At 43.6% G+C, this 125,680-nt stretch overlaps 1 protein-coding gene across 5 annotated transcripts; it reads left to right on the top strand.

Annotated features, from left to right (window-relative positions):
• The first annotated feature begins 13,408 nt into the window (after positions 1–13,408).
• Positions 13,409–123,331, top strand: pias2 (protein inhibitor of activated STAT, 2). Of its 5 annotated transcripts, none has more exons than XM_072252163.1 (14): positions 13,409–13,480; positions 37,810–38,281; positions 43,117–43,201; positions 46,376–46,426; positions 52,177–52,267; positions 59,143–59,277; positions 65,711–65,816; positions 74,653–74,726; positions 76,791–76,951; positions 88,176–88,315; positions 100,866–101,046; positions 103,793–103,929; positions 109,896–109,933; positions 123,017–123,331. In XM_072252163.1, the coding sequence occupies exons 1-14, from the start codon at positions 13,457–13,459 to the stop codon at positions 123,074–123,076; spliced, it is 1,755 nt and encodes a 584-aa protein (XP_072108264.1). In that variant the 5' UTR covers positions 13,409–13,456; the 3' UTR covers positions 123,077–123,331. The 5 variants fall into 5 exon arrangements, with proteins under 5 accessions (XP_072108264.1, XP_072108262.1, XP_072108261.1 ...); XM_072252161.1 differs by lacking the exon at positions 123,017–123,331 and adding an exon at positions 116,523–119,936 and having other exon boundaries at positions 100,869–101,046; XM_072252160.1 differs by lacking the exon at positions 123,017–123,331 and adding an exon at positions 116,523–119,935.
• The last annotated feature ends 2,349 nt before the right edge of the window (positions 123,332–125,680 follow it).

The raw sequence follows: 125,680 nt of genomic DNA, 5'->3' as shown, positions 1-125,680 counted from the left end.
CCGATGATTTCACCGCTTTCCAAATGTGCTGTTATCACATCTTTGATAACTGACTCCAGCAGTTTCTCCACCACCGACGTTAGGCTAACCGGTCTATAATTCCCCGGTTTCTCTCTCCCTCCTTTTTTAAAAAGTGGGGTTACATTAGCCACCCTCCAATCCTCAGGAACTAGTCCAGAATCTAACGAGTTTTGAAAAATTATCACTAATGCATCCACTATTTCTTGGGCTACTTCCTTAAGCACTCTAGGATGCAGACTATCTGGCCCTGGGGATTTATCTGCCTTCAATCCCTTCAATTTATCTAACACCACTTCCCTACTAACATGTATTTCACTCAGTTCCTCCATCTCATTGGACCCTCTGTCCCCTACTATTTCTGGAAGATTATTTATGTCCTCCCTAGTGAAGACAGAACCAAAGTAATTATTCAATTGGTCTGCCATGTCCTTGCTCCCCATAATCAATTCACCTGTTTCTGTCTGTAGGGGACCTACATTTGTCTTTACCAGTCTTTTCCTTTTTACATATCTATAAAAGCTTTTACAGTCAGTTTTTATGTTGCCTGCCAGTTTTCTCTCATAATCTTTTTTCCCCTTCCTAATTAAGTCCTTTGTCCTCCTCTGCTGAACTCTGAATTTCTCCCAGTCCTCAGGTGAGCCACTTTCTCTGGCTAATTTGTATGCTTCTTCTTTGGAATTGATACTATCCCTAATTTCTCTTACTATCTCTAATTTTTCTGCAGACAATCTATAGAACAGTGTCTGTAAATATCTGGAACTATAAACTGTAAACAAACTGTCCAAATGCAGATATAAATAAATAGCAATCAATAATGAGGATTAAATTACAATATAACAGAGTCCTTAAATGAGTTCAAGAGCCTGATAGTTGAGGGGTACAAAACATATCCGGGTGTAGACTGCTACAGTGATCACATACCAATAATCAGCGTGATGTACCTGAGACTCAAAAAGCTTAAAAGACCAAGAGTAGAGCCAAAGCTGAATTTGGGACTTTTGAGAAAACACAGTGACATCAAAATTGAATTCCAAATAACAGTGAAGAACAAAATTCGAGGCCCTACAAAACATCACTATTATAGAACAGCAATGGGAAAACCTCAGAGACAGCGTAACGCATGCAGCACAAGAGATGATTCCCAAACAACAGAAAAAAGCTAAAAAGAAATGGATGACAGAAGAAATTCTGAATCTTATGGAACAAAGAAGAAAATGTAAGGAAAACGAAAAAGCCTTTGTATCCTTGCATGCACAGGTCACAACCAAGTGCAAAGAAGCAAAAGAAAAGTGGCTTAAGGACAAATGTGAGTAAATAGAACAATCGCAGAAGACGAACAACAGCAAACGTATGCACGACGAGATCAAAGAAGTCACAAATCAGAAGAAAAGTGGGGCAACAACAGGATGTATAAAAGCAAAAGACGACTCTACAATTATGGAAAAAGGAAAAATAATGCAAAGATGGTCAGAATACATCAAAGACCTATACGACGACAAAGACCGAGAAGACAACTTTGATATTGGCAACAACAACAAGGGCCCAGCTATACTGAAAGAAGAAGTGGAACATGCTATGAAGAAAATGCGAAAGGGGAAATCATCAGGACCAGATAACATTCCGGTTGAATTGTATGAAGCGCTAGAAGATTTTGATGTAGAGAAATTAACAATCTTATTGAATAGAATATGCAACAGTGGCAAAGTACCAGAAGATCTTTTAAAGACAGTATTCATTGCACTGCCCAAGAATTCAGGTGCAATAGAGTGAGGACAACACAGAACAATTAGTTTAATGAGCCACCTCACAAAAGTTCTACTTAGAATCATCGTGCTCAGAATAAGAAACAAAATTAAACCAGAGATCAGTGAAGAACAGTGCGGCTTTGTCGAAGGCAAGGGAACATCAAACACTACTTATATTCTCAGGAATATTATTGAAAGGTACAACAAGACCTATACTTCTGTTTCATTGACTACACAAAAGCCTTTGACACAAGGAAACACCAACTCATCATGAAAATGCTTAAAGATAGTAATATCGACGGAAAAGATCTAAGAATAATCAGGAATCTCTACTGGCAACAAAGTGCAGCCATACGAATAGACAATGAGATTGGTGAATATCAGCCAATAAAGTGAGGAGTCGGACAGAGTTGTGTTCTATCACCAGACCTGTTCTCTCTGTACAGTGAAGACATCATGAGAACCATACAAGACCTACCTGGAATAAGTATAGGAGGATACAATATCATCAACCTCCGCTATGCGGATGATACAGTACTGATAGCAAACAGTGAAGTAAGTTTACAGAAACTAGTATCTACCATCAACACAGAGAGAGAAAGACTTGGCCTAACCTTAAACAAAAAGAAAACTGAAGTAATGGTAATATCAAAGAAACCTGCTATCCCAAACTGTAGGATCGAATTGGGAAATGAAATCCTGAAACAAGTTCACAACTTCAGGTACCTTGGATCATGGGTAACATCTGATGGCAAATGCGAAACTGACATAAAAGCAAGAATAGCAATGGCAAGAACAGCATTTACAGAAATGAGAAACATCCTAACAAACAAGAAAATAGCAATTGACATCCGCCTTAGAACTCTCAGCTGCTACTTTCTTCCTATATTGATGTACGGCTGCGAGTCATGGACCATCACAAATGCAATGGGAAAAAGAATCAATGCAGCAGAGATGTGATTCCTCAGAAGAATGCTATGCATATCATATACGGACAGGATAACCAACAAAGAAGTTCTACAGAGAACGAAAACAAAACGTACATTACTTAAAAAAATCAGAAAACAGCAATCAAAATTCTTTGGACACGTCATGCAAAGAGAGACATTAGAACATTTAGTTACAACTGGAAAGCTGGAAGGAAAAAGAATCAGAGGCAGACAGAGAATGAAAATGATAGATGGAATAACATCATGGTTAGAAATATGGGAGGCAGCAACTACAATTCGGAGGGTCAGGGGCCGTGATGGATGGACAGACCTGATCGCCCACGCCAAACGGCAAGACACCTGAATGAATGAACTGTTCTTGACCCTGGTAGTGAGAGTCCTGAGGCACCTGTACCTTCTACCTGATGGCAGCAGCGAGAAAAGAGCATGGTCTGGGGGGTGAGGATCTTTGACCATGGATACTGCTTTTCTATAGCAATGTTTTGTGTAGATGTGTTCAATGGTTGGGAGGGTTTTACCCATGATGTACTGAGCCAAATCCACAACCTTTTGTAGGATTTTCCTTTCAAAGGCATTGGTGTTCCCATACCAGGCCATAATGGAGTCAGTCAGCACACCTACCACCATATATCTACAGAAGTTTGCCAAGATTTTTGATGACATCCCAAACCCCTGCAGACTCCTGAGAAAATAGAGGTGCTGTTGAGCTTTCTTCAGAATAATATTTATATGACGGGTTCAAGACAGGTTCTCTGAGATAGTGACACCAGAAATTTAAAGTTACTGACCCTCTCCACCTCTGATCCTCCGATGATAACCGGCTCATGGACCTCTGGTTTCCCTCCCTTGAAGTCTACAACCAGTTCCTTGGTCTTATGGACATTGAGTGAGAGGTGGTTGTTATTACACCACTCAGCCAAGTTTTTATTCTCCCTCCTGTACGCTGATTCATCACACCCTTGATACAGCCCACAACAGTGGTGCCATCAGCAAACTTGTATATGGTGTTGGAGCTGTACTGAGCCACACAGTCATGGGTGTAAAGTGAATAGAGTAGGGGGTTAAGCACACAGCCCTGTAGTGCTCCAGTGCTGATGGAGACTGTGGAGATGTTTTTGCCAATCCGAACTGACTGGGGTCTACAACTGAGGAAATCCAAGATCCAGTTGCACAAAGGGGTATTGAGGCCTTGGAGTTTACTGATTAGTTTTGAGGGGATGATGGTGTTAAATGCTGAGCTGTAATCGATAAAGAGCATCCTGATGTATGCATCTTTGCTGTCCAGATGTGCCAGGGATGTGTGAAGACCCAACAAGATCTCACTGTGGATGCAAGTTCCATTGTGCAATAGTCATTTAGACAGGTTACCATGCTCTTATTGGGCACTGCTATGACTAAAGCCTGCTTGAAGCAGGTGGGTACCACACACTTCTGGTTGAAGGTATCCTGAATACACCAGCCAGTTGGTCGGCATAGGTCTTCAGCATTCAGTCTGGTACTCTGTCCAGACCAGATTCTTTCCTTGGATTCACTCTCTTGAAGGCAGCCCACATGCATCGGGTGGTGTCTGGAAACATGCATCAGCAAGGGAGATGAGGCTGAGTACAGGGTGTTACGTACCCCGTAACTGGGTTGCTAAACCAGCAGAAATGGATCACTCAGTTGGAGTCTGGATTACTAGAACTAAGAAAGTTTTATTAAAGAAACAAGCAACACAGTACTCTAATCAAAAGGATAATGGATGCAACAGTTCAGCAATGATAAACATACATGTACACAGAATTAAGATAACAGGATCAATCAAGCTCTATCGTTGTCTAGGGGTAAATGACCAGTTTCAAAGTGACGCAAAGTTCAGTTCAATTTAGTTCAGTTCAGTTCGCAGTAATCGCTGCCGTGGCGATGGACAGTGGGGGGAAGGAGAGAGAGAGCAAAACGAATGAATATTCAAAACGGCTTCCACACAGAGCTTCGCAGTCAGCTTTCAGGCGAGTCCTTTGTGATGTCATCTGAGGTCACCGACCGTGACCCCTCCGTTTCCAGATACGATCGTTTCCCTGCGGTGAACCCGGCACCCAGGCAAGGGTGGACACACACCAGGTTCCCACCGATCGTGCCTTTCTACCCTGAGCGTCTATGGCTTGATCCCGTGACCAGCCGTCCAAAAGCTTCCCACCGACTTGTGAGAGACGCACAGCTTCCAGGGTCTCGTTACCTCGGGTGTCGTGTGTGTCCCTTAGCGAACCTGTCCCTTTTTATCCCCCTGCTGGGGTATCGCCTGTCCATCACTTCAAACAGTTCAGGGTTCAAAGGGGGAACCGATCTTGACAGCTCTCCTTCCGTTACTCTCTCCCGTCCCTTCATTAACATCTCCAAATGCTGCTGCATTGTTTTCCTTATCTCTCTCTTGAAGACAGGTGGCAGACCAACTGCTGATCACACAGGACAGCTAACATCTATGTGTATTCTTGTCACACTTCCCCCCTTTAAGGATTTTTACCGGGGGCAAAAATTACAAACATGAATACATTATTTGATACACACAAATATACATCTTTATCAGCTATTTGGCTAATACAGCAAATTTGAAGTTGTCAACACCTGGCAGACAGTCAGCCATCACATTTCCTGTTCCTTTTATATGTTATTAATAATCCCTTAGACCAGGCTCCAACTTAGCAAACTTCATAGTGGCCAAAAACACTGATGAATTGCGATCAATGTAGCCTCTCATTTGGTTTCGTCCCGGACCACAATAACAAGGGTCGTCCCATTCCGACTCAGTTTTCTCTCGCAAGGGCTTAGTAGGAGGGGGAGGGGTAGTGACTGCAGAGTTATTGCAAAAGTTCTTACAGTACCCCACCATCTCCAAGAGCCTTCTGAGGGCCCTCTTGTCTGTCGGGATTGGGATGTCAGAGATAGCCTGCACTTTAGCTTGCATCGCTGCCAGCTGCCCCTGTGTCACCACAATTCCCAGGTAAGTGACCTTTGTGTGGCCAAACTCATTTTTTTCAAGGTTCACTATCAAGCTGGCTTCAGACAGCCTTATTACATCGCCAATACACACCTCTGTGTTCGTCAGCCCTTTAGTCACTGAATTACTCATTCTATAGGAATTTGCTCGCTAGGCTGGCCTAGTATAACAAGCACCACCCAACGTCCCTGTTCTTTGCATCGCCTCGGGACAATCAAACACACGTGTGCGAGTCGTTTAATTACTTCTCCTAAAGAGTCGCTTTGTTCGGGGATTAAGGGAGAGACCTTAGCAGCAGAGCTGGCCAAAACAATAGCCTTCTCCCATTTGGTCGATACCATACTCATCTTTTCAAAATGTTTTTTTTCTCTTATCAGGGGGACCCTAGCTTCATTGATTTCCGCGCTAACACCGACTAGGTTTGTTAGCATATCAAAAGCCTGTGACTGTCTCAGTTCACGTCGGCCATAATCAATAACATCCTTCCTCCTGGGCAGCCGGTAAACCTCTTTCATGATTCCACCAACTGTTTCCTCCAGCACCGCAAAATGTCCACCGGGGGGTACCTTGTGGGCCAGGTTAAAAATCTCATCCCCATAACTCTTTTGCACCACCCCCCATTCCTCATCTGCGGGTACTGTACTTGGTTTCCCTTTCTTCCTTAGCACTTCCTCCTCCACACAATAGCCTACTAGTTCCCTTGTTAATTCTGTGTCAGAGAGAGCTGTCCCTGCCAAAACCATCAGCCCCTCGTCTCGCTCCTGCGCCTGCACAAATTCTTTCCTGGCTAATGCTAAGTCTGTCTCAGCTGCCTCACTACCTCTTGTTTCCCTACACTCCTTCTTTTCACTTTCTACCCCCTTCTCGTACAAGGCTGGCAGAAACGTCTCAGGTAGATTTACTACCGCAGTCCTGTGATGAACCTGTGAATCCATGGGCGAGGCCTCAATGCTGGCAGGCTGACCTGTCAATCTCACTGCTTTGAACACGATTCCCCCGGCGAGGTCATTACCGAGCAAGACTTCCACGCCTTTCATCGGTAATTCGGGCCTCACCCCAATCGTGACTAGTCCAGATACCAGGTTGCTTTGTAAGTGTATCTGGTGCAAAGGGACGGCCTCTGTCCCTTCCCCAGTACCTTTGACCTTGACTTCCCCAGTCTGGGTCTCTGAGCTAAACTCTAATACACTCCTCAGTATCAGTGACTGACACGCTCCCGTGTCTCTCCAGATCCGCACTGGAACTGGTTTTAACCCCTCCTTCAACGACACCAATCCGGCCGAGATAAACTTCTCGCGCCCTTCCTGAACCTTGGCAGACCTGTCCCCTCCTAGCGGTTCGTTTACCAGCTCGATACAGCCAGTTAAAATCGCCGTTTTTCCTTTTCCCGTCTCCTTCTTTGGGGCAAAGCACCTGGACGCAAAGTGTCCGACTTTCCCGCAATTATAACAGACGACCCCAGGAGACTTCCTACCAGACTGCTCCCGGTCTACCTTATCCTTCTCACTAGTCCCTGGCTTACTTTCTGACTTTTCTGGCGGACTCTCCCCGCCGTCCTGACTACCCTTCTGGTAGCCTTTACACGGGGCAAACTTCATTTTATGCGTCAACGCATACTCATCCGCTAACTTAGCAGTTGCGGCTAACATGGCTGCCTCTTTCTCATCTAGGTAGGGTCTCATACCCTCAGGGACACAACCTTTAAACTGCTCAATCAGGATCAGCTGTAGCAGTCTGTCATAATCCCCCTCTACCCCCTTCGAGACGCACCAATGCTCACAATATGTCTGCATCTCACGGGCAAACTCTAAATACGTGCGGTCCCACTGCTTCCTCGCATTCCGGAACCTCTGCCGGTATGCCTCCGGGACCAACTCATAAATCCTGAGGATGGCCTCTTTCACCACCTCATACCTCTGGGCGTCTTCCGCGGACAAAGCTGAGTAAGCTTCTTGGGCTTTCCCTTTCAGTACACTCTGAAGCAAAACAGCCCACTTATCCCTCGGCCAGTCCTGACTTGTAGCAACTTTTTCGAAATGGAGAAAGTACTGATCCACGTTGGTATCGTCAAATGGGGGAACCAGCCTAACCTCCTGGGTCGCCCGGAACCCTCCACCCTGGTTCGGCACGGGCCCCTGCTCTGCCCTTATCTTTAACTTCTCCAGCTCAAATTCCCTTTCCCTCTGTTTCTCCTCTCGCTCCAGCTGTCTCTCTCTCTCTCTCTCTCTCTCCTGCCTTTCTAACTCTCTCCCTTTCTCCCGCCTTTCTAACTGCTTCTCTTCGTGTTCTAACTGCCGTACCCGGAACTCGTGCTCGAGTCTCAGTTTTTCAAGCTGCACCTGTACCGTGTCTCCAGCAGGTTTTTCAATAGACACCACCTCCAGCTCGCCTTGGGGAAACACACCTTTAGATACATAGTGCTCTACGATAGCTCTGTGTATCTCCTCTCTCCTCATTGTCGACTTCCCCTTAGCAAGATTCAACCGTTTGGCCACAGCTACCAATTCCGATTTCCTGGCATCCTCTAATGCCTCCAAGGTCGGCGCCTTTATAATTTCCTCAGCCTCCATTTCTGCTGTTTGTCTTTTCTTTCTTTCGGGAATTTTGACCCAATCAATTTACTCCGTCCCAAATTTAGCGTTCAAAATCGCGGACGAGAACCCCACTTATGTTACGTACCCCGTAACTGGGTTGCCAAACCAGCAGAAATGGATCACTCAGCTGGAGTCTGGATTACTAGAACTAAGAAAGTTTTATTAAAGAAACAAGCAACACAGTACTCTAATCAAAAGGATAATGGATGCAACAGTTCAGCAATGATAAACACACATGTACACAGAATTAAGATAACAGGATCAATCAAGCTCTATCGTTGTCTAGGGGTAAATGACCAGTTTCAAAGTGACACAAAGTTCAGTTCAATTTAGTTCAGTTCAGTTCGCAGTAATCGCTGCCGTGGCGATGGACAGTTGGGGGAAGGAGAGAGAGAGCAAAACGAATGAATATTCAAAACGGCTTCCACACAGACCTTCGCAGTCAGCTTTCAGGCGAGTCCTTTGTGATGTCATCTGAGGTCACCGACCGTGACCCCTCCGTTTCCCGATACGATCGTTTCCCTGCGGTGAACCTGGCACCCAGGCAAGGGTGGACACACACCAGGTTCCCGCCGATCGTGCCTTTCCACCCTGAGCGTCTATGGCTTGATCCCGCGACCAGCCGTCCAAAAACTTCCCACCGACTTGTGAGAGACGCACCGCTTCCAGGGTCTCGTTACCTCGGGGTGTCGTGTGTGTCCCTTAGCGAACCTGTCCCTTTTTATCCCCCTGCTGGGGTATCGCCTGTCCATCACTTCCAACAGTTCAGGGTTCAAAGGGGGAGCCGATCTTGACAGCTCTCTCCTTCTGTTACTCTCTCCCGTCCCTTCATTAACATCTCCAAATGCTGCTGCATTGTTTTCCTTATCTCTCTCTCCTGAAGACAGGTGGCAGACCAACTGCTGATCCCACTGGTGCCAGCACAGGACAGCTACATCTTAATCTATGTGTATTCTTGTCACAAGGACTATGGTAGGAAACTTTGTCACATAGTGTGAGCAGAATTATCTGCAGCTTAATGTGAAAAAGGCTAAGGAGCTGGTGGTAGACCTGAGGAGAGCTAAGGTACCGGTGACCCCTGTTTCCATCCAGGGGGTCAGTGTGGACATGGTGGAGGATTACAAATACCTGGGGATACGAATTGACAATAAACTGGACTGGTCAAAGAGCACTGAGGCTGTCTACAAGAAGGGTCAGAGCCGTCTCTATTTCCTGAGGAGATTGAGGTCCTTTAACATCTGGCAGACGATGCCGAAGATGTTCTACGAGTCCGTGGTGGCCAGTGCTATCATGTTTGCTGTTGTGTGCTGGGGCAGCAGGCTGAGGGTAGCAGACACCAACAGAATCAACAAACTCATTTGTAAGGCCAGTGATGTTGTGGGGATGGAACTGGACTCTCTCACGGTGGCGTCTGAAAAGAGGATGCTGTCCAAGTTGCATGTCATCTTGGTCAATGTCTCCTGTCCACTACATAATGTACTGGGTGGGCACAGGAGCACATTCAGCCAGAGACTCATTCCACTGAGATGCAACACAGAGCGTCATAGGAAGTCATTCCTGCCTGTGGCCACCAAACTTTACAACTCCTCCCTTGGAGGGTCAGACACCCTGAGCCAATCGGCTGGTCCTGGACTTATGTCATAATTTACTGGCATAATTTACATATTACTATTTAACTATTTATGGTTCTATTACTATTTATTACTTATGGTGCAACTGTAACGAAAACCAGTTTCTCCCGGGATCAATAAAGTATGACTATAACTATGTCACCTTTAGATATTGAGACCAAAGGATCATCGGAGATATCGGGGCTGCGATGGTTCCTCCCTGTCCTGGTGGTCAAAGCAAGCATAGAAGGCATTGAGCTCATCTGGAAGGGAAGCTCTGCTGTCCCCTATTTTGCAGGATTTAGCTTTGTAGGTGGTTTTGGTATTCAAACCCTGTCACAGCTGTCGAGCATCCCTCATTGATTCCAGTTTAGTCTGGAATCTTCACTTCACCTGAGAGATGGCTTTCTGGAGATCATATCTGAACCTCTTGTTGCATTCTTGATCTTCAGATTTGAATGCCTGTGCTCTGGCTCTCAGCAGGTTCTGGAGAACCTGGTTCTACAAGTTACAGGAAATCAATTTCGTGGGGACACACTCATCCACAGCTGTTTCTGTATCAACGCTGGTGTTCAGATGAGTTCTTGACCACAGTCCAGTCCAATGACTCAGGGCAGTCCTGTACCCGTTCTTTAGCCTTCCACTTCGCTGTCTTGATCTCTGGAGCCCTGTTCTGTTTTTCAAATCTTTTTATTATGTTTTTCCAAAATAAACTTGAGTATATCGAAGTAAACGACACTCACAATGTCTCAAGAAAAAAAAACATTATATAAAGATTGAAAAAATTTTGTGATGGGAAAAAACCCCTACTAAGCAAGAAAAGTGGGAAAAAAGAAAAATCCCATTAGGTGTTCACCCCCAGAGCCATGCGTCATACATAAAGCTTCTGAAGATAAACATCAAACCGCCAGCAAAAAAGAAAGTACCAAAAGAAATTTACAATTAGATTGTGGAGAATCCATCAATTAACTCAAATGATAATGACGAGCAAATGAACCCCCTCCCCCTCCTCTTCCCCCTCTATATAACCCTCTCCCTCCTCTCGTTATCCTTCTCCTCTCTCTCTTTCTCTCACACCTCTTTGAGGGTCCTCTTCTTTTTCAGTAGCTTTAGCACGACTCATCACAAAGCAATTTTGCGTTTAAAAGTAAGTTTTCAAAACTAGTTGGAAAGAGGAAATTAAAAAGAGTAGGAGCACCTATAAAAGCGCTGCTACTCCAACAACAGCCGGTTGGATCTGCATGTTAGTAGCTAAGGAGGATGTGCAGGCTTGGAGAGGTTTCAGAGGAGGGTCACAAGAATGATTCTGGGAATGAAAGGGTTGATGCACTATCAATTACTCCAAAAGACTGGAAGTAGAGTAAATACTGAAAGGGTTTTATTAACAGTAAAATGGATTCATGTCCATGCTGTATATCTATCCCTCTTCATTCTCTCCCTTCCCCTCTCTCTATCATCTCCCCTCTCTCTCCCTCTCCCCTTTCTGTATTCCTTTCTCCACCCTCCCTCAATCTATCCCTCTCCCCCATATCCATCTCTCTTGGTTCTTTCCCCTCTATCACTCTCTTTCTATCCCTCTCTTCACCCTCTCCCCTTTTCTCCATCCCCCACCCCTCCTCTATCTCTTTCCCTCCCACACTCTATCCCTCTCCAGCTCTCTCCCTCCTTTATCTCTCCCCTCCTCTATCCATCCCTCTCCCCCTCTATCCATCTCCACTCTGCTTCCCTCTCCCTGCTCTCCGTATCCCTCAGCCCACTCTCTATCCTTATCCCACCCTCTATCCCTCTTCCCATCTCTGTATCCTGTTCTCCTCTCTTTGTCCCTCTCCCCCTCCTCTTCCCCCTCTATATAATCCTCTCCCTCCTCTCTTTATCCTTCTCCTCTCTCTTTCCCTCACACCTCTTTGAGTCTCTCACCGCTCCTTCTATCCTTGTATCTCATTCTCTATCCTTATCCCCTTCTCTCTCCTTCTCACGCCTGCTCTCTCTATCCTTCTCCCTCCACTCCCTATACCCCTCACCCCATAATCTGTCCTGTCCCCGATCTCTACCCCTAACACTCTCCCCTCTCTCTATCCCTTTCCTGCACTCTCTCTATCCCTCTCCCCACCTTTTCTATCACTCTCCCCTCTATCTATCCTCTCCCTCTCTCAAACCCTCACCCTCCTATATATCCCTCCCCCCTCTTATGGTGTTGAATGCTGAACTGTAGTCCAAGAATGCTGATCTTGGACTACAGTTCAGCATTCAACAGCATAACTCGCTCCAGGCTTGTCAAGAATCTCAGAGACCTCAGCCTTCACTCTGCCTCGTGTAGCTGGATCCTGGACTTCCTGTCAGATCACCAACAGGTAGTAAGAGTGGGCTCCCTCACCTCTGCCCCTCAGGGCTGTGTCCTAAGTCCCCTCCTTTACGTGCTGTATACCCATGACTGTGTTGCTACCCACAGCTCTAATCCACTAATTAAAATTTGCTGATGATACTATATTGATTGGCCTAATCTCAAACAATAACGAGGCAGCCTACAGAGAAGAAGTCATCACCCTGACACAGTGGTGTCGAGAAAACAACCTCTCCCTCAGTGTCGCAAAAACAAAGGAGCTGGTTGTGGATTACAGGAGGAATGGAGAGGAGGCTAACCCCTATTGACATCAATGGATCTGGGGCCGAGAGGGTGAACAGTTTTAAGTTCCTCTGCATAAACATCACTGAGGATCTCATGTGGTCTGTACATACCAGCTGTGTGGTGATAAAGGTACAACAGCACCTCTTTCACCTCAGACAGTCGAAGAAGTTTGGTATGGGCTCCCAAATCCTAAGAACATTCTACAGGGGCACAATTGAGAGCATCCTGACCGGCTGCATCACTGCCTGGTATGGGAACTGTACTTCCCTCAATCGCAGGACTCTGCAGAGAGTGGTGTGGACAGCCCAGCGCATCTCCAGCTGTGAACTTCTCACTATTCAGGAGATTTACAAAGACCGGTGTGTAAAAAGGGCCCGAAGGATCACTGGGGACCCAAATGACCCCAACCACGAACTGTTCCAGCTGCTACCATCCGGGAAACGGTACCGCAGCATAAAAGCCAGAACCAACAGGCTCCGGGACAGATTCTTCCACCAGACCATCAGACTGATTCATTCATGCTGACACAATTGTATTTCTATGTTATATTGACTGTCCGAATGTACATACTATTTTTTACAAATTACTATCAATTACACATTTAGACAGAGACGTAACGTAAAGATTTTTACTCATGTATATGAAGGATGTAAGAAATAAAGCCAACTCATTCCTCTCTTCCCTGTACTCCTCTCTCGAACTTCCTCCCTCTCCCGTGCGCGCCCCCGCGTGCGTATGCCCGCCAGCCGTCGGAGGAACGTGACTTCCCCCGCGCGCGCCCCCGCGTGCGAATGCCCGCCAGCCGCCGGAGGAACGTGACTTCCCCCGCGCGCGCGCGCACGCGGCTCCGGCGCGCCCCCGGGTGCGAATGCCCGCCAGCCGCCGGAGGAACGTGACTTCCCGCCGCGCGCAGTGCATAATGGGAGGAGCCGAAAGATGGCGGATTTTGACGAGTTAAGGGTGAGTGGATGAAGTGGGGGAGACGCCGGCGGCGGGGGAGGGCGCGTAAATGTCGACGGGCGGCTCGCATTTAGATATCCGGAGTCTCCCCTCAATTGTCGACTTTTATCCATAGGTTTTTTCACGCGGTTTATTAGCTGACTGAAATGTTGTCTCTGCGAGTTAGGTTTTTCGGGCCGCCTGGTCTGCAGGACTCATCTCCGTCGGAATTTTATTAATGCTAACTCCAGACTATATCTTTTTCAAAAAATCTCAGTTTCGATTCTTTTTTTAAATGTGTGGACAACGTAAATTTTATTGGACGTTTGTCTCTCGGGGAGAGCCGCGTATTTGCGCGCTGTGGGGGAGATCTCGTTGTTGCCAGTGACTTTGACGCTTCACTCTTTTTTCCCTGCAAACATATTTTCTAGGACGTATTTCAGTGCAGGATTTTGCCTCCTCTTTCACCCCCCCCCCCCCACTAGGACAGATGTTAATGGAAAAGCAAAAGCTGCAGTTGTAAATTTGAATTAAAAACAGAAAATGAGAATTTCAGCAAACCAGGCAGTACAGGAGAATGACCTTCCATCAAACTAGCCAAATTAGAACATTTAAACATTTCTTGGTTCTGACAAAAAGTCATTAATGTGTAATATGTTTAAAAGATGTCCGCTTGCTATGTCTTTTTCTTACTGTTTGTATCAAAAAGTTGTTATTGCTCAGTTGTCAGTAATGAACGGCTACCTTTTGGATATGTAAAGACCATAAATTGCTTTTCTTACACAGAACAATCTTACTGTAGACCCTTTGCTAAATAATTGGATCTGTTAGCCTGTTATTTAAAAAAAATCTAGCTCTAGAAATGTTTTACATTCAAAACTTGTTTTAAACAAAACAGATTAGAATGCACAATTGCCTTAAAGTTGAAGGCTGAAAGGATTTCTGCCCCATTTCTAGTGTTTCAAATGTCATATCTCAAATGTTATTTTGAAGCCAAATAGATCAAGTTAACTTTTTTTCCATTGAAAAATATTTGAAAGAGCATTGTGTGACATAAATATGGCCACAAGGGCATTTTTTTCCTTGAAAGACAAGAATAGCAGGAAATTTAAAAGTACCTAAGAATATTTTATTAAGATACAGCGCACAATAAGTCTTTCAGGCCCTTCAAGTCATGCTGCCCAGTAATCCCCAATTTAACCAAGCCTAATCACGGAACAATTTACAGTGACCAATTCATCTGCCAATTGGTCCGTCTTGGGCCGGGAGGGAACCCGTGCAGTCCAAGAAGGCAACATGGCGGCATAGCAGTTACTACAGTGCTTTACAGTACAGGTGACCCAGGTAAGTCATTTCATGATTGGGATAGGATAAAATTGGGGGATTGCTGGGTGGCGGACTCAGTACTTTATCACTAAATAAGTGAAAATAACTGTGGCCGTCCCTTAATTGGCCAAAATATATTCATCCCGACGTGTCCCTATTAACCGGAACCCACAGTATTTGTATTGTTGGCTAATGAGAAGTATTGGTTAGGAATCTGCTCACTGCAATAAGCAGGAGCAAATTGTTCTGAATTTATGTTGGATTGGAGAGGTGTTTTATGATGGAGCCTAACTTACTATGCTAAGTAGATCCAGGAGCATGCAGTTACTTGACTTGCCACAAAGTGATGTTTGCATGATGACGATTAAAGGTGCATTTTCACCACTGTGGATTTGATACCTACAAGCATTTGCATCATTAAGCTTTTAAATTGGTTTGCAAGTAAATGTTTTTAACAATTGGTGAGGAGTTTAAAATTCAAGATTGTTTAATGTCATTTCCTGCACACAAATGTAAAAGAGAAAGAAATAATTGTTACTTTAGATCTGATGAAGCACAAAAATAAAATGCAGTAAGATAAGGAACACAATAGTAATGAAAAAAATAATAAATATAAATACATAAGATAGCTATTATACATTGATTGTATGTCCATAAAGTGACATTAAGCACAGGAGTGTCTGGACTTATGGTGACTCTTAACAGGAAATGATAAAGTAGTGTGGGTGTTGGTTACTGTGTGGAGATGTTGATCAGCTGTACTGTTTGCGGAAAGTAACTGTTTATGAAATCTGGTGGTCCTGGTGTGGATGTTACGTAACCTCCTTCCTGAAGGGAGTGGGGCAAACAGTCCATGAGTGGGGTGGGTGGGATCCTTCATGATGATACACTAAGTTTTTGTCATTGCTCAAATGGAAATAATTTTTATGGTATAGAAACAGATTTACCACACTTAATAATCCATTTATACTTAAAAATGTCCTTCATTTCTTGGCCCCACACCATTGTTTTTTATTAAATTTTATCCTTGGCTCTTTACTGGTTCTCATTCCCATGATGCCCTTGAACCTTATTAGGACCAAAGGTTGTTCATCAACACTGAAGGTGTCTAACTTTACCTCTCTGTTACTTCACTCTGGACTTTTGTTTGCAGACTTAGAAACATAAAAAATCAACAGCACATTACAGGCCCTTTCGGCCCACAGTTTTGTGCTGACCACGTAACCTACTCTAGAAGCTGCCTAGCATTACCCTACCTTATACCCCTCTATTTTTCTAAGCTCCATGTACCTATCTAAGAATCTATTAAAAGACCTTATTGTATACGCCTCTACCACCTTCGCTGGCAGTGCCTTCCATGCACCCATCACTCTCTGTGGAAAAACTTGCCTCTGACATCCCTCTTGTACCTGCTTCCAAGCACCTTAAAACGATGCCCCCTTGTGTTAGCCATTTCAGCCCTGGGGAAAAGCCGCTGGCTATCCACAAGATCAATGCCTGTCATCATCTTATACACCTCTATCAGGTCACCTCTCATCCTCTGTCGCTCCAAGGAAAAAAGGCCAAGTTCACTCAACCTATTCTCGTAAGTCATGCTCCCCAATCCAGGCAACATCCTTTCAAATCTCCTCTGCACTCTCTCCATAGCATCCACATCCTACTATCCTACAGTCTACTTTTTTGATTTTCAGACCTAAATTCCCTAGGTTCACACGTCAGGAACAGTTATTACCTTGCAAGTTGCAACCACCAAGCTCCTGAACTGGCATGAAAAGCTTCAATCATCACTACTCTGAACTGATTCTATAACCTTTCAAGGACTCTACAACTCATGTTCTCAGTATTTTTTTAAATTAGCAGGTTGGTTGTTTGCTAGTCTTTATTTATGTACAGTTTTTTGTAGATTTTATTGTATTTTATTTTCCTATAAATGCCTGAAAGAAAATTAATCTCAAGGAAGTATATGGTGATATGTATTAATTTGATAATAAATTTGCTTAGACTTTGACTAAATGAGGTGCACTTTCCTCGTTTAAACTTTAGGGTGAACGAATGTTTTCTTCAGCTCTCTTGATCAATTCCATCTTCCTCCACAGACAGCACTTCATTTAGGAACTAACAACCTTGGCGATCTCCTTACAGTTCCATCTTCTGTATCCTCTTCACAAAGGCTGCTACCTAGATTACAATGGATTGGGTCATCAGTTAATCTGGCAGCTGAATACTTAAGACATTGCTGCTCAATTGGGACAGGAGCCTGTGCCGGAAGTTTCTAACCAGCATCAGTCACGTGCACGTGTGGTCATTAGGATCTACACAGTGCTTGAAACTAAGTTTTTATATAGCATCACTTTTGTATGTTTGTGTTCAAAAAGCAGTGATTTTTGTCACTGATTGTTGAAAGAAACAAGTAGTAAGACAATTCAGAACTGCTTTGCTCACTGTGGTTTCCAACATTCAGGTTTAAAGATGCCAGAAACATCTGAGAGTGAAAATGAAATGATTTCACTACTATAAGTTAGGAACTTTTGAAGAATTTGAAGGTATTGACGATCAGAATCAGAACTGGGTTTAATATCATCAGCATATGTGGTATGCTGGCATTTATAGCGAGAGGATTCGAGTACAGGAGCAGGGAGGTACTATTGCAGTTGTACAAGGCCTTGGTGAGACCATACCTGGAGTATTGTGTGCAGTTTTGGTCCCCTAATCTGAGGAAAGACATCCTTGCCATAGAGGGAGTACAAAGAAGGTTCACCAGATTGATTCCTGGGATGGCAGGACTTTCATATGAAGAAAGACTGGATGAACTGGGCTTGTACTCGTTGGAATTTAGAAGATTGAGGGGGGATCTGATTGAAACGTATAAAATCCTAAAGGGATTGGACAGGCTAGATGCAGGAAGATTGTTCCCAATGTTGGGGAAGTCCAGAACAAGGGGTCACAGTTTGAGGATAAAGGGGAAGCCTTTTAGGACCGAGATTAGGAAAAACTTCTTCACTCAGAGTGGTGAATCTGTGGAATTCTCTGCCACAGGAAGCAGTTGAGGCCAGTTCATTGGCTATATTTAAGAGGGAGTTAGATATGGCCCTTGTGGCTACGGGGATCAGGGGGTATGGAGGGAAGGATGGTGCAGGGTTCTGAGTTGGATGATCAGCCATGATCATAATAAATGGCGGTGCAGGCTCGAAGGGCCAAATGGCCTACTCCACCTATTTTCTATGTTTCTATGAAATTTGTTGTTTTTGAGGCAGCATACTGTTAAAGTAGAATCTGAATAAAACTCGGGAGACCAGCTTCTTATAGTTAGAATAGTTTATTGCACACCCCCTTGCAGGAGTTTGAGACCCAGTTGTCGAAGGGAAGGCACGTAAGTACTGCCACCATCCAACGAGTGGGCCCACTTAGTCAGGTTACCATTGCAAGATGTTGTTAGAACTGGTACGCCCACCAAGTCTGTTGGTGCAAAACTTAATTACTTAGACAAGAGAGTCCGCTAAATCAAGGCTAAATCAAGGCTTAATGACAGATGGATGTGCTGTCCAGTCCTTATCAGTTATCCCCTTTGCTTGGCCCTGACTTAATTACAGACGGATATTCATTCCTGTCCTTATCGGTGAGTCCTCCTCCCCCCTACTCAAACGAGGGTACAATGTTATCAAACTCCCATTGTCTCTCTGTACACCAAGGGAGAACCAGTATAAACCGGTTTTTTTAGCTAACTGCTGAAGACAGAGTTTACTTCAGTTCAAAAATTCCTATTCAGTGCCAGTTATTCTTTTAGCCAGAGGTTACAAAGGTTCAAAATTATTCTTTTATATCCTCAATTCCTCAATACAATGCAATACATAATAATAAAAATATCTGTGAATATATATGTTAAATCAGTTTCCCAACCTTTTTTAGCCCAACGCGCCCCCCCCCCCCCCAAGCACGTCATAATTGGCAACGCCCCCCAAAAGCACCTTCATACATACCAGTGCCCCTCTTAGGCACAATATACCTTCTGCTACCCCCCCATAGTGTAAAACCATGTCTTACCATATGCTAACATGAGAAAAATGGTTATTTTAAATTTTTATTTCTCTTTAAACCCAGCTTACACAGTACCTCTGCGCTGTACAGCAGCTTTGATATCAAAGTGATCATTGAGCTTGATGGTTGTTTTAAGCAAGAGTTGGAATGTCTAGTTCAAGTTGTGACAGCAAAAGCCTGAAATCCCAATGTGGGACACTTCTCTCCCCTTTCTTGATCTCTCGGTCTTCATCTCTGGAGACAGACTGTCCATTGACATCTTCTACAAGCCTGCTGACTCTCATAACTACCTCGACTGTACCTCTTCCCACCCTGCCACATTTAAAAATACCATTCCGTATTCCCAGTTCCTCCGTCTCTGCTGCTTCTGCTCCCAGGATGAGGCTTTCCGTTTCAGGACATCTCAAATGCCCTTTTCTTTAAGGATCGTGGTTTCCCTTCTGCTGTCATCAATGATGCCCTTACCCACATCTCCTCCATTTCCCGCACTTTGGCTCTCACCCCATCCTCCCGCCACCACAAGAAGGACAGAGTTCCCCTGTCCTCACCTACCACCCCACCAGCTTCCGGATCCAGCACATTATCCTTCACAACCTCTGCCACCTTCAACAGGACCCCACCACTAAGCACATCTTTCCCTCTCCGTTTTCCGCCAGGATCGTTCCCTCCGCGACTTCCTGATCCACACGTCCCTCCCCACAGATCTCCCACCCGGCACTTATCCCTGTAAGCCTAAGTGCTACACCTGTCCCTACACCTCCTTTCTTGTCACCATTCAGGGCCCCAAACAGTCCTTCCAGGTGAGGCAACACTTCACTTGTGAGTCTGTTGGGGTCAACTATTGCATCCGGTGCTCCTGGTGCGGCCTCCTCTACATCAGTGAAACCCAACGCAGATTGGAGGACGGCTTCGTCGAGCACCTCCGCTCTGTCCGCCCGAACAGACAGGATCTCCCGGTTGCTACCCACTTCAACTCTGCTTCCCATTCCCCTTTGGATATGTCCATACATGGTCTCCTCTACTGCCATGATCAGGCTAAACTCAGGTTGGAGGAGCAACACCTCATATATCGACTGGGTAGTCTCCAGCCCCTTGGTTTGAACAACACACATCAAAGTTGCTGGTGAACACAGCAGGCAAGGCAGCATCTCTAGGAAGCGGTACAGTCGACGTTTCAGGCCGAGACCTTTCGTCAGGACTAACTGAAGGAAGAGTTAGTAAGAGATTTGAGAGGGGGAGGGGGAGATCCAAAATGATAGGAGAAGACAGGAGGGGGAGGGATGGAGCCAAGAGCTGGACAGGTGATTGGCAAAGGGGATATGAGAGGATCATGGGACAGGAGGTCCGGGGAGAAAGACAAGGGGGGCGGGGACCCAGAGGATGGGCAAGGGGTATAGTGAGAGGGACAGAGGGAGAAAAAGGAGAGTGAGAGAAAGAGCGTGTGTGTAAAAATAAATAACGGATGGGGTAGGAGGGGGAGGTGGGGCATTAGCGGAAGTTAGAGAAGTCGATGTTCATGCCATCAGGTTGGAGGCTACCCAGACGGAATATAAGGTGTTGTTCCTCCAACCTGAGTGTGGCTTCATCTCTGCAGTAGAGGAGGCCGTGGATAGACATGTCAGAATGGGAATGGGATGTGGAATTAAAATGATTTGAACGTAGAATTCTCCAACTTCTGGTAATTCCCTCCCCGCCCTTCCCCATCCCTATTTCACTCTGCCCCCTCCCCCAGCTGCCTATCACCTTCCTCATGGTTCCACCTCCTTCTACTACCCACTGTGTTTTCCCCTATTCCTTCTTCACCTTTCCTGCCTATCCCCTCCCTGCTTCCCCTCCCCCACCCCTTTATCTTTCCCCTTACTGGTTTTTCACCTGGAACCTACCAGTCTTCTCCTTCCCACCCTCCCCCCACCTTCTTTATAGGGCCTCTGCCCCTTCCCCCTACAGTCCTGACGAAGGATTCCGGCCCGAAACGTTGACCGATCTTTTCCACGGATGCTGCCTGACCTGCTGAGTTCCTCCAGCGTGTTGTGAGTGTTACAATGTCCCAGCGGTTTCTGTTTCTTGTGAGTATGTGGTTCGCTGCACTGAAGGCTCCTTCAACAAGGTAGGAGGGTGGAAGTGCAATGAAGAACAGTTTGGCTCTTCTCCAATGACCAGGAAATTTTGTATGAAAGTGTAGCCATGTACCAAGAAAGCTGGTATTTTTGCTTCTTCATCATTTTGAATTTCAATAATTTCTTCTTACAGGCTCTCTTCCCACTTTTCCACCTTGCAAAGCAATGGGTTAATTACTCAGTATGGAATTTCCAGATTGTTCAAATCCTTGAATCGATTCTAAAAATCCCTCAGTGACTGTGGGTGTAGCAGTACTCTTGCAGATAATCATCTGTGAAAGAGAGTGCTGTGGTTGGTGACGCTTGTTTAAAAGGAAAGCTTTGCGAGCGTTCAGGCTCATTACGGTGGCCCAGTCAGCGGTGGTAGCAGAGCACAATGAGGAGGTTTCTCACAGGTTGGTGACACTTGTTTAAAAGGAAAGCTTCGTGGGTGTTTGGGCTCATTCTGATAGCCCAATCAGCGGTGGTAGCAGAGTACAGTGACGAGGTTTCTCACAAGTGGACGACGCTTGTTAAAAAGGAGAGCTTCACGAGCATTCAGATTCATTCTGGCGCTCCAATCAGTGGCAGAAGCAGAGCACAGCGAGGAGGTTTCTCACAGGTCGGCGAAGCTTGTTTAAAGGGAGAGCTTCGTGGGTGTTTGGGCTCATTCCGGTGGGTGCAGAGCACAGTGAGTTAAGTAAAAGTACAGAAGGGATTAGTGGGACGGTCATTGTTGGGAGTAGGCGAGTGGTGAGAGTAGGAGTGTCAGGCTATGGCTCAGGTGTTGGCTTTGGGTAAGTTTCTGTTAGGCTTTTTTTTCTCTTGCTGTACCTGGTGTAGTAAATGGCCGTTGTGTGTTCTTCATGCTGGATGTTAGAGTCCTGGGAGACCCGGAATCTTCCTGAGAATTACAGCTGCATGAAGTGCATTCAGCTGCAGCTCCTTGAAGACCCTGTTAGGGAACTGGAGGAGCAGCTGGATGACCTTCGGCTTGTACGGGAGAGTGAGGTGGTAATTGATCAGAGTTACAGGGAAGTAGTCACCCCGAAGTTGCAGGAGGCGAGCAGCTGGGTGACCGTCAGGAGAAATGGAAAGGTGAATTGTCAGCGCAGAGCACGGTTGTGGCCATTTCCCTCAATAATAAATATACCATTTTGGATACTGTTGTGAGGGATGCCCTCCCAGGGGAGTGCCACAGAGACCGGGTTACTGGCACTGAGCATGGGTCCGTGGTGCAGAGGGAAAGAAGGAGAAGAGGGGTGCAGTAGTGATAGGGGGCTCAGTAAAACATAGAAATCTACAGCACATTACAGGCCCTTTGGACCACAATGTTGTGCTGACCATGCAACCTACTTTAGAAGCTGCCTAGAATTCCTTACTGGAATGCCCACTATTTTTCTAAACTCCCTGTTCCTATATAGGAGTCTCTTAAAAGACCCTATTGTATCCGCCTCTACCACCTTCACTGGCAGTGCAATCCACGCACCCACCACTCTGTGTGGAAAAACTTGCCTCTGACATCCTCCCTGAACCTACTTCCAAGCACCTTAAAACTATGTCCCCTCATGTTAGCCATTTCAACCCTGGGAAAAAGCCTCTGACTATCCATACGGTCAATGCTTCTTATCATTTTATACACCTCTATCAGATCACCGCTTATCCTCCGTCACTCCCAAGGAAAAAAGGCCAAGTTCACTCAACCTATTCTCATAAGGCATGCTCCCCAATCTGGCAATATCCTTGTAAACCTCCACTGCGCTCTTTCTATAGTATCCACATCCTTCCTGCAATGAGCTGACCAGAACTGAACACAGTACTCCAAGGGGGTCTACCCAAGGTCTTGTATGGCTGTAACATTACCTCACGGCTATTGAACTCAGTCCCACGGTTGGTGAATGCCAACACACCATATGCTTTCTTAACAACACTGTCAACCTGCGCTGCAACTCTGAATGTCCTGTGGACACAGACTCCAGGATCCCTCAGACCCTCCATACTTCCAATAGTCTAACCATTTGTATTATATTCTGTCCTCAAATTTGACCTACCAGAATGAACCGTTTCACACTTATCTGGGCTGAAGTCCATCTGCTACTTCTCAGCCTGGTTCTGCATATTATTGATGTCCCGCTGTAACCTCTGGCAACCCTCTAGACTATCGACAACACCCCCAACCTTTGTGTCATCAGCAAACTTACTAACCCACCCTTCTACTTCTTCGTCCAGGTCAATTATAAAAATCACAAAGAGGAGGGGGTCCCTGAACAGATCCCTGCGGAACACCAATGGTCACCGACCTCCTTGTAGAATGCAAACCATCTACAACCAACCTTTGCCTTCTGTGGATGAAGCAATTCTGGATCCTCAAAGCAAGGTCTCCTTGGCCCCTATATCTCCTTACTTCCTGAAGGAGCCTTGCATGGGGAACCTTATCATATGCCTTACTGAAATCTATATACACTACATCCCCCCCCTCCCCCATTGCTCTACCTTCATCAGTGGGTTTTGTTATGTCCTCAAAGAACTCAATCTGGCTTGTAAAACACGACCTGCCGTTGACAAAGCCATGCTGATTATTCCTAATCAGATTATTTCTCTCCAAATGCTCCTAAATCCCGCCTCTCAGAGTCTTCTCCAACAACTTGCCCACCACTATAGTCAGGCTCACTGGTCTATAATTTCCTGGGTTATCTCTACTCCCTTTCCTGAACAAGGGAACAACATTTGCAACCCTCCAATCCTCCGGCACTTCTCCCATCCCTATTGATGATGCAATCATCATTGCAAGAAGCTCTGCAATCTCCTCCCTCGCTTCCCACAGTTTAAGTTTAAGGCATCCGTTAGTCTTGCGAGACCATGGATCTGCGCCTGGAAAGTCTTCGCTCTCCAGGACTCAGGCCTGGGCAAGGTTGTATGGAAGACCGGCAGTTGCCCATGCTACAAGTCTCCCCTCTTCACGACACCGATGTTGTTCAAGGGAAGGGCAAGGGCTGATGCAGCTTGGCACCAGTGTCGTTGCAGAGCGCTGTGTGGTTAAGTGCCTTGCTCAAGGGCACAACACACTGCCTCGGCTGGAGCTCGAACTCACGACCTTCAGGTCGCTAGTCAAATGCCTTAACCACTTGGCCACGTGCCCACAAGTAGCCTGAGGTATATCTCATCCGGTCCCAGTGACATATCTAACAGTGGTTTTCAAAAGCTTCTGCACATCCTCTTTCTTAACGTGTATATGCTCAAGTGTTTCAGTCTGCTGTAAGTCATCCCCACAATTGCCAAGGTCTTTTTCCCTGGTGAACACTGAAGCAAAACATTCATTAAGTACCTCTGCTACCACCTCCGACTCCATGCCCACATTTCCACAATCACACCTGATTGGTCATATTCTCACACGGTTCATCCTCTTGCTCTTCAGATATTTGTAGAATGCCTTGGGGTTTTCCTTAATCCTGCTCACCAAGGCCTTTGCATGGTCCCTTTTGGGTCTACTAATTCCATTCTTAAACTCCTTCCTGGCAACCTTGTAATTTTCTCGAGCTCTAACAGTACCTAGTTTCTTGAACCTTTCGTAAACTTTTCTTCTTAACTAAATTTTCTTCATACTTTGTACACCATGGTTCTTTAACCCAACCATCCTTTCCCTGCCTCAGTGGAACATACCCATGCAAAACTCCATGCAAATGTTCCCTGAACATTTGCCACATTTCTGCTGTGCATTTTCCTGAGAACATTTGCTCCTAATTTATGCTCCCAAGTTCCTGCCTAATCTCATCACATTTCCCCCTACCTCAATTAAATGTTTTCCCAAATTGTCTGCTCCTGTCACTCTCCAGCGCCAAGGTGAAGGAGATAAAGTTGTGGTCATGACCTCCAAAATACTCTTCCACTGAGAGATCTGGCACCTGACCAGGTTCATTTCCCAATACCAGATCAAGTACAGTCTCTCCTCTGTCGGCATATCTACATATTGTGTCAGGAACTCTTCCTGAGCACACCTAACAAACTCCATCCCAGCTAAACCCCTTGTGCTCAGGAGATGCCGATCAATATCAGGAAAGTTAAAATCTCCCAACACAACAAGCTGATTATTATTGCTCTGTTCCAGAATCTGCCTCCCTGACTGCTCCTCAATATCCCTGTTACTATGGGGGGGGGGGGTGGTCTATTTAAAAACAAACACCCAGTAGCCCAGTAGAGTTATTGCCTCTTTCCTGTTTCTGATTTCCACCCACACTATCTCAGTAGACCATCCCTCCATGACTTTCTACAAGGGAAGTCAAAGCTAATGTAAAATCAAAAGAGAGGGCATACAATAAAGCAAAAATTAGCAGGAAGATAGAGGATTGGGAAGCTTTTAAAATCATACAGAGAGCAACTAAAAGAATCATTAGGAGGGAAAAGATGAAATACGAAGGCAAGCGAGCAAACAATATTAAAGTGAATAGTCAAAGCTTTTTCAAGTATGTAAAAAAAAAGAGATGAAAGTAGGTATAGGATAAGGCTACAGGGCAAGGAGATGACAGATGAACTAAATGATATTGTAACGTTCCGTTATATTGGCTCGTATATGTCTAGGGGAAATCCAGCCCAGCACCTGCTTCAACACTCCCCTCAGGGTCAGTCGTCGTCCGAATCAATCACAAACATCAATCATCAGCCAGCACACCCAGTAAATTTTAACGCATACACTTTATAGATATTACTAATTCTATGACATTAATATACATTTGATAGAGAGGGGAAAGTAATGGGGAAAAGAAAGGCGCCAAGACTTATCAAAGTCCAAGTTCTTTGCGCGCTACCGCTGGAGCTCAGTTCGACGTCAGACGACCACCCGAATTCCGTCGACCCACGGCTCAGGACCACCCGGAGTGATCGACCGGAGCCTCTCCGCACATCCGCCATCCTCCTTGTCTCTCCTCCCGACTCCCCGCCAAAACCCAGTCCACAGTCATATCATACAGCATGGCATCCGAAAACAAAACGATACATAACCACCCATTGGCTAATAGAACCTGGTTATCTCATTTAAAGTAAAACAAACTGTTAGCACAAACTCTCTGCAGCGTTAAACACAACAAAGCCACATTCCACAGATTAACATAACAAAATCACCATTTTAAATGTAACAAAAGAAAGACCCCGTACAATATTTTGCTTCAGTCTTCACTGTGGAAGACACTAGCAGTGTGCCAGATGTTGAAAGGTGTGAGGAAACAGAAGTGAGTGCAGTTACTATTACAAGGGAGAAGATGCTCAAAAAGCTGAAAGCCCTAAGGTTACATCTGTCACCCGAACCAGATCAACTGCACCCTTGAGTTCAGAAGACGTAGCGATAGAGATTGTGGCAGCATTTGTAATGATCTTTCAAAAATCATTAGACTCTGGGATGGTGCCAGAGGACTGGAAAACTGCAAATGTCACTCCATTCTAAGAAAGGAGGAAGGCAGCAGAGAGGAAATTATATACCAGTTAGCCTGACCTTAGTATTTGGGAAGATGTTGGAGTCAATTGTTGAGGATAAGATTATGGAGTACGTGGTGACACAGGATAAGATAGGGCAAAGTCAGTTTCCTTAAGGGAAAATTTTGCCTGACAAACCTGATGGAATTCTTTGAGGAGATTATGAGTAAGATAGATAAACGGGATGCAGGGATGTTGTATATTTGGATTTTCAGAAGGCTCTTGACAAAGTGCCATACATGAGGCTGCTTACCATGGTATTCCAAGAAAGTTACTGGCATGGTTGGAACATTAGCTGATTGGTAGGAGGCAGCAAGTGAGAATATAAGGATCCTTTTCTGATTAGTAACTAGTGGTGTTCTGCAATGTCGGTATTGGGGCTGCTTACTTTATGCCATAGATCAATAATTTAGATGATGGAATAGTTGGCTTTGTTGCTAAGTTTGCAGATGATATGAAGATTGGTGGAGGGGCAGGTAGTGTTGAGCAAACAGGTAGGATGCAGAAGGACATTGACAGATCGGGAGAATGGGCAAGAAAGTGGCAAATGAAATACAATGTTGGAAAATGCATGGTCATGCACTTTGGTAGCAGAAGTAAATGTGCGAACTATTTTCTAAATGGGGAGAAAATCCAAAAACCTGAGATGCAAAGGGACTTGGGAGTTCTTGTGCAGAACACCCTGAAGGTTAGCTTGCAGGTTGAGTCAGTGGTGAGGAAGGCAAATGCAATGTTAGCATTCATTTCAAGAGGTCCAGAATACAAGAGCAAGGATGTGATGCTGAGGCTTTATAAGGTACTGGTGAGGCCTCACCTTGAGAATTGTGAATAGTTTTGAGTTCCTCATCTGTGAAAAGATGTGCTGGCATTCAGAGGAGTTTCACAAGGATGATTCCAGAAATGAAAGGGTTAGATGAGGAACACTTGATGGCTCTGGGTCTATAGTCGTTGGAATTTAGAAGGCTGAGGGGGGATCTCATTGAAATCTTTCAAATGTTGAAAGGCCTAGACATGGGAGATGTGGAAAGGATGTCTCCCGTGGTGGAGGAGTCTAGGACAAGAGGGCACAGCCTCAATATAGGGGGCGTCCAATTAAAATAGAGATGCGGAGAAATTTCTTTAGCCATAGGGTGGTGTATTTGTGGGATTTACTGCGGAGGTCAGAGCTTGATTGGTTCTTGATTGGATATGGCATTAACGGTTCAGGAAAAAGTGTGGGAAGTGGGGCTGAGGAGGGGGATAAAAATGGTCAGCCATGATTGAATGACGGAGCAGACTCGATGGGCCAAATAGCCTAATTCTGTCCCACATCTAATGGTTTATTCAGGGAAACCAAGAACATTCTTTTCCCAATGTTTTGCTTTTATATTTCCAATTTTCTGATTAAAAATGAACACTGCACTTTTTGCCTGGATTAAATTGAAATTTTCACCCTGCAGTTTCATATTTGGAATGGTCATTTTGTCATATAGATCAGTGAGGTATGCCGCATCTCCATGTAGAAGTTCAATCTTGTTTCCTAAGCTCTCGTCGATTTAAAGCAAAAATTCAACCAAATGACTCGAGTGTGCAACGTTTTTCAAATGCTTCGTTCATCTTTTACGGAAGCTTTCCTGCAATCTTGATGGTTTCATGGCTTCACTAGACAGTACAGTATGACAAATAAGACACTTGGGGTGTCGTTGATCTGACGGGAACAGAGTAAAACCATATTCCAGGTATGTAACATTATATTGATGCACTTTCTATAGCTTCTGTTTCTTAGCAGGATTAGAATTCAAGGCTTCACCAACTTCAGACTCCTAGAGATCATGCCCTACGTATTTATCCAGCATTAATGGGACTAAGTTAAAATAAAAAATTAACACAAACTGGGAATACCTATCAGATGGAATGATGGTAGCAGCAGCAAGGAACAACGTTGGCAAGATGAAGACAATCACAACAAGAGAAAATTACGTTGACAAGGATTCAGATTGGAATCTGAATGTTGGTCGGGATAGAGCTAGTGTTCAGCAGGCTACCTTTATGCTATTACAGTTCACGCGATTGACCAATCAAATAAGATCTCATAATTGCCAAAGATAGTTCTTGACTGCACATATGGAGCCAAGGTCATTCTGAATACCTCAAGAAGAATCCTCAGGTTCGGCAGGTTTGCTTCTGGTGTTCCAGTGCTGCCTTCTCTTTTTTTTTTTAGGAAGTGTCTACTCTACTGATAGTTGTTCAGGTCTAGTTTTGATGCTGCTTATCGCATCCCCTCCACCCCCAAAGAATCTTGAACGCCCTTGATGACTTTTTTCCCCTAGTGCCCCCTTGGGATACATCATCACCACCTTTGGGAATCAGTGTTAAATAAGTAGTGAGATAGTGTTCATAAGTTCGGTGTCCACTCAGAAATCAGACGGCAGAGGGGAAGAAGCTGTTCCTGAAACATTGAGTGTGTGTCTTCTGGCTTCTGTACCTCCTTCCTGATGGTAGCGATGAGAAGAGGGCACGTCCTGGGTGATGGGGTCCTTAATTATGGGTGCCATCTTTCTGAGGCACTGCACCTTAAAGATGTCCTGGATGCTATGGAGGCTAGTGCCCATGATGGAGATGACTGAGTTCACAACTTTCTGCAGTTTCTTTCAATCCTGTGCAGTAGCACCCCCCCCCCCCACCCATACCAGACAGTACTGCAGCCAGATAGAACGCTCTCCATGGTACATCTGTCAAAATTTGCAAGCGTCTTTGGTGACGTCACAAATCTCCTCAAATTACGAATGAAATATGGCCACTATCGTGCTTTCTTTGTAGCTGCATTGATATGTTGGGCCCAGGGTGGATTCTCAGCGATGCTGCATCATCTAAAATGAAAATGAAGGTTTAGGGGATGTAATCATTGATAGCATTGTATAAAGACAGTTCATTTTCTACACTGTATCTGCATTGCTTTTGTTCATTTACAATCAAAAGAACACGGCAGTGTACAGGCACACTGGATGAATTCCTCCATCGATAACAATTAGAAACTACTACACAGTTGTGTATTATTGTAGTCCATTCATGCGATCGGCAGTTTTATGTAACAAAGGACCTTTATGATTTCAACATGATGTCATATCTTTCCTGTTGACATGCACTTTTCCAAGGAAATAGGAGGGCAATGTAAGCTAAATCCAGATAGGGGTCACTAGCAAAATCCACAGACCATGTTGCTCCTTCTCGTGCAACTGCAGGACATGCCACACCTGCCTTTTGTTTCTCCTCTTGTCATCACGCAGGGACCCAAGTACTCCTTCCAGGTGAAACTGAAATGTTTGACTGCTGTGAACAACAATTTAGTATACTACATTTGATGTTCAAATGAATACTGGGTAGCTGTTCTGTAGAAAATTTACTTTCTGTAGCAAGTGCGAGCCTGAGCTTTCCTGTTACCTATCACTTGATTCTCCTTTTTCTACATGTCCACTTACACTGATCTCAGAAGCCCATTGTAAACTCAGCTGAACACCTCAGCTTCTGACTGGTACATGTTGACCTTTAGTACTTGGCATCAAATTCAGCAATTTTAGTTTATTTATTGTTGTTTATTTAGAACTATCATGCAGAACAGGCTCATCGAACCACGCTGTTCAGTAACCCATTGAATCACAGGACAAATTACAATTTACAACCTACTAACCAGAATGTCTTCAGAGTATGAGAGGAGATCGAAACATGCGGAGGAGATCGGAACATGCGGAGGGAACCTATGTGTACACGAGAAGGAATGTACAAACTTTCTTACAATGAATGCCAGAATTGCAGTCTGTCATGTGTTGTGATAGCATCATCCCAGTCTTCCTTACAGCCCTATAGTTACTTGTACTTCTTCCAGGTGTTTTTATTAAAGCAGCATCACCTCTGTCATTTTAATAATCTCTCTGATATCTTTCTTTGGAAAGCCTTGTCTTGTTCTTCCCCAACTGCAAACCCCTCCTTCCTTTGTAACTTAAAACTTATTTGTTTTCCGGCTATTCCACTGTGGCTGACAAGTGAAGTCGGAGCCAAAGTAAAAGCAAAAGAAAGGGCTTACAAGGAAGCTAGTGGGAAGATAGAGGATTGGAAAGCTTTTAAAAACTTGCAGAAGGAAACTAAGAAGGTCATTAGGAAGGAAAAGATGAATTATGAAAGGGAGCTAGCGACTAATATCAAAGAAGATACTAAAAGCTTTTTTAAGTATATAAAGGGTAAAAGAGAGTTGAGAGTAGATAAAGGACCAATAGAAAATGACGCTGGAGGTATTGTAATGAGAGATGCAGAGATGGCAGAGGAACTGAATGCGTATTTTGCATTAGTCTTTACAGTGAAGACATCTGCAGCATATTGGACATTCAAGAATGGCGGGGAAGTAAAGTATGTGCAGTGAAAATTATGACTGAGAAGGTGCTCAGGAAGCTTCATGGTCTGAGGGTGGATAAGTCTCCTAGACCTGATGGAATGCACCCTCAGGTTCTGAAGGAAGTAGCTGGAGAGATTGCAGAGGGATTGCAAATGATCTTTCAAGAATCGATAGATTCTGGCATTGTACCAGATGACTGGAAAATTGCAACTATTACTTCACTATTTAAGAAGGGTGGGAGGCAGCAGAAGGGAGATTATAGACCTGTTAGCCTGACGTCAGTGGTTGGGAAGTTGTTGAAATCGATTGTTAGGGGTGAGATTACGGAATACCTGGAGGCACATGACAAGATAGAACAAAGCCAGCATGGTTTCCTGAAAGGAAAATCCTGTCTGACTAACCTGCAATTTTTTGAGGAAATTACAAGCAGGGTGGGCGAAGAAGATGCAGTAGATGTGGTGTTTGTGGATTTTCAGAAGGCCTTTGACAAGGTGCCGCACATGAGGCTGCTTAGCAAGATGAGAGCCCATGGAATTACAGGGAAGTTACTAGCATAGGTGGAGCATTGGCTGGTCGGCAGATAACAAGAGAGTGAGAATAAAGGGATCTTATTCTGGCTAGCTGCAGGTTACCAGTGGAGTTCCACAGGGGTCGTTGTTGGGACTGCTGCTTTTTACGATGTATGTCAGTGATTTGGACTATGGGATTAATGGATTTGTGGCTAAATTTGCAGATGATACAAAGATAGGTGGAGGAGCAGGTAGTGTTGAGGAAACAGAGAGCCTGCAAAGAGAATTAGATAGTTTAGGGGAATGGGCAAAGAAATGGCAAATGAAATACAATGTTGGAAAGTGTATGGTCATGCACTTTGGTGGAAGAAATAAATGGACAGCCTATTTAGATGGGGAGAGAATTCAAAATGCAGAGATGTGATATTTAGGCTCTATAAGGCACTCATGAGACCACACTTGGAGTATTTTGTGCAGTTTTGGGCTCCTTATTTTAGAAAGGATATACTGACGTTGGAGAAGGTTCGGAGAAGATTCACCAGAATGATTCCAGGAATGAAAGGGTTACCATATGAGGAACGTCTGGCAGCTCTTGGGCTGTATTCCCTAACCGGAAATCTTAGATGAATTATGAGGTCAAGTCCCTTTTAAAGGCTAGAGCTGTGGCTTTTAGGTCCGGGGATACCAGTCGCTACACGGAATCCAGGCGTGAACTCCGGAAAGCCATTAAGGGTGCCAAGAGGCAATATCAAGGCAAGTTGGAAGCCCAGGCTAACCAGAGGGATGCCAGTAGACTATGGCAGGGTCTAAATGAGATCGCTGGGCGCAAAGAAAAGGCTGGGAATATCAATAACTGTGGCGTTTCTCTTCCTGACGAACTTAACATACTCTACGCAAGATTCGAACAGAAGAGGAGCGTCCCGCTCCCTCTAGGATGAACCGGACCTGGTGGCATCGAGATTCATCGTCACCGGGGAGGACGTTAGGAGGACCTTCCTGAAGATAAATCCAAGGAAGGCGACGGGCCCAGATGGTGTCCCAGGACAGGTTCTCCGGGCCTGTGCAAGCGAGCTAGCTGGAGTGTTTGCTGACATCTTCAGCTGCTCCTTGCTTCTGTCTAAGATCCCCTCATGTTTTAAGAAGGCAACGATAATCCCAGTGCCGAAGAAGAGCAAGGTGGCATGCCTGAATGACTATCGACCTGTGGCTCTGACATCAATTACTATGAAGTGCTTCGAGAGATTGGTTATGGCACACATCAACCACAGCCTACCGGTCAGCCTCGACGCTTTGCAATTCGCCTACCGGAGCAACAGGTCAACGGCAGATGCCATCTCTCTGGCCCTACATTCCTCCTTAGAACACCTGGAGAATAAAGACGTATACGTAAGACTCCTTTTCACTGACGACAGCTCTGCCTTTAATACCATCATTCCAAATAAACTGATTCCTAAGCTCCAGAACTTGGGCCTAAGTACTCAGATCTGCACCTGGATCTTCAACTTCCTCACAGACAGGACCCAGGCTGTAAAAATAGGGGACAAGCTCTCCTCTACAATCACTCTGAGCACCGGTGCCTCACAAGGCTGTGTACTCAGCCCCCTGCTGTACTCACTGTACACCCATGATTGTGTAGACAAGTTTCCATCAAACTCAATATATAAGTTTGCTGATGACACAACAATAGTAGGCTGTATCTCGGGTAATGATGAGTTTGAGTACAGAGAGGAAATTAAGAACCCGGTGGCATGGTGCGAAGACAATAACCTATCCCTCAACGTCAGCAAGACGAAGGAATTGGTTGTTGACTTCAGAAGGTGTAGCGGCCCGCATGACCCAATTTTCATCGGTGGTGCGCAAGTGGAACAGGTCAAAAGCTTTAATTTCCTCAGGGTCAATATCACAAATGACCTGACTTGGTCCAACCAAGCAGAGTTCACTGCCAAGGAGGCCCACCAGCGTCTTTACTTCCTGAGAAAACTAGAGAAATTTGGCCTGTCTCCTAAAACCCTCACTAATTTTTGTAGATGCACCGTAGAAAGCAGTCTTCTAGGGTGCATCACAACCTGGTATGGAAGTTGTCCTGTCCAAGACCGGAAGAAGCTGCAGAAGATCGTGAACACGGTGCAGCACATCACACAAACCAATCTTCTGTCCTTGGACTCACTTTACACCGCACGCTGTCGGAGCAGTGCTGCCAGGATAATCAAGGACACGACCCACCCAGCCAACACACTTTTCGTCCCTCTCCCCTCTGGGAGAAGAGCTTGAAGGCTCGTACGGCCAGATTTGGGAGCAGCTTCTTTCCAACTGTGATAAGACTGCTGAATGGATCCTGACCTGGATCTGGGCCGTACCCACCAAATATCCGGACCTGCCTCTTGGTTTTTTCGCAATACCTTACTTCCCATTTTTCTATTTTCTATTTATGATTTATAATTTAAATTTTTATATTTACTAATTTTTAGTATTTTTAATATTTAATATTTGTAATCCAGGGAGCGGGAAGCGCAGAATCAAATATCGCTGTGATGATTGTACGTTCTAGTATCAATTGTTTGTTGACAATAAAGTGTAAGTATTCCCTGGAGTTCAGGAGAATGAGGGGGGATCCCACAGAAACATTCCAAATGTTAAAAGGCCTGAACAGATTAGATATAGCAAAGTTATTTCCTATGGTAGGGGATTCTAGGACAAGAGGACACGACTTTAGGATTGAAGGAAGTCCTTTTAGAACTGAGATATAAAGAAATTACCTTAGTCAGAGGGTGGTAAATCTATGGAATTTGTTGCCACGAGCAGCTGTGGAGGCCAAGTCATTGGGTGCATTTAAGGCAGAGATAGATAGGTTCTTGATTAGCCGGGGCATCAAAGGATATGGGTAGAGACAGGGGAGTGGGGATGACTGGAAGAATTGGATCAGCCCATGGTTGAGTGGTGGAGTAGACCCAATGGGCCGAATGGCCTACTTCTGCTCCTGTTTCTGATGGTCTTATTCCAGTTCTGCTGAAAGATTGTGAACCTGTTTCACTCTCCACAGATACTCCCTGACCCGGTGAATATTTTCAGCATTTTTACATTTTGTTGCCAGAGAGGTATTGTTGAATTGCTTTAGTTAATAATTCCAGCACTATCTTGCAATTGTAGAAAAAGAGACATAAAAGGACAATCAATTACACCTTTGGTTGGACTTGGAGAGGGCACTGTGACCATGTGCGCTGCCAGCTTAGCAAAACAAGTGCATGAGGATTTGACTACTGTGGGCTTGTTCTTGCTGACAACATCTCTTGCACTATCTGTCTACTGAACATGTCTCTCAAGGACTTGGGCTGTAATATTTTTCTCCTTTTGTATGACTGGATGTTTACTGGATCGTAATTATATGCAGTGCATGTGCCTGGTGTTGTTTCTGATTGTTGGTACTGTGTTCTGCATCTTGTCCCTGAGGAATGCTGTTTCGTTTGACCATATTCATCTGTATAGTTAAATGACATTTAAACTTGAGATGTTTACCAATAGGCAATGAGAAAGCAAGTTTTGTTTACTTGAGCTTGGTTCCACCCTGTAAGTGTGAAATAAGTCACATGCATCAGCCTCTCTACAGAAACAATTTTTTATGCATCCAAAGACGAGCTTCCTTTTCAGAAAATAGAACTCTTTTGGAATGCTGTATAGGACAAATTTGCAACAAGGCATGGTTAGGTTAAGATGCTTATGAGCAAAAAGAAGTGTTTTGGACCAGGGTGTTGGTTGGTTGTCGTATTCAGTGATGACAGTGAAAGCTGTGCGGGTGGGTTTTTAAAGTGGAAAAGCCATTGCACTGGGGCATTTCTACTCTCTTGATGTTGGAAGTTTTGCTACGAATAGTCATCACAAACTGAGGGCTTGCTTGCAGTGGATTGCCGTGACTGCATTGTGCCTTGTCATGCCCTTTGCTCTCCATGCAGCAATGCAAAACCTGGCCTGGCCATCACTGCGGATTTCATCCATCTCGTCTGCCGGAGCTGACTTCACATGCGAGGACAAGCATGTCCCCATCTCACTGGGGTATAAAACCCACCAACTACCCTCACTGGGGTGTGGTTACTATCACATGCAAATAGCTACTCAGTGACTTCGAGCCATGGGTGAGAGCTGAGTGTCCAGTGGGGCCCAAAGGTGAATGAAATGACCCAGGATGCACCCAATAAGCCCCTTCACCAGAGGTGTTATCCCTCCCCGCACACCCTATACACCCCAGATGTATTGGATGCTAATTGACAGGGCTTGATTTTAGGTCTGTTTATTTGTTGGATTGAACTACAGCTCCAGTTATGCCCTTCTAGCCCTTTGAGCTGCGTCGCCTAGCAATCCCCCAATATAACTGAAGCTGAGTCATGGGACAACTTACAAGCACCAATTAATCTACCTACCAACCGGTACATCATTGTGCCGCTGGAGGAAACACACGGTTACATAGAGAGCATACAAACTCTTTATAGGCATTGACGGATTTGAACCCACTTCCAGTTAAAATGGTGCTACCAAACGTGTGCAGCAGCTTCCTGGTAGTCAAAAAGCTAAGTAATCAGACTTAAAAACATCACTAAAAATACCTTTTCTAAGGTAAATTGTCCTAAGTTATTTACTGCAAACCGTGAAGGGACAAGTGATGGTGAGGTGAGTTCAGAGGATAAATCAATGCAGCTGGAGTTCCAATGCCCGTACAGCTGGCCCAGGAGCAAGGTTGGATCATTCTGGGCACCGGAAGGAGAAGTTGTGGCCCGGGCAGCGGAGATTCAATTTGGTACTCATACAACTGGCCTTGGAGCGAGGCTGCATTGCTCAGACCTCTGAGGAGAAATTGGGACCCGGGGACAGGAGATTTGATTTTGAGGCTCATTCAACTGGCCCCAGGTTTAAGATTGGATTGCTCTGGGTGCCCAGCTGATTTGAAGAGCTTGAGAGCGGCTTTGGGCTAGACGACAAATTCTGGACCCAGAGCGAGTCGCTGGCGGTGTGGTCTAGGCCCAGGGCCTTTCGGAGTACCAGTGCCTGGGTCTTAGTGTGAGGTACAATGCGCTGTTTAGGCAATTTAAACGTTGGCCCAGATTGGAGATGAGAGCTGATTTCGCTCATTCTCCGTGATGTTCACTCACTTCTCTCTCCAGGGCACTGGAGAGTTTTACTGTTTTGTTGTTGGGTCAATTTAAACACCCGTCCAGATTGACTGAAATGACAGGGTCTCAGTCAGGACAAGAGCTGTTTTTGCTCTCCATGACAGTGACTTCCATGTCGCTGAGGCTATGAAGACTGCCCTAGCTGTTATGCTCCATGCTCGCTAATATGAATTTGTAAGAAAGGCTTTGGGCCTACTTCGGGCTGTTCTGGGGTTTGGATCTGAAGACTCATTTTTGGTTTGAAATGCTGTTGTTCACGTTAATTGTTTGCATGACTTGTATTTCTTTCTTTCTCTTCCGCATCGAGTGTTGGTCTTTTTTTTCTCTTTAAATTGGGTTCTTTCGGGTTTCTTGCTTTATGGCTACCTGTAAGCAAACAAATCCCAAGGCTGTATAACTTATACATTCTTTGATAATAAATGTACTTGAATCAGGGTTGCTGGTACTGTAAAACATTGTGCTAACCACTATGCTACTTTGAAGCCCCAATGTTGACTACAGTAATCATGTAACTGCCAGAAAATCAAAAGGTGACTGAGACTGTTGGTGATATTTTCTCATCCAGCAATTTCTATGCCATTTATTCACCACTGGCATTATTATTATTATTATTCACAATCGAGTTTATTGTTATATGGCTAGAAATCTGTTTTGTGGAGGCAGTCCTTGCAGACATAAAATCGTTATATTCTACAAAATAAACAGTGCACCAAAAAAGGAATAGTGAGGTAGTGTTGATGTCCATTCAATGATGGCAGAGGGGAAGAAGCTGTTCCTAAAATGTGTGTGTGTGTGTGTGTCTGTCTATCTGTCTGTCTGTCTTCGGGTTCCTGATGGAACACAGCTAGTTTGCATATGTGCTAAAAGAGAAACATAGAAAATAGGTGCAGGAGTAGGCCATTCGGCCCTTCGAGCCTGCACTGCCATTCAGTATGATCATGGCTGATCATCCAACTCAGAACCCTGTACCTGCCTTCTCTCCATACCCACTAATCCCTTTAGCCACAAGGGCCATATCTAACTCCCTCTTAAGTATAGCCAATGAACTGGCCTCAACTGTTTCCTGTGGCAGAGAATTCCACAGATTCACCACTCTCTGTGTGAAGAAGTTTTTCCTCACCTCGGTCCTAAAAGGCTTCCCCCTTTATCCTCAAACTGTGACCCCTCGTTTGAGAACTTATCTAACACTGACAAAGAATGTAAATAGTTACTTGTATGACATAATTATGATGAAACTAAGATTCTAGCTTCTACATCATTTTCCTAGATCAAGGTAATGGTTTCTGTATAGACACCAAGTATTAAGGAATACAGTACTTGATAAGTAAGCCATTATATTTTTCAGTATTAACATTAATGCTAATAGTGAACACCATGACCATCTTTTATCTTTCAGAATATGGTTTCCAGTTTCCGAGTCTCAGAACTTCAAGTGCTATTAGGTTTTGCTGGACGTAACAAAAGTGGTCGTAAACATGAACTCCTCGTAAGAGCACTACACCTATTAAAGAGTGGCTGTAGTCCTGCCGTTCAGATCAAGATTAAGGAACTGTACAGGCGACGCTTTCCTAGAACAATTGAAAGCCTTGCTGACTTGACGGCCATAAAATCTTCTGTTTTCTCTTTGGACAATAACCTCTCAACTGACTCTGAGCTGGGGTCAGGCATTGCACAGTCTTCGTCATCCACGTCAGCCCCTGCTCAGCCCTCTTCTCCACTTGTTAGCCCAGTGTTACTACATGAGACGAAGCCCAATATAGAAATGCAAGAGGCTTCTCCCTCCATTCATCCTGTCCATCCAGATGTCCAGTTGAAAAGCATACCCTTTTATGATGTCCTGGATGTGCTTATTAAACCTACAAGCCTAGGTGAGTTCCAATATTCAAACATTACAGTAATAAACATTTTAGTTAATCCAAAAAAAGTTCAAATCAGTCTTTTGTACTTTGTGCTTGTTTCCAACAGTTCAGTGGCTGAGACTTTTAACACCTAGCTCATATGAATGCAATGGTAGTGTAGCGGTTAGTGCGATGCTATTGCAGCTCGGCATCGGAGTTCAATCCTGGTGTCCTCTGTAAGAAGTTTGTACATTCTCCCTGTGGAATGCCCTGGGTGCTCCAGATTCCTCCCACCGTCCAAGGACATACCAGTTAGTAGGTTAATTGGTCATTGTAAATTGTCCTGCGATAAGGCTAAGCTAGTGTTAAAGCAGAGATTTACTGGGTGGCACTGCTCAAAGGGCCTATCCCATGCTGCATCTAAATAAATAAAAATGTACACTAGATTGAAAAATGTGCTGGTTAACTTGAAGTTCTTGGATGCTGGTCAGCAAGGGAAGAAGTTTACAAAGCAGCAGGTGTTGCATGAGAAATTGCTTATAAGAAGATGAGTGGTATGCTGCAGTACGGAAGAGTGAAGCAGTGCATCAGAGGGAGCAGCTCCTTCAAAATGGAGAGACCCATGTCTACCTTGTGGCATCACTTTGGATGCATCAGTTTATGGAGGCTGCTTCCTTGAATATAATAATTGGTATGGTAGAAGGCAAGAACCTGGCTTGTCCTTTTCTGATTTGGAGGAGAGAAAGTGAGAGGCATGGGAAGTGGAATTTTGTGCAGTTAAACATACTGTCGACTCTGATGTTAAAAGAAGACACGGCAGAAGTACCGATGTGAAAGAGCATTGTCAGATCTGACAGGAGAAAGACAGAAATGGAATAGAGATGGACTTAACAGTTGACTTATTTCATATAAAGGTCTTTCAATTCATGGTTCAATTCATTTAATGCTTTTCATGGCCTTGAGATACACTAGATGTTTCACAAGTTAAAAAAAATTATAAATAAAGGGCGTGCATTTAAGGTGAGGGGGTGCTTTCAAAGGAAATGCAATGGACAAATTTGTTGTTTTTTTTACACACAGAGTGGTGGGTGCCTGAAATGCACTACCTGGGCTGGTGGCAGAGGCAGATGTTTATAAAGGCACATGAAATTGAGGAAAATGGAAGGTTATGGATATTACATAGGCAAAAGAGATTAGTTTAGTTGGCTATTGGATGACTAATTTAATTACTTTGGCACAACAATGTGGGCCAAAGGGCTTGTTTCTGTGCTGTACTGTTCTATGTTCTATAAAGCTATACAGTCATCAAAGATGCTACTGAGCAGCTATCCATCCATATTTTCGTAAATCAGAGCACCAGGCTGTGCTCCTTTTTCCTGCATACAAGCTCAAGCTGAAAGAAGAGCATCCAAGAGAAAAAGTTGTACAGTATTGATCCAGGAAGTAGGAAGTCATGACTGCTTTGAGTTGTAGACTGGCCATTGTACAAAGACTCGGCTATCAGTACTATTTATGCTACTTGGGAAGCTGGGTGACATCAGATGGCAGGTGCGACATGGACATCAAAAGAAGAATAGGGATGGCAAAAGACACCTTCACGAGAATGAAGAGTATACTGACCAATACTAAACTAGGCATGACAACCCGCCTCAGAGTACTAAAATGTTGCGTTTATCCAGTTATGTCATATGGCTCAGAATGTTGGACAATATCTAGTAACATGAGGAAACGAATTGAAGCAGCAGAGGTGTGGTTTTTGAGGATACAAAGAATATCATGGACGAAACGAATATCTAATGAGGATGTCATGAACAGAGCAAACACAAAAAGAGAAATAATGTATGAGATCATGAAAAGGCAACGTAACTTCATTGGACATGTGATCGGTGGGAGGAGAAGATGGCGGCGTGATGCAGCTCACAGCGGCCACTCCGGTGGTGATGTCTGTTTTTTGTCAAGTAGGGTGCCGTGCACAATCCTGATTTGATGGAGGCAGACGTGAGAGCACAGAGGAACATCTGATGAAACTTCTGACATGCCTGCTTCGCTGCTGCTGCTACTTGTGGTCCAGAATCTGCGGAGGAGAAGACCCCGAGTCTTCGGCTTTGCTTGTTGCTCGGCGGCCGGGGCGGGGTCGAAGCGCTCGGCAGAGGATGGTGCTCAGAGAGGCTGTGTCGGAGGGCCGGTTGGAGGCTCAAAGTTTTCGGATGGACTCAGAGTCCGCTGCGGTCGGGTGCTTCCAATGGTGCTGCTTCAGCAAGTTTGTGGCGCTTGGAGGTTCATGGCAGGGAGAGGTTCTCTCTTTTGCTGTCTGCATGAGATGATGAGTCTATCGGGACTTTGAGACATTTATTTTACCGTGCCCATGGTCTACTCTTTATCAAATTATGGTATTGCTTTGCATTGTTGTAACTATATGTTATAATTATGTGGTTTTGTCAGTTTTAGTCTTGGTTTGTCCTGTGTTTTCTTGTGATATCATTCTGGAGGAATGTTCTATCATTTTCTAATGCATGCATTTCTAAATGACAATAAACGAGGACTGAGTGTCCTCATAATCTAATCTAATGTGATTAGGAAAGAGGAGTTAGAATGCACGGTAATTATGGGAAAGATTGAAGGGAAGAAGGCAAGAGGAGGACAAAGACAAATGATGATGGAGACAGCAGCCAGAGAACTGGAAATGAATACCAATGAATTGATCCACTTGACCCGAAACAGGAGTGTGTGGGCCATGGCAGTCAAAGCTCAAACTGGGCACGGCCCCTGATGATGGTGATGATCAGTCTAGATGAGTATATCACCGCCAGCACGGACCTTATCAGCAAGTGTGTGGAGAACTGCATACGAAAGAGGACAAAATCTAGGTGTTCCAAAACAGGAAGGATTGATTGTATGTCCAAAAAGTGATGCTAGGCTGTACTTAAAGATAACTGACAGGAAATAATAAAGCATTGGTGGAATTAGTGGGTGGAGGTATTGAGCAGCCTGTAAGTAACTGTTCTTGAATCTGGTGGTCCTGAGATGAATGCTACTTAGTGTCCTCCCTGTTGGAAGTGGGACAAAGTTAATGAGCAGGGAGGCTGTTACAGGCACCTTTCTATATATATGGCCTTGGTGGCATTTAGGCTGGTGCCATTGATGCACTGGGCAGTTTTGACTACCTGTTGTAGAGCCTTCCAGTCCACTGCAGTGCGGTTTTCACACGGAGCAGTAATATTTTCGACTGTGTGCCTGTACAATAATGTGAGAATGGATATGCAAAGTCTAGCTCTCTCTCAGCTACCTCAGAAAGTAGAGGCGTTGGTGATCCTTCTTGACCATATAGGATGTGTTTTGGGACCATGAGAAGTTGTGCAAAATGTGCACTCCCAGGAGTTTGAAACTACAGAGTTTCCACTGCTGTGTGGCTGATGTATCAGTTAGCTATTACAGTTTGGACCATTGGAGTTCGGAGTTCAGTCTCCAAGGGGGGCCTCCATACCCCCTTGTGCAATTGGATCCTGGAATTCCTCACTTGCAGACCCCAGTCAGTTCGTATTGGCAAAAACATCTCCTCCACAATCTCCATCAGTACAAGAGCACTGCAGGGTTGTGTACTTATTCCCTGCTCTACTGGCTTTACACCTAAGTGGCTAAGTACAGCTCCAAGGCCCTATACAAGCTTGCTGATGGCACTCTGTTGTGGACTGTATCAAAGGGGGTGATGAATCAGCGTGCAGAAGGGAAACTGAAAACTTGTCTGAGTGGTGTCATAACAACAACCTGTCACTCAATGTCAATAAGACAAAGGAATTGAGAGTAGACTTCAGGAGAGGGAAACCAGAGGTCAATGAGCCAGTAATCATCAGAGGATCAGAAATGGAGAGAGTGAGTAACTTTAAATTTCTGGGTGTCATTGTCTTGGACCCACCATATAAATGTAATTGCAAAGAAAGCACAACAGTGCCTCTACCTCCTCAGGAGTCTGCAAAGATTTGGCGTGTCATTGAAAACTTTGGCAGACTTCTATAGATCTGTGCTGGAAAGTGTGCTGACTGGCTGCATTATGGCCTGGTATGGGAACACCAATGCCCTTGAGTGAAGGATCCTACAGGAGATAGTGGATTTGGCTCAGTACTGATGGGTAAAACCCTCCCAACCATTGAGCACATCTACACGAAACGTTGCTGTAGAATAGCAGCATCCATCATCAAAAATCCTCTCTACACAGTCCATGCTCTTTTCTCACTGGTGCCATCAGGTAGAAGGTATCGGTATCTCAGGACTCGCAACATCAGGTACAAGAACAGTTACTACCCCTGTTGAACAAAAGGGAATACTACACTCATTTAAGGACTCTGTTATATTGTTGTTTCATCCTTGTTATTTATGTTATTTATTTAGACTATCATTTGCATAGTTTGTTTACAGTTTATAGTTCCTGATGTTTACAGGTACTGTTCTATAGATTTGCTAAGTATGCTCGCAGAAGAAGAATGTCAGAGTTGTATGTGGTGATGTGTATGTACTCTGATAGTAAATTTTACTTTGGACTTTGAATCCCAGCATCCTCTGTAAAGTATCTGTACTTCCTCCTGGTGAAATGTGTGGGTTTCTCTGGGTGCTTCGGGTTCCTCCCACAGTCCAAGGACCTACTGGGTAGGTTAATTGGTCATTGTAAATTGTCCCGTGATTAGTTTAGGGTTAAATTGGGGTTGTTGGGGGTTGCTGAGGTGGTGCAGCTCGAAGGGCCAGAAGGGCCTACTCCATGCTGTATCTCTACATAAAATAAAACTGATAAGTGGGTGTGAAGTCGATAACCTGTAGTGAAATACATTACCAATTTCATTTTGATGAACTTGTCACCTTTTCTTTTTATTTAGTGCCATCAAATATTCAACGATTCCAGGAAAAATACTTTATCTTTGCATTGACGCCTCAGCAAGTAAAAGAAATATGCATTTCTAGGTAAGATTGATAAATAGGTTTTCACGTTAATGATTTACTAGTAATTATCTCAGTAAGTGAATTTCGAGATGAAAGAAATTTGTCTTATTTTCTGGACATGTTCTGGATTATTTTAAAACTGAACTAACCAGTTTAGAGTACTCATTGTTGAAACAGCTGCATTCACATGTACACAAGTAATCTACAAACAGTGCAGGCTTCTTAAACTGATAGACCACAAGAAAATGTGTGTCCGTCTTTAGATTTCTCTTTTGTTGTCTGTCAGACAACTTTGGAGTTCCATTTCTGTCTCTGATGTGTGGGGGTACAGAGGGAGGAGACATAACAAAGCCTTTTGGTGGTTCTGGTTTTTCGGAGTATTTGTTGGTTCACCTCTTGCTAAAGGTTGATTTAAATGTCTTGCTAGTTGCCTTTAAGTAGTTATTAAAAGAAACTTGAAGGACTAAGCATTGAAATTAGTGTGACTGCTGAGGAGTTCAGATAGTTCCAGAATTCATCCTGATTTGGTCAGATTAGGTGATTCAACTTAAGCTTTAGCTGGGACATTTTATGTCCCTTAATGCCCCTTAAAGAGGAGAGAACACTACTTTTGAACATAAAACATTATAGCACAGTACAAGCTCTTCAGTCCATGATATTGTGCTGACGCTTTTACCTACTCCAAGATGTGCCTTTTAAATCTTTTAAATGCCCCCAATGTTCTGCATCTACACTTGGCAGCATGTTCCTCACAGCCATTAACCCTGTTTTTAAATTCAACTTTCCAAAGTGAATCACTTCACACTTTACTGGGTTCTGATTTGCCATGTGATGACTGCTATTAGAACAAACATGTTTGCACATTGACTACAAGATTGAAGATTGCTGTAACAAAACACATTGAAGGTAGAGCAGTGGATGTGTATATGGATTTCAGTAAGGCATTTGATAAGGTTCCCTATGCGAGGCACATTCAGACAGTAATGAGGCATGGATTCCAAGGAGACCTTGCTTTGTGGGTCCAGAATTGGCTTGACCTCAGAAAGCATAGGGCGGTTTTGGATAGTTTGTATTCTGCTTGGAGTCCTCGTGTTGTTCCGAGAAATCTGTTCTGTGATCCCTCCTCTTTGTGATTTTTATAAATAATCTAGATGAGGAGGTAGAATGGTGGGTTAGTAAGTTTGCTGATGATACAAAAGTTGGAGGTGTTGTGGATAGTCTGGAGAGTTTTCAGAGGTTACAGTGGGACATTGATAGGATGTAGAAGGTTACAGTGGGACATTGATAGGATGTAGAACTGGGCTGAGAAGTGGCAGATGGAGTTCAACCCAGATAAGTGTGAAGTGGTTCATTTAGGTAGGTCAAATTTGAAGACAGAATGTAATATTCTCTTAGCAGGGTGGAGTATCAGCGAGATCTTGGGGTTCATGTCCATAGGACACCCAAAGCTGCTGCACAGGTTGACAGTGTTGTTAAAAAGATATGTTGGCTTTCATCAACCATGGGATTGAGTTCAGGAGCCGTGAGGTAAAATTACAGCTATATGAGACCTTGGTTAGATCCCCTTGGAGTACTGTGTTCAGTTCTAGTCACCTCATTACAGGAAGGATGTGGGTGCTATCGATAGGGTGCAGAGGAGATTTACAAGGATGATGCCTGGATTGGAGGGCGTACTTTATGAGAATAAGTTGAGTGTACTTGGCCTTTTCTCCTTGGAGCAATGGAGGATGAGAGATGACCTGATAGAGGTGTATACGATGATGAGAGGCATTGATCGTGTGGATAGCCAGAGGCTTTTTTCCCAGGGCTGAAATGGCTAATACGAGGGGGCATTGTTTTAAGGTGCTTGGAAGTAGGTAGAAGGGGGATGTCAGAGGTAAGTTTTTCACACAGAATGGTGAGTGCGTGGAATGCACTACTAGCGAAGGTGGTAGAGAGGGATATAATAAGTTCTTTTAAGAGACTCTTAGATAGGTACACGGAGCCTAGCAAAATAGAGAGCTATCCGGTAGGGAAATTCTAGGCAGCTTCTAGAGTAGGTTACGTTGTTGGCACAATATTGTGGGCAAAATGTCCTGTAGATTTTCTGTGTTCTATTTTTCTATAAATTTAGTCATAGAGTCATGGAACACTACAATACAAAAACAGGCCATTTGGTCTATCTAGTCTGTGCCAAACTATTAAATCTGCCTAGTCCCATCGACCTGCACCCAGACCACAGCCTCTATACCCTTCCCATCCATGTACCTATTCAAATTTCTCTTAAATGTTGAAATCAAATCTGCATCCACCACTTCTGGCAGCTCTTTCCACACTCTCGCCACCCTCTGAGTGAAGAAGTTCTCCTCAAGTCCCCTGAAACATTTCACCTTTCACTTTTAATCCACGACCTCTAGTTCTAGTCTCACCCAACCTCAGTGGGGAAAAAGCTGCTTGTATTTACCCTGTCTGTACCCCTCATAATTCTATATACAGGTTGATAGGAGCAGGCAGTTTAAATAGTTGGCATGGGCTAAGATGGGCCGAAGGGCCTGTTTCTGTGCTATATTTTGCTATGGTTGACTCTATCGATATACCTTTATCAAACCTCCTTTCATTCTTCTATGCTCAAAGGAGCTTCACAATGATTTGTTTATAATTGAACAACTTTCCAATAATAACTGTGTTCCACTTCCAAGTAGAATAGTTGGAGCGAGGAAAGAATGCTGAATTTATGAAACTTACTCTGGAATAAATGAGTTGGTACCTTCAAGGACGAGTACAGGAACAAAAAAAAATTTCTCCAGCATTTGCAGGATCTCAGTCAGGTGTAATATCACTGGCATATGTTGTGAAATGTGTTTGTTTTGTGCCAGCAATACAATGCATACTTTAAAAAGATGTATGACTTACAATAAGGTATATATATTGAGCCAAAAAAGAAAAAAATAGTAAGGTAGTGTACATGGATTCATTATCAATTCAGAAATCTAATGGCAGAGGGGAAGAAGATGCTTCTGAAACAAGATGCCCTCAGTGAAGGGGAGGCTACTTCCCATGATACAGCAGGCTGATCAGAGATTCATGGCTATGCTTTTTAATGTTCTCAGTACTTTATCTTTGGTGTAATATCAGTTTTCTTTTAAAGAAGAATTGAATGTCTGAAAATAAAACAAAATTAGTTGTAAGGAAGTTGATCTGTTGTACTCTTTATAGGGATTTTCTGCCGGGTGGAAGACGAGACTACATTGTGCAGGTACAGTTGAGGTGAGTTCAACCAGTGCCCTGACTGGTCAGGTAAAGGCAATTTGCATCTAACTGTGTGTGTGTGTGTGTGTGTGTGTGTGTGTGTGTGTACATATATATATATATATATATATATATATACACACACACACACATGAATACAATCAAATGAAACAGCATTCCTCTGGATGTGACATACCTACAAAACGTACAGTGGTGCTAGAAAGTTTGAGAACCCTTCAGAATTTTCTCTATTTTTGCATAAATACGACATAAAATATAATCAGATCTTCATGCAAGTTTTAAACTAGATAAAGAGAACCCAAATAACTAAATAAATAACACAAAAACATTTTGCATGTTTGTTTATTTATTAAGAAAAATGAACCAATATTACATGTATTTGTTGGGTAAAGTATGTGAACTCCAGGTTTAACCCCAGGGTAACATTTAGAGGGGAAATCAGAGTCAGGTGTTTCAATCAATGGGATGGTAATCAGGTGTGAGTGTGGGAGGCCCTGCCCTTTTTAAAGAACATTTACCTGTCACTGTCAAAGTCTGATCTTCACCACACAGGTTTTTGGAAGTGTGCCATACCTCATTCAAAGGAGATTTCTGGGGACCTCAGAAAAAATGTTGATGCTCTCCAGGCTGGAAAAGGAAGAAAAGACATTTCTAAAGAGCTTGAGCTCCACCAACTGCAGTCAGGCAGCTGGTGTACAAAAGGAGGAAATTCAACACCACTGTTGCTCTCCCCAGGAGTGATCGATAATCAAAAATCACTCCAAGAGTAAAATGTGTAATATTTCAGGAGGTCACAATGAACCCCAGGGTGACATCTAAGGAGCATCTCTTTCATTGGCTAGTGTCAGTGTTTATGAGTCTACCATCGGGCAAACACTGAACAACAATGGTGTGCATGGCAAGATTGCAAGGAGCAAGCGACTACTCTCCAAGAACATTGCTGCCTGTCTAAAGTTTGCTAAAGACGACGTGAATAAACTAGAAGGCTATTGGAAAAATGTTCAGTAGATGGATGAGTTCAAAATAGAACTTTCTTGGCTTAAGTGAGAAGCGTTATGTTTGGTGAAAAGCAAACACTGCATACCAGCATAAGAACCTCATCCCATCTGTGAAACATGGTGGTGGCAGTGTCATGCTTTGTCGTCTCGGGACCAAGCTGGCTTGCCATCATTGATGGAACTATGAATTCTGAATTGTAGCAGCAGATTCTACAGGAAAATGTCAGGGTATCTGTCTGAACGGAAGCTCAAGAGAAAGTGGGCCTTGCAGCAAGACAACAACCCTAAACACACAAGTCAGTCTACCAAAGAAAGGTGAAAGCAGAAGAAATTTCACGTTTTGGAATGGCTGAGTCAAAGTCCTGACCTTAATCATATAGAAATGTTGTGGAAGAACCTGAAGTTCATGCAGGGAGGCCCACCAACATTTCAGAGTTGAAGCAGTTTTGTAAGGAAGAATGGCCTAAAATTCCTTCACGCCATTGTGCAGGACTGATCAACGGTTACCAAAGACATCTAGTTGAGTTATTTCTGTATGAAGGGGGTCACACCAGTTGCTGAACGCAAGGGTTCATATACTTTTTCCAACAAATACATGTAATATTGGATCATTTTTCTCTATAAATAAGTGAACAAGTATAATGTTTTCTTGTGTTATTTGTTTAATTGGGTTCTCTTTAACTAGTTTTAGAATGTGTGAAGATCTGATCACATCTTAGACCACATTTATGCAGAAATAGAGAAAATGCTACAGGGTTCACAAACTTTCTAGCACCACTGTATGTGACACAGCAAAATTTGCCATAAATAAGTTAATAAAATAATTCAAAATGAATATAGTGCACAGCACAGATAAACTATAAACCAATCACTGTCCAAGTGACGAGACTTTGTGACAGGGTGCTCTTAGTCTCTCAGCCTATGGGAAGAAGCTGTTACCCAGTCTGGCAGTTTGGTCTGATGCTTCTGTACCTTTGCCTTCAAATTCATCTTTCCAAAGTGGATCACTTCACACTTAGACCCTGTTGGTCCACTCCTTGGTTTTTGCTATCCTCTGTAGGGTCTTGCACCTTCCGTTCCATTCGTGCACTGGCCTAGGTATATGGGCATTTAAACTGCTGCCCTTCTTCCTCAACTCATTAACATTTCATTAACTCCAACTGGTGTGACCCCCTTGTCAGAAATAACTCAACCAGACGTTTCCGGTGACTGTGTTCTGAAGAGAAAGGTAGGTACACTTCCCCAACTCCAGGCAAAGGAATTGGGCCTCTGAGCAACACACACAAACTGCTGGAGGAACTAAGCATCTCAAGCAGCATCTATCGAGAGGCCTAAAGAGCTGACATTTTGGGTGGACACCTTTCATCAGGACTTCCTTTCCAAAGATAACTGACCTATTGAGTTCCACCAGCATTTTGTGTATGATAGTCTGGATTTGCAGCATCTGCAGAATCTCTTTTGTTTCTCGTGGACATTAGAACAGTTCAGAAGAAGTTAATTACTCTTGGCTCAGCAATAATATGTTTGAATCATGAAAGAGACATCACGATAGTGTAACGGTTAGTGCAATGCTATTACAGCTTGGAGTGTTGGAGTTCAATGTCAAATGAGGACTCTATAAGAGAGTCTCTGTACATCCTGCTCATGAAATATGTGGGTTTTCCCCAGATGCTCTGGTTTCCTTCCACAGTCCAAGTGCGTGATTGGTTAGTTGGTCATGGTAACTTGTCCTGTGATTAGGTTAGGGTTAAATTGGGGCTGGGCATTGTGGCTGGAAGGACCTATTCCTCGCTGTATCTCTAAACAATTATTATATATCAGCATTGCTAATCTCCAGCATAATTGATGCATTCATTTCTCAAGCCCATTACAAGTCAAGTCAAGTCACTTTTTATTGTCATTTCAACCATAACCACTGGTACAGTACACAGTAAAAATGTGACAACGTTTTTCAGGACCATGTTGCTACATGAAACAATACAAAAACTACACTGAACTACGTAAAACAACACAAAAACTACACTAGACTACAGACCTACCCGAGACTGCATAAAGTACACAGAACAGTGCAGGCATTACAATAAATAATAAACAAGACAATAGGCACAGTGGAGGGCAGTAGGTTGGTAGTCTGACGGCTTGGGGGAGAAACTGTTACATAAGTAAACAGCTGAATGGCGGCGTCCGGGATTCTGTCCGTTTCTGTACTCCCGCGAGTATTTCGTTGGAGTCGGATGTAGTCTAATTTAATGTCCATTGGAGAGTAGAATGGACAGGAGAACTGGCCGGCTAGGGCTTGCTTTTTTCCTGGCATGGACTCCTGCCCGCTCGCCTCGCTTCCACTTCCTCGCACACCACTTACGATGTCCCCACCTCCGGCCACTGGCATCAGGCGACTCCGATGACTGCGGGCCTGATGCTCTCAGCAAGCCAAGGTCGTGCAATTTAACCAGCAGATCTTCATGAAGGTTTGTTTTTGGGCGATCTCTGTATTGTAGCAATATCTGACGACGGTAGATAGTCGCTCTGTTATCCATTGACCTAAACCCCAACTGTGCCTTAAAATTAAATTTAAAAACTAAAATAAAGTAGCACCAGATCCGAAAGGCCGCTGCTGCCATGCCGCGCTGCCTGCTGGACATTACCCCTATTACCCCTAATGGGGCATAGGCCAGCAACAGCAGCTCGCCAGATTTCAGAGCTGATAGAAGGTTGATCAGCCCAGTGGCTTCCACTTTCACCACACTACTTCATTCTTCTTTGAGGCAACGTTTCTTCCTCTCCCAGGGATGAGGTCGTTGGCATTTCTGTAGCTCTGGGTTTTTACAGGATGGGGTTGCTGGCCCAATGCAAAACCCTTGTCCTTTTGAAGCTGGGCTTGGGGCCATCCATGGCAGAGTTGGAGCATTCATTTGCTATAGTTTTATTTCTGTGTATGGCTCCTTGCATAATGAAATGATCTTTGCATATGTGCAGTGAGACTGGATAACATGCAGGCATGGGTTAGTAAGCACAATAAAGTTCATAAATTTCAGTGAACAAGCGTTCTCGAAAAGAGCCAAAATGGCCATCTTTTTAAAATATATAAATATCTTTTTAACAATATAAAAAATTAGCTTTATTTGTCCCTTGCACTTTAACATACAGTCAGAAGTATCAGTATTACAGTGGAGTAAAAGGAATTACTAAGATGGCCAGATTCGATTGGAAGGGATCACTACCACACTTGGAGTATTATGCGCAGTTTTGGGCCCCTTATCTAAGAAAATATGTGCTTGCATTGGAGTTGGTCCGGAGGAGGTTCAGGAGAATGATTCAGGGAATGAAAGGGTTAATTTATGAGTAGTGTTTGTTGGCTCTGGGCCTGCACTCACTGGAGTTTATAAGGATGAGGGTGGATCTTATTGAAACCTATTGAATATTGAAACTCCTAAACGGAGTGGACATGGAAGGGATGTTTCCTGAATCTGCTCTGCCATCCCATCATGGCTGATTTATTAACCCTCTCAACCCCATTCTCCTGCTTTCTCTCCGTAACCTTTGACACTCCGACTCATCAAAAACTTATCAACCTCCGGTTCAAATATACTCAGTAACTTGGCCTCCAAGATCGTCTGTGGCAATGAATTCCACAGATTCACCACCCTCTGGCTGAAGAAGTTTCTCTTAATCTCTGTTCTAAATGGACATCCCTATATTCTGAGAATGTGCCCTCTGGTCCTAGACTCCCCCAGGGAAACATCCTTTCCACATCCACTCCATCTAAGTCTTTCAACATTCTATACAATTCAGTGAGATCCCTCCTCATTCTTTCCAAATTCCAGCCAGAGGCCCGGAGCCATCAAATGCCCCTCATAACAGCCCATGCACCATCCTAGACATTCAGTCCTTGCACACAGTCATGGCTGGAATGTGTGCCATTTTTGATACATAGTGCAGTTGCTTATCTAGGCAAGTCCCAACTCTGCAATCGAAACTCCCAAGAAAAATGAGAGGCTGCAGTAGCATGGGTACAATACCATCTAATGATGTCCCTCCAGTTCGTTCACCAGCCTGACTTTGAAATGTGTTAAAATCCATCATTGTGAGAAACTGTGATTTCAAGATTGAAGATGGTGTAATGTCATTTCCAGCACACAGGTGTAAAGGAGAACAAAATAATTGTTCTGGATCTGATGGGGAAAGTAACTGTTTTTGAGTCTGTCTTCCTGCCGCAGATACTATGTAGCCTTCTCTTTGATGAGAGTGTGACAAACAATCCATGAGTAGGTGGGTTGCCCATTTCTGGCACCTTTCTGTATCTATGTCCTCGATGGTGGGTAGGCTGGTAGAGTAGTTGAGTGTTTAGACTACTTAATAATATACTTATATAATTTGCAGCCTACTCTTGTATTTCCAGCACCATTGTAATGGGCTTTTAAGGCAGTTACTGTGTATAAAGGAAATATGTTGGTTTGATTATTTTCTTAAATGCTGGTCTGTGCATTTCAGAAACGTTTTCTCCAATGAAGATACAATGTGTTGTAAATTTAAAGACCATAAGACATAGGAACGGTATTAGGCCATCTGGTCCATTGGGTCTGCTCTAACATTCCATCATGGGTGATTTATTATAAATGTTGAAGTAATGTTGAGAATAAAGCCAATAGTGCAATAACTAGATAAATTGCCATTAAGAGGACTGATGTTTCTTGCGGTGTCTTTTGCATATCTATTATTAATCTGTATCTACTGTTCAATCGTTTTTAGGTTTTGCCTTGCAGAGACGAGCTGTCCCCAGGAAGACAATTATCCTAATAATTTATGCATAAAAGTAAATGGAAAACTATATCCATTGCCAGTAAGTTCATTAAAATATTACCGAGAAAACACAAAAACATATTTGGGTAGAAGGGATAAGTGAATGCTGTGCTATTGGTGCTGGAAGAATGGAATTTTTTTTTTATTTACATGGGCACCTACAAGCTATTGTTGTGCACTCCCACGCAAGGTAATGCATGAGTGAAATGCATCAAAAATCCTTCCAGAAAGAATGTTCAAAATAGCACCCTATTGATTATTTTCAGATCTAATGCTGTACTTTTAAATGTTGCTATAAATTAGCAGCTTGATGTTTTAAACAAATGAACATGCAGTAGAGCTCTTAGCTTTTCAAGCCAGCTCCACCGTTCAAGAAGATGATTGCTGAATTGATGGTGACCTCAATTCAACATTCATGCCTGTCTGGTAACTTAGCAGCTTCCAGCTTATCAAGAGTCTGTCTCAGAATCAGAATTGGGGTTATTATCACCGGCATGTGTCATGAAATTTGTTAACTTAGCAGTGGCAGTTCAATGCAATACATAATCTAGAAGAAGAAGAAAAAAAAATATATAAATAAAAATAAATAGGTAAATCAATTACAATATATTTATGTTGAATAGATGAAAAATCATGCAAAGGAATAGACAGCCGTTGATTCCAGGGGATCATGGGTTTGCGCCTCTGGTGGACTGGGTTAAGTAGTGTCTACTGTGATTGTGGAGCCCAATGCAGGGGTGACAGTCCTTGCCACGCTGTGCACAGCGGAATGCTTAGGCAGCTCTGACGTCTTGGGCTTGGAGCTTTAAGCGGGTTCTCTTTTCCTCTGCTTGCTGCATCAGAGTGGTCTTGTACCTCAAAAATCATGCAAATACAGAAATAATATATATTAAAAAAGTGAGGTGATGTTCACGGGTTCAATGTCCATTTAGGAGTCAGATGACAGAGGGGAAGAAGCTGTTCCTGAATCATTGAGTGTGTGTCTTCAGGCTTCTGTACCTCCTTCCTGATGGTAGCAATGAGAACAGGGTATGTCCTGGGTGCTGGGGGTCCTTAATAATGGAGGCTGCCTTTCTGAGACACTGTTCCTTGAAGATGTCCTGGGTACTTTATAGGCTGGTACCCAAGATGGTGCCGACTACATTTATGACCCTTGGCAACTTCTCTGCAGTCAGTCATAGAATTCTAGAGAACCACAGCACAGAAACAGGCCCTTCGCTTCATCTAGAGCATGCCAAGCTATTAAACCGCCTTGTCCCATCAACCTGCATGCGGTCCGTACCCTCCATATCCCTCCCATCTATGTTCTTATTCAGCCTCTCTGAAATATTGAAACCAAACGTACATCCAGCTCTCCCGCTGGCAGCTTGTTACACATGCACCACCTTCTGTGTGAAGAAGTTCCCCCTCAGGTTCTCCTTAAACATTTCACCTTTCACCCATAACCTATGACCTCTAGTTTCAGGCTCATCCAATCTCCGTGGAGGACGCCTGCTTGCATTTACCCTATCTATAACCCTCATAAATTTGTATTCCTCTATCAAATCCTTCTCATTCTCCTACAGTCTAAGGAATAAAGACCTAACTTATTCAATATTTCCCTATAACTCAGGTTCTCCAGTGCCGGCAATATCCTTGTAAATTTTCTCTGTACTCTTTCAACCTTATTGATATTTTTCCTGTAGGTAGCTACCTAAAACTGCACACAATACACCAAATCAGCCTTCACCAACATCTAAAACAACTTCAACATAGCATCCCAACTCCTGTATTCAGTACTGTAATTTATGTAGGCCAATGTGTCAAAAGCTCTCTTTACAGCACTATCTACCTGTGACGTCACTTAAAAGGAATTAAGCATCTGTGTTCCAAGATCCCTCTGTTCTACAGCACATCTCAGTGACCTACTGTTCACCCGTGTAAGACCTACCCTAGATGGTTCCCCCAAAGTGCAACACCTCACACTTGCATTAAATTCCATCTGCCATTTTTCAAGCTAGACAGGGTGCCGCTGAAAGCTTTGATAGCCTTCCTCGCTGTCCACTACAAACAAAATGAGATTTTCTGATCATGGTATAGGTGACAAACAACAATGGACCATGCATTGCTCCCTGCAGCACACCATAAGTCATAGACCTCCTGTCAGAGAGGCAACCATCTACTAACACTCTCTGGTTTCTCCTATGAAGCCATTGCTGAATCTATTTACAACCGCTTCTTAAATGCCAAGTGACTGAACCTTCTTGCAGGTCCTTGCCGAAGGCCTTGCTGAAGTTCACATGGACAACATCTACTGCCTCTCCTTCAACTTTCCTGGTAACCAAGAAAAACTCTTAAGATTGGTTAGATTCAACTTATCACAGACAAAGCCATTTTGGGTATCCCTAATCAGGCCCTGCCTGTCCAAATGCTGACGTCAGGCTCATTGGCCGATAATTTCCTGGCTGATTTTTAGAGCCATACTTAAAGAATGGAACAACATTGACTATCTACCAGTACTCTGACACTTCATCTGTGACTAAGGACAATTTCAAATTCCTAGGCTAGGGCCCCTGCAATTTCTGCACTAGCTTTCCACATGGTCCATGGGAATGCCTGAGGATTTTTTCACTCTAATTGGCCTCAACGCAGCAAGCAGCTCCTCTGTAATCTGTATACAGTCTATGAGGTCACTGCTGTTTTGCCTCAATTCTTTGTGTCTGTCCCCTGAATAAATACAGATGCATAATTTCCATTTCTGATCTCCTCCTTCAACAAAAATCTTCAATAATACTTGTCAAATTTTTCGTATGACTGAGATTAAGCTGACTGTTCTGTAGTTTCCTGTTTTCTCTCGCTCATGAATAACAGTTACATTAGAAAAACCTATAACACAATACAGGCCCTATGGCCCACAATGCTCTGTCGAACATGTACTTTAGAAATTACTTTGGGTTACTCAGAGCCCTCTATTTTTCTAAGCTGCATGTACCTATCCAAGAGTCCCTTAAAAGACCCTATTGTATCTGCCTCCACCACCGTCGCTGGCAGCCAATTCCACACACTCACTACTCTACGTTTATATTAAAAAAAAAACTTACCCCTGACATCTCCTCTGTACCTACTTCCAAGCACCTTAAAACTGTCCTCTCGTGTTAGTTGTTTCAGCCCTGGGAAAAAGCCTCTGACTAGTCACACGATCAAGGCCTCTCATCATCTTATACACCTCTATCAGGTCACCTCTCATCCTCCAAGGAGAAAAGGCCAAGTTCACTTAACCTATAAGGCATAAGGCATGGTCACCAATCCAGGCAACATCCTTATAAATCTCTTCTGAACCATTTTTATAGCTTCTACATCCTTCCCGTAGTGAGGCGACCAGAACTGAGCGCGTACTCCATGTGGGGTCTGACCAGGGTCCAATATAGCTGTAACATTGCCTCTCGGCTCCTAAACTCAATCCCATGATTGATGAAGGCCAATACACTGTATGCCTTCGTAACCACACAGTCAACCTGCGCAGCAGCTTTGAGTGTCCTATGGACTCGGACTTCAAGATCCCTCTGATCCTCCACACTGTCAAGAGTCTTACCATTAATACTATATTCTGCCATCATTCCAAAATGAATCACCTCGCACTTATCTGGGTTGAACTCAATCTGCCACTTCTTAGCACAGTTTTGCATCCTGTCGATGTCCCGCTGTAACCTCTTGACGGCCCTCCACACTATCCACAACACCCCCAACCTTTGTGTCATCAGCAAATATACTAACCCATCCCTCTACTTCCTTATCCAGGTCATTTATAAACATCACAAAGAGAAGGGGTCCCAGAACAGATCCCTGAGGCACACCACTGGTCACCAACCTCCATGCAGAATATGACCCGTCTACAACCACTCTTTGCCTTCTGTGTGCAAGCCAGTTCTGGATCCACAAAGCAAGGTCCCCTTGGATCCCGTGCCTCTTTACTTTCTCAATAAGCTTTGCATGGGGTACCTTATCAATGCTTTGCGGAAATCCATATACACTACATCTACTCGACCTTCATCAATGCGTTTTGTCACATCCTCAAAAAATTCGATTAGGCTCGTAAAGCACGACTTGCCCTTGACAAAGCCATGCTGATTATTTCTAATCATACTATGCCTCTCCAAATGTTCATGCCTCTCAGGAACTTCTCCATCAACTTACCAACCACTGATGTAAGACTCACTGGTCTGTAATTTCCTGGGTTATCTCTACTGCATTTCTTGAATAAGGGAACAACATCTGCAACCCTCCAATCCTCCGGAACCTCTCCATCCCCATTGATGATGCAAAGGTCATTGCCAGAGGTTCAGCAATCTCCTCCCTCGCCTCCCACAGTAGCCTGGGGTACATCTTGTCCAGTCCCAGTGACTTATCTAACTTGATGCTTTCCAAAAGCTCCAGCACATCCTCTTTCTTAATGTCTCTATGCTCAAGCTTTTCAATCCACTAAGTCATCCCTACAATCGCCAAGGTCCTTTTCTGTAGTGAATACTGAAGGGAAATATTCATTAAGTAGCTCTGCTATCTCCTTAGGTTCCATACACGCTTTTCCACTGTCACATTCTCATTGTCCTATTCTCTCACGTCTTATCCTCTTGCTCTTCACATTCTTGTAGAATGCCTTGGGGTTCTCCTTAATCCTGCTCGCCAAGGCCTTCTCATGGCCCCTTCTGGCTCTCCTAATTTCATTCTTAAGCTCCTTCCTGCTAGCATTATTTTCTAGATCTCTATCATTACCTAGTTTTTTTGAACTTTTCATAAGCATTTCTTTTCTTCTTGACTTGATTTTCAACTGCCTTTGTATACCACAGTTCCTGTACCCTACCATCCTTTCCGTGTCTCATTGGAATGTACCTGTGCAGAACGCCATGCAAGTATCCCCTGAACATTTGCCATATTTCTGCTGTACATTTCCCTGAGAACATCTGTTCCCAATTTATGCTTCCAAGTTCCTGCCTGACAATTAAACGCTTTCCTAACTTGTCTGTTCCTATCCCTCTTCAACGCCATGGTAAAGGAGAGAGAATTGTGATCACTATCTCCAAAATGCTCTCCCACTGAGAGACCTGACACCTGACCAGGTTCATTTTCCAATACCAGATCAAGTCCAGCCTCTCCTTTTGTAGGCTTATCTATGTACCGTGTCAGGAAACCTTCCTGAACACACCTAGCAAACTCCACCCCATCTAAACCCCTCACTTCAGGGAGATGCCAATCAATATTGGGGAAATTAAAATCCCCCATCATGTGAGGCCAGTTCATTGGCTGTATTTAAGAGGGAGTTAGATATGGCCCTTGTGGCTACGGGGGTCAGGGGGTATGGAGGGAAGGCTGGGGCGGTGTTCTGAGTTGGATGATCAGCCATGATCATAATAAATGGCGGTGCAGGCTCGAAGGGCCGAATGGCCTACTCCTGCACCTATTTTCTATGTTTCTATAACAACCCTGTTATTACTGTAACGTTACAGAATCTGTCTCCCTGGCTGCTCCTCGACAGAAACATAGAAACTAGGTGCAGGAACAGGCCATTTGGCCCTTCGAGCCTGCACCGCCATTCAGTATGATCATGGCTGATCATCCAACTCAGAACTCTGTATCTGCCTTCTCTCCATACCCCCGATCCCTTTAGCCACAAGGGCCATGTCTAACTCCCTCTTAAATACAGCCAATGAACTGGCCTCAACTGTTTCCTGTGGCAGAGAATTCCACAGATTCATCACTCTCTGTGTGAAGAAGTTTTTCCTCATCTAGGTCCTAAAAGGCTTCCCCTTTATCCTTAAACTGTGACCCCTCATTCTGGACTTCCCAACAGCGGGAACAATCTTCCTGCATCTGGCCTGTCCAATCCCTTTAGAATTTTATGCGTTTCAATAAGCTCAAACCATCAGTCTGAGTGCAGCCCTTCTCTATCACCTGCTTATCTCCCTCTCACACTGCCTACAAGCTTTCTCTATTTGTGAGCCAACCGCCCCTTCCTCTGTCTCTTCAGTTTGGTTCCCACCCCCTTGCAATTTTAGTTTAAACTCTCCACAATAGCATTAGCAGACCTCCCTGTCAGGATATTGATCCCCCTCGGATTCAAGTGCAACCCATCCTTTTTGTACAGGTCACGTTTGCCCCAAAAGAGGTCCCAATGATCCAGAAATCTGAATCCCTGCCCTCTGTTCCAATCCCTCAGCCACACATTCATCCTCCACCTCACTCTATTCCTATACTCACTGTCGCGTGGCACAGGCAGCCATCCCGAGATTACTACCTTGAGGTCCTGCTTCACAGCTTTTAAGGTCCTGCTTCTCAGCTTCATGAGTTGGAACCACAGGGCAATGCAACCTCAACTGAGCTTGCCAACTTATCATGATCTGAGTGTGGGATCCAGCAGCCTGATTGTAATGTAACTCAAGTTTATTTTCATCTGTACAACAAACAGCATTCCTCTGGACCATGGTCCACCCACACAAAATTTATCACACAGAGCGCATAAACCAAACTATTACCATAAATATGTTAATAATATATAATTCAAAATGCATGTAGAGTGCAGCACAGGTAAACAGCTCTCTGTCCTAGTGACAGGACCTCAAGTGGTGGCAGGCTATTCACTGGTCTTAATAGCCTGAGAGAAGAACCCAATCCGGCAGTCCTAGTCCTGATGCTCTTGTACCTCCTTTCTGACAGTAGTGGGTCAAAGAGATTGTAGGATGGGTGGTAGTGATCCTGTTTGTTTTCACAGTGAGGAGCTTGAATGCTATGTTTACGAAGGTATACTGTACAAAATCTGTTTTGTCAGTTCTTAGATTTGCTGCACAGGGTAGGAGGGAGTGGATTATAAAACTGAACTTTTTCTAGTTTTCATTCTTTTCAATCTTAATATCAGTGATTCAGATCGTTAGTCTTTTCTTCCAGGGGTTTACGCCACCAGTTAAAAACGGTGTTGAACAGAAACGACCGGGTCGGCCTTTAAACATCACATCACAAGTTAGACTCTCATCAGCTGTGCCCAATCAGATTTCGGTTTCTTGGGCACCGGAAATGGGAAGAGTAAGTGCTTAATTGTTCCAAAGAATTTAGAAGAAAAAGTGGATGATCTTTTGTTCTTGTTTTTAGGAGTTTTATGCAATAATTTCATGGAAATATACTGGGAGGAATTAATCGTTGTGTGCTTGTGCTGCGAGCCTATTGAGTGTGGGATATCTTGATTCTGTACCATTGCTACTAGACAGGCAAAAACATTAAATAATGTTTATGTTAATTGGCCCTTATCAATGCCATTCTTTACAATATTGTGGAGGTATAGTTACCACATCGCGTGATTTTACTGTATGTGTTTTCTCACTTATGGACAAAATCAACTTAAAAATATCTGTAAAGGCAGAGCCCATTTGTAGTGTGCCTGTATGGCCTGTATGGAACCAGGTTTGCAGGGATTAATTTTGAGGAGTATGGAAACTAGATCTTGGTAATTGCTAAATAAGGTCTGGTGAAATCCTTCAAACTTTACAATATGACTTTAACCAGATTGCTTCATTGCCGAGTTTTGTCTTGAAATGACAAAAGCATGTTGAATAAAATCTCTGGTTTCCTTCCCAGCCATGGTGCCCCTCCTCGCTGAGATGCCCTCAGCTTTAGCTCTGGAGTTCTAGGCCTGAACTACTCTACTTGTCCTTTGAAATTATTCATTTAATCCTGCTTCTTTGACCGAACCTTCCCTAACGCTCTTTTATCAAATTTTATTGGGTAACTTCACCGTGAATTACCTGAGAACCTTCTACTGCATGAAAACTACTGCAATTTTATTGAACCAGATATTAAGAATAAATTTCCATCTCGCTGAGATCTTGGTGAGTTCATCTCCCAATAATAAAAAAATATGGATGTTAACTACTATATGGAAAGAATGATCTGTTCTTCTTTCTAAATATAATGCAGCCATCCTTTGACATTAATTATTTAAAAATATAGTGCTGAATAGCACCTTTCTTGTTACCCATCATATCCCTTTGCTTGCTGACTATATCACATTTGTGTGTTTTTGTGAGCATGTGCACATGTATGTAGTCACTTTGTCCTGGGTATGACTCTAAACTGCAACCGGTGATGAGGTTTTGGGGAAAGTGGAGTGACCCCTTAGTCATTTATTGCTCCCAGGGCAGCTCTGACCCAGAACGGTAGCACCTGCAAGGGTTCCTGCTCAGGATATGAGCGAAGGCCAACGGCAGATCCGGCAAGTTCAGTAACTGAACTTATGACGGAGAAGGTGGATGAATATTTGGGAAGAGAAATGGTGATTTCTTTAGTTCGTCCAACCGTAGGCAATAGCAAACCACCATTGCTAGATACTAGGTTTCCTAGAATCTATTTGCTAAGAAAACCATGGTCAAACTCTCAAAATGTATCACACAACAACAGCGTCAAGAGGATCTTCAAGGCAATTCTGAAGATGCTTTGCTTGGTAGGGTTGATTCTGGTCAGCAGGGGATCCCCGACCGTCATCAAGCTACTGCTCATAAAATTCAAGTAACACAAAAGAAAATTATTGCCACTTGGAATGTAAGAACCCTATATCAAGCAGGAAGTTTGGACAATGTGATAAATGAAATGGAAAAACTAAAGATTAACATCATGGCAATGAGCAAACTTCATTGGATAGGTGCTGGAACATGTCAGAATAGAAATAAAACACTAATTTATTCTTGTCGAACATCCCATACTAATTGAGTAGGAATTCTTATGGATGAAAACATGGCAAAAAGTGTTTTAGGACGTTGGGCAATATCAGAAAGAATGCTCCTTGTTAGATTCAGAGGACAACTATTTGATTTAGCAATTATACAGGTATATGCACCAACAACAGATGCAACAAATGATGATATAGATAAATTCTATGAAGAGCTTGAACAAACAAAGAATGAATGCAAATCTCAAGATATTGTTATTGTCATGGGAGATCTAAGTGCTAAAGTAGGGCAAGATGCTGATGGAAATACCATAGGAAAATTTGGACTAGGGGAATGAAATGAAAGAGGTGAGAAATGGGTAGAATGGTGCAAGATGAATAATCAGGTCATTATGAGTACCTACTTTAAAAACCACCCAAGATGCTTGTGGATCTCGAAGAGTCCAGGTGATAACATTAGAAATCAAATTGACTTTATTACTATAAACCAAAGATTTAGAAAAAGTGACTCAATGCAAAACATATCCAGGTGCAGACTGTAATAGTGACCATAACCCAGTAGTAGGTCATGTAAAAGTAAAACTTAAAAAACTAAAGAAGTGAAAGCCTGAACAATCCCTTGACTACTTGCAATTAATTAAAGAAGAAAACTTAAGACAAAAATTTACAATTGAAGTAAATAGATTTCAAAGTCTAGAAATAGAATCTGTTGAAGTTGATAGCAATCATGTAGAAATGAAATTTAACTCTCTAAAGTAGTGGTCCCCAGCCTCCGGGCCGTGAAGCGTGCAGTGGAAGCCGGGACGCACCCAGCTCATCTTTAAGAAAAAAGCAGAAATAAACAAGTTAATTAACTAGGTGCCGCCCAGCACATAAATGTCGGCCCAGTTCCGATCTGGGCCAACATTTACGTGCCGGGCGGCACCTAATTAATTAGCTTGTCTATTTCGGCTTTTTTCTTAAAGATGAGCTGGGTGTGTTCCAGCTACCATTGCACCACTGCATGCTTCACGGCCCGGTATCAGTCCGCAGCCCGGAGGTTGGGGACCACTGCTCTAAAAGATACCTTGTTAGAATCAGCAAAGTCAGTGATTCCTAAAAAAGAAAAAAGCACAAAGAATAAATGGATAATAGATGAAATCAAAAATCTGACGGAAGAAAGCAAATCCTATAGAATGTAAGTCATTAGATTAAAAAGTTAAAACCTTATGTCAAAAAGCCAAAGAAGAATGGTTGAACCAGGAATGTGAGCAAATAGAAAGAATCCCTATTACTGATCCAAAAGGTTACATCAACAAATCAAGAATATCACTGGTAAAAAGCTCCTCTGTTCTTCAGGTGAATGTTTGAAAGCAAAGGACGGTACCATTATCATGGAAAGAGGTGAAATTATGAACAGACGAACTGAGTATATTCAGGAATTGTTTGAAGATGATCGAGGCGAAAAACATTGAAGGTCCAAGTATTTTAAAATCTGAAGTTCGTAATGCAATAAATAAGATGAAGAAAGGAAAGGCAGCAGGTCCTGATGAATTAGTAATAGAACAAATTATCACCCTTGAACATTATGGAATTGAAAAACTCACTGATTTAATCAATGTCATTTATGAGACTGGAATAATACCAGAAGAGATGAAAAATTGAGTATTTATCAATCTTCCTAAGAAACTGGAGCAATAGAATGTGAATTACATAGGACCATAAGTTTAATGAGTCATATCACCAAGACACTTCTAAGAATTTTGATGACAAGAGCTAAAAGTAAGATACAAGCTGAAATAGGTAAAGAGCAATGTGGTTTTGTGAAAGACAAAGGTACAAGAAACACAATATTGATGTTAAGGATACTATCAGAACGAGCTATTCAAGTGCAAAAAGATTTGTTTGTTTTATCGACTACACAAAAGCATTTGATAACACGAAGCACAATAAGTTATTTGAAATTTTACAGAAAACTCTAGATCTAGGTCCGAAAGACCTCTGCCTAATCAGAAGTCTGTACTGGGAACAAACTGCCGCTGTAAGAATAGATGGAGAAGTGAGTCAGTTTAGGAAAATCAAGAGAGGCGTTAGACAAGGGTGTGTTTTCTCCCCTGATTTATTTAATGTGTACAGTGAAACAATATTACAAAAAATAAGAGACATCTTGGGAATCAAAGTTGGCGGTGAAAACATCAATAATTTCAGATATGCAGATGACACTGTGTTAATTGCAAGTAGTGGAAGAACTACAAAACTTAATCGATATAGTTGTTGAAGAAAGTGCAAAAATGGATCTATCTATCACTTGCAAAAAGACAGAATGTATGGTGATATCCAAAAAGAAGGAGAATCCTATCTGCAGGCTGAGAATAAACGGGGAAGACATAAAACAAGTACAGAACTTTTGCTACTTAGGAAGCTGGGTGACATCAGATGGCAGGTGCGACATGGACATCAAAAGAAAAATAGGGATGGCAAAAGACACCTTTATGAGAATGAAGAGTATACTGACCAATACTAAACTAGGTATGACAACCTGCCTCAGAATACTGAAATGTTATGTTTATCCAGTTACGTTATGTGGCTCAGAATGTTGGACAATATCTAGTAACATGAGGAAACGAATTGAAGCAGCAGAGATAAGGGTTTTGAGGAGGATGCAAAGAATATCATGGACCAAACGAATATCCAACGAGGATGTCATGAACAGAGCAAACACAAAAAGAGAAATAATGCATGAGATAAGAAAAGGCCACGTAACTTTATTGGACATGTGGTCAGGAAAGAGGAGTTAGAATGCACGGTAATTATGGGAAAGATTGAAGGGAAGAAAGCAAGAGGAGGACAAAGACAAATAATGATGGAGACTGCAGCCAGAGAACTGGAAATGAATACCATTGAATTGATCCACTTGACGCGAAACAGGAGTGTGTGGGCCATGGCAGTCAAAGCTCAAACTGGGCACGGCACCTGATGATGATGATGATGTAGTCACTATCTCCCATCACATATAAGCATTATCAGTATGCCTTAAGGTTGAGCAACGCAAAGCGATGGAGGAACTCAACAGGTCAGGCAGCATCCATGGAGGAGAATAAAAGGTTGTGATTCGGTCTGAAACTCTTCATCAAGACCATCAGTGTGTATGTGCCTTAAGATTTATACAGTTTGTATGGAAAGTTTTATAATGACCGATATAGCTGTAATGTGTCCCCTTGTTACACACAGAAGATGCTGGAGAAACTCAGCAGGTCAGGCAGCATCTATGGAAATGAAAAACAGTTGTCGTTTCAAGCAGAGACCCTTCATCAGAACTCAGCCCAAAACATCGACTGTTTATTCATTTCCGTAGATGTTGCCTGACCTACTGATTTCTCCCATCATTTTGTGTGTGTTGCTCTGGATTTACTGCATCTGTGGAATCTCTTGTGTTTGCTTATGTTAGCATAGTACCCTTTCTGTAACAAAGTTGCAGTTTGAATCTTCCCTCCTTCTGATTTTTGATGTTGCTTTCATTTAATTGGGGTTTACCTGTTTAAGCAAAGTAAACGAAAAAAAAAATCACAGGCTTTCTTGTGATGATAATGTTGATTGGTTTTCTAGGGATATCGATAAATAATTGAACAGCAACCTGGATTTGTGTAGCTCCTGTACTATTCAATTGTTCTACTGAAGTTTAGCAGACAGCAAACATTAACTTCAATTAATATAGGAAACAACAGATTAAATTAATAAAGGTATGATCAATGAGAGAGGTTTTAAAGAGTATCTTATAGGTTTCAAGGTGAGCAGGTTTTTGAGAGAATTTTGAGTCAAAGACATGCCCTCCGATGGTGGTGATCTGAGTCTGAAATGTATGTTTGAGAAATAAATGAAATGTGGAATTACAATGTAAAAAGAGATTAAAACTATGATGCAAGCAGGTTAGCATTTCTAAAGAGAAAGGATAGAGGTGACAAACAAGAGAAAATATGCAGATGCTGGATATCCAAGCAACATACACAAAATGCTAGTTAGGCAGCACCTATGAAAGAGTGCAGTCGACGTTTCGGGTCGAGACCCTTTGGCAGGATAGGGGTGAGGCAGATGCTGCAGAAAATCAGGAAATCTAATAGAATATTGGCCTTTATTGCAAGGGGTGTGGATTATAAAAGTAAAACTTTAGTGACCCAGAACCTAAGGTTTTGTTTTTCATATTTAAGGAATTACTTTTTTTGCATAGTGCTTAGTGCAGAGGAGATTCATCAAGTTGATTATTGGGATGTTGTGGTTGACATAGGATGAGGCTGAGCAGGTTGGATCTGATGGGAAATTAAATAATTGAGATGTGATCTTGTTGAAGCATAAAGATTTTGAGGAAGTGGCTGCTGAGGAGGTGTTTTCGCTAACAAGGACAACATTTCACAATAAGGGGCTGCCCATTTTCCATGGGAAAAAGTGGTGTTGAGGCCAATATTGGATCTTATAGAATAGCAGAACAAGCTCAAGTAGCTGTTTTTAATATTATATTGTAGTATGTACCTGAGACTTATACATCTAGTCAAATCACTGCTGTAGCTGCATTATGTATTCTATTACAGGGAAGTAGCAATATAACATATTTCTGGAAATGCAACAGGATGATTATGAATAACACTTTAATTGTAATCTCTTTCTTGTCTATAGTTCTTTTTCAATAATCTATAAATAATGTTCCTAGCCATAGAAAAACTAGCAATAAATTAGAGGTGTCCGTTGCCTCTATGTTCTCAGAATATGGTGGATCTAAGAATTCTGATATTAAAAAGATGAAAGAAAATCTCTGCTGTTTTTCAGAATTATTCTGTGTCTGTGTTTCTGGTGAAGCAGCTAACGTCAGCTGTGTTACTACAGAGGCTAAGAAGCAAAGGCATCAGGAATTCTGACCACTCCAGAGCACTCAGTAAGTGGATGCTAATACTGCGCTGACTTGAGCAGCTTAGACCATAAGACCAAGGAGCAGAAGTCGGCCATTCGGCCCATCGAGTCTGCTCCGCCATTTTATCATGAGCTGATCCATTCTCCCATTTAGTCCCACTCCCCCGCCTTCTCACCATCACCTTTGATGCCCTGGCTACTCAGATACCTATCAATCTCTGCCTTAAATACACCCAGTGACTTGGCCTCCACTGCTGCCGGTGGCAACAAATTCCATAGATTCACCACCCTCTGGCTAAAAAAATTTCTTTGCATCTCTGTTCTGAATGGGCGCCCTTCAATCCTTAAGTCATGCCCTCTTGTACTAGACTCCCCCATCATGGGAAACAACTTTACCATATCCACTCTGTCCATGCCTTTCGACATCCGGAATGTTTCTATGAGGTCCCCCCCATTCTTCTAAACTCCAAGGAATACAGTCCAAGAGCGGACAAACTTTCCTCATATGTTAACCCTCCCATTCCCGGAATCATTCTAGTGAATCTTCTCTGTACCCTCTCCAATGTCAGCATGTCCTTTCTTAAATAAGGAGACCAAAACTGCCCACAGTACTCCAAGTGAGGTCTTACCAGCGCCTTATTGAGCCTCTACATCACATCCCTGCTCCTATACTCTATTCCTCTAGAAATGAATGCCAACATTGCATTCGCCGCCTTCACCACCAACTCAACCCGGAGGTTAACTTTAAAGGTATCCTGTACGAGGATTCCCAAGTCTCGTTGCATCTCCGAACTTTGAATTCTTTCCCCATTTAAATAATAGTCTGCCTGTTTATTTCTGCTGCCAAAGTGCATAACCATACACTTTCCAACATTGTATTTCATTTGCCACTTCTTTGTCCATTCTCCCAATCTATCCAAGTCTCTCTGCAGACTCTCTGTTTCCTCAGCACTACCGGCCCCTCCACCTATCTTGGTATCATCAGCAAACTTAGCCACAAAGCCATCTATTCTATAATCCAAATCATTGATGTACAATGTGAAAAGAAGCGGCCCCAACACGGACCCCTGTGGAACACCACTGGTAACCAGCAGCCAACCAGAATAGGATCCCTTTATTCCCACTCTCTGTTTCCTGCCAATCAGCCAATGCTCTATCCATGTATGTAACTTTCCCGTAATTCCATGGGCTCTTATCTTGTTAAGCAGCCTCATGTGTGGCACCTTGTCAAAGGCCTTCTGAAAATCCAAATATACAACATCCACTGCATTGCCCTTGTCTAGCCTACTTGTAATTTCCTCAAAAAATTGTAATAGGTTTGTCAGGCAGGATTTTCCTTTAAGGAAACCATGCTGAGTTCTGCCTATCTTGTCATATGCCTCCAGGTACTCCGTAACCTCATCCTTGACAATCGACTCCAACAACTTCCCAACCACCGATGTCAAGCTAACAGGTCTATAATTTCCTTTTTGCTTCCTTGCCCCCTTCTTAAATAGCGGAGTGACATTTGCCATCTTCCAGTCCTCTGGAACCATGCCAGAATCTATCGACTTCTGAAAGATCATTGCTAATGCTTCCGCAGTCTCCACAGCTACTTCCTTCAGAACACAAGGGTGCATTCCATCTGGTCCGGGAGATTTATCTACCCTTAGACTACTCAGCTTCCTGAGTACTTTCTCTGTCGTAATTGTGACTGCACACACTTCTCTTCCCTGCCACCCTTGAGTGTCCGGTATACTGCTGATGTCTTCCTCAGTGAAGACTGATGCAAAACACTCATTCAGTTCCTCTGCCATCTCCTTATCTCCCATTACAATTTCTCCAGCATCATTTTCTATCGGTCCTATACTTGTCTTTTACTCTTTATGTACTTGAAGAAACTTGTCTTTTACTCTTTATGTACTTGAAGAAACTTTTAGTATCCTCTTTGATATTATTTGCTAGCTTCCTTTCATAGTTCATCTTTTCTCAGTTAATGACCTTCTTAGTTTCCTTTTGTAAGCTTTTAAAAACTTCCCAATCCTCTGTCTTCCCACTAATTTTTGCTTCCTTGTATGCCCTGTACTTTGCTTTAACTTTGGCTTTGACTTCTCTTGTCAGCCACGGTTGCATCCTTTTTCCATTGGAAAATTTCTTCTTTTTTGGCATATACCTGTCTTGCACTTTCCTCACTTCTCGCATAAACTCCAGCCACTGCTGCTGTGCCGTTCTTCCTGCCAGTGTCCCTTTCCAGTCAACTTTGGCCAATTCCTCTCTCATGCCACTATAATTTCCTTTACTCCACTGAAATACTGACACATCGGATTTCGGCTTCTCTTCAGATTTCACAGTGAACTCAGTCATGTTATGATCGCTGGCTCCTAAGGGTTCCTTCACCTCAATCTCTCTGATCACCTCAGGTTCATTACACAATACCCAATCCAGTACAGCCGATGCCCTAGTGGGCTCAACAACAAGCTGTTCTAAAAAGCCATCTCGCAGACATTCTACAAATTCTCTCTCTTGCGATCCATTGCCGGCCTGATTTTCCCAATCCACTCGCATGTTAAAATCCCCCACAATTATCATAACACTGCCCTTCTGACAAGCCTTTTCTATTTCCTGTTGTAATTTGTAGTCCACATCACTGCAGCTGTTTGGAGGCCTGTATATAACTGCCATCAGGGTCCTTTTACTTCTGCAATTTCTTAGATCAACCCATAAAGGTTTTGCACCTTCCAATCCTATGTCACCTCTTTCTAATGATTTGATATAATTTCTTACCAATAAAGCCACACCACCCCCTCTGCCTACCTTCCTATCCTTCCAATACACCGTGTGTCCTTGGACGTTCAGCTCCCAGCGACGTGCATCCTTTAGCCACGTCTCATTGATGGCCACAATATCATACCTGCCAATCTGTAGCTGTACGACAAGATCATCCACCTTATTCCTTATGCTGCGTGCATTTAAGTATAACACCTTAAGACCAGTATTTGGTACTTTTTGCTTTGATTGCACCGCGACTTTATTGCACTGCAACTCATCCCAATGGCTGCAGATTTGCCCCATCACCTGCCTGTCTTTCCTGATATCTTTACTGCTCACTGTCTTAGATTTATTTCTGTTTTTTGCTTCCTCTGCTCTATCATTCCGGTTCCCATCCCCCTGCCAAATTAGTTTAAACCCTCCCTAACAGCTCTATTAAACCTTCCCGCCAGGATATTGGTCCCCTTCGGGTTCAGGTGTAACCTGTCCATTTTGAACAGGTCATACTTCCCCCAGGAGAGACCCCAATGATCCAAGAATCTGAAGCCCTGCCCCCTGCACCAGTCTCTCAGCCGCTCATTCATCTGCTTGATCCTACTATTCTTGCCCTCGCTAGCAGTGGCACAGGTAGCAATCCTGAGATTACTACCCTGGAGGTCCTGCTTCTCAGCTTCCTTGCTGACTCCTGGAAATCTCTCTTCAGGACCTCCTCCCTTGTCCTATCTATGTCATTGGTATCAACATGTACCAAGACAACTGGCTGCTCGCCCTGTCCATTCAGAATATTCTGGACCTGATCCGAGACATCTCGGATGTTTAAATCCAAGGTTCTTTTGGAGGTCAGCAAAGAAGCCCAAAATTTGTTGATTCATGATGGTTTTATTAAGTGCTGATAGAACAAAGGAATGTAGAAAATGGACAGTGATGCAAGTCTGCTAGTTGGAGAGGGAGAATCAACAGAAAATGCCGCCCAGCATGAAGCAGCTCTTTTATACAACATAGATGTGGAAAATTTCATTCAGATTTATAGGTAAGAGTGAGCCAATGAGATAGCTCTTATTCAAATAATGCATTACCAAGAGAAACTTCCAGAATCGTATCAGTGTAACCACTAGGGGAACAAATTTAACTTGTGTATGCAATTACCACTAGGAAGCATACTAGACAGTTACTTGTATATAAGTAATTGCATAAAATACAAACAGATAATTAATTGTTAAACTGCAAATAAAATATCAATTAAGCAGTCTAATCTAAGAACTAAACAGTTGGATCCAACAAAGTCTTCTGCAGACTACGCTGGGCAGCAAATTTTTTAAAAAGTTCTTCCTCAGAAATTTTTTTGTGGTTCTAATAGACTGCTTGAAGCTGAACACAAATATAATTTCAGACTACGTGTATCACATAGGAATTTGGAGAAGCAAGAAATTTTTATTGAATAGAATGCATTTAATTGCATAACAGTGCTGACACTTTGCAATAATTCAACAATGCTAAAAAATGTTTTATTGATGATTTTCAATTATACTCAAATGTCTGAGGCTTCTTGCTTAAGTGTCTAACATTAATCAGCCAGCAGTGATGGATTCTTGATACCATTTCTCCCTGAGCACAATGTCCTGGTGAAACCTTCAATTATGCTTGTCATTGATGCACCAAGATTTACAGGGAAGAAGTCTAAGTGGGAATGCAGAAAATGAAACTAGTGATGTGTTGCACTTCATGGTTTTGTATGCTTGAAACATGCTGTCAACCAGCTGCATGTAAATTGGTGCTCTGTAGTTGCCAGAAATTTATCAACAATGCCCTTGAATGTCTTCCATGCGATTTTCTCCGGTCCCATTAGAAGTTCTTTGAATTGCCTGTCATCGATAACCTGTTTGATATTTGGACCACCAAAAATGCCTTCTTCCTTAATCTTGGCATCAGTGATTCTGGGAAACATCTGTCTCAAATATTGAAATCCTTCATGAAAATTTTTGTGCCTGGTGACAGTAGGTTTCATCCTTGCAGTCTTGAACCCAGTAATTCTGCTTTTGCCCTTGACAAACTGAAGTCTCTGACTAGGTCATTTAACTCAGATTGAGTTGTCAGATGAGGCTCACTCAACATAGAAACATAGAAAATCTGCAGCACATTACAAGCCCTTGGGCCCACAATGTTGTGCCAACCATTTGACCTACTCTAGAAACAGCCTAGAATTACCCTACCGCATAGCCCTCTATTTTTCTAAGCTCCATGTACCTATCTTTAAGAGTCTCTTAAAAGACCCTATTGTGTCCGCCTCTACCACCTTTGCTGGCAGAGCAATCCACGTACCCACCAGTGTCTGTGTGCAAAACTTTCCTCTGATGTCCCCCTTGTACCTACTTCCACCTTAAAACTATGGCTCCTCGTGTTAGCCATTTCAACCCTGAGAAAAAGCCTCTGGCTATCCGCACAATCAGTGCCTCTCATAAAGGGTTCTAAATCTGTACCAGTGTCGTTTTCCATTCTTGACTCGTGCGTCATGGCGTCTTCATCTGCCTCCTCTAGCTAGACTCCGTGTCTCTGGTATGTTCGGTGCTGGAACAATGTTGTCATGCGGCACAGGTCTCATGGCTGAAGAGAGATTGGGGTAGTTATTGAATTTCTTGCTTTTAACAGAGAAACCAGTGAGCCTGGTTTCTCTGTCACATGATCCTTCTCTCATGTTCTATAGATTCAAGATCAGTTCTAATGTTCTATAGATTTGGAATCAGTTCCTGTGGATTGGCGGGTAGCTAATGTTATCCCCCTTTTTAAGAAAGGAGGGAGAGAGAAAACAGGGAATTATAGACCAGTTAGCCTGACACCAGTGGTGGGGAAGATGCTGGAGTCATTTGTAAAAGGTAAAATAGCGGCACATTTGGATAGCAGTAACAGTATCAGTCCGAGTCAGCATGGATTTATGAAGGGGAAATCATGCTTGACTAATCTTCTGGGATTTTTTGAGGATGTAGCTATGAAAATGGACAAAGGAGAGCCAGTGGATGTAGTGTACCTGGACTTTCAGAAAGCCTTTGATAAGGTCCCACATAGGAGACTGGTGGGCAAAATTGGGGGTAGGGTACTGACATGGATAGAAAATTGGATGGCAGACAGAAAACAAAGAGTAGGAATTAACAGGTCCCTTTCAGAATGGCAGGCAGTGAGTAGTGGGGTACCGCAAGGCTTGGTGCTGGGACCACAGCTATTTACAATATACATTAATGATTTAGATGAAGGGATTAAAAGTAACATTAGTAAATTTGCAGATGACACAAAGCTGGGTGGCAGTGTGAAATGTGAGAAGGATGTTATGAGAATGCAGGGTGACTTGGATAGGTTGGGTGACTGGGCAGATTACTATCTGAATGGTGTCAAGTTAGGAAAAGGGGAAGTACAATGAGATCTAGTTGTCCTTGTTCATCAGTCACTGAAAGTAAGCATGCAGGTACAGCAGGCAGTGAAGAAAGCTAATGGCATGTTGGCCATCATAACAAGGGGAGTTGAATATAGGACAAAGAGGTCCTTCTGCAGTTGTACAGGGCCCTGGTGAGACCACAACTGGAGTATTGTGGGCAGTTTTGGTCTCCAAATTTGAGGAAGGACATTCTTGCTATTGAGGGAGTGCAGCGTAGGTTCACGAGGTTAATTCCCAGGATGGCGGGACTGTCATATGTTGAAAGATTGGAGCGACGGGGCTTGTATACACTGGAATTTAGAAGGGTGAGAGGGGATCTGACTGAAACATATAAGATTATTAAGGGATTGGACATGCTAGAGGCAGGAAACATGTTCCCGATGTTGGGGGAGTCCAGAACCAGTGGCCACAGTTTAAGAATAAGGGATAGGCCATTTAGAACGGAGTTGAGGAAAAACTTTTTCACCCACAGAATTGTGGATCTCTGGAATGCTCTGCCTCAGAAGGCAGTGGAGGCCAATTCTCTGGATGCTTTCAAGAATGGGTTAGATAGAGCTTTACTTAATACTTTTATTGTCGCCAAACAATTGTTACTAGGACTTACAAATCATAACAGCGATATTTGATTCTGCGCTTCGCGCTGCCTGGAGTACAAATCAATAGTAAATATTTAAAATTTAAATTATAGGTCATAAATAGAAAATAGAAAAGGGAAAGTAAGGTAGTGCAAAAAAAAACGAGAGGCAGGTCGGATATTTGGAGGGTAGCGGAGTCAAGGGATATGGGGAGAAGGCAGGAACTGGATACTGATTGTGGATGGTCAGCCATGATCACAGTGAATGGTGGTGCTGGCTCGAAGGGCCGAATGGCCTACTCCTGCACCTATTGTCTATTGTCTCACCATATCATCAAGACAGCAAACGGCATTGACTTCCATGTACCACTGATTCAAGCTCTAAGGATGACAGCACATGTTGCACAACAAAAGTTTTGGTTGGTTGCCAATTTTACACCCAAGGCTTTGTCTTGGTTGCCAATTTTACACCCATAGGTTTTCTTAATAAGACAAGTCATGCTCCGTCTTTGAGATTTAAGCGTATATTCACCACAAATATCGCAATGTATCAAGGCTGTTGCAACATTGCCGAGACATTTTCTTGTCACAAATACTCCTGAAAATATAATTACTTTATTATAATGAGTACACATAATATGCGCATCAGCATGATGACAAGCCGATATAGATTGGTACGTACCCCGTAACTGGGTTGCCAAACCAGCAGAAATGGAACGCTCGTTGGAGTCTGTGATTACTAGGAATTAATAAAGTTTTATTAAAGAAATAAGTAATACAGTACCCTAATCGTAAGGATATAAATGTAACAGGTTAGCAATGATAATACACACATATACACAGAACTAGGGTAATAGGAATCAACCAAGCTCTATTGCAGTCTAGGGGTAAAATGATCAGTCTTCAGTGAAGCTGAGTTCAGTTCAGTTTAGTGCAGTTCGAAGTAGTCGCTGCTGTTGTACCGTTGGGGGGGGAGGAGAGAGAGAGAGAGTGAGTGAGAGATGCAGTTGGTTTCAGGAAGACCTTTTGATGTCCTCTAATCCCGCTGTAGACACCGACTGTGACCCCCGCCCCCCCCCGTTCTGGATACGATCATTCTTCCACGGTGAACCGGGCACCCAGGCAAGGGCGGACACCCACCCCAGGTTCCCACCAATAGTACCTTTACACCCTGTGAGCCTCTGATCGGTTCCCGCGAACCAGTCCTCCAAAGTCTCACCAACTTGTGGGGGCACTCTGCTGTTTCCAGGGTCTCGTGGCGTGTCTCGTGCCTTAGCAAACCTGCTCTTTTTATCCCCCTGCTGGGGTATCACCTGTCCATCAAACTTCAAACAGTTCAGGTTCAAAGCAACCGGTCTGTCAATATCTGAATTGTGTTTCTTTCTCGTTAATCTCTCTCTTCTGTCTTATTAGCATTTTGAATGTTTCTCCATTGTCTTCCGTTATCTCTCTCATTAGCATCATCCGTCCGGTAGCTCTGCTTGGCGTCACACATGACAACATGTAAACCCAATGTGTGTGCGTGGTTCTTTATAGCCTTTCTAAATCCTGTCCTGCCATGCAACATCCACCCTGCCCAGGCATGCCTGGACAAGGCAGAAAACGTTGCAGCTTCTGATTTGGGCAACATTTCAATGAACTTAAATAATGAACTAAAATAACAAATTACACGATTTTAAAAAAAAGTTGTGTGGTAGGGATATGTCAAGCAACATACATAAAAATTGCTGGTGAACGCAGCAGGCCAGACAGCATCTATAGGAAGAGGTACAGTCGACATTCCTCGTGTCTGTGTTTTTAAATTCATGCATGTTGCTTGAATTTCCGGTATCTGCATATTTCCTCATGTTTACGTTTTTAAATTCATCGACTGTACCTCTTCCTATAGATGCTGCCTGGCCTGCTGTGTTCACCAGCATTTTTAATGTGTGTTGCTTGAGTTTCCAGCATCTGCAGATTTCCGCGTGTTTGTGTTTAGGGATATGTCAAGGTGATTTTCATGATCAGCAGCCCAAAATCCATAAGATACACCCAAAAGTATTTAGGAAGCAAAATCTTTGTTGTCCAGTGGTATTAATAACTCAGTTACAATTGTTACTGTTTATATTTCTTCAGTTAAAGAGAAGCTGACTGCAGATCCTGATAGTGAAATTGCAACCACAAGTCTCAGAGTCTCATTGATGTGTCCAGTAAGTTGCTGGTTTATCAGCATTTATCAGGGTGTGGGAATTACTGTACTTTTTCTCTAGATGCCCTTGGGTGAGTATTCCTGTAGAATAAATCATGCATTCTTCTTTGTAACATGCAATTGAAATGATAGCTGAAACTAATCCAATATTTGTTTTAAATTCTGAACTATCCTTCTGCAACATGTGAAATGTACACTCATTGGCCACTTTATTAGCCACAGGATTAAATATGTGGGTTGCTGGGTGGTGCATAACCCTAATTGCTTTATTGTCACATGTGGTAGATGCAGAAACATGTTCTATGTACATGCAACAAATAAATCTGAATCAGATTCTGAAATGCATCAACGACCAACACTGTCCGAGGATGTGCTGGTGGTAACCTGCAAGTGTAGCCATGCTTCCAGATGCAAAAACATCTTGTCCACAACTTACTAACCTTAACGCACATGCTTTTGGAATGTGGGAGAGAACCAGGTCACCTGGAGGAAACCAACACAGTCACGGGGAGAATGTACAAATTCCTTACAGAAAGCAGCGAAAATTGAGCACAAATCACTGCTGTAATCATCTCATGCTAGCTGCCTTCATGAAAAGGATGTTAAAGAATATTTCAGAGCATTCAGTGCTGTGCATTTCAGCAAGTTTGCCTTCACACTGGCAGACACAAAGTCCAACAAAAAAAAAACTAGACTACCAAAAATATCTTGGAAGTTAATGATGAGTTTCAAGTTTTTTGAAAAAAGATTCACCTGAGATCTTTAAAGTGAAGCTTTCTTTATAAAGCTCTGAATTAGCAATATCAGTGGGAATAAACTGGACAGATGTTAAAGAGATATCATGTCTGAATGGGAAGCAGCCCTCTGAAGATCCTGTTTTAGGTGTTTGTAATAGAACATAAAGTCAAAGTGTGACAAGCAAAAAAACAGGCTGCAGAGGGAACTGAGCAGATCAGGCAGCATCTGTAGAAGGAAATTGACAGTCAGTTTTGGATCGGGATCTTTCATCTGGACTAAGAGTAGAGGGGCGATAACAGGTATAAGTGCCGGTCATGTCCCCTCTATTCTTTGAGTCTAGATGAAAGGGCTTAGTCTGAAATGTTAACTACCCATTTCTCTCTAAAGTTGCTTCCTCAAGGACTGAATTCCTTTCACAACCTTTTTGCTCTATATTAGAGCATCATCAGTCTGTCTAAATTTACACTCAGTGGCGACTTTATTAGATACATCTGTATACCTGCTCATTAATACAAATACCTAATCAGCTAATCCTGTGGCAGCAACTCAATGCATAAAAGTACGCAGACATGGTCAAGAGGCCAAACATCAGAATTGGGAAGAATTGTGATCTAAGTGACTTGGACTGTGGAATGATTGTTGGTTCCAGATGGGTGTGGTTTGAACATCTCAGAGACTGATCTCCTGGAATTTTCACACCGGCAGTTTCTAGAGTTTACAGAGAGTGGTGCAATAAACAAAAAACATCCAGTGAGTGGCAGTTTTATGGGTGCCTTGTTAATGAGGGAGGTCAGAGGAGAATGGCCAGACCAGTTCAAGCTGACAGGAAGATGACAGTATCTCAAGTAACCACGTGTTACAACAGTGGTGTGCAGAAGAGTATCTCTGAAGTGGATGGCTACAGCAGCAAAAGACACTGAACATGCAGAAATACACTTGGTGGCCACTTGATTAGGTACCTCCTTGAACATTGCACAGATGTATAGGTTAGGGTTAGTAAGTTGTGAACATGCTATGTTGGCATTGGAAGCTTTGGGGATACCTGTGGGCTGCCCAGCCCAAGATATTCCTCAGACTGTTGGTCGTTGACACAAACGACACATTTCACTGTTTACTTTGATGTCTCACTGTGCATGCAACAAATAATGCTGATCTCTTTGCTTTTATTCACTCTGATATTCTGCATCAACTAGTTGTCAAAATCAGAATCTACATATTTTACTGTTAAACTGAACTTGTAATTTTTTAGTTTCACAAATAAAATTAGTGTGCGTATTGATTTGAGTTAGTTGTATGAAGTTTAACGTTCGGCTTTTGATTTTTATAGTTGGGGAAGATGCGCCTGACGGTCCCTTGCCGTGCTGTCAGTTGTACACATCTACAGTGCTTTGATGCTGCACTCTACCTTCAAATGAATGAAAAGAAGCCCACGTGGATTTGTCCAGTCTGCGATAAAAAGGCATCCTATGAGAGTTTAATAATAGATGGGTATGTTGTAAACATTGGCAACAATTTAGTTTTACTATCACCTTTTGTGTTTTACAAATGGTATCTTCTAGTTTTTGTTTTTCTTTGAGTAACCATAGATCAGAAAAAAGAAACACGAGAATTTTAGAGGGATCACTTAATGCTTTTCAGCCCAATAGTTTCTGAGACACAACAGTAGTTGCACTCTGCAGAATAATCTCTGTTTATTCTCCTCCAGGGAGGTGAATAAACAGTCGGTATTTTGGCTGAGAATCTTCATCAGGACTTGGCCTGAAATATCAATTGTTTATTCCCCTCCATAGATGCTGCCTGACTTTGAGTACCTTCAGCATTTGGTGCGTATGCTTAAGATTTTTAGCCTCTGCAGAATCTCTTGTGATTATAGAGTCATAGAACACTACAGCACAGAAACAGGCCCTTTGGCCCCTCTAGTCTTTACAGAACTATTTATCTGTCTAGTCTCATCAACCTGCACCATACCCCTCCATACCCCTCCCACCTATGTACCTATCCAAATTTTTGTTAAATGTTGAATGCAAACCTATATCCACCATTTGTGGTGGCAGCTTGTTCCATACTCTCACCACCCTCTGAGTGAAGATACTCGCCACATGTTCCCCTTAGACATTTCACCTTTTACCTTTAACCCATGACCTGTAGTTGTCATTCCACCCAACTTCAGTGGAAAAAGTCTGCATTTACCCTATGTATGCCCCTTATATTCTATGTATACATCTCTATCAAATGTCTATGCGTGGAGTATAGGAAATAACGTGGATGATCTTGTTGCACTATTACAGATTGTCAGGTAGGATGTTGTGGCCATCACTGAACCACAGCTGAGGGATGGTTGTAGTTGGAAGCGGAATATCCAAGATTACACATTGTATTGGAGGGGTAGGGGGTAGGCAGAGGAGGTGGCTTGGCTCTGCTGGTAAAAACATGGCATCAGATCAGTAGAAAGACGTGACATAGGATCGGAAGATGCTGAAGCCTTGTGGGTTGAGTTAAGAAACTGCAAGGGTAAGAGGACCCTGATGGCAGTTTTATACAGGCCTCCCAACAGTAGCTGGGATGTGGACCACAGATTGCAATGAGATATAGAAAGGGCATGTCAGAAGGGCAATTTTATGATAGTCATCAGATACTTTAGCATGCAGGTCGATTGGGAAAATCAAGTTAGTAATGGATCTCAAGAGAGTGAGTTTGTTGAATGCGTAAGAGATGGCTTTGAGAGCAGTTTGTGATTGAGCCTACAAGGGGATCAGCTTTACTGGATTGGGTGTCGTAATGAACTAGACGCAATTTAAGGAGCTTAAGGTAAAGGAACTCTTAGGAAGCAGTGATCACAATATGATTGAGTTAACTTAAAGCCTGATGGGGAGAAAGCAAAGTCTGTCATAACAGAATTTCATAAGGACATAGGAAATGGGAACAGGAGTAGGCCATCTGGCCCATCGAGCCTGCTCTGCCATTCAATATGATCTGGCCATACGCATCTCCACCTAGTTACCTTTTTCCCAATAACCCTTAATTCCCCTACTATGCATATCGTTGTTCCTTCATTGTCGCTGGGTCAAAATCATGGAATTCCCTCCCTAACAGCACTGTGGGTGTACCTTGGACTGCAGCGGTTCAAGAAGGCAGCTCATCACCACCTTCTCAAGGGCAACCTGGGATGGGCAGCTGACTTAGCTGGCGACACCCGCATCCTGTAAATGAATAAATTTTTAAAAATCTATCAAACCTTGTCTTAAATATATTTACTGAGGTAGCCTCCACTGCTTCACTCACAACACGCTGGAGGAACTCAGCAGGTCGGGCAGCATCCGTGGAAATGACCAGTCAACGTTTCGGGCCAGAACCCTTCGTCAGGACTGAAGAGGGAAGGGGCAGAGGCCCTATAAAGAAGGTGGGGGGAGGGAATGAAGCCTCCACCGGTTCATTAGGCAGAGAATTCCACAGATTCGCCACTCTCTGGGAAAAGCCCTCCTCATCTCCATCCTAAATCTACTCCCCCGAATCTTGAGGTTATGTTCCCTAGTTCTAGTAGTGTAGTGTCTGAGAGAGGAGTTGGCCAAAGTAAGTTGGAAGGAGCTGTTGGTAGGGTAACAGCAGAGCAGCAATGGTGTGAGTTTCTGGAGGAAATGAGGAAGGTACAGGATAGATGTATTCCAAAAACAAAGAAGTACTCAAATGGGAAAATAGTACAACTGTAGCCGACAAGGGAAGTCAAAGCTAATGTAAAAGCAAAAGAGAGGGCATACAACAAAGAAAAAAAATAGCAGGAAGATAGAGGTTTGGGAAGCTTTTAAAAACCTACAGAGAGCAACTAAAAGAATCATTAGGAGAGAAAAGATTAAATATGAAAGCAATATCAAAGTGGAAAGTAAAAGCTTTTTCAAATATGTGAAAAAAAAAGAGAGATGAGAGTGGATATAGGACCGCAAGAAAATGAGGCTGGAGAAATAATAACTGGGGACAAGGAGATGGCTGATTAACTAAATGAGTATCTTGCATCAGTCTTCACTGTGTCATATGTTGAAGGATGTGAGGGAAGAGAAGTGAGTGCAGTTACTATTACAAGGGAGAAGGTGTTCAGAAAGCTGAAAGACATAGAGCTACATAAGTCACCTGTGTAACTACATACAAGGGTTCTGAAAGAAATAGCAGTAGAGATTGTAGAGGCATTAGTAATGATCTTTCACGAGTCATTGGACTCTGGCATGGTGCCAGAGGACTGGAAAATTGCAAATGTCATTTAAGAGAGGAGGCAGGCAGAAGAAAGGAAATTATAGACCAGTTAGCCTGACCTTAGTGGTTGAGAGATGTTGGAGTCAATTGTTAGGGTTGGAGTCAGAATCAGGTTTGTTATCACCAGCATGTGTCGTGAAATTTGTTAACTTAGCAGCAGCAATTCAATGCAATACATAATATAGAAGAAAAAATAAATAAGTAAATCCATTACAGTATACGTATATTAGATAGTTTAAAAATCGTGCAAAAAGCAGAAATAATATATATTTTTAAAAAGTGAGGTAGTGTTCATGGGTTCAATGTCCATTTAGGAATCTGATGGCAGAGGGGAAGAAGCTGTTCCTGAATCGCTGTGTGTGTGCCTTCAGGCTTCTATACCTCCTACCTGATGGTAACAATGAGAAAAGGGCATGCCCTGAGTGCTGGAGGTCTTTAATAATCGATGCTATCTTTTTAAGACACCGTTCCTTGAAGATGTCCTAAGTACATTGTAGGCTAGTACCCAAGATGGAGCTGACTAAATTTACAACCCTCTGCAGCTTCTTTCAGTCCTGTGCAGTAGCCCCTCCATACCAGACAGTGATACAGCCTGTCAGAATACTCTCCACGGTACATTTGTAGAAATTTTTGAGTGTATTTGTTGACATGCCAAATCTCTTCAAACTCCTAATGAAGTATAGTGGCTGTCAAGCCTTCTTTATAACTGCATCAATACGTTGCAACCAGGTTAGGTCCTCAGAGATCTTGACACCCAGGAACTTGAAACTGCTCACCTCTCCACTTCTGACCCCTCTATGAGGATTGGTAAGTGTTCCTTCATCTTGCCCTTCCTGAAGTCCACAATCAGCTCTTTTGTCTTACTGACGTTGAGTGCCAGGTTGTTGCTGCAGCACCACTCAACTAGTTGGCATATCTCACTCCTGTATGCCCTCTTGTCACCACCTGAGATTCTACCAACAATCGTCAACAAATTTATAGTTGGTATCTGAGCTATGCCTAACCACACACCTTGGAAGCAGTTGTGCTTTTTAGCTGTATCAGGCTGAAATGAGAATATTTAATCGTATCCCTTGAGAGTTCTGCCACACGAGTTGCCTTGAGGTGCCCCGTCTCCCTGTGTGGAGTACTTGGAGACGCAGGACAAGATAGTACAAAGTCAGAATGGTTTCCTTCAGGTAAAATCCTGCCTGGCGAACCTGTTGGACTTCTTTGAGGAGATTACAAGTAGGATAGATGAAGGGGATGCAGTGGATGTTGTTTATTTGGATTTTCGGAAAGCCTTTGACAAAGTGTCACACATGAGCCTGCTTATCAAGTTATAGGCCCATGGTATTACAGGAAAGTTACTAGCATGGTTAGAACATTGGCTGATTGTTTGAGGCAGCGAGTGGGAATAAAAGGATCCTTTTCTAGTGACCAGTGATTAGTGGTGTTCTGCAGTGGTTGGTGTTGGGACCACTTCTTTTTATGCTGTATATCAATGATTTAGGTGATGGAGTAGATGGCTTTGTTACCAAGTTTGCAGATGACACGAGATTGGTGGAGGGGCAGGTATTGTGGAGGAAACAGGAAGGCTGCAGAAGGACTTCAACAGATCAGGAGAATGGGCAAGAAAGTGGCAAATGAAATACAATGTTGGAAAATGCATGATTATGCACTTTGGTCATAAAAATAAAAGTGCAGACTATTTTCTAAATGGGGACAAAATCCAAAAATCTGAGGTGCATAGTGCCTTGTGAGATCTTGTGCAGAATACCCTGAAGGTTAACTTGCATGTTGAGTTGGTGGTGAGGAAGGCAAATGCAATGTTAGCATTAATTTCAAGAGATCTGGAATACAAGAGGAGAGGTGTGATACTGGGGCATTATAAGGCACTGGTGAGGCCTTATCTTGAGTATTGTGATCACTTTGGGCTCCTCATCTGTGAAAAGATGTCCTGCCATTATAGATGGTTCAGAGGAGGTTCGCAAGGATGATTCTGGGAATGAAAGGAACGTTTGATAGCTCTGGGTCTGTACTCGCTGGAATTTAGATGGCTGGGTTGGGGGATCTCATTGAAACCTTTCAAATGTTGAAAGGCCTAGACAGTCGATGTGGCTGAGTCTTGGACAAACAAGCACAGCCTCAATACAGAGGGACATCTATTTAAAATAGATGCAGAGAGGTTTCTTCAGCCAGAGGGTGGTGAATTTCTGGAATTTGTTACCATAGGCAGCAGTGGAAGACACATTGTTGGGTGTATTTAAGGTAGAGATTGATAGGTTCTTGATTGGATTTACGTGGCATCAAAGGTTATGGGGAGAAGGCCTGGGAGTGGGGCTATGGAGCGGAAAAAAGAATCATCCATGATTGAGTGGCATAGCAGGCTCATTGGCCAAATTGCTTAATTCTGCTCCTATGTCTTATTGTCTATGGTCAAGTCTCCTTTTATTCTCTGATACTCTAGGGAATAAAATCCTAACTTGTTCAACCTTTCCCTATAAACTCAGGTCCTGATGTCCTGGTAACATCCTTGTAGATTTTATCTGCACTCTTTCAATTTTATTGACATCTTTTCTGTAGGTAAGTGACCAGAACTGCACACAATACTTTAAATTATGCCTCACCAACATCTTCACAAAAAATGCTGGTGAACGCAGCAGGTCAGGCAGCATCTCTAGGAAGAGGTGCAGTCGACGTTTCAGGCCGAGACCCTGCGTCAGGACTAACTGAAAGAAGAGATAGTAAGAGATTTGAGAGGGGGAGGGGCAGATCCTAAATGATAGGAGAAGACAGGAGGGGGAGGGATGGACAGGTGATTGGCAAAAGGGATATAAGGCTAGAGAAGGGAGAGGATCATGGGATGGGAAGCCAAGGGAGAAAGAAAGGAGGAGGGGAGCCCAGAGGATGGAGAGCAGGCAAGGAGTTATAGTGGGGGGGACGGGGGTGGGGGGGGGGGGGGGGAATGAATAAATAAATAAATAAATAAGGGATCCGGTACGATGGGGAGGAGGGGAATTAACGGAAGTTAGAGAAGTCACTGTTCATGCCATCTGGTTGGAGGCTACCCAGATGGAATATAAGGTGTTGATCCTCCAACCTGAGTGTGGCTTCATCTTGACAGTAGACCTAACCAGTTCCTCTCTACCACCACTCTCCTCCGTCCAGCGGAATTAGTCCTTACTATTAATAATGTCTCCTTTGGCTCCTCCCACTTCCTCCAAACTAAAGGTGTAGCCATGGGCACCCGTATGTGTCCCAGCTCTGCCTGCCTTTTTGTTGGCTTTGTGGAACAATCCATGTTCCAAGCCTATACTGGTATCTGTCCTCCACTTTTCCTTCACTACATCAACGACTGCATTGGTGCTGCTTCTTGCACGTATGCTGAGCTCGTTGACTTCATTAACTTTGCCTCCAACTTTCACCCTGCCCTCAAGTTTACCTGGTCCATTTCCGACAGCTCCCTCCCCTTTCTTGATCTTTCTGTCTCTATCTCTGGAGACAGCTTATCTACTGATGTTTGCTATAAGCCTACGGACTCTCACAGCTACCTGGACTATTCCTCTTCCCACCCTGTCTCTCGCAAAAATGCCATTCCCTTCTCAGAATTCTTCCGTCTCCGCTGCATCTGCTCTCAGGAGGAGACTTTTCATTCCAGGATGAAGGAGATGTCTTTTTTAAAAACGCAAACAACAGAAATTCTGCAGATGCTGGAAATTAGTTAGTCTTCGTCAGGACTAGACAAAGGGTCTCGGCCTGAAACGTCGACTGTACCTCTTCCTAGAGATGCTGCCTGGCCTGCTGCGTTCACCAGCAACTTTGATGTGTGTTGAAGGAGATGTCTTCCTTTTTTAAAGAAAGGAGCTTCCCTCCCACCATCAACTCTGCCCTCAAACGCATCTCTCCCATTTCACGCACATCTGCTCTCACCCCATCCTCCCACCACCCCACTAGGAATAGGGTTCCCCTTGTCCTCACCTACCACCCCAGCAGCCTCTGGGTCCAACATATAATTCTCCGTAACTTCCGCGCCACCTCCAACGGGATCCCACCACTAAGCACATCTTTCTCTCCCCCCCCCCCCCCCCCCGCTTTCCACAGGGATGGCTCCCTACGCGACTCCCTTGTCCATTCGTCCCCCCCATCCCTTCCCACCGATCTCCCTCCTGGCACTTATCCTTGTAAGCGGAACAAGTGCTACACATGCCCTTACACTTCCTCCCTTACCATCATTCAGGGCCCCAGACAGTCCTTCCAGGTGAGGCAACACTTCACCTGTGAGTCGGCTGGGGTGATATACTGCTTCCGCTGCTCCCAGTGCGGCCTTCTATATATTGGCGAGACCCGACGCAGACTGGGAGACCGTTTCACTGAACACCTACGCTCTGTCCGCCAGAGAAAGCAGGATCTCCCAGTGGCCACATATTTTAATTCCACGTCCCATTCCCATTCTGATATGTCTATCCACGGCTTCCTCTACTGTCAAGATGAAGCCACACTCAGGTTGGAGGAACAACACCCTATATTCCATCTGGGTAGCCTCCAACCTGATGGCACGAACATTGACTTCTCTAACTTCCGTTAATGCCCCTCCTCCCCTTCGTACCCCATCCCTTATCTATTTATTATTTTTTCCCCTTTTTTTCCTCCCTCTGTCCCTCTCACTATAACTCCTTACTTGCTCTCCATCCTCTGGGCTCTCCTCCCCCTTTCTTTCTCTCTAGGCTTCCCATCCCATGATCCTCTCCCTTCTCCAGCCTTGTATCCCTTTGGCCAATCAACTTTCCAGCTCTTAGCTCCATCCCTCCCCCTTCTGTCTTCTCCTGTCATTTCGGATCTCCCCCCTCCCCCTTCTACTTTCAAATCTCTTACTATCTCTTCTTTCAGTTAGTCCTGATGAAGGGTGTCGGCCCAAAACGTCGACTGTACCTCTTTCTATAGATGCTGCCTGGCCTGCTGCGTTCACCAGCATTTTTTGTGTGTGTTGCTTGAATTTCCAGCATCTGCAGATTTCCTGGTGCTCACCAACATCTTATGCAGTTTCAACATAACATCCCAACTCTTGTACCTAGTTTTTTGATTTATGAAGACCAACGTGCCAAAAGCTTTCTTTGCTACTCTATCTACCCATGACACCACTTTTAAGGAATTATGGATCTGTATTACCAGATCCCTCTGCTCTACCACACTCTTTAGTGTCTTGCCACACACTATGTAAGCCCTACCCTGGCCTGTCCTGCCAAAGTGCAACACCTCGCACTTATCTGCATTAACTGTACGGTACTGTATGGGGGGGGTGGGGGGGAGATAATCATCAGGGGAATTCTTGCCACTCAGAAACTCAATCAGTACACTGAGCCTGTTATCTTTCAGTGTACCAAGTCATTACAACCCAGTGATCTATACATCTCAAGGAATATATTTCATTTCCTGATGAAGGATCTCGGCCCAAAAGATCAGTTCTTTTCCATAGATGCTGCCTGGCCTACTGAGTTCCTCCAGCATTTTGTGTTGCTTTCATTTTATTACCTGTTTTTACTCCTATTGAGAAACTGATAAAATCAATTGTATTCTCCTCAAAGAATCTTGCTCTTAACCTTCACTCTGTCCTGATCCATCAGTTCTTTCTTTAAAAGCTGGTAGACCCTTTCCGGGATTGAGACTATGTGTCAGCTGCATTTTGACAGTCTTTATCTCCCAGCATCCCAGCATCAGAAACATTCAGATCCATCCATGACTGTTCTGTAAGCTGTTCATAATTTACTTGGCAGCTCATGTCCAATTGTCCTCTGGTGGTGCTGTGGCTAGGGCCTGGGTTTGGTTCTGATCTCTGGTGCTGTATGGGGTTTTTGTTGTCTCTATGACTGCGTGGGTTTCCTTTCCACATCCTGCTGGCTGCGTGGATTAGCTGCTGCAAATTACTCCTCGTGCAGTGGGGAAGTAAGGTGGTCTTAATGGGTGTCTGTGATAGAAAATGTATTCAGATAGGAGTGGGGCTGAGCAGGGGGAAAGAAAGGATCAGTGGAGCAGACTCGATGGGCCAAATGGCCTCATTCTGCTCCTATGTCTTATGGTTTTATGTGAGGGAATGGGCTTCCTCAGATCTAGCATTAAATCAAATGACCAATTAGCTTGCTTCTTTTTGTTTATGATGGCATGGAACATGCCATTCCAGCCCATTAAGCCACTCCACCCAGCAATCCACACATTTAACCCTGGCTTAATCATAGGACAATTTACAATGACTAATTTACTTAGTAACCAGTATGTCTTTGCACTGTGGGAGAAAAGCAGAGCACCTGGAGAAAACCCATGTGTACAAACTCCTTACAGACGACATTGGAATTGAACTCTACCCTGAGATGTAATAGCATCATGCTAACCGCCACGCTACTGAGGGCCCCATGTTGTGACGAAATAGATCTCTTGTCCTCTATGTCTCTCTTTCAGAAAATTAGAATAGATTAGATTATGAGGACACTCAGTCCTCATTTATTGTCATTTAGAAATGCATGCATTAAAAAATGATACAATGTTCGTCCAGAATGATATCACAAGAAACACAAGACAAACCAAGACTAAAACTGACAAAACCACATAATTATAACATATTGTTACAACAGTGCAAAGCAATACAGTAACTTGATAAAGAGCAGACCATGGGCACGGTAAAAAAAAAAAGTCTCAAAATTCCGATAGCCTCATCATCTCACACAGACGGTAGAAGGGAGAAACTCTCCCTGCCATGAACCTCCAAGCACCGCAAACTTGCCAATGCCGCACCATTGGAAGCACCCGACCGCAGTGGACTCTGAGTCTGTCCGAAAACTTCGAGCCTCCGACCAGCCCTCTGACACCGAACACCGTCCTCTGCCGAGCGCTTCGACCCTGCCCTGGCCGCCGAGCAACAAGCAAAGCCGAGGACTCGGGGCCTTCTCCTCCGGAGATTCTGGACCACACAGTAGCAGCAGCAGTGAAGAAGGCATTTCAGAAGTTTCACCAGATGTTCCTCCGTGCTCTCACGTCTGTCTCCATCAAATCAGGATTGTGCATAGCACCCTATTTGACAGGTAAGACATCACCACCGGAGTGGCCTCTGCGAGCTGCGTCGCGCTGCCATCTTCTCCTCCCGCCATTAACCATAATGGCAGAAATTTCAGTCATCTTGATTGTATTGCTTGTGTGCTCTCTGGTATATTCCTTACTTAGATTAGTTTTCGAACTTGGGAACTTGATAATATTAGGAGGTTTGCACAGAATGATATGAATGATTAACTACTATTAATAATTGGTATGAGAATGGGACAAGATCATCTCAGAGAACAAATTTTCCTGAAGTAGGACTTAGCAAAGCCACTGCTATATTATTTCCCATCCCTGCCTTTTTAAAAATACTAATTTACATTTGTGACCATGTTCACTCTGTTAATTAGCCTTCCATAGTTTGGTCAATCATTCTCCTATTGAATACACACAAGATGTTGGAGGAACTCAGCAAGTCAGGCAGCATCTCTGGAAATGAATAACCATTTGATATTTTGGCCCTAGACCCTTCATCAGGGCTGGAAAGAAAGGGGGAAGATACCAGATTAAGAAGCTGGAAGGAGGACAAGCTGGAAGGTGACAGGTGAAGCCAGGTGGGTGAGGGAGGGCGGATGAAGTAAGAAGCTGGAAGGTTATAGGTGGAAAAAGGAAAGGACTGGAAAAGGAGTCTGATAGGAGAGGAAGGGAAGGAGGAGAGGAACAGGGGTGGTGACAGGCCAGTGAGGAGAAGTGGTAAGAGAACAGGGGGGAATAGAAAAATTTGGCAGGTGAGGAGAAGAGGTATTCTCCGATATAATGTGTTGTAACAATATGTTGATGGTTTTGCCGAGGTTTTAGTTGTGTCATTTGATGTGAGCTTGAAGCTTTGGGTATTTTCTTGCTGTTGAAGTTCCCTATTTGATTTAGCTGTGCCGTACGCAACTCCCCAATGCAGGATGCTGCTGGTCCCAGTAATCAGAGTCAGAGACCGAAGAGAACAACTGTGTTTACATTTACTCCTTATACTTCCAGGCTTAAGGGCTCATCACATCAAGTAGCCAAAATCCACATCAGGTTTAATATCACTGGCATATGTCATGAAATTTATTGTTTTCCGGCAGCATTACAATGCAATAGGTAATAAAACCTATAAATTACAATAAAAAATATATTTTTTTAATATTTAAATTAAATAAGTAGATCAAAAAGAAAATAATGAGGTATTGTTCATGGCGTCATCTTTTGAAGTGTCCTCAGTACTGGAGAGGCGAGTGCCAGTGATGGAGCTGGCTGAGTTTACAACTTTCTGCGGCTTTCTCTAATCCTGTGTACTTGGCCTTCCATACCAGACGATGATGCAGCTAGCTACAGGTTCTATAAGACAAGTTTATATCTGAGTTTTGGTTGATAATACTTGTATTACTTTTGACTTTTGACATTAAGATAACTTTGTATTTTCTTTCAGATTGTTTATGGAAATCCTGAATTCTTGTACTGATGTAGATGAGATTAAGTTTCAAGAAGATGGCTCTTGGTATCCAATGAGGCCCAAGAAGGAATCTTTGAAGCTATCCAATTCACAATGTACAAAAGTTGAACTTGCATGTAGGTATAAATTCTTGGACTTAAGGATGCTTTCCTTGTTTAAAAAAAATGCCATTTTTCTGTAATTTGATAGCTGAAAAGATGTAAGGTTTTTTAATCAGACGGTTCATGAGTATTTGTGTATATGGCCCTTTAACTAGGAAAGAATCTGCGGGCATTGCAGAGAATCTAGAAGAAGTTCATGAGAATAAGCAACACACACAAAATGCTGGAGGAACTCAGCAGACCAGGCAGCACCAAGATAGAACATGTAGAACATAGAACATGGAAATCTACAGCACATTACAGGCCCCTTGGGCCACAATGTTGTACTGACCATGAAACCTATTCTAGAAACTGCCTAGAATTTCCCTTGTGCATAGCCCTCTATTTTTCTAAGCTCCATGTACCTATCTAAGAGGCTCTTAAAAGATCCTATTGTATCTGCTTCCATCACCACTGCCAGTGGTGCATTCCACATACCCACCACTCTCTGTGTGGAAAAACTTACCCCTGAAATCTCCTCAGTACATATTTTCAAGCACCTTAAAACTATGCCCCCTTGTGTTAGCCATTTCAGCCCTGGGTAAAAGCCTCTGGCTAGCCAAACAATCAAAGTCCCTCATCATTTTACACAGCTCCATCAGGTCACCTCTCATCCTCTGTCGCTCCAAGGAGAAAAGGCCAAGTTCACTCAATGTATTCTCATAAGGCATGCTCCCCAATCCAGGCAACATCCTTGTAAATCTCCTCTGCACCCTTTCTATGGTTTCCACATCCCTCCTGTAGTGAGGTGACCAGAACTGAACACAGTATTCCAAGTGGGGTCTGACCAGTTTCTTGTATAGCTGTAACATTACCTCACGGCTCTTGAACTCAATCCTGCAGTTGATGAATGCCAGCACACCATAACCTTCTTAACAACACTGTCAACCTGCGCAGCAGCTTTGAGCATCCTATGAACACGGACCCCAAAATCTCTCAGATCCTCCACACTGCCAACAGTATTACCATTAATATTATATTCTGTCTTCAAATTTGACCTGCCAAAATGAACCACTTCACACTTATCTGGGTTGAAATCCATCTGCCACTTCTCAGCCCAGTTCTGCATCCTATCGCTGTCCTGCTGTAACCTCTCACAACCATCCAGACTATCTACAACACCCTCAGCCTTTGTGTCATCAGCAAACTTATTAATCCACCCTTCTACTTCTTCATCCAGGTGATTCATAAAAATCACAAAGAAGGGGGTCCCAGAACAGATCCCTGCGGGACACCACTGGTCATCGACCTCCATGTAGAATACGAATCATCTACAGCCACTTTTGCCTTCTGAGGGAAAGCCAATTCTGGATCCACAAAGCAAGGTCTCCTTGGATCCCATGCCTCCTTACTTTCTGAAAGAGTCTTGCATGGCGAACCTTATCAAATGCCTTACTGAAATCCATATACACTACTCAATCTTCAATGTATTTTGTAAGATCCTCAAAAGAATTCACTCAGGCTCGTAAGGCACGACCTGCCCTTGACAAAGCCTTGCTGACTATTCCTAATCAGATTATGTCTCTTCAAATGGTCATAATTCCTGCCTGTCAGGATCTTCTCCAACAACTTGCCCACAACTGAAGTCAGACTCATTGGTCTATAATTTCCTGGGTTATCTCCGCACCCTTTCTTGAACAAGGGAACAACATTTGCAACACTCCAATCCTCCAATACTTCTCCCATCCTGTTTGATGATACAAGGATCATTGCAAAAGGTTCAGCAGTGTCCTCCCTCGCTTCCCACAGTAGCCTGGTGGTATATCTCATCTGGTCTCAGTGACTTATCTAACTTGATACTTTTCAAAAGTTCCAGCACATCCTCTTTCTTGATGTCTAAATGTTCAAGCGTTTCAGTCCACTGTAAGTCATCTCCACAATTGCCAAGGTCTTTTCCCCCAGTGAATATTGAAGCAAAGTATTCATTAAATACTTCCGTTACGTCCTCCGACTTCATGCACACGTTTCCACTATCGCACCTATTTTCTATTTTCTATTTTCGCATGGCTCATCTTCTTGCCCCACTTGTATATAGAATTCCATGGGGTTTTCGTTAATCCTGCTTGCCAAGGCCTTCTCATGGTCCCTTTTGGCTCTCCTAATTCCATTCTTAAGCTCCTTCCTGGCAACCTTGTAATTTTCTAGACCTCTAACAGTACCTAGTTTCTTGAATTTTTCGTAAGCTTTTCTTTTCTTCTTAACTAGATTTTCTGCATCCTTTGTACACCATGGTTCTTTAACCCTACCATCCTTTCCCTGCCTCAATGCAACATACCTATGCAGAAATCCATGCAAATGTTCCCTGAACATTTGCCACATTTCTGCCATGCATTTCCCTGAGAACATCTGCTCCCAAGTTCCTGCCTAATAGTATATTTCCCCCATCCCATACTGCCTGGCCTGCTGGGTTCTCCAGCATTTTGTGTGTATAGCTTTGGATTTTTAGCAACTGCAGATTTTCTCATGTTCATGAGAATGAACCTGGGAATATAAGGGTTAATGTATGAGGAGCGTTTGATGGCTGTCGGTTTGTGCTTGCTGGAGTTCACCAGTTTGAGGGGGGGAATCTCACTGAAACAAATCAAATATAGAAAGGCTTAGGGTTCTTTGCGGCACCCCTCTGTTTTCCTGGATGTTTGCGAAGAAAAAGAATTTCAGTATGTATATTGTATAAAGGCCCACCAGCACCTTTACTTCCTGAGAAAACTAAAGAAATTTGGCCTGTCCCCTAAAACCCTCACTAATTTTTATAGACGCACCGTAGAAAGCATTCTTCTAGGGTGCATCACAACCTGATATGGAAGTTGTCCTGTCCAAGACCGAAAGAAGCTGCAGAGGATCGTGAACACAGCCCAGCACATCACACAAACCAATCTTCCGTCCATGGACTCACTTTACACCGCACGCTGTCGGAGCAGTGCTGCCAGGATAATCAAGGACATGATCCACCCAGCCAACACACTTTTTGTCCCTTTTCTCTCCGGGAGAAGGTTCAGGAACTTGAAGACTTGTACGGCCAGATTTGGGAACAGCTTCTTTCCAACTGTGATAAGACTGCTGAACGGATCCTGACCCGGATCTGAGCCGTACCCTCCAAATATCCAGACCTGCCTCTCAGTTTTTTTGCACTACCTTACTTCCCATTTTTCTATTATGATTTATAATTTAAATTTTTAATATTTACTAATTTTAACTTAATATTTTTGTTATTTAATATTTGTAATCCAGAGAGTGTGAAGCGCAGAATCAAATATCACTGTGATGATTGTACGTTCTAGTACCAATTGTTTGGCGACAATAAAGTATAAAGTATTTAAAGTATACATTTGTCTGACACAAAATGTACCTACTGAAACCTATTGAGTGGATGTGAAGAGGATGTTTCCTGTAGTGGGGGAGTCTAGGACCAGAGGGCACAGCCTCAGAAAAGAGGAACATCCCTTTAGGGAAAAAAAAAGAAAAATTTCTTTAGCAGAGGATGGTGAATCGATAGAATTCATTGCCATAGATGTCTGTTGAGACAAGTTATTGTGTGTACTTAAGTCGGAGGTTGATCAGTTCTTCATTAGTAAGGAGGTCAAAGGTTACAGGGAGAAGGGAGGAGAATGGTGTTGAGAGGGATAATAAATCAGCCGTGATGGAATGTGGAGCGGTTTTGATCGCCTGAGTAGCCTAATTCTCTTTCTGTACGTTTTAGAATCTATTTAAATTTGCTGAGCACCAGTTCTGAGCTGATGGTTTCAGTAGTGTCTATATTTAAGCACTGGTTCTGAGCCGATTACTAAATATTGTCATTTAGTACAATGGTTTTTCCAGAATGATATCAGAGAGACACATAACAAACCGACTTAAAAACTTGACGACAAACTACTTAATTATAACATATAGTTACAACAGTGCAAAGCAATACCGTAATTTGATAAGAACAGACCATGGACATGTAAAAGTCTCAAAGTTTCTTGAAAGTCCCATCATCTCACGCAGACAGTGAACCACCAGGGCCGCAAACTTGCCGATGCAGCATTCTGGAAGCATCCGACCACAGTCCGACTCCGAGTCCATCCGAAAACTCTGAGCCTCCGACCAGCTCTCCGACACCGAGCACCATCTCTGCCAAGCGCTTCGATCCTGGCCCCAGCAACAGGCGATAGGCAAAGCCGAGGATTTGGGGCCTTCCCCTCCGGAGATTCTGGATCGCACAGTAGCAGCGGCAGCGAAACGGGCATTTCAGAAGTTACTCCAGGTGTTCCTCCGTGCTTCTCACGGCTGTCTCCATCAAATCCGGATTGTGCACAGCCCTCTAGTTAACACATACGATATCATTCGGAACGGCCGCGTGCTCTGCGTTGTGCCGCCATCTTCTCCCCTCCCTTAAGATCCTATCCTTAAGAATCCTTTCCAATAGTTTGCAGACCACTGACATAAGACTCACCGGTCTGTAGTTCCCAGGATTCTCCCTATTACCTTTTTTTAAACAAGGGAACTACATTTGCCATTCTCCAATCCTCTGGCATCTCCCCTGCAGCCAAAGAGGATTCAAAGATCATAGCTACTGCTCCAGCGATCTCTTCTGTCACTTCCCACAGCAGCCTGGGGTATATCACGTCCGGCCCTCGGGGCTTACCAATCTTGATGTTTTTAAGAAGATCCAACACTTCTTCCTTAATCTACACATTGTCCAGCACACAGACCTGTTCTATTTCGACCTCACCCTGATTAAGGTCCTTTTCACTTGTGAATACTGAAGCAAAGTATTCATTTAGGACCTCCTAACCTCCTCTGCCTCCAGGCACATGTTGCCTTCTTTATCCTTTAGCAGCCCCACCTTCATTCTTGTCATCCTTCTGTTCTTCACATATGCATAGAACGCCTTGGGGTTCTCCTTAATCCTATATGCCAAGGCCTTCTCATGCCTCCTTCGAGCTCTCCTAAATCCCTTCTTAAGCTCCTTCCTGGCTACCCTATATTTCTCATGAGCCCTTCCTGCTTCTTATATCTAAAATAAGAATTCTTCTTCTTCCTCTTCCTCTTGACGAGTTGCCTCGCATGTTTCGTCAGCCACGGTTCCCTTTTCCTACCATTTTTTTCCTTGTCTCAGTGGGACAATCCTATCCTGAACCCAGCACAAGTGGTTCCTAAACTTCCTCCTCATTACTTCTGTGCTATCACCCTTGAACATCTGTTTCCAATTTACTCTCACTAGTTCCTGCCTCATCCCTTCATAGTTAGCCCTTCCCCAGTTAAGCACTTTCCCATTTTGTCTGTTTTTATCCTTTTCCATAGCTATGCTGAAGCTAAGGGAGTTGTGGTCACTCTCACCAAAATGCACCCCCACCAAGATGTCTGTCACCTGACCAGGTTCATTACCCAGAACTAGATCCAGTATGGCCTCTCCTCTCGTCTGCCAGTCCACATGCTGTGTCAGGAATCCTCCTTGAACACACCTGACAAAGTCAGCCTTTGTCCAGCCTTGTTTGAAATAGTGGGAAGGTGTTTATCCCACACCAACTTGCTGTCAATATTAATACCAAGGATTACTAGCTCCTCCTTTAAATCTAGCTTGCAGTTCCCAAAATACAGATCGGGGTTAGCTGGATTCCTCTTCCTAGACATCACCATCGCCTTGCACTTAGTAGACTCAAAGGTGACATTCCAGTCGCCTGCCCAGGCTTTCATCCTGTCAAGATCCCTATTCAGGCCTGCTGCCACTGTATTACTCTCCTGCTCTAATTGGTGCAAATAGTGTGGAGTCGTCAGCGTACAGGTATAGCTCGTTACTGAGTGCATCAACCAAGTCGTCAATGAAGATGGAAAACAGGGTATTGAACCCTGTGGTACAGATGCATTGATGGTTGAAGAATCAGAAGCCTGACCAGAGGTAACAACTTTGATGGTCTGGCTGTACTGTGATCAGGTCTAAAATCCATACTGCCTTCTTGAGATTAAGTTGTTACGGAGTAGGTAGTTCTGAACTTGTTTGTGGACTGCTGCTTCCATTACCTTGCTGTTGACACTGAGTAAGGATATGGGGTGGTAATTTGTAGGATCAGCTCTGGAATCCCTCTTGTGTACGTACTGGTGTTAATGATGCTATTTTCCATTGTTCTGGGAATACACCACTCGAGAAGCGTAGCTGGAAGAGATGGCAGAGAGGACTTGCAAGTTCTGCACTGCATTCCTTTAAGACCCTAGTTGGAATCTGGTCTGGGCCAGATACTTTATCAGGCTGAAGCTGTTGCATAATTTTCCTGATGTCTTCAGGTTTGAAGATGATTTTGTTCAGCAAGGTGGTAGGAAGCTGCTTGACATCTGGTGGCTGGTCATTAGCATTTGTGAGCCGACATTTATCTGCAAAAGCCCGACAGAAAATATTGGCCTTATCCTTTGCTGTTGTATGTACAGACCCATTGTGCTCAATGACAGGGATGTCAGAGTGGCCTGGTCTTCCAGAGAGGAAGATCACAACATTCCACCATTTCTTGCTGCTAAGGTTACCACTGGTTAAGTCATTTTTGAGTTTGATGTTATGGTTTCTTCTGGCCTGTCTCTCTGCTCGATTGTATGACTGCCTAGCCTGTGCAAACTTCTTATTATACTTAAGCACTGGTTCTGAGCTGATGGTTTCAGTAGTGTCTACATTTGAGCACTAGTTCTGAGCTCATAGTTTCAGTAGTGACTGTATTTAATCACTAGTTTTGATCTGATAGTTTCAGTAGTGTCTGTATTTAATCACTAGTTTTGATCTGATAGTTTCAGTAGTGTCTGTATTTGAGCACTAGTTCTGAGCTGATGGTTTCAGTGGTGTTTGTATTTCAGCAATAGTTCTGAGCAAATGGTTTCAGTAGTGTCTGTATTACTTTGAGCACTCGTTCTGAGCTGATGGCTTCAGTGGTGTTTGTATTTCAGCAATAGTTCTGAGCAAATGGTTTCAGTAGTGTCTGTCTTTCAGGACTAGTTCTGAGCTGATGGTTTCATTACTGTCTGTATTACTTTGGTGAGCACTAGTTATGAACTGAGGCAATGTACAAGTTTGTGAACCCTGTAGGATTTCTCTATTTCTGCATAAATGTGACCTAAAATATGATACGTAGGTCCTAAAACTAGATAAAGGGAACCCAGTTAGATGAATAACAGAGAAAACATTTTACTTGTTCATTTATTTATTGAGAAAAATTATCGAATCGTACATGTATTTGTTGGAAAAAGTATGTGAACCTTTGTTTTCAGTGACTGATGTGACCCCCTTGTACAGCAATAACTTCAACCAGATATTTCCAGCAACTGTTGATCAGTCCTGCCCACTGGCTTGGAGGAATTTTAGGTCATTCCTCTGTACCAAACTGCCTCATCTCTGGAATGTTGCTGGGCTTCCTTGCATGAACAATTTGCTTCAGGCCCTTCCACAACATTTCTTACAGATTATGGTCAGGACATTGACTTGGCCATTCTAAAACACAAATTTTCTTCTTTTTAAATCATTCTGTTGTTGATTTACTCGTCTGTTGGGTCATCGTCTTGTTGCATCATCCAACTTCTATTATGCTTCAGATGATGGACTGATATCTAGACATTCTCCTGTAAAATGTCTTGATACAATTTTGAGTTCATTGTTCCCTCAGCAATTCCAATCTGTTCAGGCCCTGAGGCAGCAAAGCAGCCCCAAACCATGATTCTCCTTCCACCATGCTTCACAGTTAGGATGAAGTTTTGGTGTTGGATGCAGTGCCCTTTTTCCTCCAGTCATAGCAATGTACAATTCTGCCAAAAAGTTCCACTGTTGTCTCGTCTGTCCACAGAACATTGTCCCAGAGGTGTTGTAGAACATACAGGTGGTCTTTTGTGTACTTGAGACGTGCAGCAATGTTTGGAGAGCTGTGGTTTTGTGGTGTCCTGTCATGAACACCATTGTTGACCAGTGTTTTCTTTACGGACGCATGAACAGAGACTTTAGCAAGTTCTAGAGATTTACGCAGGTCTTTTACTGTTACCCATGGTTTGTTTTTCACCTCCTTCAGCATTGCACCTTTGCAGGATGCCCACTCCTAGGGTGAATACTTTACAACTCCTCCCTTGGAGGGTCAGACACCCTGAGCCAATAGGCTGGTCCTGGACTTATTTCCTGGCATTTACATATTACTATTTAATTATTTATGGTTTTATATTGCTTTATTTATACTCTATTCTTGGTTGGTGCAACTGTAACGAAAACCAATTTCCCTCGGGATCAATAAAGTATGACTATGAATAGTGCCTAGTTAAGGTCAACGGTTTCTTGACGGCGCCCTTGTGCTTTGGGAGGGGAATACTTCAGGGATGACCATGTCGGGACAGCTGTATGTGGTTTTGTGGAGCCATTCCTGTGCCTTCTCCACAAGAGGTTTATGAGTTTGGTTCTACACAAACCAGACATGGAGGTCATCCTGTCGGCTTACATCGATGACACCCTCCCTATGGTCACTGACCCAGTTGACTTGCAGAGTCTGTGAGACTGCCAGCAGGTCTTTTTGGCTGCGTCCTCTGCAAGGGTCAACTGAGAGAAGAGTGCAGGCCTCTTGGTGGGTCAGTGGCAGATGGACTCCCTACCGGAGGGGTTGAGAGTATTTGCGTGGAGCACCACGCACCTCTTCTATTTGGGGGTCTGCATGAGCTCATTGGAGGAGGCCTGGCTGACGAAATGGCAGGATTTGGAGACAAAAATCTCTGCCTGGCTGTGGCGCTGGTCAGCCCTCCTTCGTGTGATCTCATATCAGGGAAGGGCTTTAGTTAGCAATCAGCTGGTTGCCTCCATGGTATGGTTTCAGCTGACTGCATTGGTCCCACCCAGAAGAGGCTAGTGGACGACTTCTGGGGCAAAAGAAGGCATTGGATCTCTGCGATGGTCCTGAGTCTTCCGGTCACAGAAGGCACCCAGTCCTTGGTGTGCATGCGCATGCAGCTGGCGGCTCTCCGCCTCAGGACCCTGCAGAGAGACATGATCTGTGACAATCCTCCAAGATGGTACACGCTGGTGATACGCTTTCTGCGCCGGGGACACTGCCTGCAGGAGGGCACACAAACACCGACAAGCAGTATCAGCTATGCCACTCTGAGGGAATTACCCCACTTCTACCAGAAACTGTGGAGTGTATGGGGTCTGCCTTCATCCAGGCAGGGTGCTTCTGCGCCATTGGGCGGTGCTGTCACTGCTGGGAGGACTGGTCCCGATTCGATTACATTGGGTGTCAGAAGGTCGCGGGGAAGTGGAGGGGTTCCGGCTGCACCACCACACGACGTGCTCAGGAGACCACATGGGAGAGGGTCCCACATAATGTGAGTTTTCACGTGGGGATACCCACCGTGCTGTTCTGTGACACTCCAAAGTGTTTCTACTACTGCACACCTTTCACTTCCTTGCCCTTGTCTGCTGACCGGACTGGTCTTGGCATTCTGTGGTATCTGGCAATGGAGGAGGTCCCTAGTGGAAGTCTCTTTATGCAGGTGTCCTTCCCCTGTACACTGGCGACCTGGGGTGGAAGGTGTTGCATTGGGCAGTACCATACAACAGGTTTTTGAGCAGGTTCACTTGACATCCCATCTAGCTGTCCATTCTGTGGGCTGGAGGAGTTGGTGTACTATGCTTACACAGAGTGTGAGAGGTTGCAGCCCTTCTCTGAGTTTCTCAAGGGGCTGCCTGCTCCTTTTCCAAGGATACATTTGTGCCTGGCTGTCCTTGGAGAGGGAACATGCGGTCGCAACGGGCACATTGGGGGATTTTGGGAGTGGTGGGCCCCCAAGGTATTGAATGTTTTATAGACAGTAGTAACCATATTTTAATCTGAGTCTACTCACTGTCTTGTAAATACTGAATGTTTGTACCTTGTGTATTTGTGAAAATTCTACAGGGTTCATAAACATTCTGGCACCACTGAATTGGGGTTGGGCTTCATCTATTTTTCTCCCTTGGTAGTTTTCTCTCTTCCATCTATCCACTGGTGTCATCTGGGATTCTGTCTGAAGCTAAAAATCATGTTCTGATGAGCAGTTATCACTAATATGCTTATTTGCAAAATGGTGGAAGCTGTAATTTTTCAAGTATAATCTGGCAGTTTTTTCATAATATGTGTAATTGGATATGCTGGAACAGGACTATTTTCTATCAATTATTTCTTCAAAGTTACTTCTCCAGATTAACATGACCTCTAAGTCAAATGTTCAACCTTCTCTTTGGTTAGGCTTTTTCCAGTGGTAGAAAGTTACTAAGACCTTCAGTAAATTGGAAGGAAGCCGGCCATGTGGATCAGTGCAGGGGCAGTTCTAAGAGGAGGAATTCACAGGAAAGGCCAGTGTTGGGGAACAACTTGTGGGCCTAGTCAGACAAAATTTAACAGTACATAGGACATAGCACATTATACCACAGTAAAGGCCCTTTGTCCCGTGTGGTGACAATCTTTTAACCCATTCCAAAATCAATCTAACCATTTCCCGCTACATAGTCCTCCATTTTCCGAATAGAATGTAGAACATTAAACGGAAGAGTTTTAAATTTTGAACCCTTAGTAGGCTTTTCATCATCATCATCGTTGTCATTATGATGCAGCTGGTCATGGTCTTTGATCATGATCATTCTTGGCGCAATTTTCTACAGAAGTGGTTTGCCATTGTCGTTTTCTGTACAGTGTCTTTACAAGACAGGTGACCCCAGCCATTATCAATACTCTTTAGAGGTTGTCTACCTGGCGTCAGTGGTTACATAAGCAGGACTTGTGAAATTCTATTGTACCTGCTGTCGTGGCTTCATGTGATCCTGGTTGGGGGTGGGGGGCTAAGCAGGTGCAACGCCTTGTCCAAGGATGCTCTGCAAGCTAGCAGAGGGAAGGAGTCCCTTACACCTCCTTTGGTAGAGACATATCTCCACTCTGCCACCCAATTTTGGTAGACTAGCAAGTGTGAAGGTGAATAGGGAAGAATTGAAAAATCTATTTTGTGTTTCCAGCTTCAAATTCATTGTCCTGTCTGTTGCCACTTATTTTATAACTCTTGCTGTCATTTCATCCTCAGGTCCTGCGCACCCTTCCAATATTTCATAACACTTGCCATCATTTTATCCTCAAGTACTGTGCACTCTTCCTGCTGACTGTTTCACAGCTTTTGTTTTTGTTTTGCTATCAAGCTCAGATACAGCTACCAGACTCCTGAACCAGTGTGGATAACTTCACTCACCTCAACTCTGAACTGACTCTACAACCTGCAGGCTCATTTTCAAGGACTCTACAACTTTTTTTTTTGTTATTTGCATGATTTGTCGTCTTTTGCAAATAGATTGTCAGTCTTTATTAATTATCATCTTCTTCTTAAGCCCCATTGCCCCTACTGGGACGTTGGCTGCCGACAGCAGGTCACCAGAGTCCTCTGTCCTGGACCAAGTCTTTCAGGTTGTCCCTAGGTGTAGCCCATCTTCTTGGTGTACCTTCCTCTTCCAGGGATGAGGTCTTTGGAGCTTCTGTCGGCGTTTCTATAGCACTGGGTTTTTACGGGATGCCCTATCCCCCTCCTTTCACAGCCAGGCTTGGGATCATCCATAGCGAAGTTAGTTCTTCATAAATTCTATTGCATTGCTTTGTTCTTTTGTAAATGCCTGCAAGAAAGTGAATCTTAGGGTAGTATACGGTGATATGTAGATATTTTGATAATAAAAATTACTTTGAACTTTGGGTTCTATTTGTTTTTCATCGCAAAGATCATGTTGTTTCACATCCAGTGCAATATTTCAGCCCATCTGCTGAAACCCTACAACTCATTTTCAAGCAGCACACACAAAAGTTGCTGGTGAACGCAGCAGGCCAGGCAGCATCTCTAGGAAGAGGTACAGTCGACGTTTCGGGCCGAGATCCTTCGTCAGGACTGTTTTGGATTCAACTATTCTAATAGTTTCTTGCTATTACCTAACCATTCCCCACTATTCTCTTGTTCCCCATTCTGGCCTCTTACCTCTTCTCCTCATCTGCTTATCATCTCCCCCCATGTCCCTCCTCCTTCCCTTTCTCCCATGGTCCACTCTCCTCTCTTATCAGATTCCTCCTCCTTCAGCCCTTTACCTTTTCTACTTAATTCATCTCCCCCCACCAGCTTTTCTCTCCATCCTAATCTCACCTATCACCTAGCTTGTTCTCCTTTCCCACCGCACCTTTTCTTATTCTGACATCTTCCCCCTTCCTTTCCTGAGTTGATGAAGGATCTTGGCTTGAAACATCAACTGTTTATTCCTCTAAATGCTGCCTGACTTGCTGAATTCCTCCAGCATTCTGTGTATATCACCTAACCAGTGCTGTGGTAGATTTGACTGTATCATTTTCAGTCATGGAGTTGTCCTGCAGCACCTAAAGCACAAACCGGTGCACGACTGGTATGTGCTGCCTACTGCCACTTACAGATCAGGTAAACAATGTGTCTAATGTACTGACAGGGGTTGTATTTAATGTGATTAGATCTGTAGTATTTTAAGTTTGTTTTTACTGGCCTTGTAGCAATCGAGTTGTTTAACTTCCAGCAGGTTCAACAGTCACCAACAAGACTGGTTCTGCTGTGCCAACCAGTGAACCAAGTAGCAATAAAAAAGTTGAGGTCATAGATCTGACAATTGATAGTTCCTCCTCGGAAGGGGAGGAAGAACCTCCGCTGAAAAAAAGGTGCATATATCCTTCTGACGCTGAAGAAACTGCCAATAAAAGGTTAGTGGGATTTCTATTGTACTACTTGCTTTTATTCTAAACAGCTGTCTGTTCTTTGTTCCCAGTTAACGGACTTGTTTCTCCAGGGCCTGCCTTTGTCCCTGTCATCACTACTACTGAATCTAACTACATGTACTGTACAAATGCACTGTGGAGCTAACGAGTAGAATTGTTATTCATTTGTGGGAGAGAGCACTACAGCTGATCCTGTCTCTATCCTTGTAAAGAATAACATTACAGCTAAGTTCTACATTGCAAGTCCATTCAGGATTCAAGTTTATTTGTCACGTGTGCACAAAGCATACAGTGAAATGTGTGCATTAACAATCAGCATGCTAGTGTAAAGGTTAGTGTGACGCTATTACAGCTTGGGTTGTAGAGTGTGGAGTTAACTTCTGATGTCATCTGTCATGAGTCTGTAATCCTCCCGGTAGAATCCGCGCGTTTCCTCCGGGTGCTCCAGTTTCTTCCCACGATCCAACGATGTACCGGTTAGAAGGTTGTAAGTTGTCCCACGATTAGGCTGGGGTTAATCGGGTTGCTGGGTGGTGCAGCTCAAGTGGCCAGAAGGGCCTGCTTCGCGCTGTATCTCAATAAATAAACACACGCAGGGGTGTGCAGAGGGCAGCCTGTCAGCATGGCATGCACATGATGCTCGGCAGAACAACACAGAACACAAGCAGCAAAACAAGCCCTGTTCTTCCCTCCTACCCGCCATACAGAGTCCTTTAACCTCAGAACAGCCCTCCAGAGACCTGTAGACTTTGGACTTGTTCTTTGATTTAATTAGCCTCCGCAGTAACATAAAAGATGAAACCCCCTTACACTTGGAACTATCAAACTTGTAATTTCCTGACAAATAGGATGAGAGGTGACCTGATAGAGGTGTATAAGATGATGAGAGGCATTGATCGTGTGGATAGCCAGAGGCTTTTTCCCAGGGCTGAAATGGTTTCCACAAGAGGACGTAGGTTTAAGGTGCTAGGGAGTAGGTACAGAGGAGATGTCAGGGGTAAGTTTTTTACTCAGAGAGTGGTGAGTGCGTGGAATGGAGAGGAGGCGGATACGATAGGGTCTTTGAAGAGACTTTTGGATAGGTATATGGAGCTTAGAAAAATAGAGGGCTGTGGGTAAGCCTAGTAATTTCTAAGGTAGGGACGTGTTCGGCACAATGTAGGGCCTGTATTGTGCTGTAGGTTTTCTATGTTTCTATATTAAGAAATGTAATTTCCAGACGTGATGTGCAGGTAACTAGTTTATAATTCACAAACACAAGAAAATCTGCAGATGCTAGAAACCCAAAACAACACACACAAAATGCTGGGCAAGCAACATCTTTGGGAAAAAGTAAATAGTCGATGGTTTGGGCTGAGACCCTTCTTCAGTCCTGATGAAAGGTTTCAGCCCATCAATTATTTATTCCTTTTCATAGATGCTGCCTCACCTTCTGAGTTCCTCCAGCTGTTTTGTGTATGTTGCTTTAGTTTATAGTTTATTAGTTTTCCCCTTCACTTTAATATCGAGCGATTTACTCCGTTTTCTTATGCAATTGCACATTTTGTAAACTGAGAACTCTATAGATATTCTCATAGTCCCCTTCCTCTGTTTAAAGCTGTGTTCTGGAAGCTCTCTAATGTTAAAAGTCTGTGATGACTAGTGCCACTATTTCATTCATTATTATTATTTTGCTTTAGTTAACTTGGCTGAGGCCATGATTTCCTTAGGACAGCTGGATTGCTATCAACTTCCCTAATGTGAATACCAGTGTAAAATAATTAATCTGAACATCCACCATTTACCCCCCCAGCAAAAAAGATGCATCAGCGCTCACCACCGAGCACTCAAGCATGAGCAAACCAATAGCAAAGACACAGACTTGCAGTTACTCCAGAGACTTTGCATTTCACCTGGCATTCGGCATACCACAGGCTCTCTCTCTCCCTAATAAGGAGGAAGGAGGTGTCTCCGTTTTTCCCAGCGAGTGGGGAGACAACAACAACTCGCTGGTTTACGATGTTAAAAGTCTGTTACCTCGCTTTTTCTGAGCTCTGTCCCCAAAGATCCTGGGCCTTTGGGCACACAGCAGTAGATTTTCCGACTCCCCTGACTACGTACGGGTCTCCTGCCGTGATGCCAACCCTCGATCCGCCCACCTGCAGAGCCCTGAGATCTTAGGCTTCCAACTCCGAACGGATTCTCAAGCCAAACAAAGGAGTAGCTGCTTAGCACCATTTTAACTTCACCTTGTTTTACTTGTGTACTTAAACCCATCACCCCTACTGCAGCAGAGGCTCTGACAATAGCTTGATAGAACCCTCAGTCCTGGGCCAGTCTTTCATGTTTTCCTCAGTGCAGCCCATCTTGGTGTATTCTTCCTTGCCCAGGGATGAGGTCTTTGGAGCTTCTGTTGGCATTTCTGTAGCTCTGGGTTTTTATGGGATGGGGTTGCTAACCCCATTCCCAACGCTCCTCCTTTTGCAGTCGAGCTTGAGACTATCCATGACATTTATTTTTATTTAGTGTCACAATTCTCAGTGTTTGATGTACTCACATTGTTCAACATGTAATATTGTACATGTTGTAAGAGGGACTATTGGACATTGAATGGCATTGGACCCTGTAAGGATTGAACTGAAAATTTCTCTATACCGTATTTACTCACTAGGCCAGCTGATGACAAAACTTGTTAATAAATTATCAATATTTATGGAAAAACTGATTTTTTAAAAATGTTTCCTTATTGCAGTGTTCTGGCTTATCAGCCGTCTTCCGTTCGGTTGCCAAATGTTACAAGTGTCGATACAAGTTTCCTGCCTCAGTTAGCAGATTATCCAGCCACATTCCATCACTCAACAATGGCAGCTCTTCCCCCTGAGATTCAAAGTAAGCACTACATAGAATGCCATTTTGTCAATTTCTCCTGTTTCTCTTGCCTACTCATAGCTTTCTTCTTATTGAAGAAGTGTCATACGGGGAGTATTTCTGCATTTGTTTATGGTGTTGGGGGAATTCATAGGACTTGTATGTAGGTTCAAAAGTAAACATGCCGGACTTGGCCTTAACCAGTCATGTCTTGTATTAAGCTGCTCCACTCAAGCTTGTTTAACATCATTTACTGTACACAGGTGTAAAGGAGAACAAAAATTGTTACTTCAGATCCGATGCAGCACAAATAAGCACAAAAAAAATGTAAATACTTCAGATACCTTATGTACATCGATTGTATATCATAAAGTGACACAAGGCACAGAAGTGTCTGTACATAAGGTGACTGTTGGGAAATGTATAATAATGCATTTTGGTAAAAGGACAACAGTGCAGCCTATTATCTAAATGGGGAGAAGGTTCAAACATCAGAGAGGCATAGGGGTCTTTGTGCAAGACTCACCGATGGTTAATTTACAGGTTGAGTCTGTGGTAAAGAAGGCTAATGCAATGTTGGCATTTATTTCAAGGGGAATAGAATATAAAAGCAAGGAGATAATGCTGAGCCTTTATAAGACACTAGTCATGCTGTACTTGGGAGTATTGTCTACAGGTTTGAGCCCCATATCTCAGAAAGGATGTATTGTCATTGGAGAGAGTCCAAAGGAGGTTCAAAGGTCCAATTTAATGTCAGAGAAATGTATACAATACACATCCTGAAATGCTTTTCCTTTGCAAACATCCACAAAAACAGAGAAGTGCCCCAAAGAATGAACGACAGTTTGAGAACCCCAAAGTCCCTCCCCAATTCCCCTCTCCTGCGCATAAGCGGCAGCAAGCAACGATCCCCCTCCCCCTACCAGCAAAAAAAAGCACATCGGTACTGTCACCGAACCCAAGCGTGTGCTAAGTAATAGCAGAGACACAGGCCAAAGTTACCCCAAAGGCTTCGCATTTCATCCGGCACTTGACAAACCACAGGTTCTCTCTCTCTCCCAAATAAGGGAGAGGGAGGTGCCCCCCCATTTTCACAGCGAGCGGGAGACATAACAACAGTCCGTTTCATCGCTTTTTTCAAGCTCTCAGTCCGAAGATCGCAAAGACCTCGGGTCTTTGGGCCCACGGTGAAAGATTTTCCGGCCTTCCCAACGACACAGGAGTCTCCTGCTGTGACACCGACCCTCAATCCGCCCGTCTCCAGAGCCCCGAGATCTTGGGTTTCCAAACACGAGTGAGACTCTCAAGCCAAACCCTTGGCATGTCGTATAACGGCTAGTCGTGGAACCCCGAGAACGGGTCCCATTCCCGCAAAGAACCGAAGCCTGCGTGTAACTCCAGGTCAGGGTCTTCAAAAGAACCCTGAAAGGGAAAAATAAAGATATTAGAGGTAGAAATAGAGTTGTCTCTGAAGATGCAAGCAAAAGTCACAGTTAGGCGCCAATATCCCTCCTAAGCTCCTTCATGAGGATGATTCTGTGATTGAAGGGTTTAGCTGGAATTTAGAAGAATGCATAGGGATTCTACTTACCAAACCTACCAAATGTTGAAGGGAATAGATGGGGTGGATGTGGAGAAGATATTTTCAATGGTGGAGGTATCCAGAACTAGAGGGCACGGTCTCAAAATTGAGAGGCGGCCCTTTTGAACAGAGGTACAGAGTAATTTTTTTAGCCAGAGAGTAGTAAATGGGTGGAATGCTCCGTCACAGGCTGCAGTGGAGGCCAAGTCCATACGTATAAGGTGGAAGTTGATCATTTCCTAATCAGTTAGGGCATCAAAGGATATGGGGAGAAGGCAGGTGTATGGGGTTGAGTGGGATCCGGGATCAGCCATAATGAAATGGCCTAATTCTACTCATGTGTCTTATCGTCTTAAGTATATAGATTGATTGTCTGTCCATAAAGTGACACTAGGCACAGGAGTGTCTGACTGGAAATGATAAAGTAGTGGTGGTTGGGGTTTGGTGGGTGGAGGTGTTGATCAGCCTTACTGCTTGGGGAAAGTAACTGTGTCTGAGTCTGGTTGGTGGAGTTGGCATGGATGATGTAGCCTCCTCCCTGATGGGAGTGGGACAAACAGCCTATGAGTTCCATGAATCCTAACACGGTTTTACCTGTTTTCTCTATGTGCCTGTAGTTTTAATATCTCCCAAACACTGATGGAGAAATTTTGAGCTTAGAATTTCTGTAGCTCAGTGGTTGAATTTGATGAGCTTCACAACAGTATGTGAAGTATTAAGGTAGTAATTCAGTTACTGCTCCAGCAGTTAGTTCTGGCCCATTGACACAGAGTTGAATCTTATCAGGAAACTTCGGGATTGTGATTCAAGTACCGTGGGCGCCATGGCTCAGTGGTGTGCGCGATGCTACTGCAGCTCAGGGTGTCAGAGTTCAGAATTCAGTTCTGACATCGTCTGTAAGGAGTTTGTGCATTCCTCCCTGTGAACGTGTGGGTTTCTTCCAGATGCTTCAATTTCCTCCCACATTCCAAAGATGTTCTGGTTAGTTGGTTAATTGGTCATCGTAAATTGCCCCATAATTAGGCTTGGGTTAAATTGTTGGGCTGCTGGTTTCAGCTCATTGGGCTGGAAGGGCCTGTTCCATGCAGTATCTCTGAATAAAAATTTAAAAATAAAATAAAATTACATGAAATGTGAAATTTCATTTCTGTAATTCTAGTTGCAGTAACAATTACTATGAAATTTGTGGTTTTAATTAACACCAGAAACAGAAGTGAGCCATTGGGCCCTGTGTGGCCTCAGTGACATCATGGTTGACCTTTTACTCTGTACTGTCAGGGTTAAATACCATTTGCTGTTTTTTTGGCCCACTTCCCAAGTTGGTCTAGATTCTCTTGTAGCGTACATTCATCATAGATTATTGATAGCCCTCTTATTGATAACTGGTTATTGATACCAGTTTTGCTTTGTAAGTTTGCAGACAGTGCCATGTTAATGACTTTGTTACACACACAAAATGCTGAAGGAACTTAGCAGGCCAGGCAGCATCTATGGAAAAGAGTACAGTTGACGTTTCAGGCTGAACCCTTTGGCAGGACTGGAGGGAAAAAAGCTGAGGAGTAGATTTAAAAGGTGGGGGGAGGGGTGAGAGAAGCACAAGTTGATAGAAACACCTTTGAGTCTGTTTGGGTCATTTTCTGCATTCTCCATCCACCAAAAAAAGTGGGATCTTCCAGTAGTCACCCATTTTAATTCCACTTCCCATTCCGCTATGTCTATCCCTGGCCTCCACTGTAGTGATGAGGCCACGCTTAGTTTGGAGGAACAACACCTTATATTCCTTTTGGGTAACCTCCAACCTGATGGCATGAACATCGATTTCTCGAGCTTCTGGTAGTGCCCCCAACCCTCCCCCCCCCACCACCATTTCCCATCCCCTTTTCCCCCCTCTCACCTTACCTCCTTGCCCACCATCACCTCCCTCTGCTGCTCCTCCCCCCCCACCCCCCTTTTCTTTCTTCCATGGTCTTTTGGTTCTTTCACCATTCAACTTTCCAGCTCTTTACTTCATCCCTCCCCTCCAGGTTACACCTATCACCTGGTGTTTCCCTCTCCCCTCCCCCACCTTTTAAATCTACTCCTCAGCTTTTTTTTCTCCAGTCCTGCCAAAGGCTTGTCCTGAAACGTCGACTGTGCTTTTTTCCATAGATACTGCCTGACCTGCTGAGTTCCTCCAGCATTTTGTGTGTGTTGCTTGGAGTTCAGCACCTGCAGATTTTCTCTTGTTGATTACTTTGTTGTCCAGTGATCAGTGCACACTGATCCCTGTGGCGCACCATTGTCCACAGCACCACCACCCCCCATCTGAAATACAACCCTCCACAACTACCTCTGCTTTCTTCTTCCAAGCCAATGTTATATCCATTTGGTTAGTTTAACCTGAGTTCCATAAGGGACTTTGTCAAAAGCTTTGCTAGAGTCCATGTAAGCCACATCTACCCCTCCTGCCCTCATCATTGCTCTTGGTCATCACTTCAAAAGGCTCAATCACATTTGTCAGGTAGGGGTTTTCCAATGCCTTTCCTAATCAGTGTGTCTTTTTCTCGCTGGAGTTTTGAAAAATGAGAGTGGATCTCATTGAAACCTATCAAATATTGAGAGACCTTGACAGAGTGGATGTGGGATGGATGTTTCCTATAGTGAGAGAGTCTAGGACCAGATGGCACAGTCTCAATAGAAATCCATTTAAAAACAGAGATGAGGAATTTCTTTAGCCAGAGGGTGGTGAATCTGTGGAATTCATTACCACAGATGGCTATGCAGGCCAAATCAATGAGTATATTTAAAGCAGAGGTTGATAAGTTCTTGATTAGTAAAGGTTATGGGGAGACCGCATGAGAATGTGGTTGAGGGGAACAATGTCAGCCATGTTGGAATGGCGGAGCAGTTTTGATGGGCTGAATGGCCTAATTCTGCTCCTATGTCTTATGGTCTAAATTGCAGAATAGTCACAGCATAAAAGGCACTTGAGATCAAAGTCTCTACCTTTGTCCATACACAATGTACTAATTCTATTGATTGCTTCCTTCTAATATTTTATCGTCTGCCTGTAAACCTCCTCAAACCTTCCAGCTTCCTACTTCGTTATCTTCCCCTCACCTAGTTTCATAGACCACCTGCTGGCTTGGTCTCCTTCCCCTCTCCCCACCACCTTATTCTGTCTTCTTCCCACTTTCTTTCCAGTCCCAATGAAGGGTCTTGGCCCGAAGCATTGACTGTTTAATTCCTCTCCATAGATGATGTTCCTCCAGCATTTGGTTATTTTTTCTATGCTTAGTGGTTTTGGAGACACAAGAGGCTGCAGATGCTAAAAATCTGGAGCAAAACACAAAGGAGCCAGAGGAACTCAGCGGGTCAGGCAGTATATGTAAAAGGAAATGGGTCTGAAGCATTGACTATCCATTTTATCTCTCTACTAAATTTGTAATTTTTTCTTAAAAGTGTCTAGAGACAATCTGAGTTAACCACCTGATGGTGCAAGGTGCTGAAGGTAGTCATGGTGGGTGTTTAACATTAACATTAACCTTTATATAGTTTATATCCATTTTAATGACAGTTGTGATCACTGAATACCAATTTGTGATATAATTTCTTAGTTGGTATGAGTGAATTAACATTTTATCCAATTACTTAAGAATATCAAACATAGACCAGTACAGCACAAGAACAGGCCCTTTAGCCCACAATGTTGTGCCAAGCCAATTAAATTATAATCAAGTGGCCAACTAAACGAATCTCTAATGCCTACACAATGTCCATCCATTTTCCTCACATTATTGTGCCTATCCAAACATCTCTTAAAAGTCTCTAATGTATCTGCCACCCAGGCAGCGCATTCCAGACACCCACCACTCTATTTAAAAGAAAACAACTTGCCCCTCTCACCTCCTTTGAAATTACCCCCCCCCATCTTCAATGCATGCCCTCTAGTATTAGGCATTTTAACCCTGCCCTGGGGAAAAGATACCATCTATCTACTCTGTATGTACTTCTCATAATCTTATAAACCTCTATCAGATCTCTCTTGAGCCTCTGCCACTGCAGAAGAACCAACCCAAGTTTGTCCAACCTCATTATAGCACATGCTTTCTAGTCAAGACAACATCCTGGTAAACCTCGTCTGCACGCTGTACAAAGTCCCCATATCCTTCCTATAATGGGATGGCCAGAGCTGTCTGCAATACTCCAGATGCAGCCCAACTAGAGTTTTATACAGTTGCAACATAATTTCCTGATTTTTGAACTAAATGCCTCAACTAATAAAGGCAAGCATGCCATATGCCTTCTTAATTACCCTGTGAACCCTAAACACTTTCTGGGAGCTATGAACTTGATATTGATTTTATTCTGTATTTCAAGTCTTACAGTGCTTTTTCTGATTTGGAAATGCAATTTTTTTTTTCAGATTTGGACTTCTTCTCATTGTTTCAGAGTGATCCTCAGGTTTGTATAGAATGTAGCTTTTTGTAGAACTTCTGGTAGAGATCTTGGGAAAAAGTTTTTAAAAAGTTTGCTCTCCCCATTGAAGGTTTCTGCAGTAACTGAGTTATTTATCAGCCGGAGTGTGACATTGCAAGAAGTTTTGTTTTATTTTGAAATTTGAGAGGGCAATTCTCATGACACTCTAAAGCCTTTCCACTGTGCTTACCTGGTGCTTCTCCATGTTCCCTCTTGGCCACTGACTGGACCCCCAACCCCTACTCCTTTTTGTGCAGTTTGACATGATTATTTATGAAACATTAAGCAGATCCATCAGTGATGATCGCTGCTGTAAATCTAATGGCCCTGCTCATGTTCAGTCATCTAGAACATGGAACAGGCCCTTTGGGACATAACGTTGTGCTGAACCAATTAATTAGTATTCAGATTGCCAACTGAACTAATCCCCTCTGCCTACACAATGTCCGTATTCTTTCATTTCACTCACATTCATGTGCCAACCTTCGGTTGTCCATTGAAATCCGATGACGACGTCCACTCCTTTAACGTTGAGATCTTTGACTATACAGTCCTATCCTGGGCCCACAAGCTCTATTGCAGGTGGGACGTGTATATGTGGTAGTGGTGGCAACCATGGCTGCATTTCTCCTGGCTCTCTTCTGCTGTCTTCTGGTTGTTCTTTCCATCTCCAGAACACGAACCCCGTCCCTACACAGCTGTCGCCAAGTGGTACAGTCAGCAGCAACATCCTCTTTAAAGCATTCTTCTTCTGATCCTTATAGCACTTCTTCGGCCTTCCAGCTGAGCGTTGACCATGATGTAGCCGGCCGTATAACACTCTACGGGGTAGCCGACATGGGGGCATCCTTATCATGTGCCCCAGCCACTGCAGCTGACACTGGGTGATCACGGCCTCAATACTCCTGCAGTTGGTCTTTACAAGTATTTCAGTGTGAGGCACCCACTCACGCCAGGTAATTCCCAGGATGCGCTGGAGGCAGCTTATGTGGAAGTGCTCCAAGGACTTAATGTGACAGTTGTAGGTTATCCAAGCTTCATGGCTATAAAGGAGGGTGGTGACACAGACCGCTTGGTATACGGTGACCTTTGTGGAGGGACGAAGGCTCCTGTTCTGAAAGACTCTACGCCGAAGTCTCCCAAAGGCAGCTGATGCCTGTTTAATGCGGCTCTGGATATCATTGTCAATGCCGCTATCCTCAGAGAGAATGCTCCCCAGATATTTGAAAGATGGCACTACTGACAGCTTTTCATCACCAACAGTGAAGGCAGGTAGAGTGGGTGGGACACTGGTACTCCATTGGCAAACCACTTCTGTCTTGGTGGTATTGACAGTCAGCCCCATCCGGCTGTACACTCTCACCGCCACAGCAAGGACAGTCTGAAGATCCCCCGGAGTATGGGCCACAAGAGCACAGTCGTCTGCATACTGCAGCTTCAGGACCCGCTCTCTCCGGAGTTTGGTGGTTGCGTGGAGCCTCCTGATGTCAAAGAGGTTGCCATCTAATCCGACGTCCACTGCCACACTGCTGCTGTCTTCAATCTCGTTGTGGAGAGGCTTGGTAACACACAAGAGGAAGATGTTAAAGAGTACTGGTGCTAGTACACACCCCTGCCTCACCCCGTGCGTACAAGGAAGGGCTCGGACTGTTGTCCTCCTATGGTCAACTGAGCAGTCATCCCATCGTGGAACTGGCAGAGGATGTTAACAAGTTTATTGGGACAGCCAAACCTGAGGAGGACATCCCATAAGAGCTCTCTTTGCACAGTCGAATGCTTTGGAGAGGTCGACAAAGGTCATAAACAAGTCCTTGTGTTGTTCTCGGCACCTTTCCTGAAGCTGCCGGGCTGTGAAGATCATGTTGGTCGTGCTCCTGTTCTTCCTAAATCCGCACTGCGATTCAGGCAGCATTGACTCGGTGATGTTGCTAATGAGTCTCTGAAGCATCACCTTAGCCAGGACCTTTCCAGCAACAGAAAGGAGTGATATGCCCCTACTATTGCTGCAGATGGCCTTGTCATCCTTGTTTCTATAAACGACAATGATGTTTGCATTTCTCTATTACTGTGGGATGTTCTCATCAGTCCAGGCCTTGGTGATGTACTGGTAGAGGGTGCGCATACACATGTACCCTCCGTTCTTCAGTAACTCAGCAGGGATATTGTCAGTGCCAGGGGACTTGTTGTTCTTCAGGGAATGGACAGCTGACAGAACCTCCTGGAAGGTTGGTGGTAGACTGAGGTCATGAATAGGAGGAAGTTCAGGTAGTTCGTCCAGGATGGTGGGGTCTGCGTCAGAGTCCTGATTAAGCAGGGTGTTAAAATGCTCAGCCCACCTCAGCAGAATGATATTCTGATTCTTCAGAAGTGTTAGACCATCTGCTGTTTTCAGGGGAGTAACACATCGATTTATTGGGCCATAGATGGTTTTGACAGCATTGTAAAAATTATGCACGTCATTATTATTGGCAAAGGACTAGATTTCATGTGCCTTTTCAGTCCACCACTCATTTTGTATGGCCCATATTGCCTTTTGCACTTTCCTCCAAGCTGCCTGCCAATGCTGCCTGATGCTGGTGGATGAAGGGTTGTCTAAAGTTGCCCGGTGTGCTTTATGCACGTCCTTAAGCAAGTTGTGGATGGTGTCTGAGTTATCGTCAAACCAGTCCTGGTGTTTCCTGCTCTTATGGCCGATGGATTGGGCTGCTGCCTCATAGAACGCAGAGCTGATATAGGTCCACTGTTGTTCCATGGTATTTTCTGAGCTCAGACAAGGTTCCAGCTCCCTTAGTTTTTCAGCTAGGATGAGTCGAAACTCACTTCTTGCTTCTGTGTTTCTCAGGCAGTTGCAATTTAGCTGCTCTTTATTGGATTTTTGCAGCCGCAAGTAGGGGACGCACTTTCAGATGGAGCTTGGCCACAATCATATGGTGGTCAGTCCAGCACTCTGCACCTCTCATTGCATGGGTGATAAGAATATCCTTGATGTCACTACGTCTCACAATGATGAAGTCAATCGGGCTAATGTTTAGAGCAAGAGTGCATCCATGAGGTCTTATATTTTGTCTTCTGCTGGAAGATGGTGTTGGTTATGGTAAGGTTATGCTCAGAGCAAAGAGTAAGTAGCCTCATGCAATTTGCATTCACCTTGCCAATACCATGCCTACCTAGCGCTCCACTCCATGTCCTGTTGTTCTGTCCCAGCCTAGCGTTGAAGTCCCCAAGCAAAAGGATTTTTATCATTCTTAGGGATCTGGCAAAGAGCTTCATTCAATGTCTGATAAAAGCCTTCCTTGGCCTCATTCTAAGATGGCAAAGTTGGTGCATAGGCACTGAGAAGCGTGGCATAACGTTTCTTTGCCAGGGGGATACGGAGGGTCATTAGTCTTTCACTAATGCCAACAGGTGTTTCTGTGAGACTTGGTAGAAGGGTGTTCTTGATGGCCAATCCTACTCCATGGAGATGTTGTCCATCTGGGGGGAAACCTTTCCAGAAGAAGGTGTAACCCATCCCTTCCTCTGTTAAAGAGCCTTCATCCAGGAGCCTGGTCTCACTCAGGGCAGCAATGTCGATGTTGTAGCACCTCAGCTCAGCAGCGATCAAGGCTGTTCTCCGGTGAGGTCTGTCAGAGAGGCCATACGAGTCCAGAAGAGTCCTTACATTCCATGTTGCTGGTTTTAGGTTGTATTGTTTCTTATTTTGACCGCAGTAGTGGAATAACCTGATAGGCACGGTAACCTATCCAGGTGAGTGATTGAATGGGCAATTTTTAGGCCACCTTTTCTAGGCCATCCCCCAATCGGGGTGAGCAGTGCGGTCCGTAAATAGGGTTGCGCAGTTGCACAGGGGTCTGCCGAAAACAGCTGCCACTTAGTCCCAGCTGCTAGCGACCAAATACCCTGTGCTGCTGCCGTGCAGGGTTCTGACTAAGAGCTCCCAGTCCATTCGTACCTGCTCCAGTTGCCAGACACCCCATCGCCGTCAGACTTCAACTATATGTAAGGTCGAGTATCGTTCACCGTGGTCAGAGGTGGAGACCTGCGCAAGGAAGATTTTAAAGTGCCATCCCCAGTAGCACTATCTTTACCATGATGAGTTAAATCCTGGTGGCAAGGGTGATCCCAGGACAACCGGTCCCACATCTTGGCTGCAGGAGGCTGCCAGATCCTTTGTCTGTTAAGGCCCGCCTATTGCGCGCCGCCAGCGCATTGCTTTTCTGTCAGGGTGTGCTCCCTTAGCCTCGTCTCAACAGACTTACCATAAGGCAGTGGGGATATTTGCCCATAGCTGGGACAGTGGTTGACGCAGTATCCACACAGTGGTGGGCCTGCATGCCACATCTATGGGGCCCACTGCTGCTCCGAGATCCCCTGTAGTTTAGCCTGGGACCAGTTTTGTGTGTGGCCCCGAGGAGGCACTGCAGGAGTCTTGGTGGAGGAGAGGCTCTGTACTGGCAGGAGGGGGCGTACACACTCGGCTCCTCTTTTCGCCCTCTATTAAGAAGGCTAACCAGTGGCAATATCTGTAGGCAGAGAGCAGCAAGTAGAGAGCACTATGCGGCATGCAGCATGCACTACTACACTACTGCACTAGATGCTTTACACACACCCTGTGAGCAAATACTCCCACCTACACACATGTGCCAATCTAAACATCTCTGAAAAGTCTCTAATGTATCTGTTTCTACCACCACTTGAAGCAGTGCATTCCAGGCACCCACTACTCTGTGTAAAAATACTTGCCCGCATCTACTTTGAAATTACCTCCTCTCACCTTAGTCGCATGCCCTCTGGTATTAAACATTTCAATCCTGAGAAAAAGTTTTGTCTACTCTTATCTATGCCTCTTATAATCATAAACCTCTGTCAGATCTCCCCCAGCCTCCATCGCTCCAAAGAAAAAAAAAAATAATCCAAGCAAGTCCAGCCATCTGTGGGGTTGGGGCAGGGGGAATAAGAGGGAAATAGTGTTGATCTGGAGAAAAGCTTTATCTCGGTGTTATAGAAATGTACTGGTATTTCCTTTTCCCTAACACTGGTTCCCGACCTTTTTTACGCCATGGACCAGTACCATTAAGCAAAGGGTCCACAGATCCCAGATTGGGAGCCCCTTCCCTAACCCATAAATCTACTTCAAGGGTGGGCACTCAATCCAAGCTAACATCTGCAGCAAGAAGACATCGTGGGTCAGCTTTGGAATATAAATTCACTCACTTCTTCCACTTTATGAATGTAGAGGAATGGAAGTTTGTCATTTTAAGTACTTACTGTCAGTTTCTCCAGCAGAACAAACCTCCCAATAATGTTCTGTGACCAGATGTTTTAGTCGTAAATTCAGAACAGCAACTTGATGTCACTGCTAGAATGTTTTGTGTCCTACAGAAACCTTTTCTGTCCCAATCCCAAATAAAATTGTAATTCAGGGATAACTTTGTGTTGTAGGAACTTGGTTTATATTAGGATACTTACATTAATTGGATTGGATTTGAAATTGTGCTTTGGAGATGAAAAGTTAATGTTGAACCCATTTGTTTTTGCTGTGTTTAATTGCAGTCTTTTGCTCCAAACAATCCGTGTATTTAAGTTTTTTTTTGGGCAGCTTCATATTTTAGTTTCATAAATCATACTGTCGTTTTTAGAAATCTGAGATTAAAAACAATATTCTGCTGATGAGCAGCGTCTCTGGGGAGAGAAACCAGCTTCTTGTTTCTGATTGATTCTATTCCTTTCTGCACCTGTTGCCTGAATTACAGAGTGTTTCCAGCTCTCTGTATTTACTAGATATGTTTTCTAATTATGCACCTCTCTGCAAACTCTGGCATGGCAGAGACGCCTAATGCATTCTTGTTCACAAATTATGCAAGGCCAGAATTATGAAGGCTCAGATGAAAGATTTTAAAATTAAATAATATTTATGCATAGTTAGAGGGAAAGTGGAATTCAGAATTCTCCCGCATTTCTAGAACATGTTTGCATGCTTTTTACTCAGTATAGTTGCCTCTTGGTTTTAGTACACCTACTTAATATTCCTTTGACTTTCCTTCCAGTGGTCAGTTAATTAGTTCTTGGTTAAAACTAGACAATAAGCAAATTTTCATCTTATAGACATCTTGTTCTAACAATTGCTTTATAATTTGAGACTTAACAAAACTGCTATCTGTTTAGTAAATTGTAAAGCTAATTTTGAAAGTTCTGGTCAATTTAATATCCAAAGTGATGCATTTTTTTTTTCTTTTTGTACCCATTCCAAGTTGTGCATAATTTTGCAGTGCTCACCATTTGGTAATGAGTAAGATAATAGATCAGCAGGTCTTTTTTTTTAGGACTAAACAACATTTTAAAGTAAGCAACATTAATAGTAATACAAATGGGATGTTTAGGGTTTTAGAAATTATGGTGTGACTGATGAGCCCTGATTTCACATCTACACTTGGGTCCATGTACTGAGCCAAACACTAGTTTTATGATAGGGAACTTTATTAGAAACTGTAGGGCTGTCCAAGTTCTGTTGCCAAGTTATTTGAGAGCTTTCAGCTGTGGGGAGGTGTTCACTATTTTATTTCCTCGAATGCAGTACTGTCAATCTATATTCCTGGACAATCTCTCTTCTGCTGTGGGAGCACCGACAATGACGCCCACCACCGTTGGCGGAAGCATCATCTCGTCCACACAGCACCATGAGGGCAACAGCAGCAGCCGCACAGAAACCGGGGTGGTAGCAGGAGGCGGGGCACCAGCTGGCAGCATCCCGGACATCATCTCTTTAGACTGACTGCTTTCACGGACTTTATCTTTTTTTATTCACTTGCTGCAACAGGAGGGGTGGGATTGGAGGAGTAATGGGGAAATGGCAATCATGCTGCAGCCAAGGACCTGGACATTCTTCACAAGGCTGCCTCTTTATTTTTGTTTTTAAATACCAAGAGCCTTGTTGACTATCAGCATTCATTGAGACTTGCCCTGTACAACACTCCCTTATATGGGTATGGAAACAAGAAAGGACGACAAAAATTGAGAATTTAAGTCTGAAATCTTGCCTGAAGTACCTGACCAAAATGAACTTGCGGTACAATGAAAGCAGAAGACAAGAAAAAACTGACATTTGTTCTGTTGCAATTAATGTAATGTTTTATTAACGACCACAAGTGAAAATAGCAGTGATTATTTTTTCTTCGGCCAGGTGCCTGGCTATCCACAGCTCTCCTTTAAATATACGTTATCTCCATAAAACTTTGAATCATTGGTGCTGAATTGTGAAAAGCATTATATCCTTGGCCACTCCTCAACCATATCCTGTTGTTGAGGATAAATACTGTAAATCCTGACTCAAATGCAATAACTGAGCCAGAAGTTAACATCTTTGGATAAGGCATTGTATTAATCAGTTCTGAAATTTAATTCTTTAATGATTAAATTTCTTATAAACTTGTATCATGTTTCCAGGATGGCAAAAAAAAATTCTTTATATGGTATCCATTCTTTTTTCAGTCTGAACAGTTTTCTAATTTTAAAATGGTGCACAATTACTTAAGGCTGGCAAAGAAATGAATTTCAAACATCCCTTCCACCAGTCATTGTTTTGCACAGATAATGTAATGCCAATATAACCTGTAGGACTACTGATACTTTAAACTCATCTTTATCTTTGACTTATTTGTGCAGGAATAAATAATCACTTTTAATGTTAATGATTATTGTTTGCTACTTGACAATAAGGCATTTTTTGTAGAGTTGGTTGTGCCATAAGCTGATATTCAGCTTTCCTATTTTCCTATCAACCTTTGATTAAGACCTTAAAACAGGAGCAGAACTGCTCCACCATTCCATTATGGCTGACTTACTATCCCTCTCAACCACATTCTCCTGCCTTCTTTCCTTAATCTTTAACATCTTGTCTAATCAACCTTTGCTTTAAATATACTCAATGACTTGGCCTCCACAGCTGTTTGTGGCAATGAATTCCACAGTTTCATCACCCTCAGGCTAAAAATTCCTACTCATCTTTCTTCTGAATGGATGTTCCTCTATTTTGAGGCTCTGCCCTCTGTTCCTAGACTCCTTCACTATAGGAAATATACTCTCCATGTCTACTCTATTTAGTCCTTTCACTATTCGATTGTTTCCAATGGGATTGCTCCCTCATTCTTCTAAATTCCAGTGAGTACAGGCCCAGGGCCATCAAGCCCTTCTCATGCATTAAGCCAATCATTCCTGTGAGCCTCCTCTAGACCCGCTTCAATGCCATGATGTCCTTTTTTAGAAAAGGAGCCCAGTCTTACCATTATTTTTGCAGGTATAATCATTTTTAGTGTTGGTGATTATTGCTTGCTTCTTGACAATAAGGGACATTATAAGACCATAAGACATAGGGGCAGGATTGAGCCAATTGGCCCATAGAGTTTGCTCTACCATTCAATCATGGCTGTTCCTTTTTTCCCCTCCTTCTCCCTGTAACCTTTGATGCCATGTCTGATCAAGAACCTATCAAGCTCTGATTTAAATACTCCTAACGACCTGGGCCTCTAGAGCTGCATGTGGTAACATATTCCACGAATTCACCACCCTCTGGTTAAAGAAATATCTCCACATCTCTGTTTTAAATGGACACCCCTCTATCTTAAGGCTGTGGCCTCTTGCCCTGGGCTCCCCCTCCATGGGAAAAGTCCTTTCCACATCTAGGTTGTACTCTGTCTAGCCTTTTCAGTATTCGAAAGGTTTCAATGAGATTCCCCCCTCATCCTTTTAAATTCAAGTGCGTACAGACCCAGAGCCATCAAACGTTCCTTGTATGATAACCCTTACGTTCCTGGATTTAATCTTGTGAACCTCCTCTGCACCCTCTCCAACACCAGCACATCTCTTCTTAGATGAAGAACCCAAAACTGTTCATGATACTCGAGAGGAGGCCTCACCAGTGCCTTATAAAGCCTCGGCATCACATCCCTGCTCTTGTATTCATGACCTTTTGGAATGAATGCTAACACCGCATTTGTCTTCCTCACTATTGACTCTGCTTGTAAATTAACCTTCAGGGTGTTCTGCACGAGGACTCGCAAGTCCCTTTGCATCTCTGATTTTTGGATTTTCTCCCTGCTTAGTAAATAACTTCCATTTATTTCTACTACCAAATTGCATGACCATGCATTTTCCAACATTGTATTTCATTTGCCACTTTCTTGTCTATTCTCCTAATCTGTCTATTGCTTTCCTGTTTCCTCAACACTACCTGCCCCCTCCACCAATCTTCGTATCATCTGTAAAGTTGACAACAAAGCCATCTATTCCATTATCTAAATTATTGATATACAGCTTAAAAAGAAATGGTCCCAATCATAGGACAATTTACAATAACCAATTAAAGTACTAACTGGTAGGTCTTTGGACTGTGGGAGGAAACTAGAGCACCCAGAGGAAGCCCCAATGGTCAGGGGGAGAATGTACAAACTCCTTACAAAGGGTGTCGGAGTTGAACTCTGAGCACCGACACACTGAACTGTAAAAGCATCGTGCTAACCACTGTACTACCACGGTGGCTATCGTGACTTAAATAAAAGATCAGTGCCCTTTGTTCCTCTATACATAAAAAGCTCTGCAGTATTGTATCACACTGTGCACATGTGAATTCAAAATCCAAAATGAGTTGAAGAGTCCTTGAAAGGGAATCCATAGGTTGTGGGAAAATGCTACATTAGGAAATTCCATCTGGCCCTTCAGAAACTGAATGCATTGCATTTGAAACCAATGTAATAAATGATCTGGGTTATGAACCTTGGTGTAAGTACTGTATTCAACTCAGAGGCTAAAGAGGATCACATCTCACTGCTCACAGTGCTAGAAGATGTAACAATTATATTCACTGTAGTTCAGACACCATCCTTCAGGGAAGACTCAGGCAAGTATGCAGAATTCCAGGAAAAATTATTTTTTGCTCACTTGGCTATTTGTGATCAATTCTTTAACACATGCATTTAATGCAAGATTGTGTCACATTGCACTGAATCAGACTATTTTGCTTCTCTATTAATTGCTTTATAATAAATCAATTAGAATGAGAATCAGGTTCAATATCACTGGCACATTGTGGAATTTGTTTTGCGGCAGCAGTACATTGTAATTAAAAACTACATTACAATAGAAAGTATATATTTTAAAAAAGAAACTTTGATAATGCACAAAGAGAAAGAAAATTTCAGTGGTAGTATGTTATGGTTTCATTCTCCGTTCAGAAATCTGATGGCAGTGGGGAAGAATTTGTTTTTCTGAAATGTTGAGTTTAGGCTCCTGTACTACCAGGGCAAAGGATCTCGGCCTGAAACGTTGACTGTACCTTTTCCTATAGATGCTGCCTAGCCTGCTGCATTCACCAGCAACTTTTATGTGTGTTGCCTCTGGCAACTTGTTTGGGTGGAAAATTAAATCTCTCCCTTCTCACTCTAAACTAATTCTCATGTTTTTGATTCCCCAACCCTGGGGAAAAGACATTAATTCTAGGGTAACACAAAAAAAAATGCTAGAGGAACTCAGCATCTATGGAGATGAATAAATAGTCGAAGTCCTCTCCCCCTTCCCTCTTCCATTCCCCACTCTGGCCTCTTATCTCTTCTTCTCACCTGCCTATTGCCACCTCCTGGTGCCTCTCCTCCTTCCCTCTCTCCCATAATCCACTCTCCTCTCCTATCAGATTCATGAACTTTGATAATAAATGAATCTTCTTCTCCAGCTCTTTTGCCTTTTTTTACCCATCACCTCCCAGCTTCCTTACTTAATGGTATGGAAGGGACACAACGCGGGATCAGAAAAAGCTGAAGAAAGTTGCAAACTCAGCCTGCTCTAGCATAGGCACTTTGAAAAGGTGACATCTGTGATTAAGGACTCCCATGACCCAGGACATGCCCTGTCTTCATTGCTACCATCAAGGAGGAGATACAGGATCCTGAAGACACACACTCCACATTTAAGCTTCTTCTCTATTTTTGAATGGGCCATGAACACTACCTCAATATTTTCCCTCTTTTTACACTACTTATTTTTTATATACATATATAATGTAATTTATTGTTTTTATTACTCTGCACTGCTGCTGCAAAACAACACATTTCATGGTATTTGCCAGTATAAAACCTAGTTCTGATTCATTCCCCCCTCCCCCACCCACCTGGCTTCAGTTATCACCTAGTTTGTCCTGCTTCCCCTCTCCTCCACCTTATTCTGGCATCTTCACTCTTTCTTTCCAGTCCTGATGAAGAGTTCACAACCCATAACATGGAAATCTTGTGTTTATTAACTCTAGGATGTTAAAAACTAAAAGGGGGTAGACACCAGAATAAGGTGGTGGGGGAGGGGGAGGAGAATTGCTCCAAGGTGACAGGTGAGGCCAGGTGGGTGGGAAAGGTAAAGGGCTGGAGAAGAAGAATCTGATAGGAGAGGAGAGTGGACCATAGGAGGAAGTGGAGGAGGAGGGTCATCAGTGGGAGGTGACAAGCAGGTGAGGAGAAGAAGTAAGAGACCAGAGTGGGGAGTAGAAGAAGAGAGAGGGGGTGGGGGAATTACAGAAAGGAGGAATTGATGTTCATGCCATCAGGTTGGCTGTTACCTAGACAGAATACAAGGTGTTGATTTTCTACCCTGACTGTGGCCTCATCATGGCAAAAGAGGTTACAAACTGACATATGGGTATGGGTATGGGGATAGCAATTGAAATGATTGGCCACTGGGTTGAAGTTCAAAAGATCTGACCCAGTCTCCCCTAAAAGGAACCTCCAGTTCTCTTGGTACTGTGGTTAACTCTTTAAGTTGTGTAAAAAGCCACAGTGATCTTCATGTTGTTGGATACCTCCTCACCAATTTAGAGGCAATTGGGATGAGTTTGCAAGTGCATGCATGTGCACATGTTAAATAAAGGTAACTACTGTAACGCCAAAGAGCTTAAACTATGTACAAATACAGTTAATTAGAACAGGGAGGCAAAATGAAAAGAACCATCTTCAATATTATTTATTTGGACATACAGCACAGAACATCCATTTTGCCCAATGATCCGTGCCGCCCAGTAGCTCACCATTTTAACGCTGGCCTAATCATAGGACAATTTGCAATGGCCAATTAACCTGCTAACCCTGGTACGTCTTTTGACTGTGGGAAGAAGCTGGAGCACTCAGAGGAAACTCACACGCCAGAGGAGGAAAGTACAAACAGAAGGCACCGGAATTGAACTGAACGCCAATGACCCAAGCTGTAATGACATGGCTACCATGATGCCCCATGGTTGTTTCTTCACCCAGATGCCTCCTTATTGAGGCTAAAAATTCTAGATGAGATATCAAAGCATATAAAAGAAAATGATGGGATTTGTAATAGCATTTTTTAATTTCAAATGCCTTTTTCCTCCCATTAGAGGTATGTACCTGTACAAGAAGCCAAAAAGCCTCCATTTGCACACCGCTTCCAGACCCACTGATGAAAGGCACTCCAAATAAATAGGGAATAACTCACAGCAAACAATTTGTCTGAACTACTAACATATAATTAACAGCAAAAATGAACAGAACCTGTCTCCTTCAATGTTCAAAATAAATTAATTAACAAAGTACATATATATCACCATATACAACCCTAAGTTTCTTTTTCTTGTGGACATTCACAGTAAATACTAAGAAACAAAAACAAAACCAAGAAAATAGTAATTAAATAAAGGTAAGTATTGAGATCATTAGATGACGAGTCCTTGAAAGGGAGTCCGTAGGTTGTGGGAATAGTGATGGAGTAAGTGAAGTTATCCCCTCTGGTTCAAGAGCCTGATAGTTGAGGGATAATAACTGTTCCCATATCTTCTTCCTGATGGCACCAGCAAGAAGAGAGCATGACCTTGGTGGTGGGATGCCCGATGATGAATGCTGCTTTCCTGTGACAATGTTCTGTGTAGATGTGTTCAATGATGGGGAGGGTTTTATCTGTGATGGACTGGGCTGTATCCAGTACTTTTTGTAGGCAGTCTCCAAGAAAACAGAAATAATTTTGTTGTTTATGCTGTAGAAAATGGGGTAATTTAAACAATGTGTTCTTCAACAGAAATCCTGCAGTGATCTGCTGTCACAGTTGGCAAAGAAGCTAGGTAAGCCAGATAACTAGTGAGGAGCGACAACAGCACCAGCCAAAGTGAAGATGGTCTTGAACCAGGTCTTTATATTTAGTGCTACAAATAAATTTGCAGAAGAACTTTAACATCTGTTCATATGAATGATTGTTCATTAAATATGGAAACATACAGCTCAGAAATGAGGTGGCTAAGACTCTCCATGCTGTTGATGATGCTCATCTACGCTAATCCCATTTGTCTGATGAAGGGTCTCGGCCTGAAACATCCACCATTTATTCCCCCGCCCCCCCCCAACCAATCCTCCAGCATTTTGAACAGAGGACAGTACAACACAGTACAGGCCCTTTGGCCAACAATGCTGTGCTAACCTTTTAATCTACACTAAGATCAATCTAAACTTTCCCTCCTACATACCCCTCCATTTTTATATCATCAATGTGCCTTCCTAAGAGTTTCTTAAATGCCCCGACTGTAGCTGCCTCTACCACCACCATTGGCAGAGTGTTCCATTGAGTCTTGTTTCCATTGAGGCCCTCTGTTGGTTGAGGTCAACCATGGATGTTATGTCCTAGCTGTCATATGCAAGCCAGGGCAGTACGATATGGAGAGCCAGGCATTCTCCATGCAGTTAATGAATCCAAAGAAAATGGCAAAGACCGATAGAGTCTTGCACCACTGGCATTGCAGAAGTTGTCAGTCAGTGTGCAACTCAATATAGGACTACCTTATGGATTCCAGCTCCAGAAATTTCCTCAGGGTTTACCTTCGAAGATTTCCTTCTAGATGAGCTGTCACCCATGACTGACGAGCCCCATCTGCCCAAAGTGATTGTTTATAAGGCACCAGTAACCTGCCTTTGCCCCTTCTCCCTGTCAGTATAAACAGTTCTACTGACAAAGCCACAAGTGAAGGTCAGGAGCTGGACTTGGTTGTCAGAGGCTATTTGAGAAGCATGCCTTTAGGAGCATTTAATCGGTAGTGGGACCTCATCCCCACTACTCCCAACCCCTCCCCCCCCCCCCCCCCAGCTATGGCAACCTTAAGGAATCTGTATGATTAACAGCAAAGCCTGTTCAATGTGCATTTAGTGGTTCAGTAATCTGATGGTTTGGCATCTGACTGATGGAGTCCACAGTTTTGCACTCTCCCCACAGCAGCCTGGAAGCCTGGCTCCCACCCTGCCTTAAAACTTACCAATTCACTGCAAAATTGATTGCAGTTCTGTGTACCAGTATTTTAAGCAATGTGACTTCGTAGAGTCTTAAAGTATTAATTAAAATAGAATCCAGTGTTCAGCGAATCTGGCTCTGTATTCTTTTTCGAAGAATGATGGGTGATCAAGCTGAAACATGAGGAGGCACGATAGAGTAGATACCAAAATATTTTCACTACTCGAGAATTTTAAACCATGCTACGAAGAAATTTCTTGTGGCAGTGTGCCTCTAGAATTCTCTGCCTCAAAGAGTTGTGCAAGCTGCCCAGTACAAGAAATTAAAGGCACGAGGTTCTGCAGATGCTGGAAGTCTAGAGCAACATACGCAAAATGCTGGAAAAACTCAGCAGGTCAGGCAGCATCAATGGAAATGAATAAACTTTCAACTTTTTTGGGCAGAGACCCGTCATCAGGACTGGAAAGGAAGGGGCTAGAAGCTAGAATAAGAAGGTTATTTTTATGTGACTAAACACATTGATGAAGGAAGAGCAGTAGATGTAGTGTATATGGATTTCAGCAAGGCATTTGATAAGGTACCCCATGCAAGGCTTATTGAGAAAGTAAGGAGGCATGGGATCCAAGGGGACATTGCTTTGTGGATCCAGAACTGGCTTGCCCACAGAAGGCAAAGAGTGGTTGTAGAAGGGTCATATTCGGCATGGAGGTTGGTCTCCAGTGGAGTGCCTCAGGGACCTGTTCTGGGACCCTTACTCTTCGTGATTTTTATAAATGACCTGGATGAGGAAGTGGAGGGATGGGTTAGTAAGTTTGCTGATGACATAGAGGTTGGAGGTGTTGTGGATAGTGTGGAGGACTGTCAGAGGTTACAGTGATAGGATGCACAACTGGGCCGAGAAGTGGCAGATGGAGTTCAACCCAGATAAGTGTGAAGTGGTTCATTTTGGTAGGTCAAATATGATGGCAGAATATAGTATTAATGGTAAGACTCTTGGCAGTGTGGAGGATCAGAGAGATCTTGGGGTCTGAGTCCTTTGTCGTCGTCGTAGCTATCCCTCGAGGTCGAGGATGATGGTCTTCGTTCCATTGATCTATTTATGGGCTCTCAAGTGGCTAGAAGTGGCCCACAGAGCGAAGACGCTTGTGCGTGTATTTGTTTAACGTGTTACTTGATGTTGCACTCCAAGAAGCACACGATACTTCATAAATCAACCAACTGATTCCAACGGCATGGAAACCACGATGATTGGAGCTGATAGATTTGTTGCAGCCTTCAACCGCCTTCATAGCCGTTGAGGTCGAAGTAACTTCATCCGTCTGTTCCACTGTTGAGGTCGTGATTGGATTGTTCTTTGTCAGGGACCTCACCCTTGAACTTACTGCCATGGGTGACCCTACCTCCAGACGGCATCGCTCTCGGGATCACAGGACCACACAAGCTTCTCCACCACGACAACGTGACAAT

Source organism: Mobula birostris, chromosome 3 (genome assembly GCF_030028105.1).
Source record: "Mobula birostris isolate sMobBir1 chromosome 3, sMobBir1.hap1, whole genome shotgun sequence".
NCBI classification, from domain to species: Eukaryota; Metazoa; Chordata; class Chondrichthyes; order Myliobatiformes; family Myliobatidae; genus Mobula; species Mobula birostris.
The sequence above is the reverse complement of the archived record's forward strand: the minus strand, read 5'-3'. Positions and strand labels throughout refer to the sequence as shown.

Bases quoted from the DNA above. Each gene is read 5' to 3' on its own strand.
- pias2 (XM_072252160.1), top strand. From the start codon at position 13,457: ATGGCGGATTTTGACGAGTTAAGG. The intron at 59,278-65,710 runs GTAAGTGCTTAA...GCTGTTTTTCAG, and splicing joins GGGCACCGGAAATGGGAAGA to AATTATTCTGTGTCTGTGTT. The intron at 109,934-116,522 runs GTTTGTATAGAA...CCTCGAATGCAG, and splicing joins TGTTTCAGAGTGATCCTCAG to TACTGTCAATCTATATTCCT.